The sequence below is a fragment of the Mercurialis annua genome, linkage group LG3 (genome assembly GCF_937616625.2).
Source record: "Mercurialis annua linkage group LG3, ddMerAnnu1.2, whole genome shotgun sequence".
Lineage (NCBI taxonomy): Eukaryota > Viridiplantae > Streptophyta > Magnoliopsida > Malpighiales > Euphorbiaceae > Mercurialis > Mercurialis annua.
Genome location: NC_065572.1, coordinates 38,977,281 through 39,121,459, shown reverse-complemented (window position 1 = coordinate 39,121,459; position 144,179 = coordinate 38,977,281). Strand labels below are relative to the sequence as shown.

General features: G+C 35.5%; 1 protein-coding gene across 1 annotated transcript; it reads left to right on the top strand.

Moving 5' to 3' along the window:
- Positions 1-37,874: 37,874 nt before the first annotated feature.
- On the top strand, positions 37,875-40,049 carry LOC126672530 (uncharacterized). Its single transcript, XM_056105035.1, has 6 exons — positions 37,875-37,878; positions 37,992-38,065; positions 38,132-38,196; positions 38,271-39,589; positions 39,651-39,991; positions 40,035-40,049. Exons 1-6 carry the CDS (start codon positions 37,875-37,877, stop codon positions 40,047-40,049), a joined length of 1,818 nt encoding a protein of 605 aa, XP_055961010.1.
- The last annotated feature ends 104,130 nt before the right edge of the window (positions 40,050-144,179 follow it).

Below are 144,179 nucleotides of genomic sequence, written 5' to 3'. Positions count from 1 at the left end.
TTAAATCGTAAAAATGGTGAAACATTTGGATTTGTTTTGTAACGTTTATAAACGTTTGGCTTAAATTGCTAAAAAGGTAAAAAGTTTGGATTTCTTTCGTAGCATTTGTAAACGTTTGCCTTAAATCGCTAAAAAGGGGAAATGTTTTGATTTGTTTCGTACTGTTTGTAAACGTTTGTCTTCAATCGCTAAAAAGGTGAAACGTTTGGATTTGTTTCGTAATGTTTGTAAACGTTTGGCATAAATCGCTAAAAAGGTGAAATGTTTGGATTTGTTTCGTATTGTTATAAACGTTTGGCATAAATCGCTAAAATATGGAAACGTTTGGATTTGTTTCGTAACATTTGTAAATGTTTGGCTTAACCTGCTAAAAAGGTGAAATGTTTGGTTTTGTTTCGTAACGTTTGTAAACGTTCGGCTTAATTTTCTAAAAAGGTGAAACGTTTGGATTTGTTTCAAAACGTTTGTAAACGTTTGGCATAAATCGCTAAAAAGGTGAAATATTTAAATATGTTTCGTAACCTTTTAAACATTTGGCTTAAATCGATAAAATGGGGAAACGTTTGGATCTGTTTCGTGACATTTGTAAACGTTGGCCTTAAATTGCTAAAAAGGGGAAATGTTTGGTTTTTTTTTCGTAACATTCGTAATTGTTCGGCTTAAATCGCTAAAAAGGTGAAACGTTTGGTTTTATTTCGTAACGTTTGTAAACGTTCGGCTTATATCGCTAAAAAGGTGAAACGTTTGGATTTGTTTCGTAACGTTATTAATTATTTGGCTTAAATTGCTAAAAAGGTGAAACGCTTGGATTTATTTCGTAACGTTTGTAAAATTTTTGGCTTAAATCGCTAAAAAGGTGAAACGCTTAGATTTGTTTCGTAGCATTTGTAAACGTTTGTCTTAAATCGCTAAAAAGGTGAAACGTTTGGATTTGTTTCCTACCGTTTGTAAACGTTTGGCTTCAATCGCTAAAAAGGTGAAACGTTTGGATTTGTTTAGTAATGTTTGTAAACGTTAGGCATAAATTGCTAAAAAGGTTAAATGTTTGGATTTGTTTCGTAACGTTATAAACGTTTAGCATAAACCTGCTAAAAATGTGAAATGTTTGGTTTTGTTTCGTAACGTTTGTAAACGTACGGCTTAAATCTCTAAAAAGGTGAAACGTTTGGATTTGTTTTATAACGTTTGTAAACGTTTTGCTTAAATTCTAAAAAGGTGAAACACTTGGATTTGTTTCGTAATGTTTTTAAACTTTTGGCTTAAATTACTAAAAAGGTGAAATGCTTGGCTTTGTTTCGTAATGTTTGTAAACGTTTGACTTATATTGCTAAAAAGGTAAAACGCTTGGTTTTGTTTCTTAACGTTTGTAAAGGTTTGGCGTAAATCGCTAAAAATGTGAAACGTTTGGATTTTTTTCGTAACGTTTTAAATGTTTTGTTTTGTTTCGTAACGTTTGTAAACGTTTGGCTTAAATCGTTAAAAAGGGGAAACGTTTGGATTTATTTCGTAACGTGTGTAAACATTTGGCTTAAATCGCTATAAAGGCTAAACGTTTGGATTTGTTTCGTAACGTTTGTAAACGTTTGGCTTAAGTAGCTAGAAAGGTGAAACGTTTGGATTTGTTTTGTAACCTTTGTAAACGTTTCGCTTAAATTGCTAAAAAGGTGAAACGCTTTGATTTGTTTCGTGATGTTTGTAAACTTGTTGCTTAAATTGCTAAAAAGGAGAAATGCTTAAATTTGTTTCGTAACGTTTGTAAACGTTTGGCTTAAATTGCTAAAGAAGGGTAAACGTTTGGATTTGTTCCGTAGCGTTTGTAAACGTTTGGCTTAAATTGCTAAAAAGGATAAACGTTTGGATTTGTTCCGTAGCGTTTGTAAACGTTTGGCTTAGATCGCTAAAAAGGCGAACCATTTGGATTTGTTTTGTAGCATTTAAAAACGTTTGGCTTAAATTGCTAAAATGTGGAAACGTTTGGATTTGTTTCGTAACGTTTGTAAATGTTTGGCTTAACTAGCTAAAAAGGCGAAATGTTTGGTTTTGTTTCGTAACGTTTGTAAACGTTCGGCTTATATCGCTAAAAAGGTGAAACGTTAGGATTTGTTTCGTAACGTTTGTAAACGTTTTTCTTAAATTACTAAAAAGGTGAAATGTTTGGCTTGTTTCGTAACGTTTGTAAACGTTTGGCTTATATTGCTAAAAAGGTGAAGTGCTTGGTTTTGTTTCTTAACGTTTGTAAAGGTTTGGCTTAAATCGCTAAAAATGTGAAACGTTTAGATTTGCTTCGTAACGTTTTAAACGTTTGGTTTTGTTTCGTAACGTTTGTAAACGTATGGCGTAAATCGCTATAAAGGCGAAACGTTTGGATTTGTTTCGTAACGTTTGAAATGTTTGGTTTAAATCGCTAAAAGGGTGAAACGTTTGGATTTGTTTCGTAACCTATGTAAACGTTTGGCCTAAATTGCTAAAAAGGTCAAACGCTTTTATTGGTTTCGTCATGTATGTAAACGTTTGGCTTAAATTGCTAAAAACAAGAAACGGCTTGGATTTGTTTCTAAACGTTTGTAAACGTTTGACTTAAACTGCTAAATAGGTGAAACGTTCGGATTTGTTTCGTAGCGTTTGTAAACGTTTGGCTTACATCGCTAAAAAGGTGAACCGTTTGGATTTGTTTTCGTAGCGTTTGTAAACGTTTGGCTTAAATTTCTAAAAAGGTTAAACGCTTGGATTTGTTTCGGAACGTTTGTAAACGTTTGGCTTAAATTGCTAAAAAGGTGAAACGCTTGGATTTTTTCGTAACGTTTGTTAACGTTTGGCTTAAATTTATAAAAAGGTGAAACGCTTGGATTTGTTTCGTAATGTTTCTAAACGTTTGGCTTAAATTACTAAAAAGGTAAAATGCTTGGCTTTGTTTCGTAACGTTTTTAAACGTTTCGCTTATATTGCTAAAAAGGTGAAATGCTTGGTTTTTTTCTTAACGTTTGTAAGGGTTTGGCTTAAATCGCTAAAAATGTGAAACGTTTGGATTTGTTTCGTAACGTTTTAAACGTTTGGTTTTGTTTCGTAACGTTTGTAAACGCTTGGCTTAAATTGCTAAAAAGGGGAAACGTTTGTATTTGATTCGTAACGTTTGTAAACGTTTGGCTTAAATCGCTATAAAGGCGAAACGTTTGGATTAGTTTCATAACGTTTGTAAACGTTTGGCTTAAATCGTTACAAAGGCAAAACGTTTGGATTTGTTTCGTAACGTATGTAAATGTTTGGCTTTAATCGCGACCAAGGTGAAACATTTGGATTTGTTTCGTAACGTTTGTAAACGTTTGGCTTAAATTGCCAAAAAGGGGAAATTCTTGGATTTTTTTCGTAACGTTTGGCTTAAATTGCTAAAACGGTGAAACGTTTGGATTTGTTTCGTAGCGTTTCTAAACGTTTGGCTTAAATCGCTAAAAAGGTGAACCGTTTGGATTTTTTTTATAGCGTTTGTTAATGTTTGGCTTAAATCGCTAAAAAGGTGAAACGTTTGGATTTGTTTCGGAACGTTTGTAAACCTTTTGCTTAAATTTCTACATAGGTGAAACGCTTGGATTTGTTTCGGAACGTTTGTAAACGTTTGGCTTAAATTTCTAGAAAGGTGAAACGCTTGGATTTGTTTCGTAACGTTTGTAAACGTTTGGCTTAAATTGCAAAAAAGGCGAAACGCTTGGTTTTGTTTCGTAACGTTTGTAAATGTTTGGCTTAAATTTCTAAAAAGGTGAAAAGCTTGGATTTGTTTCGGAACATTTGTAAACGTTTGGCTTAAATTTCTAAAGAGGTTAAACGCTTGGATTTGTTTCAGAACGTTTGTAACGTTTGACTTAAATTTCTAAAAAGGGGAAACACTTGGATTTGTTTCGTAACGTTTGTAAACTTTTGGCTTAAATTGCAAAAAAGGCGAGACGCTTGGTTTTGTTTCGTAACGTTTGTAAATGTTTGGCTTAATTGCTAAAATGGGAAACGTTTGGATTTGTTTCGTAACGTTTTAAGCATTTTTTTTTGTTTCGGAACGTTTGCAAATGTTTGGCTAAAGTTGCTAAAAAGGGGAAACGTTTGGATTTGTTTCGTAATGTTTGTAAATGTTTGGCTTAAATCGCTAAAAAGGCAAAACATTTGGATTTGTTTCGTAACGTTTGTAAAAATTTGGCTTAAATCGCTATAAAGGTGAAACGTTTGGATTTGTTTCGTATCGTTTGTAAACATTAGGCTTATATCGCTAAAAAGGTGAAACGTTTGGATTTGTTTCGTATCGTTTGTAAACGTTTGGCTTAAATCACTTAAAAGGGGAAACGTTTGGATTATTTTCGTAACCTTTGTAAACGTTTGGCTTAAATTGCTAAAAATGAGAAACGCTTTGATTTGTTTCGTAAAGTTTGTAAAAGTTTGGCTCAAATTGCTAAAAAGGAGAAACGCTTGGATTTGTTTCGTAACGTTTGAAAACGTTTTGCTTAAATCGCTAAAAAGGATGTTGCAGAGTTTGACTTTCTGCATGTAAAGTTGGAACATCAGAGACCGTTTGGATCTCTGCAGCCGCTATATTCCAGAGTGGAAATGGGAGCGTATCGCTATGGACTTCGTGGTTGGTTTACCACGTACCCGACAGTAGGATGATTCGATTTGGGTGATTGTTGACCATTTAACCAAGTCAGCTCACTTCTATCGATCAAGGTTACTTATCAGGCTTCGCAGTTGGCAAAGTTTTACATCGATCGGATTGTTAGTCTCCATGGTGTACTAGTGTTGACAGTTTTGGACAGAGGTTTGATTTTCACCTCTCGGTTTGGAAGGCATTGCAGGAATCTTCGGGTTCGAGATTGGATTTCAGTACTGCATTTCATCCTCAGACTGATGGTCAGTCTGAGAGGACGATTCAGACTTTGGAGGATATGCTTAGGATGTGTATTCTCGACTTTCAGGGTAGATAGGATACTCATTTGCCTTTGATTGAGTTTTCCTACAACAACAGTTATCACGCTAGTATCGAGATGGCACCTTATGAGGCTTTGTGTGGGCGCAAGTGTCGATCTCCTATCTATTGGGAAGAGGTCGGCGAGCGTAGACTTTCTGGAGCTGAGATCGTCCAGATTACCTCAGAGAAGGTACCTTTGATCAAGCGTAGGCTTGAGACTGCTTTTAGTCGGCACAAGAGTTATGCTGATCTTAAGCGGAAGGATTTAGAGTTTCGTGTTGGCGACTATGTATTTCTTCGGGTTTCGCCTATGAAGGGCGTTGTGCGTTTTGGTCCTAAGGGGAAATTAGCACAGAGGTTTGTTGGTCCGTATGAGATCATAGAGAGAGTTGGAGTAGTTGCTTATCGTTTGTCGTTGCCGCCAGACATGTCTTTGGTACATCCAGTGTTCCATGTCTCGATGTTGCGGAAGTGCATTTCTGATCCTTCTCAACTGATTGTACCACAGAGTGTTGAGATTGACCAAGAGATATCTTATGAGGAGAAGCCTGTTGAGATTGTTGATACGCAGGTGTGAAGTTGCGGAACAAGGAGATTCCGATGGTTAAGGTTCTGTGGCGGAATCACTTTGTAGAAGAGTGCACCTGGGAGACGGAGTCCGACATGAGGAGCCGTTTTTCTTTCCTCTTTCCTTGAGGTACGTTGGATTTGTTGATTGCTTTTATGTTACGTTACTACCTTGGGTTATGTGTTTATTTTATGTGTTACTTTGGTGTTTAATACTTTGGGCATTGTGCTATGCGTATTACTTTGGTATGTTTATGTGAGTTGTTGCTTATTTTCGTAGTTGTAAAATCGAGGACGATTTTGTTTTTAAGTTGGGGAGAATGTAACACCCCGTATTTTTTTGACTTGTTCCGTTAAGCCAAAACGGTACCTTGGGTTCGTTTGAGTGGTTCGACTACTTGGAATCGTGATTCGAAGGTTCTAAACCTTCTAATATGTATTTTAAAATGTATTAGGAGTAGTCTCGGAGTTTGGAACATTTTCGATTTCAGATTCAAAATCTCAATTTTTCATCAGAGGCAGTAGCATTTCGCGGGCGCGACATATATCACGGGCGTGATGCGTACACTGTTTAGTTCGTTGATTTTCTATAAATACCACCTTAATTCGACCTAATCAGATTTTACATTTCTTAAAAAAACCCTATTATGGCACCTACTCTCTGAATATCATCTCCTACCTATTCCTTAGTCTAATTTGATTATTGGTAAGTAAATTCATGAATCTCTTAAGATTTAATCATAGTTTAATCGTTCCTATTTGTTCTTAATCCTCTTGCCATCGTTTCACTTGATTGTAGGCTGATTTTGGGATTTATAAATTCTGGGTTTTCTTCCTTTGGTTGCTCTTAATCTATTTCAAAAGGTTAGTGGCTCTAAACCCTTATTATTGTCACGACCCAATCTCAGGGCCGAGACCGGCGCTAGGGAATGGGAGTGGTTGCTCCGAAACCCGTAGCAAGCCTAAAAACATAAAATAATTTTTCGCGAAACGTAAACGTCATGCATGACATAAGCAAACACGTGTCATGCAGAAGCACACATGCCAGGCACACATATCCTCTGGCAGTCACCATATATATAACGCAGCAAGCGTAAAACGTTTAAAACTTTAAAACGTTAAAGTAATATTTACAGAAAACTTTATATACAAGCTGACTTACAAAATACTTATCTACTGCAGCTCTAAGAATAAAGTACTGTTCCTTTACATACTCAAAAATACAGACTTCTTGGAGTATGATAGAAGTCTGTTGCTTCAAAGCGTCTTTATCCTGAAAGGAAATCTGTGAGGGGTCAGTATATTGGGATATACTGAGTGAGTTCATACATTTACTAATAAGTATTCAAATAAAACATAAAATCGTAATCAATCATATGCAGCCAAGTACAGGATCCGATTGAAACCTTAATCCTCAACATACTAATAATCAATCGATCAACCCAATCATAAATATCAACTGCGAGTCCAACTCGCTGGTGGCCCAGCCACTAGATACGGGGACTTCCAGGCTACACCGTAGCCGAGTTCACTCTCATATCGAAATCATAACCCAATCGTAAATTTCATATTCATCATCAGCTCCCAGCTGAGGCATATCAAAAACTGGTGATCACACAGTCCTATTGTCACCCAATAGGTAGCACGTTCCATCGGATCAATACTGGTTTCAAATCAAGCATATGCAATTCGTATAAAAGTTTCATATATAAAACACGCGGTTCCATTAATAAGCAATATAAAATAATTGCTTAAATAAATACTTTAAAAGAAAATCATATAAACTCACTGAAAACGTTTATCCAAAAATACGTCGGGCTTTAGAAACGTCAAGCTTCCCGAACTCCATGTCCAGCTCCTTCTTGCCTCGCTGGATCTAAAACAATTTCAAAACATTTGACTCATATCAGAATCCTATTCTAAGATTGACTCTAGACTCTAGATTCGACACATTTCACTTTCATTAGTCGTCGTGCTTCTCACGCATATTCCGATAAACGATATCAAACTCGTTTACGGATCGTAAATTACTTCCAATTCAATCTTCTTATAACCTCATTAGGTTAACTACTATTCGATTTCCGATTCAATACGTGAATTCCATTAATTCAATCGAGGTACGAAGATTCAGGGTGCGAGAATCGAAGGGTGCACGCTCGTGCAGGGAGGTACACGTTCGTGTACCTTGGTACACGTTCGTGTACCATATGATGGTACACGTTCGTGTACCATATGATGGTACACGTTCGTGTACCTTAGTACACGTTCGTGTACCATTGATGGTACATGTTCGTGTACCACAAGTACATGTTCGTGTATCAAAAGTACACGATCGTGTACTGTCGTGCACGATCCCCCGGAATCGATTTCCGGGGTTTCCGACCTGCTATATACGTAAAAACGCTCCAAACTCAACCAAAACGCGTATTCTGAGCTCAAAACACTATATATCAATCTTAAACTCGATAAAACGATAAAATCGTTTCGTGGCCTAAAACTTTGAATCGATATAACTCAAAATATAATCAACAAAACGGTAAAACGTCAAGCTTACCGTGATTCGCCTCGAGAATACGTTCAATTGGAGTTATAAAACGTCGGAAACGGACGAGAAACGAAAACCGCGCGACGAACCGATCAGAAACGAGCGAACGAGAGAAATATGAAACTGATGAGGGAAAGGGATTCTGGAGCTTTCCTTTTCCTTAAGTTTATATATATAATGGCTAACTTGCCATTTGGTCCTTGAAACTTTTCAAAAGTTTCAATTTAGTCCAAAACCTATTCAATTAATCTTTCTATTAATTCAAATACGTATTATTTATCTGCGAATAAACAATACTAACTTAAAATATAGATTTTCATTGAAAATCCTCCAATTTCTATTTTCGGGGCTTAATTGGCTAATTTGCACTTTAGCCCCTAAACTTTTCAAAATTTACAATTTAGCCCCAAAATGTCTCCACATCCAAATTTTCAAAATTAATTCCTTAAATCCCGTTAATTGACTCATTAAATTTTTATCCTAAATTTCCGATATAATTAAGTTAAATTCTCCTTAATTTAATTTATCGGAAATCACGACACGTGGCACGACTTAATTACCTTAAAATATTTTGGGGTATTACATTCACCCCTCCTTAAAATAAATTCGTCCTTGAATTTAAAATTTAGCCACGTACCTTGAGTAAATAGATATGGATACTTCTGCCGCATATCCTCTTCTGTCTCCCACGTGCACTCTTCTATGGATTGACTTCTCCAAAGAACTTTCACCATTGGAATCCTCTTCGTTCGTAATTGTCGTATCTGCGTGTCGACAATCTGCACTGGCCGTTCTTCGTAAGTTAGTTCCTCGCTCACGTCCACCACTTGTGGTTGAATTATTCGAGAAGGGTCTGGTACATATTTCCGAAGCATGGAAATATGAAAAACAAGATGAACTTGCAACATCTCCTGTGGCAAGTCTAGCTTATAGGCAACTGAGCCTATACGCTCCACGATCTGATATGGTCCGAAATATCTCGGAGCCAATTTACCCTTCTTTCCGAAACGAATCACTCCCTTCATCGGTGATACTTTGAGAAACACGTAGTCTCCGAGCTGAAATTCGATATCCTTCCTCTTGGGGTCCGCGTAACTCTTCTGTCGACTGGAAGCAGTATTCAGACGTTGCTTTATCAACGGTACTTTTTCTGACGTAATCTGGATGATCTCTGCTCCAGTGAGCTTTCGTTCACCGACTTCATCCAAACAGATAGGGGATCGACACTTGCGACCGTATAATGCTTCGTAAGGAGCCATCTCGATGCTTGAATGATAGCTGTTGTTGTAGGCAAACTCGACTAGAGGTAGGTACGTATCCCAACTACCTCCGAAGTCTAATACGCAAAGTCGAAGCATATCTTCTAACGTTTGAATCGTTCGCTCAGACTGTCCATCCGTCTGAGGGTGAAACGCAGTGCTGAAATTTAATCGCGTTCCTAACGCGTCTTGTAAGCTCTTCCAGAAATGAGAGGTAAATACGGAACCTCTATCTGAAATGATTGACACGGGAACTCCGTGTAGGCTCACGATCTTATCGATATAAATCTCTGCCAACTTTGCTGCAGAATAAATCGTCTTGATAGGAATGAAGTGCGCTGACTTCGTCAAACGATCCACGATTACCCAAATAGAGTCGAACCCTTTCTGCGTCTTGGGTAATCCGATTACAAAATCCATCGTGATCTGCTCCCACTTCCACTCCGGGATGGGTAACGGCTGAAGAAATCCGTAAGGTCGCTGATGCTCCAATTTGACTTGCTGACAAATCGGGCATTTCGCCACGAACTCTGCGATGTCTTTCTTCATTCCGCTCCACAAATACGTTGATTTGATGTCGTGGTACATCTTCGTGGAACCAGGATGAACGCTATAGATCGTTCCATGAGTCTCCTCCATGATCTTTTGTCTCAAGTCTTCCACATCTGGAACGCACATTCGATTACCATACTTCAAGATTTTGTTGACGATACTGAAATCTTGACTCTTTCTTTGTTGAACTTCCTCAATTAGATGCTTCAATTGAGGGTCGTCTGCTTGCAACTCTTTGATCTGATCTATCAACGTCGATCGTATCGTTAATTGAGCCATTAGGTTTCCGAGAGATGAGATCTCAAACTCAACCCCTTGGCTAAACATCGTATGAATCTCGTTGATTAATGGTCTCCGCCACGTCGTTGTAACGTGCGCGAGACTTCCTGCTGACTTCCTGCTTAAGGCATCTGCCACTACGTTGGCCTTGCCTGGATGGTATTGTATCGTGCAGTCGTAATCTTTTAGTAGCTCCATCCATCTCCGCTGTCTGAGGTTTAACTCTCGTTGGTCAAAAATGTACTTCAAGCTTTTATGATCTGTAAAGATCTCACACGTAGCGCCGTATAAATAATGTCTCCAAATCTTTAGCGCAAAAATTACCGCTGCTAACTCTAGATCATGCGTTGGATAATTTTTTCGTGCTTCTTGAGCTGTCGCGAAACGTACGCTATTACTCTACCGTGTTGCATAAGAACACATCCTAATCCGATTCTTGATGCATCACAGTAAACTGTTAATCCTTCCGTTCCTTCTGGTAGTGCTAAGACTGGTGCCGTCGTTAGGCACTCTTTCAGTTTCAGAAAACTGAGTTCACATTGGTCCGTCCAGTTGAATTTCGCGTTCTTTTGAGTTAGCTTTGTCAAAGGTACAGCGATCTTTGAAAAATCCTATACAAATCGTCTGTAGTACCCTGCTAAACCAAGGAAACTTCTAACTTCCGTAACCGATTCAGGCCGCTTCCATTCTATTACAGCTTTGATCTTCTTTGGGTCAACCTTAATGCCACTTTGTGAAACCACATGACCTAAGAATGCCGCTTCCGTTAGCCAAAATTCACATTTAGAGAATTTGGCGTAAAGCTGATGCTCTCTTAGTGTCTGTAGTACTATTCGCAAATGTTGAGCGTGCTCTTCTTCTGTACTCGAATAGAATTAAATATCGTCGATAAATACGATCACGAACTGATCCAAGTACGGTTTGAATATCCTATTCATCAAATCCATAATGGCTGCTGGGGCGTTCGTCAATCCGAATGACATAACGAGGAACTCATAATGTCCGTATCGAGTTCGGAAATCAGTCTTTTGTATGTCATCGTTACGAATCTTCAATTGATGATAGCCTGATCTCAGGTCAATTTTGGAGAAAAACTTTGCTCCTTGTAACTGATCGAACAAATCGTCGATTCTGGGTAACAGATACTTATTCTTAATTGTCACCTTATTCAGCTGTCGATAATCGATACATAGTCGAAGCGATCCATCTTTCTTTTTCACGAACAACACTGGTGCACCCCACGGGGATACACTCGGTCTGATAAAACCACGATCAAACAATTCTTCTAACTGATCCTTAAGTTCTTTGAGCTCTGCTGGCGCCATTCGATAAGGAGGTATCGATATCGGCTTCGTGCCAGGAGCCAATTCGATACAAAATTCAATCTCGCGATCTGGGGGTAATCCAGGTAATTCCTCTGGAAAAACGTCTGGATATTCCGACAAAACTGGTACGTCACTTAAATTCACGCTTTTCTTCTCCACGTCTCGTACTATCGCTAAGAATCCTTGACATCCCTTCTTCAACATATTACAAGCTTTAATAGCTGAAATGATACTCGTAGAAGATTCCATCTTATCGCCCTGAATTGAAACCGCTTCAATTCCAGGCGTGTTAAATGTCACCGTCTTCTTCCGGCAATCCACATTAGCGTAGTGCTGAGCTAGCCAATCCATTCCTAGTATAACGTCAAAAGCTAATACTTCGAGTAAAATCAAATCAACTAACAAATCTCGTCCTTGAACTTTCACAGGACAAGACGGGTAAACGATACTAACTTCCACACTTTCTCCAACTGGAGTAGCTACGGATAAGGGATTCCTAAGATACGCTGGTTGCACTCCTAACTTACTAGCAAAACTAGGCGAAACAAACGAATGCGTAGCGCCCGGATCAAATAAAATTAATGCGTCTTGAGAAGCGATAGGAAAGGTACCTTGCACCACTACGTTGGAAGCCTGAGCCTCCTGAGGGTTCAGTGCAAAGACCCTAGCCTGACTTCCGCCAGCCTGCGAAGTCTGGCCAGTACCGCGTCCTCTGCTATTTCTTCCTCCACGATTTCCATAGCCACGGCCTCTCTGGCCAGTAAAGGTACTTCCTGTCTGATCATATCCTGACGCTAACTGCTGCGCGGTTCTCTGCTGCTGATAAGAAGGTTGTACTACAGTAGTCATTGAGCCTTGGGGCATCTGCCTCGGACAGTCTCTAGCGAAATGGCCCCGTTGACCACAATTAAAACATGCTCCATTAGCAGTGTAACACGCGGAGTAGTGCCTCCTATTACAGTTCAGACATAAAGGAACTCCGCCTCCCATGTCACTCATCGATCTGGCACTAAATCCGGTGCCTGAAGTACTGACTCTAGTTCCATACCGAGCTCTCTTATTTCTCTGTTGACGTGATGGAGGTCGAGAATAACTCCCAGCATATGATCGGGTAGGTGCGCTCTGAACGCTGCGAAACGTATTATCTCTCACAGGTGCAACATTGGAAGGGTCCGGAATTCTTCCAAAACGGATCAGCGAAACTTCCATTTGCCTAGCACTATCAATCAGTTGCACTAAGGTTCTTCCGATATCAGACGTCAGACTCACAAATTCAGCTCCTAGACCCTCTACAAACCTCGAGTTCACTCTAACAGGGTCTGTAGTCAGGTCTGGTGCAAACCTACTCACTCTGGTAAACTCCGTTACATACTCTTGCACATATCGATTGCCTCTACTCAGGGTCAACCACTGACTACGATAACTCTCCGTCACCGCATATGGTAAAAAGTATTCCCTAAAGTGGTTTGCAAATTCAGCCCAGGTCATAGTATCCATGGTTGGCTGAATATGCTGCTGAAACCAATCTTTCGCAGGTCCTTTCAACGACATTTCCACCATAATGATGGTCTGTCTCTCATTAGCTTGCAGGCGTCGAGCATTACGTTCTACTTCTTCGAGGAAATCGAGAGCATCGCCTGTACTGTCAAACTTAGTAGGCTTGAGGCGCATGTAAGCCAGAACGATATCTCGATCAGTGAAAGCAACATTGCGTAGCTGTTGCTGTTGAAGTTGTTCACGATGCATATTCTGCACCTCTGCCTGATTAGCTTGCATAGCCGCAATTCCCGTAAGGAACTGATTCAGATCAAAACCCACAACATTAGGTTGCTGGGCTTGCACTTGCACTCCAGGTGCCTGCGCCTGGGCCTCTTGGCCACCTCCTCCTCCCTGAACAGAAGACTCATCTTGAGCTTCTGGATGGACGTCATGCGCCCCTTCTATAACATTTCGTGCTGCAGCGGCAGCTCGCTCTACTTCTTGTCGTTGGTCAGACATCCTGACCAAGACAAACAGCGTTACTTAGCCACATAATCGCATATTATCGCAAACGAATACCGTATTAAACGCGCATCTCATCACATGCGCACAAAAACGTAAGACAGACTCACATCCTAGAGGGAAAGCTGAAAGTTTGAAAATCAAACGAGTACTTAACAAAGACAAGACTCGAATCCTATGTGCTGCAGTAGAGTCCTAGAAAAATCAATCACTCTTCTGACATAAGCAATGGTAACTGGACCATGCTCTGATACCAACATTGTCACGACCCAATCTCAGGGCAGAGACCGGCGCTAGGGAATGGGAGTGGTTGCTCCGAAACCCGTAGCAAGCCTAAAAACTTAAAATAATTTTTCGCGAAACGTAAACGTCATGCATGACATAAGCAAACACGTGTCATGCAGAAGCACACATGCCAGGCACACATATCCTCTGGCAGTCACCATATATATAACGCAGCAAGCGTAAAACGTTTAAAACTTTAAAACGTTAAAGTAATATTTACAGAAAACTTTATATACAAGCTGACTTACAAAATACTTATCTACTGCAGCTCTAAGAGTAAAGTACTGTTCCTTTACATACTAAAAAATACAGACTTCTGGGAGTAGGATAGAAGTCTGTTGCTTCAAAGCGTCTTTATCGTGAAAGAAAATCTGTGAGGGGTCAGTATATTGGGATATACTGAGTGAGTTCATACATTTACTAATAAGTATTCAAATAAAACATAAAATCGTAATCAATCATATGCAGCCAAGTACAGGATCCGATTGAAACCTTAATCCTCAACATACTAATAATCAATTGATCAACCCAATCATAAATATCAACTGCGAGTCCAACTCGCTGGTGGCCCAGCCACTAGATACGGGGACTTCCAGGCTACATCGTAGCCGAGTTCACTCTCGCATCGAAATCATAACCCAGTCGTAAATTTCATATTCATCATCAGCTCCCAGCTGAGGCATATCAAAAACTGGTGATCACACAGTCCTATTGTCGCCCAATAGGTAGCACGTTCCATCGGATCAATACTGGTTTCAAATCAAGCATATGCAATTCGTATAAAAGTTTCATATATAAAACACGCGGTTCCATTAATAAGCAATATAAAATAATTGCTTAAATAAATACTTTAAAAGCAAATCATATAAACTCACTGAAAACGCTTATCCAAAAATACGTCGCGCTTTAGAAACGTCAAGCTTCCCGAACTCCTGGTCCAGCTCCTTCTTGCCTCGCTGGATCTAAAACAATTTCAAAACATTTGACTCATATCAGAATCCTATTCTAAGATTGACTCTAGACTCTAGATTCGACACATTTCACTTTCATTAGTCGTCGTGCTTCTCACGCATATTCCGATAAACGATATCAAACTCGTTTACGGATCGTAAATTACTTCCAATTCAATCTTCTTATAACCTCATTAGGTTAACTACTATTCGATTTCCGATTCAATACGTGAATTCCATTAATTCAATCGAGGTACGAAGATTCAGGGTACGAGAATCGAAGGGTGCACGCTCGTGCAGGGAGGTACACGTTCGTGTACCATATGATGGTACACGTTCGTGTACCTTAGACACGTTCGTGTACCATTGATGGTACACGTTCGTGTACCAAAAGTACACGATCGTGTACTGTCGTGCACGATCCCCCAGAATCGATTTCCGGGGTTTCCGACCTGCTATATACGTAAAAACGCTCCAAACTCAACCAAAACGCGTATTCTGAGCTCAAAACACTATATATCAATCTTAAACTCGATAAAACGATAAAATCGTTTCGTGGCCTAAAACTTTGAATCGATATAACTCAAAATATAATCAACGAAACGGTAAAACGTCAAGCTTACCGTGATTCGCCTCGAGAATACGATCAATTGGAGTTATAAAACGTCGGAAACGGACGAGAAACGAAAACCGCGCGACGAACCGATCGGAAACGAGCGAACGAGAGAAATATGAAACTGATGAGGGAAAGGGATTCTGGAGCTTTCCTTTTCCTTAAGTTTATATATATAATGGCTAACTTGCCATTTGGTCCTTGAAACTTTTCAAAAGTTTCAATTTAGTCCAAAACCTATTCAATTAATCTTTCTATTAATTCAAATACGTATTATTTATCTCTGAATAAATAATACTAACTTAAAATATAGATTTTCATTGAAAATCCTCCAATTTCTATTTTCGGGGCTTAATTGGCTAATTTGCACTTTAGCCCCTAAACTTTTCAAAATTTACAATTTAGCCCCAAAATGTCTCCACATCCAAATTTTCAAAATTAATTCCTTAAATCCCGTTAATTGACTCATTAAATTTTTATCCTAAATTTCCGATATAATTAAGTTAAATTCTCCTTAATTTAATTTATCGGAAATCACGACACGTGGCACGACTTAATTACCTTAAAATATTTTGGGGTATTACAATTATGGTTTGCAAAGATTGCTAGTTGATTTGTTCATTCAATACTTTGGGTGACTTTATTGTATTTTCCGTGTTGCTATGATCTATAAATTCTGGAAATTTTAATTTGATGTTATATAAGTCTCTTTGATTTCATTTATACTTTGGGTGGTTTGAATTGAATGTTACAATTGATAGATTTATCAAATGGCTAAAGATTTTAGGTTATAAAACTTTTGATTTTTGTTTAAAAATCTAAAAATGTTTCAACGTTTGATCTTAGTTTGTTAAATGCTTAACAAAACTTTGGGTGGTTTGGATAGATTGTTTAAATGATTTAATGAATCATTTGGATTAAACTTTTAAGATAAAATTTTGTTTTGGTGTCAACCTAAAATCTGGAAATCTTTTTTTAAAATATTAAATGGTTGTTTGTTAACAATATACACATTGCGGGAATTGAGGTAACTATCTAAGGATCGAACATATGTTAAATATGGTTTAATTGAATTATATCGCTGTTTTAAAAAGAATCGTGTTGCTGGAAATTATTTACAAAGAAGGATTCTAGTATTTGAAAGATTACTTTGGTGGATAGTGATTGGTTACCTAGGGTGGTTTAGATCTTGTTACTAAGGGCTGAAAACTTTGTTTATAAAATGGTTCAAATATATTTAATGGATGTTAGTCTTGTTAACAATGGTTAAATGAGATATAAGGCATGTAAGGGTTATATGGTTGTTGTGAGTTGATTAAATTATTTAGTTTCAGTTACTACTTGAAAGATAATTGAATCTTATTGATTCTATTTAAGGTGAGATATTAAGTGTACCTTGGGTGTTACTTGTCAAGTGTTGACAAGCTTATTTGGATTGTGGTTTTCTATATTGTTTCGTGGCATTATTAAGTTAAGGTATGAGTTTTTATTTAATATAAATTTGGTTTCATTTAAGGTTTGATTTAAGAATTTGGTTTTTAACTTTGGTTTATGGATGGGTCGGGTTAGACGTGGTCTCCCGACATGTTGTGTTAAGCTACACTGCAGTAAGGCTAACAACTATTATTGTTTTGAAAAAATTATTTAAGTATTTAAGATGTTGGTTTCGTTTTCAAAGATAAGAACTCACCTAAGCTTAATTTGCCTAACTTTGTTATTTGGTTTGAATGGAATACATTAGATATACTTTAGTTGTACTTTGGTTACCTTATTTGATTCTTTTGTTGTGTTTGAAATGCTAGTACTATGTGGAGTCTAGTATTCTTAGAGTTAGGGGTTGTTCGGATTTTAACTTGTATAATATTTTAGACCCGCCGACTGTTCGTGCTTCGGAGTATACGTAGGGTTAGCTGATTGACAAGGTTCACGTGGATAAGCAAGCAGTGAGTTTATAGTGTTATTTACTGCTTTATTAAGTACCACACATTATTTTAGTATATCAAATGTCTGTGAACTGTTTTAAGGATTATGGATCTGGATTGAAACGAGCTACTCGATAGGCTTGTATCGAGATTGTGTGCACCGGTAAGTACTTTGAGATTGGCTGACAAATGTCTGGCCCACTTTGGGAATCGATGATACTTTGGATAATACTTTAGGTTGAATACTTTGGGATTTCATTTCAATGCTGTTTTCCGTAATCAAATATATAAATTAGTATAAATGGATTTGTTTTAAGGGTTTTAAACTTAATAAATGTAAATAGCATTATGAACTCATCTTAGTATATCTGACTTCGTTGTTTTCCCAATTTTTTCCAAGCATATGATTTTGAGAGCGTTGGTCATCTCCGATCTTTTGATTACTTGAGGTCTTTTTATGTTATTAGACTAGTCAACTGTTTTACATCTTAGACCGCAGTAGAACTAGTTGTCCCTTTTATTATTATACTTTGGTTTGTCGTATTGGTACGACTTTTATATTATTGTACTTTGGCATGTTACATTGATTATTTATATATGAGGCATGTTTCATAATATTGAATTGCTAATAAGTAATTATATTAGAACTATTGTATAAACTGCTAGACTAAGATTGGAGTCTCGGCTGCCCCCGAGCATTGGTTTTCTTGCAGGTTTATTTTGATTAGAAGGTTATCCGCGAGGCTTGCTACGGGTTTTGGTACGACCATACCCATACCCTAGCGCTGGTCGCGATCCATGAAATTGGGTCGTGACATTTACAAACGTTACGAAACAAATCCAAATGTTTACAAACGTTACGAAACAAATCCAAACGTTTCACCATTTTTGCGATTTAAGCCAAACGTTTATAAACGTTACGAAACAAATCCAAACGATTCACCGTTTTTGCGATTTAAGCAAAACGTTTAAAAACGTTACAAAACAAATCCAAACGTTTCCCTATTTTAGCGTTTTAAGCCAAACGTTTACAAACATTACGAAACAAATCCAAATGTTTCCCCTTTTTTTGCGATTGAAGCCAAACGTTTACAAACATTACGAAACAAATCCAAACGTTTTACCTTTTTAGCGATTTAAGTCAAATGTTTACAAACGTTGCGAAACGAATCCAAGCGTTTCATCTTATTAGCAATATAAGCCAAACGTATACAAACGTTACGAAACAAATCCAAATGTTTCCCCTTTTTAGCGATTTAAGTCAAACATTTACAAACGTTACGAAACAAAACCAAACGTTTAAAACGTTACCTAGCAAATGCAAACGTTTCACATTTTTAGCGATTTAAGCCGAACATTTACAAACATTATGAAACAAAACCAATTGATTTCAAATGTTACGAAACAAATCCAAACGTTTCCTCTTATTAGCAAATTAAGCCAAACATTTACAAATGTTACGGAACAAATCCAAACATTTCTCCTTTTTATCTATTTAAGCCGAACGTTTACAAACATTATGAAACAAAACCAAACGTTTCACCTTTTTAGCAATTTAAGCCGAACGTTTACAAACATTACTGAACAAAACCAAATGTTTCACCTTTTAAGCGATTTAAGCCGAACATTTACAAACATTACGAAAGAAATCCAAATGTTTCGCCTTTTTAGCAATTTAAGCCGAACGTTTACAAACATTACGAAACAAATCCAAATGTTTACAAACGCTACGAAACTAATCCAAGTGTTTACCCTTTTTAGCAATTTAAACCAAACGTTTACAAACGTTACGAAACAAAACCAAATGTTTCACTTTTTTACGATATAAGCCAAACGTTTACAAACGTTACAAAACAAACCCAAACGTTTCCCCTTTTTAGCGATTTAAGCCAAACGTTTACAAACGTTACTAACAAATCCAAGCGTGTCACCTTTTTAGCAATTTAAATCCAAACGTTTCCCCTCTTTAGCGATTTCAGCCAAACGTTTAAAAACCTTACGTAAAAAATCCAAACGTTTCACCTTTTTAGCGATTTAAGCCACACGTTTACAAACTTTACGAAACAAATCCAAATGTTTCACCTTATTAGCGATTTAAGCCAAACCTTTACAAACATTACGAAAAAAAACAAGATGTTTCACCTTTTTTGCGATTTAAGCCAAACATTTACAAACATTACGAAACTAAACCAAACGTTTAAAACGTTACGAAACAAATCTAAACGTTTCACCTTTTTGCAATTTAAGCCAAACGTTTGGAAACGTTGCGAAACAAATCCAATCTTTTCACCTTATTAGCGATTTAAGCCAAACGTTTACAAACGTTACGAAACAAATCCAAACGTTTCACCTTTCTAGCGATTTAACTCAAACGTTTACAAACCATACGAAACAAATCCAAACGTTACGAAACAAAACCAAACATTTATAAACGTTACTAAACAAAACCAAATGTTTCACGTTTTTAGCGATTTAAGCCAAATGTTTACCAACGTTACGGAACAAATCCAAACTTTTCCCCATTTTAGCAATTTAAGCCAAACGTTTAAAACGTTACGAAACTAATCCTAACATTTCACCTTTTTAGCGATTTAAGCCAAACATTCACAAACGTTACGAAACAAATCCAAACGTTTCACATTTTTAGTTATTGAAGGCAAACGTTTACAAACGCTACGAAACAAATCCAAACTTTTACCATATTTAGCAATTTAAGCCAAACGTTTACAAACGTTACAAATCAAAACAAAGCGTTTCACCTTTTTAGCAATTTAAGCCAAACATTTACAAGCGTTACGAAACAAATCCAAACGTTTCACATTTTTAACGATTTAAGCCAAACGTTTACAAACGGTAAGAAACAAATCCAAACGTTTTGCCTTTTTAGCTATTTAAGCCAAACGTTTACAAACACTATGAAACAAATCCAAACGTTTCACTTTTTTAGCAATTTAAACCAAACGTTTACAAACGTTACGAAACAAATCGAAACGTTTCCCCTTTCTCGCGATTTAAGCCAAACGTTTGCAAACGTTACGAAACAAATCCAAACGTTTCACCGTTTTAGCGATTTAAGCAAAACGTTTACAAACGTTAAGAAAAAAATCCGAACGTTTCACCTTTTTAGCGATTTATATCAAACGTTTATAAATGTTACGAAACAAATCCAAATGTGTCACCTTTTTAGCGATATAAGCCAAACGTTTACAAACGTTACGAAACAAAGCCAAACTTTTAAAACGTTACGAAACAAATTCACACGTTTCACATATTTAGCGATTTAAACCAAACGTTTACAAACGTTACGAAACAAAACCAAGCGTTTCACCTTTTTAGCAATTTAAGCCAAATGTTTACGAACATTACTAAACAAATTCAAGCGTTTCACCTTTTTAGCAATTTAAGCCAAACGTTTACAAACATTACGAAACAAATCCAAGCGTTTCACCTTTTTGGCAATTTAAGCCAAATGTTTACAAACGTTATTAAACAAATCCAAATGTTTCCCCTTTTTAGCGATATAAGCCAAACATTTACAAATGTTACGAAACAAATCCAAACGTTGAACCTTTTTAGCGATTTAAGCCACACGTTTACAAATGTTGCATAACAAATCCAAACGTTGAACCTTTTTAGTGATTTAAGCCAAACGTTTACAAACGCTACGAAACAAATCCAAACGTTTTACCTTTTTAGCCATTTTAGCCAAACGTTAGCAAACGTTACGAAACAAATTCAAACGTTTCACCTTTTTAGCAATATAAGCCGAAAGTTTACAAACGTTACAGAATAAAACCAAATGTTTCACCTTTTAAGCGATTTAAGCCGAACATTTACAAACATTACGAAATAAATCCAAATGTTTCGCCTTTTTAGCGATTTAAGCTGAACGTTTACAAACATTACAAAACAAAATTAAATGTTTCGCCTTTTAAGCGATTTAAGCCAAATGTTTACAAACGCTACGAAACTAATCCAAGTGTTTACCCTTTTTAGCAATTTAAACCAAACGTTTACAAACGTTACGAAACAAAACCAAATGTTTCACCTTTTTACGATATAAGCCAAACGTTTACAAACGTTACTGAACAAATCCAAATGTTTCCCCTTTTTAGCGATTTAAGACAAACGTTTACAAACGTTACAAACAAATCCAAGCGTGTCACCTTTTTAGCAATTTAAATCCAAACGTTTCCCTCTTTAGCGATTTCAGCCAAACGTTTACAAACGTTACGAAACAAAACTAAACGTTTCAACGTTTTAGCAATTTAAGCCCAAAGTTTACAAACGTTACGAAACAAATCCAAGCATTTTACCTTATTAGCGATTTAAGCCAAACGTTTAAAAACGTTACGTAAAAAATCCAAACGTTTCACCTTTGTAGCGATTTAGCTTAAACGTTTACAAACCTTACGAAACAAATCCAAACGTTACGAAACAAAACCAAACATTTACAAACGTTACTAAACAAAACCAAATGTTTCACCTTTTTAGCGATTTAAGCCAAATGTTCACAAACGTTACGAAACAAATCCAAACGTTTCACATTTTTAGTTATTGAAGGCAAACGTTTACAAACGTTACGAAACAAATCCAAACTTTTACCATATTTAGAAATTTAAGCCAAACGTTTACAAACGTTACAAAACAAAACAAAGCGTTTCACCTTTTTAGCAATTTAAGCCAAACATTTACAAGCGTTACGAAACAAATCCAAACGTTTCACATTTTTAACGATTTAAGCCAAACGTTTACAAACGGTAAGAAAAAAATCCAAACGTTTTGCCTTTTTAGCTATTTAAGCCAAACGTTTACAAACACTATGAAACAAATCTAAACGTTTCACTTTTTTAGCAATTTAAACCGAACGTTACGAAACAAATCGAAACGTTTCACCTTTTTTGCTATTTAAGCCAAACGTTTGCAAACGTTACGAAACAAATCCAAACGTTTTAGCGATTTAAGCAAAACGTTTACAAACTTTAAGAAACAAATCCCAACGTTTCACCTTTGTAGCGATTTAAGCCAAACGTTTATAAATGTCACGAAACAAATCCAGACGTGTCACCTTTTTAGCGATATAAGCCAAATGTTGACAAACGTTACGAAACAAAACCAAACGTTTAAAACGTTACTAAACAAATTTAAACGTTTCACATTTTTAGCGATTTAAACCAAACGTTTACAAACGTTATAAAACAAAACCAAGCGTTTCACCTTTTTAGCAATTTAAACCAAATGTTTAAAAATATTACTAAACAAATCCAAGTGTTTCACCTTTTTAGCAATTTAAGCCAAACGTTTACAAACGTTACGAAACAAATCCAAGCGTTTCACCTTTTTGGCAATTTAAGCCAAACGTTTACAAACGTTATGAAACAAATCCAAACGTTTCCCTTTTTTAGCGATTTAAGCCAAACATTTACAAATGTTACGAAACAAATCCAAACGTGGAACCTTTTTAGCGATTTAAGCCAAACATTTACAAATGTTGCAAAACAAATCCAAACGTTGAACCTTTTTAGCGATTTAAGCCAAACGTTTACAAACGTTATGAAACAAATCCAAACGTTTTACCTTTTTAGCCATTTAAGCCAAACGTTTGCAAATGTTACGAAACAAATCCAAATGTTTTGCCTTTTTAGCAATATAAGCCAAACGATTACAAAGGTTTCAAAACAAATCCAAGTGTTTAAGCTTTTTAGCGATTTAAGCAAAACATTTACAAACATTACGAAACAAAACCAAATGTTTCACCTTTTTACGATATAAGCCAAACGTTTACAAACGTTACAAAACAAATTTAAACGTTTTACCTTTTTAGCGATTTAAGCCAAACGTTTACAAACGTTACGAACAAATCCAAGCATGTCATCTTTTTAGCAATTTAAATCCAAACGTTTAACCTCTTTAGCAATTTCAGCCAAACGTTTACAAACGTTACGAAACAAAACAAAACGTTTCAACGTTTTTGCGATTTAAGCCAAACGTTTCCCCTTTTTAGATATTTAAGCCAAACATTTGCAAACTTTAGGAAGCAAATCCAAATGTTTCACCTTTTTAGCGATTTAAGCCAAACGTTACGAAACTAATCCAAACGTTTAAAACGTTATGAAACCCTTTTTAGCAATTTAAGCCATACGTTTACAAACGATACAAAACAAATCCAAACGTTTCACCTTTTTAGAGATTTAAAACAAACGTTTACAAACGTTACGAAACTAATCCAAATGTTTCACCCTTTTAGCGATTTAAGCCAAACGTTTACAAACGTTACGAAATAAAACAAAACGTTTCCCCTTTTAGCGATTTAAGCCAAACGTTTATAAACGTTACGAATCAAATCCAAGTGTTTCAACTTTTTAGCAATTTAAGCCAAACGTTTACAAACGTTTCGAAAAAAATCCAAACTTTTCACCTTTTTAGCAATTTAGGCCAAAAGTTTACAAACGTTACGAAACAAATCCAAGTGTTTCACCTTATTAGCGATTTAAGCCAAACGTTTAAAAACTTTACAAAAAAAATCCAAATGTTTCACCTTTTTAGCGATTTAAGCCAAACGTTTACAAACGTTACGAAACAAATCCAAACATTTCACCTTATTAGCGATTTAAGCCAAACCCTTACAAACATTACCAAAAAAAACATGATGTTTCACCTTTTTTGCGATTTAAGCCAAACATTTACAAACATTACGAAACAAAACCAAACGTTTAAAACGATACGAAACAAATTTAAGCATTTTGACTTTTTAGCAATTTAAGCCAAACGTTTAGAAACTTTGCTAAACAAATCCAAACGTTTCACCTTTTTAGCGATTTAAGCAAAACGTTTACAAACGTTAAGAAATAAATCCAAACGTTTCACCTTTGTAGCGATTTAACCCACACGTTTACAAACCTTACAAAAACAAATCCAAACGTTATGAAACAAAACCAAACGTTTACAAACGTTAAGAAACAAAACCAAATGTTTCACCTTTTTAGCGATTTAAGCCAAATGTTTACAAACGTTACGAAACAAATCCAAACGTTTCCCCACTTTAGTAATTTAAGCCAAATGTTTAAAACTTTACAAATTTAATCCAAACGTTTCACCTTTTTATCGATTTAAGCCAAACGTTCACAAACGTTGCGAAACAAATCCAAACGTTTCATATTTTTAGTGATTAAAGGCAAACGTTTGCAAACGTTACGAAACAAATCCAAACTTTTCCCATATTTAGCAATTTAAGCCAAACGTTTAGAAACTTTACAAAACAAAACCAAGCGTTTCACCTTTTTAGCAATTTAAGCCAAACGTTTACAGGCGTTACGAAACAAATCCAAATGTTTTTCATTTTTAACGATTTAAGCCAAACGTTTACAAACGGTACGAAACAAATCCAAACGTTTCCCCTTTTTAGCTATTTCAACCAAATTTTACAAACACTACGAAACAAATCCAAACGTTTCACTTTTTTAGCAATTTAAACCAAACATTTACAAACGTTACGAAACAAATTGAAACGTTTCACCTTTTTCGCGATTTAAGCCAAACGTTTGCAAACGTTACGAAACAAATCCAAACGTTTCACCGTTTTACCGATCTTAGCAAAACGTTTCCAAACGTTAAGAAACAAATCCGAACGTTTCACCTTTTTAGCGATTTAAGCCAAACGTTTATAAACGTTACGAAACAAATCCAAACGTGTCACCTTTTTAGCGATATAAGCCAAACGTTTACAAACGTTACGAAACAAAACCAAACGTTTAAAACGTTACGAAACAAATTTAAACGCTTCACAATTTTAGCGATTTAAACCAAACGTTTACAAACGTTATGAAACAAAACCAAGCGTTTCACCTTTTTAGCAATTTAAGCCAAATGTTTAAAAACATTACTAAACAAATCCAAGTGTTTCACCTTTTTAGCAATTTAAGCCAAACGTTTACAAACGTTACGAAACAAATCCAAGCGTTTCACCTTTTTGGCAATTTAAGCCAAACGTTTACAAACGTTATGAAACAAATCCAAACGTTTCCCCTTTTTAGCGATTTAAGCCAAACATTTACAAACGTTGAACCTTTTTAGCGATTTAAGCCAAACGTTTACAAATGTTGCAAAACAAATCCAAACATTGAACCTTTTTAGCGATTTAAGCCAAACGTTTACAAATGTTGCAAAACAAATCCAAACATTGAACCTTTTTAGCGATTTAAGCCAAACGTTTACAAACGTTACGAAACAAATCCAAACGATTTGCCTTTTTAGCGATTTAAGCCAAACGTTTACAAACGTTACGAAACAAATCCAAATGTTTCGCCTTTTTGGCAATATAAGCCAAACGATTAAAAAGGTTTCAAAACAAATCCAAGTGTTTCACCTTTTTAGCGATTTAAGCCAAATATTTACAAACGTTACGAAACAAAACCAAACGTTTAAAACATTACGAAACAAATCCCAACGTTGCACATTTTTAGAGATTTAAGCCAAACCTTTACAAATGTTACGAAAACAAAACCTAGCGTTTCACCTTTTTAGCAATTTAAGCCAAACATTTACAAACGTTGCAAAACAAATCCAAACGTTTCACTTTTTTTAGAAATTTAAGCAAAACGTTTACAAACGTTCCGAATAAAATCCAAGCTTTTCACCTTTTTAGTAATTTAAGCCAAACGTTTACAAACGCTACGAAACAAATCCAAACATTTCACCTTTTTAGCAATTTTAGCTAAACATTTACAAACATTACGAAACAAATACAAACGTTTAACCTTCTTAGCGATTTAAGCCGAACGTTTAAAAACGTTAGGTAACAAAACCAAACATTTCACCTTATTAGCAATTTAAATCAAACGTTTACAAATATTACGAAACAAATCCAAATATTTCCCATTTTAGCGTTTTAAGCCGAACGTTTAAAACGTTACGAAACAAATGCAAACATTTCACCTTTTTAGCGATTTATGCCAAACATTTACAAACGTTACGAAACAAATTCAAACATTTGACCTTTTTAGCGATTGAATCCTAACTCTTTCAAACGTTACGAAACAAATCCAAACATTCACCTTTTTAACGATTTAAGCCTAGCGTGTACAAACATTAAGAAACAAATCCAAACGTTTCAACTTTTTAGCGATTTAAGCCAAACATTTACAAAGGTCACCAAACAAATCTAAATGTTTCACCTTTTTAGCAATTTAAACCAAACGTTTACAAACGTTACAAAACAAATCCAAGCATTTCACCTTTTTAACTGTTTAAGCCAAATGTTTACAAACATTAGGAAACAAATCCAAGCGTTTCACCTTTGTAGTAATTTAAGCCAAACGTTACGAAAAAAATCCAAACGTTTCACCTTTTTAGCAATTTAAGCCAAACGTTTACAAACGTTACCAAAGAAATCCAAACTTTTCGCCTTTATTGCGATTTAAGCCAAACGTTTACAAACGTTATGAAACAAATCCAAACGTTTCACCTTTTTACCGATTTCAACCAAACGCTTACAAACATTACGAAACAAATCCAAACGTGTCACCTTTTTAGCAATTTAAGCCACACATTTACAAACGTTACGAAAGAAATCCAAACTTTTCACCTTTTTACCGATTTAAGCCAAACGTTTAGAAACGTTACGAAACAAATCCAAACGCTTAAAATGCTGCGAAACAAAACCAAACGCTTAAAACGTTACGAAACAAATCCAAACGCTCAGATTTTTTGAGATTAAAGCCAAACCTTTCCAAACGTTACGAAACAAAATCAAGCGTTTCACCTTTTTAGCAATTTAAGCAAAACATTTACAAACGTTATAAAATAAATCCAAGCGTTTCTCCTTTTTAGCAATATAAGCCAAACGTTTACAAACGTTACAAAACAAATCCAAGCGTTTCACCTTTTTAGCTATTTAAGCCAAACGTTTACAAACGTTAAGAAACAAATCTAAACATTTCAGAGTTTTAGAGATTGAAGCCAAACGTTTACAAATGTTACAAAATAAATCCAAACGTTTCCCATTTTTAGCAATTTAAGACAAACGTTTAAAACGTTACGAAACAAATTCAAACGTTTCACATTTTTAGCAATTTAAGCCAAATGTTTACAAACGTTACGAAACATAACCAAGCGTTTCATCTTTTTAGCAATTTAAGCCAAACGTTTACAAACGTTATGAAAAAATCCAATTGTTTCATATTTTTAGCAATTTAAGCCAAACGTTTGCAAAAGTTACGAAAAAAACCAAGCGTTTCACCTTTTTAGCAATATAAGCCAAACATTTATTAACGTTTCGAAACAAATCTAAGCGTTTCACCTTTTTAGCAAATTAAGCCGACCTTTAAAAACTTTACGAAACAAATTCAACCATTTCACCTTTTTAGCGATTTAAGTCAAACATTGACAAACGTATGAAACAAATCCAAACTTTTACAAATGTACGAAACTAATTCAAACGTTTCACCTTTTTAGCGATTTAAGCCAAACGTTCACAAAGGTTACGAAACAAATCCAAATATTTGAGCTTTTTAGCAATTTAAGTCAAACGTTTACAAACGATACGAAACAAATCCAATGGTTTCACCATTTTAGAAATTTAAGCCGAACATTTACAAACGTTATGAAACAAATCCAAGCGTTTCACCTTTTTAGCAATTTAAGCCAAACATTTACAAACGTTACGAAAAAATCCAATTGTTTCACCTTTTTAGCGATTTAAGCCAAACGTTTACAAAGGTTATGAAACAAATCCAAATGTTTCACCTTTTTAGCAATTTAAGCCAAAAATTTAAAAACGTAACGAAACAAATCAAAGTCTTTCACCTTTTTAGCAATTTAAGCTAAACGTTTAAAAACGTTACGAAAATAATCAAAGCGTTTCACCTTTTTAGCAATTTAAGCCAAACGTTTACAGACGTGACGAAACAAAACCAATTGTTTAAACTTTTTAGCAATTTACGCCAAACCTTTACAAACGTTACGAAATAAATCCAAGCGTTTCACCTTTTTAGCAATTTAAGCCAAACGTTACGAAACCAATCCAAGTGTTTCACCTTTTTAGCAAGTTAAGCCAAACGTTTACAAACGTTACGAAACAAATCCAAGCGTTTCATCTTTTTAGCAATTTATAACAAACGTTTATAAACGTTATGAAACAAATCCAAGCGTTTCACCTTTTTAGCGATTTAAGCCACACGTTTACAAACGTTACGAAAAAAATGCAAATGTTTCACCTTTTCTAGCTATTTAAGCCAAACGTTTATAAAAGTTAAGAAACAAATCCAAATGTTTCACCTTTTTAGCAATTTAAGCCAAACGTTTAAAAACGTAATGAAACAAATCAAAGCGTTTTACCTTTTTAGCAATTTAAGCCAAACGTTTAAAAACGTTATGAAACAAATAAAAGCGTTTCACCTTTTTAGCAATTTAAGCCAACGTTTACAAACGTGACGAAACAAAACCAAGTGTTTAACCTTTTTAGCAATTTAAGTCAAACCTTTACAAACATTACGAAACAAATCCAAGCGTTTCATCTTTTTAGCAATTTAAGCCAAACGTTTACAAACGTTGCGATACCAATCCAAGCGTTTCCCTTTTTTAGCATGTTAAGCCAAATGTTTACAAGCGTTACGAAACAAATCCAAGCGTTTCACCTTTTTAGCAATTTAAGCCAAACGTTTACAAACATTACGAAACAAATCCAAACGTTTCACCTTTTTAGCTATTTAAGACACACGTTTTTAAACGTTATAAAAAAATCCAAACGTTTCCCTTTGTAGCAATTTAAGCCAAACGTTTAAAAACGTAACGAAACAAATCATAGCGTTTCACCTTTTTAGTAATTTAAACCAAACGTTAAAAACGCAACGAAGCAAATCAAAGCGTTTCCCTTTTTTAGCAATTAAAGCTAAACATTTACAAATGTTACGAAACAAAACCAACCGTTAAACATTTTTAGCAATTTAAGCTAAACCTTTACAAACGTTACGAAACAAATCCAAGCGTTTCACTTTTTTAGCAATTTAAGCCGAACCTCTACAAACGTTACGAAACAAAACCAAGCGTTTCACCTTTTAAGCAATATAAGCCAAACGTTTACAAACGTTACGAAACAAATCCAAAACGTTTCACCTTTTCAGCTATTTAAGCCAAACGTTTACAAACGTTACGAAAAAAATCCAAATGTTTCACCTTTTTAGCGATTTAAGTCAAACGATTCCAGAGGTTAAGAAACAAATCCAAATGTTTCACCTTTTTAGCAATTTAAGCCAAACGTTTAAAAACGTAACGAAACAAATCAAAGCGTTTCACCTTTTTAGCAATTTAAGCCAAACGTTTAAAAACGTTATGAAACAAATCAAAGAGTTTCATGTTTTTAGCAATTTAAGCCAAACGTGTTCAAACGTGATGAAACAAAACAAAGTGTTTAACCTTTTTAGCAATTTAAGCCAAACCTTTACAAACGTTACGAAACAAATCCAAGCGTTTCATCTTTTTAGCAATTTAAGCCAAACGTTTACAAACGTTGCGATACCAATCCAAGCGTTTCCCCTTTTTAGCAAGTTAAGCCAAACGTTTACAAACGTTACGAAACAAATCCAAGCGTTTCACCTTTTTAGCAATTTAAGCCAAACATTTACAAACATTACGAAACAAATCCAAACGTTTCACCTTTTTAGCTATTTAAGCCACACGTTTTCAAACGTTATAAAAAATTCCAAAAGTTTCCCTTTGTAGCAATTTAAGCCAAACGTTTAAAAACGTAACGAAACAAATCAAAGTGTTTCACCTTTTTAGTAATTTAAACCAAACGTTTAAAAACGTAACGAAGCAAATCAAAGCGTTTCCCTTTTTTAGCAATTAAAGCCAAACGCTTACAAATGTTACGAAATAAAACCAAGCGTTAAACCTTTTTAGCAATTTAAGCTAAACCTTTACAAACGTTACGAAACAAATTTAAGCATTTCACTTTTTTAGCAATTTAAGCCGAACCTCTACAAACATTACGAAACAAAACCAAGCGTTTCACCTATTTAGCAATATAAGCCAAACGTTTACAAACGTTACGAAACAAATCCAAAACGTTTCACCTTTTTAGCTATTTAAGCCAAACGTTTACAAACGTTACGAAAAAAATCCAAATGTTTCACCTTTTTAGCGATTTAAGCCAAACGTTTCCAGAGGTTATGAAACAAATCCAAATATTTCATCTTTTTAGCAATTTAAGACAAACGTTTAAAAATGTAACGAAACAAATCAAAGCGTTTCACCTTTTTAGCAATTTAAGCCAAACCTTTAAAAACGTAACGAAACAAATAAAACAGTTTCACCTTTTTAGCAATATAAGTCAAACCTTTACAAACGTTACGAAACAAATCCAAACGTTTCACCTTTTTAGCTATTTAAGCCAATCGTTTACAAATGTTACGAAAAAAATGCAAATGTTTCACCTTTTTAGCGATTTAAGCCAAACGTTTCCAAAGGTTATGAAACAGATTCAAATGTTTCACCTTTTTAGCAATTTAAGCTAAACGTTTAAAAACATAACGAAACAAATCAAAGTGTTTCACCTTTTTAGCAATTTAAGTCAAACGTTTAAAAACGTTACGAAACAAATCCAAACGTTTCACCTTTTTAGTGATTGAAGCCAAACATTTACAAATGTTACGAAACAAATCCAAATGTTTCGAAACAAATCCAAACGTTGAAAACGTTACGAAGCAAATTCAAACGTTTCACGTTTTTAGCCATTTAAGCTAAACGTTTACAAACGTTACGAAATAAAGCCAAACTTTTCACCTTTTTAACAATTTAAGCCAAACGTTTACAAACGTTACGGAACAAAACCAAACGTGTCACATTTTTAGCGATTTAAGCCAAATGTTTACAAACGCTAGGAAACTAATCCAAACGTTTCCCCTTTTTAGCGATTGAACCCAAACATTTACAAACATTACGAAACAAATCCAAACGTTTCACCTTTTTAGCGATTTAAGCCTAACGTTTACAAACATTACGAAACAAAACCAAACGTTTCATCTTTTTTAGCGATTTAAGCCACCTCTAGGTTTCAATGATGAAGCGGAATAGTAGGTTGTGAAAGGTACAAAAGTAATGGATGCTTGTGATCAAGTAAAGAGTAAAGTGCATAATGTGATCGATATAGAAGGTTAATTATGATCCTTAAAGGATTAAGATGTGTTAGACACGATCAAACTTGTTTGATCTATTCCCAGAAGAAGATCCTCAGGAAGGGGACTTCGGGGAAGAGAAGTTATCAGATGAGTCTCATGACGAGGAATATCGGAGTGAGCATTTATGGTCTAGTATACGCAAATATCGTCATCTGAGGGAGAATGCGGAGATAGCCAACGGTCAAACACAAGTGATTCTGAATCAGGATAGGAGGCAAATGCGCCCCTTTTCACAAGGAATGCTACCAGTGGAACTGTATTCCACTAACTTTCTGCATATAGTCAAGGAAGTGCCAGAGGTACATGACATATTTGATAAGGTACAAAGATTCAAAGATAAATTAAGAACACTAGAAGTCAGCTTAAATAATAAGAGATAGAAAGGTACGAACAACTTGCGTAAGTCACAAGGGACTTGATAAGAATTATTGAGAGATGAAAAAGAGAAAGTAACGTGGAAGGATGATAAGAGGACCAGATGGATCAAATTCTATGTAGTTGTAAACACATGGAAATGGAAAAAGATAAAGATAACATAAATATAGGATCGGATCCACTGACAGTTAAGATGTCAGTAAAAGTATAATAGTGCAATATGTAAGTAATCGAGAGCGCATTACGTCGATAATTCAGGCAAAAAGGGACTACGACCCATTGTTTAATTGGTGATCGACGTTCAGAGTGCTGAAACAAGAAATGTCAGATATGCGAGACACGATAAGGATGATATCAGCATAGGATCGGCTTTACAACGGCCATGATGACAGTACAAATACGATAAGACGATACGTATACGATTGAGAGCACACTACATCGAGAAATTCAGATAAAGAAGGCCACAACTCTCTATTAATGATTGATGTTGTGGATATTAAACGCAAGTAGTACATGAGGTGAAAAATGCACTAAGGAGGAAAGCAAATAATGCAATAGAAGATAATCAAGAAACTCGATAAGAACGTGAATTAGGAATGCAAGAAGAATACCATAGGATCATAGCACTTAGACTATTAATCCTATTGGTTAAATAAATACAAGAGATCAAAGAAAATTATGAAGAAATACGTCTGCAATATGGATGAAAGGAGTAATAAGTGGAATAGCAAGATCGTGGATGATGATAAAAAGTAAGTCTAACGTTACATAATAGTTAAAAGGAAATGATTCGAAAGCTAAGAGCCACCTAAGATTAAGAATTTGAAAATAAGAAAGAATTGGATTATGACGACAAATGCTAAAAGCATCTTAGAAGGTCAAAAGGTAAACAATAACAAGAAAATGACAGGGGAAGAGAGAAAGAATGATGAGGAATAAGAAGATCAAGCTAGAAGTAAATAACGACGTCATCAAAGCATATAACAATCCTTTCTGGCTGAAAACCAGATTGATAAAGCAGATTGATGTAAGGTAGGAAGAGACAAGGAGTTTCAAAGAATAGCACGTCATGCTTAAAGGAAATAGATCAATGGATATGCAAATGAATAAAGAGGTATATGAGATATCAAGATGCACGAAGAAGGTTAAATAAGTTTTACAAGAAAAGTGAAGACCTCATAAGGATACATCCTGAGGATTTACCTAATGGATAACCATGACTAGTGACGATAGCGAAAGAATCTTCATACGAGAAATGAAGTAACGAGATAAAAGAAGGTACCAGATAGTAGGATAAATTCCTAGCACTACTATAAATAACAATCGAACGACGGCAACAGTCATACAAGAGGTACTACGTAAGTAGTGAAACATGAGTTGTTTGAGTGTCCACATCACTCAACAAGAGATGATGATAAGATTAGCCAGTGTTAGAAAACAAGATCAAGTCGTGACAACGACCAAATAGAGAAGATTAACGGGTTGTCTAAATAAGGAAGCTTAGTGACAAAAATTATCATCCTTAATGATAAAATATCATTAAGATGAGCTATCATTGAACATTAGTAAGGAACTGAAAGTTCAATTACGACTATAAGAATTTATAGTAACGAATGTCAAATACATGGATTGCGCTGTAGAATAAAAAGAAGAGATCAAAGATAGATTGTCAATGATAACTAACGCCAAAGTGCAAGCAGTACAAAGAGTAGGATAACAATTCCTTGCGCTAACCAGTGTCGTAAGACAAACACAGTATTCCTACTATGAATAAGAATTCTAAATGTAAATGGGATTAAAGTAAGAAGAGTATATGAAAATTCGAGGACGAATTTTTATAAGGGGGGGAAGAATGTAATACCCCAAAATATTTAAGTATTTAATTGGACCACGTGTCCAGTGTTAAGTTGCCAGAGTGGCGATATCGGAAAGATTTCCGAGAAATTTAAGAGAAATATTAAATTTTAGCAGGACGGATTCGAAAGGATTATTGCGAGAGATTTAACATTATATTTCAGTTCTAAAGTTTGAATTGGAATTAGAAAAGAAAAATGTTAAGAAAGTCGCAAAATAAAGTACAGGGACTAAAATGATAATTTAGCCATATAAATTCCGAAGTGAAAATTATTTCGCCAAGGTCCGCGAAATGTTTTATAGTATATGTGGTAAACGTTTCGGGTCAATCGGAGACCTTTTAAAATTTGGACGCGAATGCGTTTTGGGCTAAATTGCAATTTTTAAAAGATTTAAGGACCAAATTGTAAATTAGCCAATTAAGTCTCGGAAATAATAATTAAAAGATTATTGACGGAAAATAATAATTTTGAACTAGTATTATTTATTTGGATATAAATAATAAGTATGTAATTGAGTTAAAAAGATAATTTAACCGTTTGGTTAAATTAGAAAGTTTAAAAGGAAATTGGTTTAAGTTAAAGAAATGAAGGATTGAAATGAACAATTAACCAAGATATATGTATATGATTCCTTAAGAAGAAGGAATTGATCAGAGAGCAAAACGAAGGTTACAGAAGGTTTTGACGAACGATTACGATCCGCCGCCATTTCGCCGTTTCTCGCCGAAATCGCGAGTTCTTTATATCGATTCGTTCAGTATTTAATTCTCTATCATTGTTAAGCTTCAAATCGAGGTAATATTGACGTTTTTGTTGCGAGAATTAGTAAATAAGAGTTAGTTCGTTTTAACGAATTAAACAAATCGTAAAAGCGTTTCTATAGTCGTTTTTGGTGAGAATTGGATTGGAATATGTGTTAAAATAAAGTAGGAGCATCTCAGGAGTGCCGGCAAGCGGCGAAGCGTCCGGAAAATGGATTTTCCGGGAGCTCATGCGGGTGTGCGAACGCACACTGTAGTGTGCGGACGCACACATGGTGTGCGTACGCACACCAGTGCGCGAACGCACACCAGACCGTGCGAATGCACGGGACCTTTTGTGTGCTCGCACAGCCAGCTACCGCGTCTATTTGGACATTTTACCCCGTTTCGACCTAGATTTCCGACTTTAAGTACGTCGGACATTAAAAGTGAATCACGGACCCCGAAAACAAGAAATTTGGATGACGAACATAACGAGTTCGATTAAGGTTTCGGGATATAAAGAACCTAAGTTTAAGAATCAATGAATAAGAGATATAACGAATATCTCGATTAAGTATTAGAATACGACTAAAGTTAAGAATCGTATTTGAATTACGATTATATTAACCTAAGTTATTAACTTAGGGTTTTGATATTAAGCCTACGTTTATGGATTAAACGTACAGGTAATTCGAATAAGTAACTGGCGTATCGATGAAATACCAGATCGACGAGCCAGAATAGCTAGGTGATAGAACGACGCATGGAGCTTACGCTTGCGGGATTATAATATTATTATTATTCGGAAAGCGGTCACTGTGAGTGGCAAATTTACTTTTGCGTATTATTATGAAAGTTATTTTCATACCTTATTAGTATTATTACAGTATATCGCATTTATATTAACTGTTTATATGAGATGATAGGTTTGATGAATTTGATTATATGAATGTGTTTCCCTGTTTTTTAAGAAAACGGTTGGTGCCTTTGAAGTGTGTGCGGGCGTGCCAGAGGTTGGACCTCAAATTGAAAATAAAAATTGATCAAGCGATTGTGACAGATTTTCAAAGGACGTAAAAAATCTAAACGTTCGTAAAGAAAAACTCCTAGAGAAACTTTGAAAACAAGAATAAACTTCTGCAATTAAAATCTAAAATTCAACACTGTAAATAATGTTTAAAAACAAAAGATTGAAATTGTGAAAGCTGTAAAGCGTTTACAAAGGATTGCATAAAATAAAAACTTTTGGTGTTGATAATCTCCTAAGAGTATTGAGTTTTTGTTGAATTTGGCTGCGGTTGAAATCGTCGTCTTCTTCTCCCTTTTATAGCGTCTGTAGAAACTGCCGAGTGAAAACTGCCTCTTTAACTGCCCACGTCTTTACAACACTTTCCACTTCTAAAAACTGCTCCTGAAACAATGCTTTACAAAAAGCACGTGACTTCCTGGACCTTGGCCAATTGAGCTTCTGGACTTCTTCTTCTAACGGGCTTCTGGCCTTTTGATTCTGAAATTCTCTTTTCCTCCAAGATCAGGTCAAGGTCAAAAACAAACCTCTGAGATTAACTTCTTAATGTCAAATCTCTTGGAAATAACTTCTCAAATCTCTTGAAATTAACTTCTGACAGTCAAATCTCTTGGAATTAACTTCTGACAGTCAAATCTCTTGGAATTAACTTTTACAGTCGAATCTCTTGAAAATCTCTTGGAAAAGTCAAATCTCTTGGAAATTTCTTGGAAAAGTCAAATCTCATGAAAATCTCCTGCAAAAGTCAAATCTCTTGGAAAAGTCAAATCTCTTGAAAATCTCTTGGAAAAGTCAAATCTCTTGGAATTAAATTCTCCACGTAGCTTTTCTATCTTTTTAATAAAATCTGGGCTTTATGGCCTTCGGGCCATATTTTAAATTTTGGCGTAAACAATGCCCCCTATATAATTGGCTTTTTAGAAATAAAGCCATTTATATATATATATATTCTTGTAGCTAAATTTGAATTTTTTTAGATTTCACATGGTTAGGCCTAAGGTTTTATTTTCTGAAATTGATAAAGCTTTTTGGAGGTGTGAAAATCCATTAGAAACAATGGAATTACATTCACAAAAAGCAAAAGATGGAGAAATTTCAGAAGTTGAACAAGATTCTCCCCCAAAACAATTAGAGCAAAACCCTAATTCCAAAGCTCAAATCAATTTTTCTCCCAATCTAAAAAATACTAAACCCCAAAAGATGTCAATAATTGGAGAAGGAAAGGAAACAACCAACGCCAAGACAACCACGGCAGTTGGCAGCTCCCCCTCTCCCACGGCAGCAGGTGCAACGGCCAAAGACCGTATGGCGTGTTCAGCTCCAATCCCAGGCGTTTCCGTGGCGGTGAAATCAGGCAGCGGCAGCGTCATCCCTCTCCGCCAGCAGCTCGACTCGGTGGCCAGCAGCCGCGACCTTCCTTTCCAGCGGCAGCAGTTTGATCCGGTGGCCAGCAGCGGCGGCGTCATCCATCTCCGCCAGCAGCTCGATCCAGTAGCCAGCAGCGGCGATCTTTTTCTCCAGCAGCAACAGCTCGGCGTGGTGGCCAGCAGTAGTGGCGCTGTCCCTCTTCTGCAGCAGCTCAATCCGGTGGCCATCAATCATCCTTCTGCAGGTGGGTTTTCTTTTCCCTTCTTTTTTCCTTTTTTTTTATATAAATTAACTAATTTTCTGTTTAACTAATTAATTTTGTTTCATAAAAGGAAAAAAAATAAAATTTTGTTGAGGTGATTTTAAATTTTGTTTATTGGTTGTAATTTAGAAATTAGGATTTATTTTCTAAATTCCTTACCAATAATGCCATAGGTTTTGATATAGTGTATCGATTTTAAAAATCTCCTCTGGCACCTGACAAGTCCATTGTCTCTTTTTGTCTGATACAAGCTGTTACTCCTTTTGGACTCAATTCGGCTTCTATTCCGAATTCTGCGATTTCTACAGAGTTGCCCTGTACTCCTCTAGCAAATAAACTTTTGCACAAAGACCTGTTTCAGTCTTCAGGTAAAACTAAACTTCAATGTCTTTGAGAAATATTATGTCTCATTTGTAGTTTGCTAAAGTGTTTACCATCAATTCAACAGGTTCTCTTGCTTCCAACAACACCAATTTTTCTGAGTTTGCGGCAAATAAACCAGCTTTTACCTCTTTTACCATGAAAACCAATTTCACTCCTTCCATAGGTGTAGGTAAGTAAATTTCAATTTTACTTATTATGTTTGTTTTGTGAATTGGTTGGTTGGAATGTTTAAATATGCAGGTCTTTGTAAATAGTTTAAGATATTTGAATGTTGTGCAAATTTTTCTTTTTTCATTTTGTGAGTTCGGCTAGAATTTTTAGCCTGTATACATCACAAAACCTTTGGATAGCCATGCTAAATGTAATCTAAGGCCGTTAGGCCTAAACTCATTATCTAGCTTGCACAAGTTTATTCAGTTCTTTTTCAACTATTTTACAACTCAAAATGGGTATGTAATTGGCTAACATTTAGAGACTAATAACAACCAACTACTTGCTCAAATTAGCCAATTTTGGATATTTGCATATTTTACATTCTAGAGATTAAACTTTGTACTTACAGGATTTCGGGCTGTAGCTATTCCAATTTCTCCTCTACTTGCCGCACTGACCAATGGAAAACAAAAAATTGAGAAGGTATATCCTGTGACCCTTTTCTTTTGGAAGTTATATTTGGAGTCTGACCAAAATTGTTTCTTTCAGAATTTTTACTCACAGATTCTAGATCCCTCTCTTCTTGCACCTTTCCCTCCTTACATCCTCTTCAAGTAAGTCTGTGCACTAAATCTTCTTGAATTCTGCATCATAAGTTTATGTTGGTTTTGACCAAACACTACTACAGGGATACTTCCTTGGTACCTACTTCCAAGAACGGTCTTATTATACGAGGGATTGGCAACAAAAATGTTCCAGAAGATCCTCCATTCCCACTTCAGAAGACGGACTCATTACTACTGGATTTTGAAGCTAAAGACACTACAGACTCTTTACTTGGGAACAAGTCATGGCCGCGGCTAACGACTGGATGGACATTGTGGATAGCCCGCTTGCGACTTTATTTTGAAAAAGATTGGGAAAGGCTTGGGTTACTTCAATTGATAAGAATGAGTGAACAATCTTTTGACTTCCATGCTGGTATGTGTAGGTCGTTTCTTCGATACTGGAGTCCTTCTGCCAATTCTTTCCTTTTCCCTTGTGGTCCCATGTCTGTTACTCTGAAGGATGTATTTATGCTTACTGGACTTCCAGTTATTGGTTTCGATGCTCCCTGTTTATTTGAGGTAGACCAAAAACAACTGTTCTCTTGTCCAGACTATCACAGCTACAAGGCATGCATTGAGAAGTGGTGCAGAGGAATGGAGACCCCTTCTTTGGAGGAACATACAGAATTTCTATGGGTTCTCATCTGTAAGTTTATTCTGTGTACCCCTTCTGGTGCTCCCACCAAGGAATCTCTGAGGTTGGCGAGTAAGTTGGCCACTGGGACTTTTGTGGCTCTAGGGTTTGTATTTCTGGGTGCTTTTTATCAGGCTCTCCAACAGTGTGTTACCAACAAGCCCTTAGCCAGGTTGGGAGGTCATATGTGGTTGCTACAACTGTGGATCTTCTCTTACTTCCCTGAGGTTAGGGGCAAAGTACCAGGTCCTCTTCGTATTTCCATTATGGATCTTCTGGAGGCTAAGTGTTGTTTAGAGGAAGGTGCAGTTTTCGACTTTTTGGGAGCTTTAACCACTAGAGAGGCATCTGCTTTCTCTGTTTTTGATCTCCCTTTTCATATGCCTCTCTGGATGGCTATCTTTTCTGGTTACCCCAGTGCCCTTCTCTTGGTTAAGAGAAAGCTTCTTTGTGCTTTCACCACTTCCAGAGTATTGTTTGTGGGTGGATCCCAGGCTTTTTCCACTCGCTCTTCTAGCCAGCATCTTGTGTGGAAAGTATATATGAGCAGTCTCTGGAGTAGACAATTTGGGATTGGTCCTGGCCAGATTCATCCTTTCTTGGCTCTTTATGCTACTCTGACTGAGTGGACTAGCAGCGTTGTGGAGAAACTCTCGAATTTGCATGTTCACTATCGCTGTCCTTTAGTGGAGAATTTGTCCACTTCTCATGACTTCGCTTCTTGGTGGACAGAGCGGTTCCAATTGATCCAGTCCATGCGTGCAGGTAATAATCTCAATTCTGCACTTCATCATTTTGCTTCCATGTCTAATTTTTGTCTTTGCAGCCGCCAAAACTCCTAAGAAGTCTACCTCCTCTGGCACTCCTAAGGAAAAGGCCAAAAGAAGGAGAAATGATTCATCAGATTCCGCCAAATCCTCTAGAGAATCTTCTGGTGAATCTGCCAAATCTTCTGGTGCATCTTCTTCACAGACGAAACGGCTTAGGCGTTCTGGGAGAGTGGTGAAACCAGTTAGGAAATCTGGTGGTCCTATGCTTGACCCTGACACTGTGATCTTAGACGATGAAGACACACCACATTCTTCATCTTCTCATGCTGCATCTGATAATGAAGAAGAAGATGTCAATGGTGTTGACACAGGAGTTGCCGATGCTGAAGACAATAGAGTTGTTGAAACAATTGAAGAACAACAAAATATCAATTCATCAGCTCCGATCTCCTTAGGTGCCGTTTCCACTTCTTCAGGTGCCACTACATCTTCTAGTGAATCTGAGGTAAGCGCGTGGCTTTCAATCAAGAATCAAGATTATTTTCCATTTCTATTGAACTGATCCATTCTCACTCCAACTTTTCAGGAAACCATGTCACAAATCAAGAAGCTCTCTTCGATCTTGAATGAAGACGAAGACTTAGTGGATTTGAGCTTCTTGGACGAAATGGTTGCCCCAGAGGTTAATACTTCCTCGGTTCCTTCTCCAGCTGATGTCCATAATGCTCTTTCTGTGGTCAAGCGAGTTATGGGCCAACACATTTCTGCCATCACGGATTCTCAGAAGGAAGATCTGGTTTTCTCTTTCAGCATCTTACGTCGTGTTCCAGATTCCATCATCACTTCTGAGGTAGAGACTGAGATTCTCGAGTCGCTGAATATGTGGAGGTCTAGTGTGGAGGTTGAATGCAGTGACCTTCCAAAGTTAGATTCCTCTAAGGCAAACAATGCTTTGTACTTGTCTTTGGGATCCAATAAGCGAGAAGTGGCCCAGCAGATTCGGGATATTGAAGCTAAGGGTGAAGCCTTTGAAGAGGAAATTCAAAAACTGGAGGATGCCATTGAAGTTTTGAAAACCAAGCAACTGGATCTCTTAGAGGCATGCAAGCCTCTGACTACTAAGTATCAGGAGATTGTTTCTCAGTTCCAACCTTTGCATGTTATCATTCGAGAGAAAAGGCATGATATGGCCGCCTGGGTCAAGAATTGTGCCAAGGCTCGCCAGGACAAAATAGATTGCCTTTCCAAGTGGAGTAAGCTGCAACATTTTCTCTCCAATTCACTCTCTGCCTCCCTATCAACAGTTCCTTGAAGATTTTTTTTTTTATTATTATGAACTGTTTTTAGGATAGCTTTATTTTAGACATTATGACTTTTGCTAAACCAACAAGATTTCTCCTGACTTTTCTTTTTAGATGAGAACAATTTTCATACACGGCCTTTGGCCAGTATTTGTCTGTTGTGACACGTACACTTTTACATATTTTCACTTGTGCATGCATTGCATTACAGAGACGCCATACAGGTACTTTCTAAACTTCAAATGTCTTGGTGTGAAGATGGTTTTGTCGCCATTTGTTTGTTTGTGTGTTCCACACCAAGATTCACTTACAGGTACAGCCATGCATTTGCATTACACTATGTGTTTATATCCCTGGTATGAAGATGGCTTTTGCCATATACTTGTGTAGTGATGTGATGTCCATATCAGGGTTTGTTTCACGAACAATGCACATGTGTCACTTACAGCCATGCATTTGCATTATGTGGCCGTTTTGTTGTGTTTGAATTTCTTTTGAACTTTAGCCTAAGTAGCCAAACAGCAGTTAAGAAAACTTTCAGGAGATGTTACTTAGAAAAGTAGAAAGTAGCCAACTGGCCAACTGTTCATTAGGGAAATTACTGCTTACAGTACAATACGATATTTACAAAACAATACAGGAAAAGAAAAAACACTAAACAGAAAACACAAGTGGGCCATTCATTTGGCTGAATTACTCATTCCTTCCCCTTTCCCATATAGTTGGGAAATACTTTTGCAAATATTTTCCGTTTATAAATCTCTTGTGGGGTTCTCCTGACAAACTTGCCAACCAATAAGCATTACCATCCAAAACACGATGTATTTTAAATGGTCCTTCCCAATTGGGCGACCACTTTCCAAACTCTCTGTCTTTGCTTCCAGGTGGCAAGATCAGCTTCCACACTAACTCTCCTTCAATGAAACTCTTCTTTTTTACCCTTTTCTTATAGGCTCTTGCAATTTTCTTCTTTTGCACAATCATTCTATTGAGAGCCTGTAACCTCTCTTCATCCACTGCTTCCAACTCCATCAACATAGCCACAGAATATTCATCAGATGTCAAACCATTTTGCTCAGCCACTCTTAACGAAGGAATGACAATTTCCATAGGTAATACCGCATCATGGCCATATACCAAGGCAAAAGGGCTTACTCCAGTAGCTTCTCTTTTAGAACTTCTATAGGCCCACAAACTCTCTGACAAAACTTTATGCCAGCTTCTTGGATTATCTGCTAACATTTTCTCCAAGATCTTAATTATCACTTGATTTGATGCTTCTGCTTGTCCATTGGCTTGTGCATAATGTGGCGTGGATTTTAACAGCCTGATACCATAATCTTCTGCAAAATCTTTCATCTCTTGCCCTGTGTACATAGTACCTTGGTCAGAGGTAATTGACTGAGGAATCCCAAACTGGTGAATAATTTCTTCCTTGATGAATTTAATTATATCCTCTTGACCAGTATGTTTCAAAGGTTTAGCCACCACCCATTTTGTGAAAAAATCTGTGGCTAACACAATGAAACTATGCCCTTTGGAAGAAGCAGGATAAATCTTTCCTATGAGATCGATGGCCCAACCTCTGAATGGCCAAGGTTTGACAAGGGAATGTAAATCATCCGCTGGAACTCTTTGGATGTTATTATACTTCTGGCATTGTCGACATCCTTTGGCATACTTGATACAATCTTTCAAGATTGATGGCCAGAAATAACCATATCTCCTGACCAGCCACCTCATCTTGGTTCCAGCTTGGTGCGCTCCACATACTCCTTCATGGACCTGCCTCATCACTTCAAGAGATTCTGGGTGAGAAAGACATCTTAGCAAGACGCCGTCAAACCCTTTTCTGTATAGCTCGTCTTCCATCAAGACATAATTGGTGGCCTGCACTCTCACCCTGTGCGGCATTCTCATTCCAGGATTCTCCAAATATCTTCTGATGTCATAACGCCAATCAACCGCCGTGGTGACTCCAATATCAAAAATCTCTATTTGGATTCCTCTTTCTTGAATTGATGGATGACGTCTTTTCTCAACCGCTAAAAACTTGTGGGTTAATTCTCCTGACATTCTTAGACCAGAAGCAATTTGAGCTAGTTCATCAGCTTCCCAGTTAGATTCCCTGGGAACATGCACAAAAGATACCTCATCAAAGCAATTAAGCAACTGAATTGAGGCAGTATAGTAAGGTGCTAGAGATAAACTATTGCAATTATACTCCCCTGATAATTGCTTCAAAACAAGTTGAGAATCACCCATTATGATCACATTTTTGGCTCTAAGCGTTTGTAGAATCTCCAAACCAATCACAAGAGCCTCGTATTCCGCCTGGTTGTTGGTACACTCAAAGTCCAGCTTAAAGGATAAAGCCGTCTTGGCGCCTGTAGGAGATGTAATAATGATTCCTGCTCCAGCCGATCTTTCCGTTGATGAACCATCAAACTTGAATTCCCATACACTCTCTTCCACTGCGTAAACCTCTAGGTCTCCTTCTCGCAAAGTCTCACTTGTGAGATGATCGGCTATAAAATCTGCCAGTGCCTGTCCCTTCACAGATTTCTGAGGGCAATAGATTAGTGTAAATTCACATAAAGCAAGCAACCACTTACCTATCCTACCACTTAACACTGGCTTATTCAACATGTATTTTACAATATCCGTCTGAGAAATTATGTAAACTCTTGACCGTACTAGATAATGCCTCAATTTTACACAAGAGAAATATAATGCTAGACAAAGTTTTTCTATGGGAGAATATCTAACCTCTGTAGGTATTAGAGACCTACTTAAATAGTAAACAGCCTGCTCATGACCTGATTGATTGTTTTGTGCCAGTAAACAACCAATAGATTCTGTAGCGGCTGAAATATATAATTTCAAAGGAATACCTTCCTTAGGAGGCATTAACACATGAGGTTTTGACAGATATTCTTTAATTTTTTCAAAAGCTTGTTCATGTTGTTTTTCCCATATAAACTCAGTAGCATTTTTTAATCTCAAAAGGTTAGAAAATTCTTTGGTCTTTCCAGCTAAATTAGAAATAAATCTTCTTAAATAATTTACCTGACCAAGGAACCTCTGTAATTCCTTTTTATTACGAGGCGGCTGAACTTCTAGGATTGCTTTGGCTTTATTTTTATCAATCTCCACTCCACGTTGGTGAACATAAAATCCTTAAAAGTTTCCAGCCTGCACTCCAAAAGCACATTTGAGAGGATTTAGCTTTAAATTATGTGTTCTCATCCTTTGAAAAGCATTTCTCAAATGAGCCACATGATCTTTAGCTCTTTTAGATTTCACAACGATATCATCAATGTATACCTCCAAGTTCCTGCCAATCATATCATGAAAGATGGCATTCATTGCTCTTTGGTAGGTAGCTCCGGCATTTTTCAAGCCGAAGGGCATGACCACCCACTCAAAGGTTCCAATTGCACCTGGACATCTAAATGCTGTCTTCCAGGTATCATTCTCTGCGATAAAAATTTGGTTATACCCAGAATATCCATCCATAAATGATAACAATTCATGATCAGCCGTTGCATCAATTAAACAGTCGGCTATAGGCATAACATACATATCTTTAGGTGTAGCAGCATTTAAATTTCGAAAATCAATGCAAATTCTAAGCTTACCATTTTTCTTTACCACAGGTACTACATTTTCCAGCCAATCAGTATATCTCAGTGTTCTGATAAAATTGGCCTTAGTCAACTTTTCAATTTCTTCTTTGACTTTTAGCTCCACCTCTTTTGACATTCTCCTGGGTGGTTGACGATGCGGCTTGAATTCAGGTTTGATCGGTAGGCGATGTTCCACCAGATCTCTACTCAAGCCAGGCATCTCCTCATAACTCCATGCGAAACAATCTTTAAATTCCAACAGAACTTCTTTCACCTGTTCTTTCAAATCTTTGCTCAACAAACTACTAATGAAAGTTATTCTGGGATTTTCAATGGAACCTAAATTTACCTCTTCCAGGGGATCTTGCACCTCCATTTTCACATCGTCTGAAGCTGGGTGCGCTGTCTCCAAATCCTCTAGCTGAATTTCTTCACCATCATCTTCAGGTTCTTTTTCATACAGTAATTCTCCTTCATTTACTTCAATTGTATTTTCAAATCCCACCCTATCCACCATTTGCTGCACATACCCTTTCCATATGGCTGCTGCAGCTGCTGCCAATTCTTCTGTACTGTACTTAATCATCAAATTCTTCTATGATTGGTTCCATCGGCCAGTAATAAGGCATGATGGTGTTAGGAACAAAGATCGCCTGTGAAACTTTCTTAGTGACAACCATGTCTTCACTTCCCATATAAGCATATTTGGGATCGCCATTCTTTTTCTTTCCAGCAAATTTAATTGGGCCAAATTCACTATCATAAAAGCGTGCATCAACAACATCTGCATTGGCTCCAAATGGTTGGCTATCTGCCCATACAATCTCTACATCATCTTCATTCCACAAAATTAGAAATTGATGGAGGGATGACGGTACACACGAATTCGCATGAATCCAGTCTCTCCCTAATAAAGCATTATAAAGAGCAGATGTATGGACAACAAAGAAAGCGGTAATGGAAGATTTGTTACCAACACGAGTCTCCATGGGTAGAACACCCAAAGTTCTCGTACTTTCTCCTGTAAACCCAGTAACCATAACTTCTGTTTCTATAAGATCTTCTTCTGTTCTTCCAACGGATCTGAGCATCCGTGCCGGTAAAATGTTCACAGCCGACCCATTGTCCACCAAAACCCTTTGGATTGGCTTACCCTCCATGTGAACCTTTACATACAAAGGTTTGATATGCTTTGACATTTGAGGAGACGGCTTCTCCAAAATCACCTTCTTAGGTAAATATGGACCATTAACCTGAATAGTTAATCCAGTATCCTGGCAATTATCTTCTTCTTTGTTTGCCCCCACAGATCGTTTGACATCAATCAAATCTTCCTCTCCTGCTTCGTTCTTAGACAGAAAGATAAAGGGCAGAGTTAGTGATGAAGTACCACAGTTAAGAGGAATAGGAATTTCACCTACAAATAACTCTTTCTTCTTGTTGGTTTCTGGACTAGAAGGTGTCAAGAGATCATCTAAGTCTTCATCAACTTCTGCATCCTCCAGGGCTTTACGTCCAAACTTCTTCTTTGTAGGTAAACTCGAGACCACGGGTGTTCCTCTTCTTTCTGATGCTCTTTGCCTTTGGAATCTTCTTTTTTTTGTTCTAGTGAGCCTCTGAGGAAACTTCTTGTGTTCCACCCTGTGCCATTGAAAACTTGTAGGAACGGTACGTGGGCGTACAAAACGCGGCTGAATTCTTTGAAAGTTCAGATTCCTTTCCCCTCTCTGATATACATAAGGAGGAGCATGTTTCTTGTTGGAGGACCATTGGTTTCTTATATCTCCTCTGTTGGTGGACCATTGGTTTCTTGCATCTCCTCTGTTGGTGGACCACTGATCTCTTGCATTTATGACTTCTCTTTTCATCCGCTCCTGGAATTTCACATGTTCAAACCTGTTCTTCTGTATTCTAGGCTGAACTTTTGGAATCCATCTCCTTTGAACTGCAAGATTCCTCTCCTTTTCTTCAATAGCATTCTCCATCTCTTTGATTCTCCTCTTAAGATCTAGGAGTTTCCTAAGATCAAAAGAAGTAGCATTCACAGACACCACAGGTGGAAATGGATCATCATCAATCAACATTGCCTCTTTCTTTTCAGGAAACTTCAAAATTCCCTTGTTAATCCTGTCCTTGACGACATTCCTGAAACTCCAACAAACATTAGTAGCATGATTCCATGAATCGTGATACTTACAGTATTCTTTCCCTTTGAGTTCCTCCTTTGAAGGTGCCTTGTAAGCTTCTGGGAAAGAGATGAATTTTTCTTTCACCAGAAAATCAAAAATCTCTCCAGTCTTTGAAACATCAAACGTATATTGCGGCTGTGCACTTGAGGCATGTGGCTTTTTCCACGTGTCAGGTACTTTTTTCACTAACATTGGGCAGATGCAAGATCCTGAGGAGTTCAAATCTGCTACAGCAATATCATGGCTCATCTCCTGGAAATATGTACCCATGGAAGTTTTCCTCCTGTGGTTCTCCTCTCTCAAGAGATCTTCATATTCTGTGACTTTTGCAGCAAGTTCGAAAAAATCACGAAACTCCATCCCTTGGAACTTCTTTCTCAACTCTATGTCCAGACCCCTCTGTGCCAGCTTCACAAACTCAGTCTCCGGCAAGTACACTTTGCAGCGACTCCTCAGCTTCTTAAACCTAGATATGAACAAATCTGCAGGTTCTCCGGCCCTCTGAGTTATTCTTGAAATTTCAGCAATTGAGATCTCAGGTTCTGCCCGGAAGAATTGAGTGTGAAACTGCCTTTCCATCTCCTGCCAAGCAAAAATGGAATTTCTAGGAAGGGTGGCATACCAAGTGAATGCCGCTCCAGTCAGTGAATTAGGAAATAATCTCAGTTTAAGATTTGCAAAATTAAAAACATTTGCTAACTCTCCGCATTGTATGGTAAACCTTGCCACATGTTCCAAAGTTGATTGGCCTTCATCTCCTGAGAACAAAGAAAAGTCAGGAACTCTATAACCTCTGGGATATGGGTTATCTCTGTCAATTGCTTCAGGGTATGGCTTGTGAAACTCTGGCCTTCCCACTTGCCTTAAGCCGGGGCCATAGAGTTCTTGAACCATTTCTCTCACAGCATCAATATCCACCTGGTTTTGAATCACAGGAGGTTGAAACACAGGCACTGGAGTAGCATTTCCTCTTGGGATTCCACCACAGTTATTTCCCATATGGTTAAAACCTTCATCATACACATTAGGTTGTGTATTAACATTAGTATGCCCGAAATATTGTGGTTTCGTTCCTTGATGGCAAGCTCCCTTGAGAGGGGTGCCTATCACCTCATTTTTACGATGAGGAGGAACGTACCTTTCCTCAGAAAAAAGGTTAACAATAGGAGAAGGTTGAGATGCCTTACTTGATTCTGCTACCTCCTGAACATGATTTCCAGATACATGCCCCCCTTCGACTTGTTTTAAACTCTTCTTTTCAGAATCCTCCTTCTGAGCCCAACTCTTCTGCATTTTTTCCACAGTATCAATCATGATCTTGTATTGTGCCTTGCTTTCTGTGGAGTACTCATCAATTCTCCTGGCTTGTTTCCTAGATTCTTCTTCAAATTTCTCCTGTCTTACTTCCATTCTTTTGAAATAATCCATCATGTGAGCCATGATGCTTTCAGGAGAATCCTCAACCATTTTCTCCTTTCCTTTTTCTTCTGCAGTAACAGGTCCTACTACAGGAATGACATTTTGTGGCGCCTCTTGATTTTCATTATTTGGAGGCGCAAGTGACTTCTCAAACTGTTCAACCACTGTGTGAACTTTTCCTCCTGGCCCTGCTGTTGCAGGCGCGCTTTCCTCCTCCTGAGAGTCGGATACATCTTTCCCTAAAATACTGCGAGTCCTTGGAGCCATCTTTTGATAGTCCCACTGGGCGTGCCAAATTGTTTCCCTGTTTTTTAAGAAAACGGTTGGTGCCTTTGAAGTGTGTGCGGGCGTGCCAGAGGTTGGACCTCAAATTGAAAATAAAAATTGATCAAGCGATTGTGACAGATTTTCAAAGGACGTAAAAAATCTAAACGTTCGTAAAGAAAAACTCCTAGAGAAACTTTGAAAACAAGAATAAACTTCTGCAATTAAAATCTAAAATTCAACACTGTAAATAATGTTTAAAAACAAAAGATTGAAATTGTGAAAGCTGTAAAGCGTTTACAAAGGATTGCATAAAATAAAAACTTTTGGTGTTGATAATCTCCTGAGAGTATTGAGTTTTTGTTGAATTTGGCTGCGGTTGAAATCGTCGTCTTCTTCTCCCTTTTATAGCGTCTGTAGAAACTGCCGAGTGAAAACTGCCTCTTTAACTGCCCACGTCTTTACAACACTTTCCACTTCTAAAAACTGCTCCTGAAACAATGCTTTACAAAAAGCACGTGACTTCCTAGACCTTGGCCAATTGAGCTTCTGGACTTCTTCTTCTAACGGGCTTCTGGCCTTTTGATTCTGAAATTCTCTTTTCCTCCAAGATCAGGTCAAGGTCAAAAACAAACCTCTGAGATTAACTTCTTAATGTCAAATCTCTTGGAAATAACTTCTCAAATCTCTTGAAATTAACTTCTGACAGTCAAATCTCTTGGAATTATTTTCTGACAGTCAAATCTCTTGGAATTAACTTTTACAGTCGAATCTCTTGAAAATCTCTTGGAAAAGTCAAATCTCTTGGAAATTTCTTGGAAAAGTCAAATCTCATGAAAATCTCCTGCAAAAGTCAAATCTCTTGGAAAAGTCAAATCTCTTGAAAATCTCTTGGAAAAGTCAAATCTCTTGGAATTAAATTCTCCACGTAGCTTTTCTATCTTTTTAATAAAATATGGGCTTTATGGCCTTCGGGCCATATTTTAAATTTTGGCGTAAACAGAATGTTATTGTATTCATTGTTTTGAAAATGAATTTCTAGTGTGTGGTCCGAAGAGACCAACTACCTATTAGGTGTCAATAGGCTGCATGATCATTAGTGAGTCAGTCTAGAGTGCCTGACTTTGTGATTAAAATTTAATATATATTTTTGCATGATATGATATGAATTCGATACGAGTAAGCATTCGGCTACGGTGTAGCCTGGAGTCCCCGTATCTAGTGGGCTGCGCCCACCAGTGGGTTGGACTCACACTTTATAATTTCGATACGAGTGAGCACTCGGCTACGGTGTAGTCTGGAAGTCCCCGTATCTAGTGAGTTGGACTCACACTTTTGAAATTAATAATGTTTGCTTATATTATAAATTTATATATGTATTAATCATGTGACGCTATATTTTGATAATACTATAAGTAACTTGCAAACTCACTCAGTATTTTCCCAAATACTGACCCCTCACTATGATGTTTGCAGGTAGACAGAGTTGGATCAGACAAGCCATCTCCACTGTGCCAGAAGTCATTGGACTTGCACAAGTATGAGTTTTTAAAGTTGTAGTAGTCAATAGGTGTCAGTATTAGATAGACATTTTGACTTCAAACAGTATTTTATATTGTAAACTCTAATATGATATTTTAATATCTATAAATGCATTATTTAAAAGAGTTTTCTGAAAATGTTGTATATACAATATTATACTTTTAAATGCGAAAAATTATTAGTGGTTTTAGGCTAGCTGCGGGTTTCGGAGCTACCACTCCCATTCCCTAGCGCTGGTCCCGGCTCAATAATTTGGGTCGTGACATAAACTAAACATTTACAAACGTTCCGAAACAAATCCAAGAGTTTCACATTTTTTGGAATTTAAGCCAAATGTTTACAAATGATACAAAACAAATTCAAGCATTTCACCTTTTTAGCAATTTAAGCCAAACATTTACAAACGTTACGAAACAAATCCAAATGTTTCACCTTTATAGGGATTTAAGATGAATGTTTACAAACGTAACAAAACAAAACCAAACGTATCATCTTTTTAGCAATTTAAGCCAAACGTTTACAAACGTGTCGAAATAAATCCAAACATTTCCCGTTTTAAGCGTTTTAAGCCAAACGTTTAAAACTTTACGAAACGAAACGAATCAAAACGTATCACCTTTTTAGCGAGTTAAGCCAAACGTTAAAAAACGTTATGAAACAAATCCAAATGTTTCACATTTTTAGCGATTGAAGCCAAATAATTACAAACGCTACAAAACAAATTCAAGCGTTTCACATTCTTAGCAATTTAAGACAAAGGTGTAAAATATTACGAAACAAATTCAAACGTTTCATATTTTTAGCGATTTAAGCCAAACGTTTACAAACGTTACGAAACAAAACCAAGCGTTTCACCTTTTTAGCAATTTAAGCCAAACGTTTACAAACGTTATGAAACAAATCTAACCGTTACACATTTTTAGCAATTTAAGTCAAACGTTTGCAAATATTACGAAACAAAACCAAGCGTTTCACCATTTTAGCAATTTAAACCAAACGTTTATAAACGATACGAAATAAATCCAAGTGTTTCAACTTTTTAGCAATTTAAGCCAAACGTTTACAAACGTTACAAAACAAATCCAAGCGTTTCATCTTTTTAGCAATTTAAGCCAAACGTTTAAAAACGTTATAAAACAAATCCAAACGTTTCCCCTTTTTAGTGATTGAAGCCAAACGTTTACAAATGTTACGAAACAAATCCAAACATTTCGAAACAAATCCAAACGTTGAAAACATTACGAAGCAAATTCAAACGTTTCATATTTTTAGCAATTTAAGCCAAACGTTTTGCAAACATTACGAAACAAAGCCAAACGTTTACAAAAGTTAGGAAACAAATCTAAGCGTTTCACCTTTTTAACAATTTAAGCTAAACATTTTCCTAATGGTACGAAACAAAACCAAGCGTTTCATCTTTTTAGCAATTTAAGCCAAACGTTTACAAACGTTACGAAACAAATCTAACCGTTACACATTTTTAGCAATTTAAGCCAAATATTTGAAAATGTTACGAAACAAAACCAAGCGTTTCACTTTTTTAGCAATTTAAGCCAAACGTTTGTAAACGTTACGAAATAAATCCAAGCGTTTCACCCTTTTAATAATTTAAGCCAAATGTTTAAAAACGTTACGAAACAAATCGAACCATTTCACCTTCTTAGCGATTTAAGCCAAACGTTTACAAACGTATGAAACAAATCCAAACGTTTACAAATGTATGAAACAAATCCAAACGTTTCACCTTTTTATCTATTTAAGCCAAACGTTCACAAAGGTTACGAAACAAATAAAAAAAAATCACCTTTTTAGCAATTTAAGCCCAACGTTTACAAACTTTACGAAACAAATCCAAGTGTTTCACCTTTTTAGCAATTTAAGCCAAACATTTACAACGTTATGAAACAAATACAAGCGTATTACCTCTTTAGCAATTTAAGACAAACGTTTACAAATGTTAAGAAACAAATCCAAATGTTTCACCATTATTAGCGATTTAAGGCAAACGCTTACAAACGTTACTAAACAAATCCAAACGTTTCACCTTTTTAGCGATTTAAGCCAAACTTTTACAAACGTTACGAAACAAATCCAAACATTTCACCTTTTTATCAATTTAAGCCAAATGTTTACAAACGTTACGAAATAAATACAAACGTTTCACCTTTTTAGAGATTTAAGCCAAACGTTTACAAAAATTACGAAACAAATCCAAACATTTCCCCTTTTTAGCGATTTAAGCCAAACGTTTACAAAAATTACGAAACAAATCCAAACATTTCCCCTTTTTAGCGATTTAAGCCAAACGTTTACAAACGTTACGAAACAAAACCAAACATTTAAAACAATACGAAACAACTCCAAATGTTTCTCATTTTTAGCGATTTAATCCAAACGTTTACAAATGTTACGAAACAAAACCAAGCGTTTAACCTTTTCAGCAATTCAAGCAAAACCTTTACAAACGTTGCGAAACAATTCCAAGCGTTTCACCTTTTTAGCAATTTAAGCGAAACGTTTGCAAACGTTACGAAGCAAATCCAAGCGTTTCACCTTTTTAGAAATTTAAGCCACACGTTTACAAACGTTACAAAACAAATCCAAACGTTTCACCTTTTTAGCTATTTGAGCCAAATGTTTACAAATGTTACGAAAAACATCCAAATGTTTCACCTTTTTAGCGATTTAAGCCAAATGTTTACAAATGTTACGAAACAAATCCAAGCGTTTCACCTTTTTAGCAATTTAAGCCAAACGTTTACAAACGTTACGAAAAAAATCCAAGCGTTTCACCTTTTTAGCAATTTAAGCCAAACGTTTAAAAACGTTACGAAACAAATTCAAACGTTTCCCCTTTTAAGTGATTGAAGCCAAACGTTTATAGATGTTACGAAACAAATCCAAACATTTCGAAATAAATCCAAACGTTGAAAACGTTACGAAGAAAATTCAAACGTTTCACATTTTTAGCAATTTAAGCCAAACGTTTACAAACATTACGAAACAAAGCCAAACGTTTACAAACGTTACGAAACAAATTTAAGCGTTTCACCTCTTTAGCAATTTAAGCTAAACGTTTACTAACGGTACGAAACAAAACCAAACGTTTCACATTTTTAGCGATTTAAGCCAAACGTTTACAAACGCTACGAAACAAATCCAAACGTTTCCCCTTTTTAGTGATTGAACCGAAACGCTTACAAACATTACGAAACAAATCCAAACGTTTTACCGTTTTAGCGATTTAAGCCAAACATTTACAAATATTATGAAACAAAACCAAACGTTTCACCTTTTTAGCTATTTAAGCCAAACGTTTACAATCGTTGTGAAACAAAACCAAACGTTTAAAACATTATGAAACAAAACCAAACATATCACCTTTTTAGCGATAAGCGAAACATTTACAAAAGTTACGAAACAATACCAAACATTTCACCTTTTTAGCGATTTATGCCAAACGTTTAGACGCTACAAGAAAACACTGTTTTAACGACGGATTTTAGAGACGGACTCTAAATCCGTCGCTAAAACAGTAAATTTGCGACGGATTTTGCGACAGAATTTCAATCTCTCGTTATTTTGCTTAGAGGTAAGGCGGGAATGATCCCGCCAAATTGGCGACGGATTATCCGTCACTAATCCGTCGCCAATTTGGCGAGCTTTGGAGGGAAAAAAATTTCAGCCAGAATTAGCGACGGATTTGTAATAACCCATACTTTTAGAAGTTACAAGTAAGGTGCCACAAAGCATAAGTGTGAGAATTTAATTGAGAATTTCGGAATTTAGTTTGACAAATAAAAAAATAGACCAAAGCGGATCTATTAAAATTTTCGTAAAACAATAATTTAAGTAAAATCATTATTTGATAAATTGGAATTTAACGGGACTTGAGAAAAATAAATAAAATAAAAATAAATGATAAGTCCCGAATTAATAAATTTTACGATAAAGTTCGTAAAATAAATTTAAGGAGTTAAGATTAAATTTTATAGAAAATGGACGAAATAATTTTAATTAAACGGAAATTGACCATCGGGAAAGGAAAACGATATAAATAAATTATTTGGACCAGGATAAATAAATAATGCGATGGAGTCTATTATTTATCTATAAAGAATAATCGTCAAATTTTCATATAATTATGAAAACGATTTGGATCAAATTGTAAGAATAGAAAATCGAAAAATTTAATAGGAAGAGGTTCTTAATTTAAACACATAAATATCATTTTTTCACTAATTTAATAAGAAAAGGACACCTATCCCTCCACCTCTTGACCATTTTCCCTAGCAACAATAAGATCAAAATCAAATCAATATGAAAACCCCATCTTCTTCCCTTCCACCGAAAGCTTCATCACCATCAATATCAACTTCGAACTCTCACCACGGCGGCAAGGAAAACTCAACGATCCGGCCATCGTTTGCAGTGATTTCAGCTCGATTGCATAGCTTACATCTAAGGGATCACGGTAAATTCTTAAAGTTTGAATTCGATTAAGAATTGGGGCTGTTTGCTGAGTTTGAATTAGGTTGATTTGCTGTTTTGGTGTGTTGCTTGAATTCAGTTTTAATGGCAGAAATATTGATGTTTTTGAAGTAAGGATTAGTGTTGTGGTTTGCTAGATGTTAGGGAGTCGATGGTATGACGAGATAGCACGACGGGGTAAGCCGAGGAGGTGTCGGTTCTGCTCATACGAGCAGAATCAACTCTGCTCATACGAGCAGAATTAACTCTGCTCCCATGAGCAGAGTTCGGCTAACGATGGGGACTGTTTGAACAGTTCCCGACAAGTCAAGGGGGTCGTGTTTGGACCTATGATCGTGCCTACGGGATGACGTATTTGTTTTGGTATTAAAATTATTTTATAAGAATTTAAAACTGATTGAAGGGACTGCACAAATGCAGCCCCAAAAACAGTCTATGATGCCAAGTTTAGGCAACGATACGGAGGTCTTTAAGCAATGTTTTTCTAAAAGGTTTGAGTGGTATATCGTAAGAGATATATAGAGAATACATCGTGATAGTCGGATTAAGATTTTCACGAGTGAATATGATTGGGTTGATTGAAATAGAGAGGAAGTTGAAAATATTAAAATCTGGAAATCCTGGAATCAAGTCACGAAGGTTACTTCGCGTATGAAAATGGACCTTAATCCGTAATAATATTAACCCAAAAATGAGTAGAATAAATAAATGGTGTTGCATAGATGAGATTCAAGGAAAATAAACGTGCTGTTGTTAAGTCGGATTAAAAATTATCCGTGTTTGAAGTTGAGTCAAAAACTGGAAATATAAGTTAGAAAAATAATCTAAGTGTTAAAACATAACAAAAGGGCAACTTTGAAATTAAATTGTGAACAAATGGTAAGTCGGAATCAGTTGAAATTTTCACGGATATTGTAGATGGAAGTGTGAAGTTTAAGAATATCAGATTCTTTTTGGAAAATATCCGTTGTAGCTAGCCTGTTCCGCTATCTGAAACAGTAGCGTCAGAAGGTTGTTTTTAACAACTTTAATTTTCAGATTTGAGGTACCAACTTCAGGACTGATTTCCGACACCTTCGGGTGCTAGTTTCAGTCCGAGGTCTAAACAAAAGTTTTAGATGACATTCCGAACTATAGGAATAATAATTTTATTTCGAATTTTGACCACTTTAATTGACAGTTTTAGTAGCTCAAAGATGGTCCAAAAACACGAAATAAATAGGAAAACTTTAAAGAGGTTTGAGGAAAATTTTGGAAACTTTAACGACGTCAAATGAAGTTTGAATCTAAATGAAATTTGTAGACGATGTTGCGGATTATGGAAATGTCCAATTTATTTTGAGTATGGGCTATTTTAAATAAGCGGTTTCGATAGCCGAAGTTGGCTAGAAACCCAATTTTTGGATAAGTAATTCTAGTTAGATTTTTATTAATTAGTGCGATTATCGAATTTTCGTAGAACCGGCGAGACAACCGCCAACGGGACCCGGAACATGATGAATGCGAAACCGCTTTATGAATTCTGAAAGATTTTGGTTAGCAAGTGGTGAGTTTACAATTTACGTTTGTGTGTTATTAATAAAAGCTATTTATTTTAATTATCATTATTATTAATGCATCGCATAAAGCATTATTATTCATAATGATTATTATTTCTTATTGAATGTTTATTTCTTATAAAATAAAACTAGTATAGTGATCTGAGGAAACGAGCTACCTATTGGGCGTCAATAGGCTGTTTGATCATCAGTGTCCGGTCGGTCATAGAATTAGCATTAATAGATGTTGGTATCTAAAAATGTTTGATATGAGCTCATTATATGATGACTATGTTTGGGAATGAGGAGGATTATGTTTGGTAGATACGAGGTAACTCGGTGGAACTATCTCGGGACCCGTATCTAGTGAGTAACTCAGTTGAACTATCTCGGGACTCACACCTTGGGATTAAGTAGTGACATGAGTAACTCGGTTGAACTATCTCGGGACTATGTCACGTGGTAGCGGTAACTCGGTCGAACTATCTCGGGACTGTACCACTCGGATTAAAATGATTTGATATAATATGAATGGATACAATATGTGTAGGATATGTATAGGAAATAGTATGAGTTTAAAATTAAGGTTTTGATAGGATCTAATACTTGATATATATTATGTTCTTATATATATATATATATGTTTTGATTTTAAATGCGATGTTATTTTATATAACACCATTAGTAACGCGTAAACTCACTCAGCGTTGTCTGACCCCCAACAGTGTTTTATTTCAGGTGATAGTATTTGAAGAGATGGACTTCCATTCTTGTTCCGGAAGTCTGCAATATATAAAGTATGTATTGAAGTACGCTTCAATTCGTAGCGCTGCAGTAGTCAGTAGATATTAGTCTATATTTGATCGTTTATATCAAACAAGGTCCAGCAATTAACTTTGATTTTATAAAATATACATACACGGTTTATAAAACTATGTTTTTACCATTTTGATATTTTCACCAATTATCTATGAATGAAATTGGTATGAAATTTTTGGATTCGGAACAAGGCAATGCTGAGTTATGTTATCGCAGAGTAAGACCTTGGTTTCTATCGATTATGCATCGGTTTTCAAAGAACGGTTTCGACATATATGAAATATTGTTTTACGATGTTTTTCCGAAAACGTTTTGTGCATAATTTTATGTTTGATTTGCGAAAAAGATTTACTCGTTTTTAGACTTGCTACAAGTTCCGGAGCAACCACTCCCGTTCCCTAAAGCCGGTCTTGGCCTCGATTTTGGGTCGTGACAGGATTTAAATATCCGTCGCTAATGTTGGCTGATTTAGAAATGAATTATTTCATCTTTTTATTTAGCGACAGATATTTAAATCCGTCGCTAAAATTTAGCGACGGATGCTTTAGTCCGTCGCTAAAGTCTCATATGAAACGAATCGTTTCATTCAGTTCTAATTTAGCGACGAATTTTCCGTCATAAAATCAGTCGCTAAATTAGAACTAAATGTTCACCAACAGCCCTTTCTTTCCAATTTTTTTTCTTTTCTACCAAAACAGTTCGCGCCGCCGCACCCTTCCTCTCTGCAATTTCTGACCGCCCGACGCCGCTCCCCTCCACTCGTCCTCCTATTTTCACGTTGGGTCATTAGTGGGTTCGTTTCCCTTCTTTTTTTTGGCGTTTTTTGTGAGTTTTTTTGGCTGCCTTCCACTGCCGTCCGTTGTCGTCCGACCACTACCACCACCATTACCGGCGCCGATCTCCCCTGCTGCTCCTCCGATTAGTAATTGTTTTTCTTTATTTGTTATGTTAATTGTTGGATTCTAAATTAGTTTAGCTAATTATTAAATTAAATTAGATTATAAATTAGGTTAGTGGATTGTAAAATTAGATTATTAGGTTAATTTAATTAGATTTTAGATAATTTAATTAGGTTAATTCAGTTTATTAGATTATTATTTAATGTAGGTTAAATTAATTTAAAATTATGTTAGTTATTATGTAATTACAATTAGGGTTTATATTAATTAAAATAAATATAATTGTTAATATAATTTTAGTTTAAAATATATATATATATATATATATATATATATATTAATTGATAGTATTTAGGTTTTATTAGATTAAATGTAGTTAATTTGTATTAATTGTTAGTATATTTATTAATTTTAGTTTAAATATTTTATAATTGTGTAATTAGTATCAATTGTTAATATTTTTATTAATTGTTAGATAAATTAGTTTATTTATTAGTTAATTGTTTTAGTTTAATTTAGATTATATTAGTTCATTAATTTAATAGATGATTTTAGTTAAATGGTATTATTAACGTATTAAATGTTAATTCCGGTGTAATTGTATTGTGGTTTTGGTTTGCACGTTTTGTAAATTGCTTGCAAGACTTCCCTGAAAAATGGGTGATGCTCAATTTTAAAGGAAGTGTTGCCTAATATTTTTTAGAAAATGAATGTTTTTATTAATTCTATAATAACAAAATAGTGAAATTGATTGCGTGATAGGTTTGCTAGCTTTTGTTTATTGCATCGGTCTGATATTCCACATCGATTATTTTCATCTTTTGCGGTTCTGCTATGTAACAAGTAAGTTCTGTTATTATTTCAATTTTGTTTTCATTTAAAATTAGTTAATTTATAAGCTATTGCAACCTAAATTGACCGCGATTTTATTCCCACCGAATAAAATTGTAAACCTAGCCTTAGAGTTCCCGTCCCGTGTGTTCAGGAGATTAAACGTCACGGGATTGTACAGTTCGCAAAATTTGTCCTTCCGTAACTCGATCACGAAAACCATATATGTCTAGTAGTGGTAGAAAAATATTCGGTTATTTTCCAGCGTTTGTTCTCTGGGTAGATGTATAGTATGTGTTTTGTAACGCTTATTCCTCGTGGAATATATAATTAGCGTTACAGCGCATATACTAAATATCGCGCTGAAGGAGAACGACGACGGAAGGCTGCCAAATATTTTTCTCTGTTACTAGGCATATATCGTGACCAAGTTAAAGGGAGCAAGTTTTGCGAATGAGATATGTCCATATCTTTAAAGTATTTAATTACATTAACTTTGCTATTTTCGAATGAAAACCCCTCCTAATTATCCGTGCTACAAAAATGGATACAGACCGAAGTTGGATGTATAGGCGGCTCCAGGGCGGGTTGCTGTACCCAGGTTTTGACGAGCGCGTCCAAGAGTTTGTAAATTTCGCTTTACGCCATCCAGCGTGTATGAGTGGACCCGAGATTAAATGCCCCTGTCCTAGGGTGGGATGTAAAATTACGAGTTACCGAGATGTCGAAACAGTGAAGGACGACCAGGGTAGGGCGAGAGTGCACCCAGACCCTAACAGGTATGATTACAATTTAGTTCTTAATGTGTGTATTGTAATATGAATATATACTAAACTATGCATATAAAATCACAGGACGATGCTGATCGACTCTGTGCCTGGTTCACGGGCTATGCGGGAGATTTTTAGGAAGTGCTGATTCGATAATGGAACAGCATGGCGCTTTCTGACAGCGGAGCAGAGAGAGTTCTACTTTCAGGAGTTGCAGGTAATTAAATTTGCAATTTAATACTTGTAAGTTATGAATTTTTTGAAAAAACTAACTAACAACTCATGTTTTTACTATACGCAGAAAGAGTTCTGGTGGGATAGGTCGGCCTACAGCGAGGAGGTCATCAGATAGGTATTCATGGCCCATACAGCAAACCGCTACAAAGACAACATCCAAAAGATGAGAAGGATGAAACATAAGCATATCTGGGATGCTTTGAACGCGTTCTGGAACTCAAAGAATGAGAGGAAGAGGTCAGAAACCGCCCAAGCAAATTGGATGAGCAAGCCAGCGGGAGCCGGTTCTGGACATGTCTGCCATATTGGTGGATCTCGCTCTGGTATCAAGCATATGGAGGACATGGTTTGTTTTAAAATTCAGTAATTAAAATACTTAAATAACATATTTGCTTTATTTTGATACTAATTCAATTGTATTTCTTTTTGTAGGAAAGGACGCTTGGCCGGAGACCAAGTGCAACGGAGCTGTACACTCGCCTTCACTCCACGAAGGCTGACAAGAAGCCGATCGACAAGTGGGCTCAGGATATGACTGTAAGTCCTTATTAACTTACAATTCTCTAAGTTTAATTTATTAATTCAGAAATTATATATTATATTGAAAATGTTTCTTGGTATGGTGTTAAATATGTTAAGGTAGATTGTTTACTTGAATTTAACAAGTTACAAATGGTAGATTATACTGAACATGTTTATTGGTTGGATTATATATTGTAATTTGCTTGCAGGACTTTCCTGAAAAATGGGTGACGCTCGTATTATAGAGGAAATGTTGTCGAAATTTCGTTAGAAATTAGGTTCACTTTTTAATATGTTATACATTTTTAATTGTTTTAAAACACAACTGAAATATTTTTTCTTGTTTTGTAGGACGCCATCACTAGAGGCTTGCCGCTGCGACACAGTCTCAGACCGGAGAGGGTAGCTCCTCGAGTCTAGCGGCAGTGGACGAGACCCAGGTGTTTCTAGATATCGAGGAAATTAACAAGAAGAAACGTGTGTACGGCTTGGGTTACGCGAGTAGAAGGTACGTGGGGACAAACAGCAGGGTGCAGCGAGGCATCTTATCTAGGTCGTCGCAGTAGGTGGACGAGGAGGACGAGCAACGTATGCAGGCCGGCATTCAGGAGGGTCTGCGATTGGCTCAGGAGCAGGAGGCGGCGACCATGGCCCAGCAGATCTATGAGGAGATTGCAAGGATGATCTCTAACCTTCGTGTAGAGTTTCGGCCACAGCCCCAACCTACCCCACCAGTGTCGTGTTAGCTTATCTTATTACAAACATAATACGTTTTTTTTTTCTTTTTTGACATTTATATGTATACTCTGATATTTTTAAATATACATATTTATTTATCAGTTTCAATTGATTGTGATTTATAAATAAATTATTATTACTGTATTTAACAGGTTTGAAACGACAGGGAAAACGGCAAAAAATAGCGGAAAACGGCATAAATCTGCCGAAAATTAAGTACATTTGCGACGCAATTCCGTCGCAAATCTTAAACATTTCGTGGCAAATACGTCTCCATATCATATCATTTGGAGTCATATTCGCGACGGAATGTTTAATAGTTGCGACGGAATATTCCGTCGCAAATTTAGCCGCGGACATGATTTTGGTCGTTAAATAAGTTTGCGACCGAAAGTGTTGCGACGGACTGCATCCGTCGCAAATGGTGATTTGCGACCAAAATTAGGGCTTCAGCGACGAATATTTCCGTCGCTAAAGCCCTATTTTCTTGTAGTGATAAACATTACGAATTAAAACCAAACGTTTAAAACTTTACGAAACAAACGTTACGAAACAAATCCAAACGTTTACAAATGTTACAAAACAAAACCAAACGTATCACCTTTTTAATGATTTAAGCCAAACGTTTACAAACATTTCGAAACAAAATCAAATGTTTCACCTTTTTAGCAATTAAGCCATATGTTTACAAACGTTACGAAACAAATCCAAACGTTTCACCTGTTTAGCGATTTAAACAAAACGTTTACAAACGTTACGAAACATATCCAAACATTTTACCTATTTAGCGATTTAAGCCAAATGTTTACAAACGTTACGAAATAAACCAAACGTTTCACCTTTTTAGCAATTTAAGCCAAACGTTTACAAACGTTACGAAACAAAACCAAACGTTTAAAACGTTACGAAACAAATCCAAACGTTTACAAATGTTACAAAACAACACCAAACATTTCCCCATTTTAGAGATTTAAGCCAAACGTTTATAAACGTTAAGAAATAAAACCAAATGTTTGTAAACGTTACGAAATAAATCCAAACGTTTCACATTTTTATTTATTTAAGCCAAACATTTACAAACGTTACTAAAAAAATCCAAACGTTTCACCTTTTTAGTTATTTAAGCCAAACGTTTACAAACGTTACGAAACAAATCCAAACGTTTCACCTTTTTAGTTATTGAAGCCAAACGTTTACAAATGTTACGAAACAAATCCAAACGTTTCGAAACAAATCCAAACGTTCAAAACTTTACGAAACAAATCCAACCGTTTCACCTTTTTAGTGATTTAAGCCGAACGTTTACAAAGGTTCCTAAAAAAACAAAATGTTTTACCTTTTTACTGATTTAAGCCAAACGTTTACAAACATTACGAAACAAATACAAACGTTTCACCTTTTTAGCGATTTAAGCCAAACGTTTACAAATGTTACGAAACAAATATAGGCATTTTAACGTTTTAGCAATTTAAGCCAAACGTTTACAAACGTTATGAAACAAATCCAAGCGTTTCACCTTTTCAGCAATTTAAATCAAACGTTTAAAACAATATGAAACAAATCCAAACGTTTCACCTTTTTAGCAATTTAAGCCAAATGTTTACAAACGCTACGAAAGAAATCCAAACGTTCCACATTTTTAGCGATTTAAGCCAAATGTTTACAAACATTACCAAACAAATCCAAACGTTTCACCTTTTTAGCGATTTAAGCCAAACATTTACAAACGTTACGAAACAAAACCATACGTTTCACCTTTTTTGCGATTTAAGCCAGACGTTTTCAAACGTTACGTAACAAATCCAAACGTTTCCCCTTTTTAGCGATATAAGTCAAACATTTACAAACGATACGGAACAAATCCAAACGTTTCCCATTTTTAGTGATTTAAGCCAAACAATTACAAACGTTACGATACAAATCCAAACGTTTCACATTTTTACCAATTTAAGCCAAACGTTTAAAATGTTACAAAATAAATCCAAGCGTTTCACCTTTTTTAAGCCAAATGTTTACAAACGTTACGAAAAAAATCCAACCGTTTCACATTTTTAGCAATTTAAGCCAAACGTTTATAAACGTTACGAAACAAATCCAAGCGTTTCACCTTTTTAGCAATTTAAGCCAACCGTTTACAAACGATACGAAACAAATCAAACCGTTTCACCTTTTTAGCGATTTAAGCCAAATGTTTACAAACGTATGAAACAAATCCCAACGTTTATAAACGTATGAAACAAATACAAATGTTTCACCTTTTAAGCGATTTAAGCCCAATGTTCACAAAGGTTACGAAACAAATCAAAAAAATTGACCTTTTTAACAATTTAAGCCAAACGTTTACAAATGTTACGAAAAAAATCCAATCGTTTCACCTTTTTACCAATATAAGCCAAACGTTACGAAACAAATCCAAGCGTATTAGCTTTTCAGTAATTTAAGACAAACGTTTACGAACGTTACGAAACAAATCCAAATGTTTCACCTTTTTAGCGATTTAAGCCAAACGTTTACAAACGTTACGAAACAAATCCAAACGTTTCACCTTTTAAGCGATTTAAGCCAAACCTTTACAAATGTTACGAAATTAATCAAAGCGTTTAACCTTTTGAGCGATTTAAGCCAAACGTTAACAAACGTAACGAAACAAATCCAAATGTTTCGCCTTTTTAGCGATTTAAGCCAAACGTTTACAAACATTACGAAACAAATCCAAACGTTACACCTGTTTAGCAATTTAAGCCAAATGTTTACAAACGTTACGAAAAAAAACCAAACGTTTAAAACATTACAAAACAAATCCACATGTTTCTCATTTTTAGCGATTTAAGCCAATTGTTTACAAACGTTTCGAAACAAAACCAAGCGGTTAATCTTTATACAATTTACGCCAAACCCTTACAAACGTTACGAAACAAATCCAAGCATTTCATCCGTTTTGGCAATTTAAGCAAAACGTTTACAAACGTTACGAAACAAATCCAAGCGTTTCTCCTTTTTAGCAATTTAAGCCAAACGTTTACAAACGTTTCATAAACAATCCAAATGTTTCACCTTTTTAACGATTAAAACCAAACGTTTTAAAAAGGTTATGAAACAAATCAAAATGTTTCACCTTTTTAGCAATTTAAGCCAAACGTTTAAAAACGTTACGAAACAAATGCAAACGTCTTCCCTTTTTAGTGATTGAAGCCAAACGTTAACAAATGATACGAAACTAATCCAAACGTTTCGAAACAAATCCAAACGTCGAAAACGTTAGGAAGCAAATTCAAACGTTTCACATTTTTAGCGATTTAGGCCAAACGTTTAGTAACGTTACAAAACAAAGCCCAACGTTTCCCCTTTTTAGCGATTGAACACAAACTTTTACAAACGTTACGAAACAAATCCAATCGCTTCACCTTTTTAGCAATTTAAGCAAAACGTTTAAAAACATTACGAAACAAATCCAAACGTCTTCCCTTTTTAGTGATTGAAGCCAAACGTAAACAAATGATACGAAACTAATCCAAACGTTTCGAAACAAATCCAAACGTCGAAAACGTTAGGAAGCAAATTCAAACGTTTCACATTTTTAGCGATTTAGGCCAAACGTTTACTAACGTTACAAAACAAATTCAAACGTTTCCCCTTTTTAGTGAATTATGTCAAACGTTTACAAACATTACGAAAGAAAACCAAACGTTTCACCATTTTAGCGATTTAAGCTAAACGATTACAATCTTTACGAAACAAATCCAAGCGTTTCACCTTTTTAGCGGTTTAAGCCAAACGTTTACAAACGCTACGTAAGAAATCTAAACGTTTCACCTTTTTAGCGATTTAAGCAAAACGTTTACAAACGTTACGAAACAAATCCAAGCGTTTCACCTTTTTAGCAATATAAGCCAAACATTAACAAATTTTACGAAACAAATCCAAGCTTTCCACCTTTTTAGAAATTTATACCAAACGTTTAAAACAATACGAAACAAATCCAAACGTTTCATATTTTTAGCAATTTAAGCCAAACGTTTACAAACGTTACAAAATAAATCTAAACGTTTCCCCTTATTAGAGATTTAAGCCAAATGTTTACAAACATTACAAAACAAATCCAAACGTTTCACCTATTTAGCGATTTAAGCCAAACATTTACAAACGTTACGAAACAAAACCATACATTTCCCCTTTTTTGCGATTTAAACCAAACGTTTTCAAACGTTACAGAACAAATCCAAACGTTTCCCGTTTTTAGCGATTTAAGCCAAACATTTACAAACGTTACGAAACAAATTCAAACGTTTCACCTTTTTAGAAATTTAAGCAAAACATTTACAAACGTTACGAAACAAATCCAAACATTTACCCTTTTTAGCAACTTAAGCCAAACGTTTACGAATGTTACGAAACAAATACAAACGTTTCCCATTTTTAGCGATTTATGGCAAAAGTTTACAAATGTTACGAAACAAAACCAAACGCATAAAACGTTACGAAACAAATCCAAATGTTTCCCTTTTTTAGTAATTTAAGCCAAACGTTTGGAAACGTTACAAAACAAATCCAAGAATTTCACCTTTTTAGCAATTTAAGGCAAACGTTTACAAACGTTGCGAAATTTCAAACGTTTCACCTTTTTGGCGATTTAAGCCAAACATTTACAAACGTTACGAAACAAATCCAAACGTTTCCCCTTTTTAGCGATTTAAGCCAAACGTTTACAAATGTTACAAAACAAATCCAAACGTTTCGCCTTTTTAGCAATTTAAGCCAAACTTTTACAAACGTTACGAAACAAATCCAAACGTTTCCCCTTTTTAGCGATTTAAGCCGAACGTTCACAAACGTTACGAAACAAATCCAAACGTTTCACCTTTTTGGCAATTTAAGTCAAACGTTTACAAACGTTACGAAAGAAATCCAAACGTTTCGGCATTTTAGCTATTTAAGCCAAACGTTTAAAACGTTACGAAACAAATCCAAACCTATCCCCTTTTTAGCGATTTATGCCAAACGTTTACAAACGTTACGAAACAAATCCAAATGTTTCACCTTTTTAGCAATTGAAGCAAAATGTTTACAAACGTTACGAAACAAATCCAAACGTTTCACATTTTTAGCGATTTAAGCCAAACGTTTCGAAATGTTATGAAACAAAAAAATCAAGCGTTTCACCTTTTTAGCAATTTAAGCCAACGTTCACAAACGTAACAAAACAAATTCAAGCGTTTCACCTTATTAGCAATTTAAGCCAAACGTTTACAAACGTTACGAAACAAATCCAAGCGTTTCACCTTTTTAGCAATTTAAGCCAAACGTTTACAAACATTACTAAAAAAATCCAAGTGTTTCACCTTTTTAGCGATATAAGTCAAACGTTTACAAACGTTACGAAACAAATCCGAGCATTTCACCTTTTTAGCGATTTAAACCAAATGTTTACAATTGCTACAAAACAAAACCGTGCGTTTCACCGTTTTAGTTAAACCAAATGTTTACAAACGTTACGAAACAAATCCAAACGTTTCCCCTTTTTAGAGATTTAGGCAAACGTTTACAAACGTTACATAATAAATGCAAATTTTTCACCTTTTTGCCAATTTAAATTAAACGTTTAAAACTTTACGAAACAAAGCCAAACGTTTCATATTTTTAGCAATTTAAGCTTGACGTCTACAAACGTTTCTAAACAAATCCTAATGTTTCACCTTTTTAGCAATTTAAGTCAAACGTTTACAAATGTTACGAAACAAATCCAAGCGTTTCAACTTTTTAGCAATTTATGCCAAACGTTTACAAACGTTACAAAACAAATCCAAGCATTTCACTTTTTTAGAAATTAAAGCCAAACGTTTACAAACATTACGAAACAAATCCAAACGTTTCGCCTTTTTAGCAATTTAAGTCGAATGTTTACAAACGTTTTGAAACAAATCCAAACCTTTCACCTTATTAGCGATCTAAGCCAAACGTTTACAAACGTTACGAAACAAATCCAAATGTTTCAACTTTTAGAAATTTAAGCCGAACTTTTACAGACGTTATGAAACAAATCCAAACGTTTCAACTTTTTAGCGATTTAAGCCAAGCGTATACAAAATGTTACGAAATAAAACCAAACTTTTCACCCTTTTTAGCGATTTAAGCCAAATGTTTACAAACGTTACGAAACAAAACCAAACGTTTCACCTTTTTAGCGATTTAAGTTAATCATTTACAAACATTACAAAACACATCCAAACATTTTACCTTTTTTACGATTTAAGCAAAACGTTTACAAACGTTACGAAAGAAAACCAAACGTTTCACCTTTTTAGCGATTTATGCCAAATGTTTATAAACGTTACGAAACAAAATCAAACGTTGAAAACGTTACGAAACAAAAATCCAAATGTTTAACATTTTTAGCGATTTAAGCCAAATCCAAACAATTCACAATTTTAGCGATTTAAGCCCAACGTTTACAAAAGTTACGAAGCAAATCCAAATATTTCCCCATTTATGTTATTTAAGCCAAACGTTTGACTTTGTTTCGTAACCAATCCAAATGTTTCACCTTTTAAAATCTAATTCTATATACGATTCAATTACGATGCTGACAATGAAATAAACATTACGAACAAAATTTAAACGTTTTACCTTTTTAGCGATTTAAGCCAAACTTTTACAAACATTACGAAGCAAAAACAAATGTTTTACCTTTTTAGCGATTTAAGACAAGCGTTTACAGACGTTACGAAACAAATCCAAACGTTTCACCTTTTTAGCGATTTAAGCTAAACGTTTACAAAGGTTGCGAAAACAAATCTAAACGTTTATCCTTTTTAGCGATTTAAGCCAAACATTTAAAAACGTTCAGAAACAAATCCAAACGTTTCACCTTTTTAGCGACTTAAGCTAAATATTTACAAACGTTACGAAACAAATCCAAACGTTTCACCTTTTTAGCGATTTTAAGCCAAACGTTTACAAACGTTACGAAACAAAACATGAATTTTCATCTTTTTTGCGATTTAAGCCAACCGTTTACAAACATTACGAAACAAAACCAAACGTTTAAAACGTTACGAAACAAATTCAAGCGTTTCACCTTTTCAACAATTTAAGCCAAACGTTTATAAACGTTGCAAAATAAAATCCAAATGTTTCACCTTTTTAGCGATTTAAGCCAAAAATTGACAAATGTTACGAAACAAATCCAAACGTTTCACCTTTTTAGCGATTGAAGCCAAACGTTTACAAACGTTAAGAAACAAATCCAAACGTTTCCCCATTTTAGAGATTTAAGCCAAACATTTTTAAACATTAAGAAACAAACCAAACGTTTATAAACGTTATGAAATAAATCCAAATGTTTACAGACTTTACGAAACAAATGCAAACGTTTCCCCATTTTAGCGATTTAAGCCAAACATTCAAAACAAATTCAAAGGTTTTACCTTGTTAGCGATTTAAACCAAAAGTTTACAAACGTTACGAAACAAATCCAAACGTTTCCCCATTTTAGCTATTTAAGCCAAACGTTTACATATGTTACGAAACAAATCCAAACGTTTCCCCTTTTTTGCGATTGAAGCCAAACGTTTAGAAACGTTACGAACTAAATCCAAACATTTCACCTTTTTAGCTATTTAAGCCAAACGTTTACAAATGTTACGAAATAAATCCAAGCGTTTTTACCTTTTTGGCAATATAAGCCAAACGTTTACAAACGATACAAAACAAATCCAAACGTTTCGGCATTTTAGCTATTTAAGCCAAACGTTTAAAACGTTACGAAACAAATCCAAACGTATCCCCTTTTTAGCGATTTATGCCAAACGTTTACAAACGTTACGAAACAAATCCAAATATTTCACCTTTTTAGCGATTGAAGCAAAATGTTTACAAACGTTACGAAACAAATCCAAACGTTTCACATTTTTAGCGATTTAAGCCAAACGTTTAGAATTGTTACGAAACAAAAAATCAAGCGTTTCACCTTTTTAGCAATTTAAGCCAACGTTCACAAACGTAACGAAACAAATTCAAGCGTTTCACCTTATTAGCAATTTAAGCCAAACGTTTACAAACGTTACGAAACAAATCCAAGCGTTTCACCTTTTTAGCAATTTAAGCCAAACGTTTACAAACATTACTAAAAAAATCCAAGTGTTTCACCTTTTTAGCGATTTAAGTCAAACGTTTACAAACGTTACGAAACAAATCCAAGCATTTCACCTTTTTAGCGATTTAAGCCAAATGTTTACAAACGCTACGAAACAAAACCATGCGTTTCACCGTTTTAGCTAAGCCAAATGTTTACAAACGTTACAAAACAAATCCAAACGTTTCGCCTTTTTAGAGATTTAGGCAAACGTTTACAAACGTTACATAACAAATGCAAATTTTTCACCTTTTTAGCAATTTAAATCAAACGTTTAAAACTTTACGAAACAAAGCCAAACGTTTCATATTTTTAGCAATTTAAGCTAGACGTTTACAAACGTTTATAAACAAATCCTAATGTTTCACCTTTTTAGCAATTTAAGCCAAACGTTTACAAACGTTACGAAACAAATCCAAGCGTTTCAACTTTTTAGCAATTTAAGCCAAACGTTTACAAACGTTACAAAACAAATCCAAGCGTTTCACTTTTTTAGAAATTAAAGCCAAACGTTTACAAACATTACGAAACAAATCCAAACGTTTCGCCTTTTTAGCAATTTAAGTCGAATATTTACAAACGTTTTGAAACAAATCCAAACCTTTCACCTTATTAGCGATCTAAGCCAAACGTTTACAAACGTTACGAAACAAATCCAAATGTTTCACCTTTTTGAAATTTAAGCCGAACTTTTACAGACGTTATGAAACAAATCCAAACGTTTCAACTTTTTAGCGATTTAAGCCAAGCGTATACAAAATGTTACGAAACAAAACCAAACTTTTCACCCTTTTTAGCGATTTAAGCCAAATGTTTACAAACGTTACGAAACAAAACCAAATGTTTCACCTTTTTAGCGATTTAAGTTAATCATTTACAAACGCTAAAAAACACATCCAAACATTTTACCTTTTTTACGATTTCAGCAAAACGTTTACAAACGTTACGAAACAAAACCAAACGTTTCACCTTTTTAGCGATTTTAGCCAAACGTTTATAAACGTTACGAAACAAAACCAAACGTTTAAAACGTTACGAAACAAAAATCCAAATGTTTAACATTTTTAGCGATTTAAGCCAAACGTTTACAAACGTTACGAAACAAATCCAAACAATTCACCTTTTTAGCGATTTAAGCCAAACGTTTACAAAAGTTACGAAACAAATCCAAACATTTCCCCATTTAAGTTTTTTAAGCCAAATGTTTGGCTTTGTTTCGTAACCAATCCAAATGTTTCACCTTTTAAAATCGAATTCTATATAATATTCAATTACGATGCTGACAATGAAATAAACATTACGAACAAAATTTAAACGTTTTACCTTTTTAGCGATTTAAGCCAAACTTTTACAAACATTACGAAGCAAAAACAAACGTTTTACCTTTTTAGCGATTTAAGCCAAGCGTTTACAGACGTTACGAAACAAATCCAAACGTTTCACCTTTTTAGCGATTTAAGCTAAACGTTTACAAAGGTTGCGAAAATAAATCTAAACGTTTACCCTTTTTAGCGATTTAAGCCAAACGTTTAAAAATGTTAAGAAACAAATCCAAACGTTTCACCTTTTTAGCGACATAAGCTAAATATTTACAAACGTTACGAAACAAATCCAAACGTTTCACCTTTTTAGCGATTTTAAGCCAAACGTTTACAAACGTTACGAAACAAAACATGAATTTTCATCTTTTTTGCGATTTAAGCCAACCGTTTACAAACATTATGAAACAAAACCAAACGTTTAAAACGTTACGAAACAAATTCAAGTGTTTCACCTTTTTAGTAATTTAGGCCAAACGTTTATAAACATTGCAAAATAAATCCAAATGTTTCACCTTTTTGGCGATTTAAGCAACAAATTTACAAATGTTACGAAACAAATCCAAACGTTTCACCTTTTTAGCGATTGAAGCCAAACGTTTACAAACGTTAAGAAACAAATCCAAACGTTTTCCCATTTTAGAGATTTAAATCAAACATTTTTAAACATTAAGAAACAAACCAAACGTTTATAAATGTTATGAAATAAATCAAAATGTTTACAGACTTTACGAAACAAATGCAAACGGTTCCCCATTTTAGCGATTTAAGCCAAACATTCAAAACAAATCCAAAGGTTTTACCTTTTTAGCGATTTAAACCAAAAGTTTACAAACGTTACGAAACAAATCCAAACGTTTCCCCATTTTAGCTATTTAAGCCAAACGTTTACAATTGTTGAGAAACAAATCCAAACGTTTCCCCTTTTTTGCGATTGAAGCCAAAAGTTTAGAAACGTTACGAACCAAATCCAAACATTTCACCTTTTTAGCGATTTAAGCCAAACATTTACAAATGTTACGAAATAAATCCAAGCGTTTTTACCTTTTTAGCAATATAAGCCAAACGTTTACAAACGAGACGCAGCAAATCCAAACGTTTTACCTTTTTAGCAATTTAAGTCAAACTTTTACAAACGTTACGAAACAAATCCATATGTTTAACCATTTTAGCGATTTAAGCCAAACGTTTAAAATGTTACGAAACAAATCCAAACGTTTCACCTTTTTAGCAATTGAAGCCAAACGTTTACAAATGTTACGAAACAAATCCAAACGTTTACCCTTTTTAGCAATTTAAGTCAAACATTTACAAACGTTATGAAACAAATCCAAACGTTTCATCTTGTTAGCGATTTAAGCCAAACGTTTGCAAACGTTTCAAAACAAAACCAAACGTTTGAAACGTTACGAAACAAATCCAGACATTTCACATGTTTAACGATTTAAGCCAAACGTTTACAAACATTACGAAACAAAACCAATCGTTTATAAACGTTATGAAACAAATCCAAACATTTCCCCTTTTTTCCGATTGAAGTCAAACATTTACAAACATTACGAAAAAAATCTAAACGTTTCACCTTTTTAGCGATTTAAGCCAAACGTTTACAAATATTACGAAACAAATCCAAGGGTTTCACCTTTTTAGCAATATAACCAAAACGTTTACAAATGTTATGAAACAAATCTAAACGTTTTACCTTTTTCGCGATTTAAGTCAAACGTTTACAAACATTACGAAACAAATCCAAATGTTTTCCAATTTTAGCGAATTAAGCTAAACATTTAAGACATTACAAAACAAATCCAAACGTTTAGATTTTTAGCGATTTAAGCCAAACGTTTACAAACGCTTCGAAACAAATCTAAATGTTTCACCTTTTTAGCGATTGAAGCCAAACTTTTACAAATATTACGAAACAAATCCAATCATTTCACCTTTTTAGCAATATAAGCCAATTGTTTACAAACGTTACGAAACAAATCCAAACGTTTCACCTTTTTTACGATTTAAACCAAATGTTTACAAAGGTTACAAAACAAAACAAAACGTTTAAAACGTTACAAAAAAAATCCAAACGTTTGACATTTTTAGCGATTTAAGCCAAACGTTTACAAGAATTCTGAAACAAAACCAATCGTTTACAAACGTTATGAAATAAATCCTAACGTTTCACCCTTTTAACAATTTAAGCCAAACATTTACAAATGTTATAGAACTAATCCAAACATTTTCCCTTTTTAGCTATTTAAGTCGAACGTTTACAAACGTTAAGAAACAAAACCAAACTCTTAACCTTTTTAGCTATTTAAGCCGAACATTTACAAACGTTACGAAACAAAACCAAACGTTTCAGCTTTTTAGCGATTTAAGCCGAACGTTTACAAACGATTCACGTTTTTAGCGATTTAAGCCAAATATTTACAAATGCTACGAAACAAATCCAAGCATTTCACCTTTTTAGCAATTTTAACCAAACATTTACAAACGTTACGAAACAAAACCAAACGTTTCACCTTTTTAGCAATTAAGCCAAACGTTTCACCTTTTTAGCGATTTAATCCAAACGTGTACAAATGTTACGAAACAAATCCAAATGTTTCACCTTTTTAGCGATTTAAGCCAAACGTTTACAAAAGTTACGAAACTAATCCAAACGTTTAAAACATTACGAAACCCTTTTTAGCAATTTAAGCCAAACGTTTACAAACGTTACGAAACAAATCGAAACGTTTTACCTTATTAGCGATTTAAAACAAACGTTTACAAACGTTACGAAACAAATCCAAACGTTTCACCTTTTTAGCGATATAAGCCAAATGTTTACAAACGTTACGAAAAAATTCCAAACGTTTAACCTTTTTAGCGATTTAAGCCAAACGTTTACATACGTTACGAAACAAATCCAAACGTTTCTCCTTTTTAGCTATTTAAGCGACACGTTTACACACGTTACGAAACTAATCCAAACGTTTCTGTCACGACCCGATTTCCCCCTCGAAACTCGAGCCGAGACCGGCGGTAGGGAATGGGAATGGTTGTTTCGAAACCAGTAGCAAGCCTAAAACCTCTATTAATTTTTCGCAAATATAAATCCAGATCGTACCTCGCGTACGACCCGTTTTCAGAAAACACCGTTAAAATAACTGTTTTTCCGTTTAACGTGGAAAACACATTTGAAAATATTGATATAAGCAAAATTGCGTTTTCAAAAATGCTGGTTGAATAACCCTAGTTATTCTGACCCACGCGCATTTCTGAAAACCGGTGCGGTGGTACAGGGACTTAACTCACATGCCTTGGCTCGTAGGCAGCCCTGTTTCAAACCACGCATCCGAACAATATGTTTAATGAAATATATCAAACACTTTCCTTTTTAAAGTGTCATATCAAACATATTCAAAACATGCACAGCAGGCACACAAACGTAAGGCCAGCTAAACTACACACAGTGTCTTTGCAAATCAAAGACACGGAGCTAGGCCCACCCGTAGGGGACACCATATGCCTATTAAGTAGCCACTTATTAGAGTTAGACAAAGTCAGGTTCCTATCAGAGTATATAGACAGAGGAACCATGACGTGGCCACAGGCATATCAAACCTTTATACACTATTGCAGCATCTAAGAGTTTAAGGTATTATTTACATAACAACAAGATAAGCTTCCCTGATGGAAAAGGGTGGAAGCTTGACCAGACCTGGTAGCTAGGTACCTGAAAATGATAAACAACAACGGGGTCAGAAATATAAATATTTTTGAGTGAGTAGATAGGTTTACAGTTAAATACCAAAATCGCGTATAGACAAAATATCGGTATATAAAAATATTACCAGTCCTCGATCCAAATGAAACCCTAGTCCTGTTACGTTATAATGCTATCATATATAATACATATGCACAACTCTTGTTTAATACAGGATGAGCTGTATACTTATGTATCGCAGCCATCTTGACTATGTATAGGGTTGCTGGGCCGGAACTTAAATCACTGCTACCTCAGGACTACCCAATAGGTTTAAGCCGCTTTATAAGCATCTGGCTTAAAACCTAATCTCAATATGTATGCTTATAATATTTACCTCTCATCTAGTTCATTAACACCGTTGATCACACAGTCCTATTGTTGCCCAAGAGATAGCTCGTTTCAGTGGATCTTCCTTGGCTAAGTGTCATACTTAGTGCGATTTATGGATTTTAAAATAATTGAATACTAATATTCAAAAGTAAACAAATGAACTCAAAAACACCGCTAGGTCTGGAACTTAATCTTGTGGTTGTGGTCAGACTGCTGGCTAGCTGTTCGGACTAAACACACAAAGCAAACAGGATATAATACATCAATATATGTTTCCTATAAAATTTCTAGGTTCTTAAACTCAGATCTAGGTCAGACATATAATCATTTATACATATAGCACTTATGGTCTCTTTTCTTTTTAAAACCATATTAAAAACTCTCGTTTTGAGAAAACGTACTAACTTTCCTTTTAAAATCTCCTTTTAAAAGTCTTTAGGCATAGTATATAAAACCTTTTCACTTTCTTCTATCACAAGATATCATTTTAAAATATCTAACTTTGATTAAAAACATTTATTAAAAATGTTTTAGGTTCAGTCGGAAAACACCTCGGGTTTCTAGGCGAAAGCACATCGGAATCGCCTCCGGAAAGTCCCCTGAAAACCGAAGAAAACAAACCCCGACATCCCGTTAGGGTTGCTGTGCGCCCGCACAGCAGTACTATGCGGTCGCACAGCACAAGCTGTGCGGCCGCACATCATTTTATTGATGTGCGCCCACACAGCACATGTTGTGCGTCCGCACAGCTTGTTGTGCTCGCGCACAGCGGGCTGCGCACCCGCACAGCCCTCGAAATTGAATTTCCAGGAGCTCCCGTCCTGCTTAAAACGTCCAAATAACATCCAAAATCACGTATACACAATTCAAAATCAATACGGACGTTTAAAACGATAATTCGATACGGTAACCGTTTATAAACGAGTTTATATTCAAAATAAATCAAAATTAACGTTTAATACGGATATAATACCTCAATTACGTGAGTAATCGTTGAAGAAATGAGGTTAGAATCGAGATATCGCCGAAGCGGAATCGAAACCCTAGGCTTCGTATCTTCAGAGCTTAAGCAGCTCAAATAAAAACTAAAAGATGAAGAAATGAGTCCTGTGGCTCATTTCCTTCATTCAAATTCATATATATAGGAAATGTCTAAAGTGCCGTTTAGTACTAGCTCAATCATGCACTTTGAACCAACTTCTAAACTAGTCGTCCGTAGCCTAAACGGAAACGACTTCAAAATTTCGTGAAAATTTTACCAAAAATCTAATAAATCATTTTTGATTTATTGAGCCCGCATTGACTGCGCTTGATAAAATTTCTGCTTCCAAATTTTATCAAATTTTCACGATAACCTTTTTAAAATATTTCGCGAATATTAGCACCAAAAATATTCGCTAGGGACTTATGAATTATTCTGCACCCAATTCATAAATCCATATTGTCTCCGTTAACTATATTATTAATCAAATTTAAATTTTAAAAATTTAAATTTGCAATCCTATAGCCATATTAAAAATTTGGGGACACTTGTAAATTAAATTTATCTTTAAATTTAATTTACCTACTCCCGTCTAATAGAATATTAGACAAGTGGCTATATTTTAACTCTTAAATTTCCGGGTTATTACATTCTCTTCCCCTTATATAAATTCGTCCTCGAATTTATATATACTTACTTTTCACTTATAATCCAAACTTCACTTATACATAATCTCACTTCATGCTTCGGAAAGCATAGCACCATTTTGACTTGCATCCACAATCATATCTTTCTTCCTCACTGTTGTTCTTATCATCTGTTTGAACTTCCGTTCAGCAACAAATTATCCACTTTGTATTGTCCTCGTGATCCTATAACTCGTATAGAATACCTTTTACTCCTTAGCTTAGCGTAATCTTTAGTGTCTTTCTTGCTAAGTGATCCAAATAGGTAGGTATAAGTTAGTACCATTTAACTTACTCCATGGTTATCGTAAAACTAGGTTACCTTTACTAGTTTTCGATAACTCCACTTTTAATATACCACCTTTGTCGCACATCTTTATTTATTTTATTTTTCCTTCTTTTTTTTTCTTTTCAACCTTAGTTGTTTGTTTATGGCTCATCTTATTATTGAGATGACTTTTAGTATGTTTTATGATTATTGTTTCATAAACTAACTACTCATATTTTAGTTTCCTTACATTTCTATACCTTGTATAGAATGTCTTTTTATTTACTCCTCAATCTATAGTAACTTCCTGTTACAGATTGGGTAACTGATCTCCTCTCTTCCCCGAATGTGTTTGTACATGTGTGGGTATGGTTATAATCTAACTATCTCACTATGAAACACCTTCTAACTTACTGCACATACACAGCATCCTTGTTCACAGCTAACAGTTTTCATAACTGTACTATAGCTGTTACTATCAGTTTTAATTAACTGACTATCAACTGTAGCTCCATTTTCAAAACATTTTACATTTAAACAAAATGTTCATTAAATATTTTCAACTTTTTTTTAGTCGGCCATGTTTTACGCATGTTTGGCCCGACACTTAAAATACATGTACACAATATGTACATTATGTTACCAGTTAGCCTAGACTTCATAGTCATAAGGCTCGATTCTCAGAATTTATCTTTTGAAATTACTGTCTGAATACAGTTTTTGACTTTTTGGAAGAGTTTGAGTACAATAGTCATAGAATTCAAGCTACTGATTGTCAATCAGTGATGCTTGCGGAGATGTCGCTGAAGGGTCCAGCTAAGGACTGGTTTCGGGATAAAATCAGGCCAGAGATGGCTACATTGACTTGGGGTGGTTTGCTACAGATCTACAGGGTGATCGAGGGCGAGTGAACGACCACTATGTTAGGGTTTTATGCTCGGAATTTCTCCCTTTGCTGATAGGGACACACATGGAGTTCGCTCGAGTAGTGGATAGTGCTAGACGGATGGAGAATTCATTGATTCAGATTGGGACGATCTCTGACCCTTTCCAGAATCAGAAGGGAAAGAGTGATCTTCCTAGTGGGGGGCAATTACTTTATTCAGGATCCATGGTAGTGGAAATTACTACAGTGGCTCATCTCAGGGCAATAGGGGGAGTCGCCGTACTCACAACAAGGGGAGGCATAGTACTAGGAGTGCTCCGTTGAGTTCTAATAGCAGTGGGAGTAACCTTTGTTCAGGATGCGGGTACAATGGTGGATCGAACATTCTGTTCTTCCAAAATTGCAGACACAGGAACTATGGTCAGTGCCAGTTACCTCCTGAAGGTTTTTCTTCTTGTGGCCAGCCGGGTCATTTCTCCAGGGAGTGTCCGACAGCTCGGCAGTAGATGTCTAACTCCAGTGTGGCGCAGTCGTCTTACCAGCAGCAGAGACCTGCGTTTACACAGTCTGTAGGGTATTCTCAACCTGCAGCATCTTTTGGTGGCCAGCGGGGCCGAGGTTCCGGTGGCAGAGGTTTTGGTGGCCGTGGTAACAATTATGGTGCTGGGCAGAGTTCACAGCAGCAGCCGCAGGGTCAGGCCAGAGTGTTCGCACTTACTCCTCAGGATGCGCGTGCATCAAACGCTATGGTGCAATGTATCATTCCAATTTTTGTTACTGGTGCTTTGGTGTTATTTGATGCGGGTGCAGCCCATTCGTTTGTTTCTACTTGTTTTGCGGGAAAATTAGGTATTGCACCATCTGTTTTGAGTGAACCTCTAGCTGTGTCTACACCTATGTCTGAAGGTATAGTAGTGGACGTCGTTTATCCGTCTTGTCCAGTGATTATTTAGGGTAGAGAATAATATGCTGATTTAATTATGCTTGACGTTTTTTCTTTTAATGTCATCTTGAGGATGGGTTGGCTGTCACGCCACTTTGCTTCTATTGACTGTCGAGGGAAGTCAGTCGAGTTTAGGATTCCAGGTGATCTACCTTTTTCCTTTCAGGGAGAAAAGGCGAAGACACCTAAGAATCTGATTTCCGCCATCAAGGCGAAGCAGATGTTATGCAAGGGTTGCCAGGGTTTTCTTGCTGTGGTTCGTAATTTGGAGGCTGATAGTGGTGATATGCATAGTGTTCCAATAGTGAATGAGTTCACTGATATGTTTCCAGAGGAATTTCCTGGATTACCACCTGACCGTGAGATTGAGTTTTGCATTGATGTGGTTTCTGGTACAGCTCCGATTTTGATACTGCCGTATTGGATGCCTCCTGCAGAGCTGAAGGAGTTGAAAGACCACTTACAAGGGTTGTTGGATAGCGGGTTCATCAGACTGAGTACTTCTCCATGGGGTGCTCCAATCTGTTTGTGAAGAAGAAAGACGGTTTCTTTCGACTATGTATCGACTACAGATAGTTGAACAAGGCTATTGTCAAGAACAGATATCCTCTTCCTCGCATCGATGATTTGTTTGACCAGTTGCAGGGTGCGAAGTGTTTTTCCAAGATTGATTTGAGGTCAAGGTATCATCAACTTCGGATCCGTGATGTAGATGTGCCTAAGACTGCTTTCCGAACGCGGTATGGACATTTTGAGTTTCTGGTTATGTCCTTTGGTCTGACTAACGCACCAGCAGCGTTTATGGATATGATGAACAGAGTGTTCAAGCCGTTATTAGATCAATTTGTTATCGTTTTCATTGATGACATTTTGATCTATTCTCGAAGTGAGGAGGAGCATGCTTACTATTTGAGGACTATACTACAGACATTGCGTGAGCATCATTTGTATGCTAAGTTCTCAAAATGTGAGTTCTGGTTGGATCAGGTTACCTTTCTAGGACACGTGGTGTCGAAAGATGGGATCAAGGTTGATCCGAAGAAGATTGAGGCGGTTATGGATTGGCAGAGGCCGAGGTCAGTTACCGAGATCAGAAGTTTTCTGGGTTTAGCTGGCTACTATCGTCGGTTCGTGCAAGATTTCTCCAGAATATCTGCACCGTTGACTAAACTGACACATAAGGGTGTTAAGTTTGAGTGGACTGACAAGTGCGAGGAGAGCTTTGAGAAGCTCAATGAGATTTTGACTACAACTTCGGTTTTGGCATTGTCTTCTAGCATTGACGGTTTCACAGTGTATTGTCATGCGTCTCGGATTGGTTTGGGTTGCGTGCTGATGCAACATGGACAGGTGATTGCCTATGCTTCCAGACAGTTGAAGAAGCATGAGGTGAATTACCCTACACATGATTTAGTGTTAGCAGCAGTGGTTTTTGCGCCGAAAATTTGGAGGCACTACTTGTATGGTGCTACTTGTGAGATTTTCACTGATCACAAGAGTCTGAAGTATATCTTTGATCAGAGAGAGTTGAACTTGAGACAGAGGAGGTGGCTAGAATTGCTGAAAGACTACGACTCTACTATTCAGTACTATCCTGGTAAAGGCTAATGTTGTAGCTGATGCGTTGAGTCGCAAGTCTTCGGGCAGTTTAGCTCATATCACTGAGGTTGGGCGTAGACCCATGGTTAGAGAGTGGCACGGTTTGATAGCTTTAGGCTATGGTTTTCAGGTTTCTCAGGCCGGTTATTTGTTAGCACAATTGCAAGTGCAACCTGTTTTGATTGATCGGATCAAAGCCTTACAAGTTGAGGATTCACGGTTAAAACGGATTATTGAGGAGGTTCACCAGGACGGTAACTCTGAGTTTACTTTTGTGGATGGTGTTCTGAGACATGGTTCGAGATTGTGTGTTCTGGATTCGATGGTTTGAGAGACCAGATTCTGGAAGAAGCGCACAAGTCTGCTTATAGTGTTCATCCGGGTTCTACTAAAATGTACCATGATCTTAAGGGTACCTACTGGTGGAGCGGGATGAAGAAGGATGTCGCTGAGTATGTTTCTAAGTGTCTGACTTGCCAGCAGGTGAAGCTGGAGCATCAGAGATCTTTTGGTTATCTGCAGCCACTACCTATTGCAGAGTGGAAGTGGGAGAGGATTGCCATGGATTTTGTGGTTGGTTTACCACGTACTCGACAGGGGTACGATTCCATCTGGGTTATAGTTGACCGTATGACCAAGTCAGCTCATTTCCTTCCGATCAAGGTTTCGTATACTGCTTCGAGGTTGGCTCAGTTGTACATCGACAGGATTGTCAGTTTGCATGGTGTACCGATTTCTATTGTTTCAGACAGGGGTTCTGTGCTTACTTCGAGGTTCTGGAAAGCGTTACAGGAATCCTTGGGTTCTCGGTTGGATTTCAATACAACTTTTCATCCTCAGACTGACAGTCAGTCTAAGAGGACTATTCAGACGTTGGAGGATATGCTCATGATGTATGTTCTCGATTTTCAGGGTAGCTGGGATACTCATTTGCCGTTGATTGAGTTTTCTTATAACAATAAATAGCTGGTACCGAGGTATATTGGTCCTTATGAGATTTTAGAGAGGATTGGAGCTGTGGCTTATCGTCTGGTACTGCCGCCAGACATGTCGTTAGTACATCCTATGTTTCATGTTTCTATGTTGAGGAAGTGCATTTCGGATCCTTCGCACGTGATTGTGCCCTAGAGCGTTGAGATTGACCAAGAGTTATCATATGAGGAACAAACCAGTTGAGGTTGTTGATACGCAAGTGCGTAAATTGCGGAACAAGGAGATTCTTATGGTCAAAGTTCTCTGGAGCAATCATTTTGTAGAAGAGTGCACTTGGGAGACCGAGTCGGATATGCGGAATCGCTATCCTTTTCTTTTTCCGTGAGGTGCGATATTTTGATTTTATGTGATTTTAACGATTTTTACTTGTGTTACGTGTTGTTCTGTTGTTAATTATTTATCGTGTTAAATTCGAGGACGAATTTATAATTAGTTGGGGAGAATGTAATATCCCGTAAAATTTTAAATTATTCTTTTAATTTTTCCGGTAATTTTTTATCATTCCGGTTTTACGGTTCGATTCGTGAATAATTAGAATTTTGGGATACTCGGTTCGATTTGTGGTTCAACGAAAAGGGTTGAACCACACTTTTGAATCAGGTCTCAAAAGAGACCTGATTCCAACAAAAATAGGTGAGGTCTCGTACGAGACAAACAGGTCTTGTACGAGAACCTCGTTTGGTGCCTGGTCTCGTACGAGACCAGGCATTCTCGAACGAGAATCAGGCCAGTTTGGCTGTTCTCGTTCGAGACTTACCTTACTAGTGTGTGGGGGCACTTTCGTCTCCCATTTTCGCTGAAAATTCACTGATCATAATCGCTCTCAAAGTTCAAGGAAAATCATTGGTAAGTTTGTTTTGAAATTTCAGTTTTGGCTTTGAACGACATTCCGTATTTTTGATCGTTCTCTCTCGTTTCTAGATCGAAACTGTTTCCGTTTGATCCCGGAGATTCTAGACTCACATACCTACGTTTCCCCACCTCGTTTTCGCAAAACGGTACGTGATCGACCTCGTTTCAATCGCCGTACGGTTTATCGTTTTGAGTTTTTATGAATTGTTTCATGTTAGGATGTTACTGCCGATACTTTTTTTAAGGTCTTAGGCTATGGTTGTGATCTTTTAACGATAGTTAGCATCCTTGTTTAATGGGTTAACAGAATTGATTAGTTTATGTCATGCCGTGGTATTGAATTGCCGTTTGGTTCTTGTTGAATTCACCATGGTTATGCCGATTAGTTCTTGATTTTGTTTGGGTTGATTTGTGTACCTTGGAAACCTTAATCTCATGATATTGTTTGAATAAAGTGGTTAAATATAAGCTTGGGTTGAAGTTATACCTACTGCCTTGTTCAAAAATGGAGTTATGGTTGAAGACTAGGTGTGGCGGGGATTGTGTTGTTTGAATGAAGGAGATGGTAAAATTGCCACTATGGTCACCATCATGTTTTTCTCAAAACAACTTAATGCTTAAGGTTAAATTATAAATGAATTTTGTTTTAATAATAATAACTTTCGAATTTCGATTGATTTATAAATTTGTGATTTTAAACAATAAGTGTTACAATTTAGGTTAATATAATTACTCGGGTAATTATATTTATTTTTCAATTACCAAAGTGGCTAAATTACAATTTAGCCCTTGAATATTTTTATAACTTAATTAAGTGGATTTTTGGTTGGTTACTTTATACTTTGTTTTAATTATAAAAAAAAGTAATTAATTTGAGTTCGGGTATCAAATTGGCTAGAGTACAGTTTAGTCCCTAATTGGCTAAAATACAGTTTAGCCCCTAAACTTTTATAAACTTAAAATGGTTAGATTTTTGGGTTGTAACTTGAGTTACTTAGATTTGAAGTTATTGAGTTCTATTTTAAAATGGATTATTATTTTATCGAATTATTTTATAAATATAAACTCGGGTTTATATTTGATAAACGTTTTGAGTCGGGTTAGACTTGGGTCACCCGACAAGTGAGGTTAGCTTGTTAGTTATTGGTAACTCGGCTAACCCACTATTTGGAGATTTATTATTATGAAATAATATTTTGTAAATCGGATTTTAAGCGAGAACTCAATAGACTTGTAATAATTGTGCATTGTTACATTTTGGGTATTTTTGTGTTGTTTGGATTATTTAATTCCGACGTATTATTTGTGCTAGTCCTATGTGGTGTCTAGTACTCTCTAGAGTTAGGGTCTATTTTTAATAATTATTTTATTTGTCTAGACCAGTCTACTGTTCGTGCTTCAGAGGCGAACCATGATTAGTTGCTTGCCGGTTATCACGTGGATTAGCAAACAGTAAGTTTGTACTTACTATTTACCGCTTTATTAAGTAAATTGTTATTTTAATATTAAATATATATACTGTACGTATATTTTGAACTGTTTTGTATTATGGCTCTTAGTTGGAACATGCTACGTAATTGGCATCATTAGGACTCCGTGCGCACCGGTAATGATCTGGGTAAGGTATTTATGGTAATGTGGTAACTCGGTGTGAGCATAGCTCTCGGGACAAAATAGAGTAACTCGGTGTAGCATAACTCTCGGGACTCTGGATATGGTAAAAGTGTGGTCAGTGGTAACTCGGTGTAGCTCAGCTCTCGGGACCAGGCCTATTGGATTATGTTTATTATTTAGAATTGTGGATTAAGGTTCCAACTATTATTCGTAATATCGTTATTAAATGTTTTAAAAGGTTTTATAGGTTTTCCACTTAATAAATGTAGATAGTGATATAAACTCATCTCAGTATATCTGACCCCGTTGTTTTCCCAATTTTCCCAAGGTTATGATCCGGGAGAGTCTGGTGATCTCCGCATTTACTTTTCTTCGGAGGTTCCATTTATTTTTGATAAACTGTAGAACTGTTTTATTCTTAGACCACAGTAGTAACTAGACGTCTTCATTATTATTATAGTTTTTGTCGGATTGGTTCGACTAGTTATATTGCTTTGGCATGTTACATTATTTACATTGGTTTATATTAAATATATTTTAGACTCGAAATTGGATAAGCATGTTATATTAATTGTCGAATATTATAACTGCTAGATTTAGGCTGAAGTCTCGTTTATCCCCGAGCATTGGTTTTCTGCAGGTTTATGTATTTGTATATTAAATGAACGACTAGCTACGGGTTTTGGTACTACATTACCCATACCCTAGCGCTGGTCGCTATTCATGAAAATGAATCGTGACAAAACGTTTATCAAATATAAACCCGAGTTTATATTTATAAAATAATTCGATAAAATAATAATTCATTTTAAAAAAAAAAACAGAACTCAATAACTTCAATTCCAAGTAACCCAAGTTACAATTAAAACTTAACCATTTTAAGTTTATAAAAGTTTAGGGACTAAATTATACTTTAGCCAATTAGGGACTAAACTGTACTTTAGCCAATTAGGGACTAAATTGTACTTTAGCCAATTTGATCTTCGAAATCAAATTAATTACTTTTGTTTATAACTAAAATAAAATATAAAGTTACTAACCAAAAACTTAATTAAATAAGTTTTTTTTTTAAAACGTTTAGGGGCTAAATTGTAATTTAGCCAATTTTCATGCCAAATAGATAATTGAAATTAAATAAAGAAATTATATTTCAAAATGAAATATGAAGTTATAACCACCAATTTAATTTAATAAGTTTAAAAATTGTTCAAGGGCTAAATTGTAATTTAGCCACTTTTTGATATTTGAAAATAAATAAATATAATTACCCGAGTAATTATATTAGCTTAGATTGTAAAACACTTATTGTTTACAAATTACAAATTTATAAATCAATCGAGATTCGAAGTTATTTAAAACAAAATCAATGCTAAATAACTAGAGGGGTTCAAATATTTAATGCAAAATAAACACATGGTTAATTAGCACTCTTTGCCACCATCTTCAACTTAAAGAACAAAACCAATTCTTCATGCCATGAACAGAGGCAGCGTTTCAACATGAAACAAAACAAAATTTCCGCCAAGAACAAAGCATTATAATCATAAGCCGTAAACACAAAAACCCCTTAAACTCACAATCATTTTACTAAATCCAAACAATCCTTGATCAATGAACACATAAATACTCGGTATTTTTAAGCAACACAAGAGGCTTAACAATGGCGGATAATCAATCGAGATAAACCGTACGGCGATTCACACAACGAAATAACACGGCTTAATCAATTCAGTTAATTGGTTCTAGCAAACATGGATCTTAATAACATAACAGAATCATCATCAAGGAATAGCAAAATCGGCAGAAACCATAAGAAATCAAGAAACAGTTTTTAACTAAAGAAAATGATAACCGAACGGCGATTAAAACGAGGTCGATTACGTAACGTTTTGCGAAAATGAGATAGGAAAACATAGATACGCGAGTCTAGAGTCTCTGGAAACAAACGGTTCTAATTTCGATTAAGAAACGAAAGAGAACGATCAAAAATACGGAATTGCCGTTTTAAACATAAACTGAAATTTAATGAATAATGAAGCTTACCAGAACAGCAACTTCGAAAGAGATTATGAAGTGTTAAATCTTCAAAGAAAAACGAACGGAAGACGGCTACGGATTGTCTGAAGTGCGGAGAATGAATTAGGGTAGAAGGTTTCGTATTTAAGTAGGTCGAATTAGGTTAGAACAAAGGACAAAAGTGCCCCCTCCCTTGGTGTAATAAGTCTCGAACGAGACAGGCCAAATTGGCCTGGTTCTCGTTCGAGAATGCCTGGTCTCTTACGAGACCAGGCCAGCCAAACGAGGTTCTCGTACGAGACCTGTTGGTCTCGTACGAGACCTTTCTTCTTTTCTTGTGATTCAACCCTTTTTGGTTGAACCACAAACCGAACCGAGTATCTCCAAATTCTAACTAGTCACGAATCGAACCGCAAAACCGGAAACGACTAGAAAACTCCCGGAAATTTATAAAAAAAATAATGTAAAATTTTACGGGATATTACATTCTCCCCAACTAAATAAAAATCCGTCCTCGAATTTAACACGATAAGCAAACAATAGCAGAAAACACGTAACACAATTAAAACTCATAAAGATCACATAAAATCAAAACATCGTACCTCACGGAAAAAGAAAAGGATAGCGATTCCGCATATCCGACTCGGTCTCCCAAGTGCACTCTTCTACAGAAGATTGCGCCAGAGAACTTTAACCATCAGAATCTCCTTGCTCCGTAATTTACGCACTTGCGTATCAACAACCTCAACTGGCTGTTCCTCATACGATAACTCTTGGTCAATCTCAACGTGCGAAGGATCAGAAATGCACTTTCTCAACATAGAAACATGAAACACAGGATGTACCAAAGACATGTTTGGTGGCAGAATCAGACGATAAGCCACAGCTCCAATCCTTTCTGAAATCTCGTAAGGACCAATATACCTCGGTGCCAACTTTCCCTTGACACCAAAGCGAACCACGCCTTTCATAGGCGAAACCCGAAGAAACACGAAATCACCAACATGAAACTCAATGTCTTTCCTCTTCGGATTAGCATAACTCTTATGCCGACAAAAAGCAGTCTCTAACCTCCGTTTGATCAATGGTACCTTCTCTGAGGTAATTTGAATAATCTCTGCTCCCGAGAGTTTACGCTCTCCAACCTCCTCCCAACAGATAGGAGATCTACACTTGCGCCCGTACAAAGCCTCATATGGCGCCGTCTCGATACTCGCGTGGTAACTGTTGTTGTAAGAAAACTCAATCAACGGCAAATGAGCATCCCAGCTACCCTGAAAATTGAGAACACACATCCTGAGCATATCCTCCAACGTCTGAATAGTCCTCTCAGATTGACCGTCAGTCTGAGGATGAAAAGCTGTACTGAAATCCAACCGAGAACCCAAGGGTTCCTGTTACGCTTTCCAGAACCTCAAAGTAAACACAGAACCTCTGTCTGACATAATAGAAACCGGTACACCATGCAAACTGACAATCCTGTCGATATACAACCGAGCCAACCTCGATGCTGTATATGAAACCTTGATCGGAAGGAAATGAGTTTACTTTGTCATACGGTCAACAATCACCCAGATGGAATAGTACCCCTGTCGAGTACGGGGTAAACCAACCACGAAATCCATGGCAATTCGCTCCCAATTCCACTCTGGAATAGGTAGTGGTTGCAAATAACCAAAAGGTCTCTGATGTTCCAGCTTCACCTACTGGCAAGTCAGACACTTAGAAACATACTCAGCGACATCCTTCTTCATCCCGCTCCACCAGTAGGTACCCTTAAGATCATGGTACATCTTAGTAGAACCCGGATGAACACTATAAGCAGACTTGTGCGCTTCTTCCAGAATCTGGTCCCTCAAACCATCTGAATCCGGAACACACAATCTCGAACCATGTCTTAGAACACCCTCCACAAAAGTAAACTCAGAGTTACCGTCCTGCTGAACCTCCTCTATTATCCGTCTCAACTATGGATCCTCAGCTTGTAAAGCTTTGATCCGATCAATCAAAATAGGTTGCACTTGCAACTGTGCCAACAAACTACCGGCCTGTGAAACCTGAAAACCATAGCCTGAAGCTATCAAACTGTGCCACTCTCTAACCATGGGTCTACGCCCAACCTCAGAAATATGAGCCAAACTACCCGAAGACTTGTGACTCAACGCATCAGCTACCACATTAGCCTTGCCAGGATGGTACTGAATAGTACAGTCGTAGTCTTTCAGCAATTCTAGCCACCTCCTCTGTCTCAGGTTCAACTCCCTCTGATAAAAGATGTACTTCAGACTCTTATGATCAGTGAAAATCTCGCAAGTAGCACCATACAAATAATGCCTCCAAATCTTCAGTGCAAAAACCACAACTGCCAACTCTAAATCATGAGTAGGGTAATTCACCTCATGCTTCTTCAACTGTCTGGAAGCATAGGCAATCACCTATCCATGTTGCATCAGAACGCAACCCAACCAATACGAGACGCATCACAATACACTGTGAAACCGTCAATGCCAGAAGGCAATGCCAAAACCGGAGCTGTAGTAAAAATCTCCTTGAGTTTCTCAAAACTCGACTCGCACTTGTCAGTCCACTCAAACTTAACACCCTTCTGTGTCCATTTAGTCAACGGTGCAGATATTCTGGAGAAATCTTGCAAGAACCGACGAAAGTAGCCAGCTAAACCAAGAAAACTCCTGATCTCGGTAACTGACCTCGGCCTCTTCCAATCCATAACTGCCTCTATCTTCTTCGGATCAACCTTGATCCCATCTTTCAACACCACGTGTCCTAGAAAGGTAACCTGATCCAACCAGAACTCCCATTTTGAGAACTTAGCATACAACTGATGCTCACACAATGTTTGTAGTATAGTCCTCAAATGATAAGCATGCTCCTCCTCACTACGAGAATAGATCAAAATGTCATCAATGAAGACGATAACAAATTGATCCAAAAACAGCTTGAACACTCTGTTCATCATATCCATTAACGCTGCTGGTGCGTTTGTCAGACCAAAGGGCATAACCAGAAACTCAAAATGTCCATACCGTGTCCGAAAAGTAGTCTTAGGCACATCTACATCACGGATCCGAAGTTGATGATACCCAGACCACAAATCTATCTTGGAAAAACACTTTGCACCTTGCAACTGGTCAAACAAATCATCGATGCGAGGAAGAGGATATCTGTTCTTGACAGTAGCCTTGTTCAACTGTCTGTAGTCGATACACAGTCGAAAGGAACCGTCTTTCTTCTTCACAAACAGAACTGGAGCACCTCACGGAGAAGTACTCGGTCTGATGAATCCACTATTCAACAACACTTGTAACTGGTCCTTCAACTCTTTCAGCTCTGCAGGAGCCATCCGATACGGCGGTATCGAAATCGGAGCTGTACCAGAAACCACATCAATGCAAAACTCAATATCACGGTCAGGTGGTAATGCAGGCAATTCCTCTGGAAACACATCAGTGAACTCATTCACTATCGGAACATTATGCATATCACCACTATCAGCCTCCAAATCACGAACCAGAGCAAGAAAAACCTGGCAACCCTTGCCTAACATCCGCTTCGCCTTGATGGCGGAAATTAAATTCTTAGGTGTCTCCGCCTTTTCTCCCTGAAAGGAAAAAGGTAGATCACCTGGAATCCTAAACTCGACTTACTTCCCTGGACAGTCAATAGAAGCATAATGGCGTGACAGTCAATCCATCCCCAAAATCACGTCAAAAGAAAGCACGTCAAGCAAAATCAAATCAGCACCTAACTCTCTACCATGTATAACAACATGACAAGAAGGATACACGACGTCCACTACTACACCTTCAGACATAGGTGTAGACACAACTAGAGGTTCACTCAAAGTAAATGGTGCAATACCCAATTTACCATCAAAGCAAGTAGACACAAAAGAATGGGTTGCACCCGCATCAAATAATACCAAAGCACCAGTAAAAGAAATCGGAATGGTACCTTGCACCACAACGTTTGATGCACGTGCATCCTGATGAGTAAGAGCGAACACTCTGGCCTGACCCTGCGGCTGCTGCTGAGAACTCTGCCCAGTAGCATAACTGTTGGAACCTCTGCCACCATTACCACGGCCACCAAAACCTCTACCACCAGAACCACGGCCCCGCTGGCCACCAAAAGATGCTACAGGTTGAGAGTACCCTACAGACTGTGTAAACGCAGGTCTCTGCTGCTGGTAAGACGACTGCGCCACACTGGAGTTAGACATCTGCTGCCCAGATGTCGGACACTCCCTGGAGAAATAACCCGGCTGGCCACAAGTAAAACAACCTACAGGAGCTAACTGGCACTGACCATAATGCCTGCGTTTGCAATTCTGGCAGAACGGAATGTTCGATCCACCACTGTACCCGCGTCCTGAACCACGGTTACTCCCACTGCTGCTAGAACTGTACGGAGCACTCCTAGCACTATGCCTCCCCTTGTTGTTTGTCCGAAGACTCCCCCTATTAGCCTGAGAAGAGCCACTGTAGTAACTTCCACTACCATGCTACGCTGGGGCCTGCTGCCCCCCACTAGGAAGATCACTCTTTCCCTTCTGATTCTGGAAAGGGTCAGAGATCGTCCCAAACTGAACCAATGAGCTCTCCATCCGACGAGCACTATCCACTACTCGAGAGAACTCCATGTCTGTCCCTATTAGGAATGGATTTTAACTTATATATTGTTCTGTCGACTGCTCGTGCTTCAGAGTCTACGCAGGGTTAGCTGTTTGCCAAGATTCACGTGGATAAGCAAGCAGTGAGTTTGTAGTGCTATTTACCGCTTTATTAAGTACCGCATCTATTTTAGTATTATAAATGTTTTTGAACTGTTTTAAGTGATTATGGATCTGGATTGAAACGAGCTACTCAATAGGCTTGTATCGAGACTGTGTGCACCGGTAAGTACTCTGGGATCGACAGACTAATGTCTTGCTTACGCTGGTATATGACGAGGATTTATTCCCGTCCACTCTGGGTTTATCAGTATGCTATGTCATACTTACGCTGGGATCATTTCAATACTGTTATTCCATAATCATATTATTATTAATATTAAAGGTTTTGATTTTAGGGTTTTAAACTTAATAAATGTAAATAGTAATGCGAACTCATCTCAGTATATCTGACCCCATTGTTTTCCCAAATTTTACAGGTTTATTATTTTGAACGAGTCTGCAGATCTCCGAATCTTTATTCCTCAGAGGTTTATTTTCTTTTAATAAATTGTCAAACTACTTTTATTCTTAGACTGCAGTAGTAAACTAGAAGTCTACATTATCCTTGTCTGTTTGTCAGATTTGTCTGACTAGCTTTATTTTATGCTTTGGCATTATTATTGTTTAACTCTGGTTATTTTTATTTAATGAAAGTACTTATATTTTAAACTGTTAGTTTAAGTTGGACTCTCAGTTTCCCCTGAGCATTAGATTTTCTACAGGTTTATATGATTAGTGGTTTTCCGCAAGGCTTGCTACGGATTTTGGTATAGCCATACCCATACCCTAACGCCGATCGCGATCCATGACATTGGATTGTTACGAAACAAATCCAAACATTTCACCTTTTTAGCGATTTAAACCAAACGTTTATAAATGTTACGAAACAAATCCAGACGTTTCACCTTTTTAGCGATTTAAGCCAAACATTTATAAACGTTACGAAACAAATCCACACGTTTAACCTTTTTAGCAATTTCAAGCAAAACGTTTACAAGCGTTACGAAACAAAACAGGACTATTCACATTTTTTGCAATTTAAACCAAACGTTTACAAACATTACGAAACAAAACCAAACGTTTAAAACGTTACGAAACAAATCCAAGCGTTTCCCCTTTTTAGCAATATAAGCCAAACGTTTATAAACGTTGCAAAATAAATCCAAATGTTTCACCTTTTTAGCGATTTAAGCCAAATCTTTACAAACGATACGAAACAAATCCAAACGTTTCACCTTATTAGCGATTTATTCAAAACGTTGACAAAAGTTGCAAAACAAATCCAAACGTTATGAAACCAAACGTTTACAAACGTTACGAAACAAATCAAAGCGTTTCACCTTTTTAGCAATTTAAGCCAAACGTTTACAAATGTTACGAAACAAATCCAAGCGTTTCACCTTTTTAGCAATTTAAGAAAAACGTTTACAAACGTTGCGAAAAAAGAAAACGAACGTTTCACCTTTTTAGCGATTTAAGCCAAACGTTTACAAAAGTTACGAAACGAATCCAAACATTTACCCATTTAAGCGATTTAATCCAAACGTTTACAAACGTTACGAAACAAATCCAAGTGTTTCACCTTTTTAGCAATTTAAGCCAAACATTTACAAAAAATACGAAACAAATTCAAACGTTTAACCTTTTAAGCGATTTAGGCCGAATGTTTACAAAAGTTACGAAACAAATCTAAACGTTTAACATTTTTAGCGATATAAGCCAAAGGTTTACAAATGTTACGAAACAAATCCAAACGTTTCACCTTTTTAGCTATTTAAGCCAAACGTTTACAAACGTTACGAAACGAATCCAAATGTTTCACCTCTTTAGCAATTTAAGCCAAAAGTTTACAAAAGTTACGAAACGAATCCAAGCGTTTCACCTTTTTAGCGATTTATGAAAAACGTTTACAAACGGTACGAAACGAATCCAAGCGTTTCACCTTTTTAGCGATTTAAGTCAAATATTTACAATACGAAACAAATCCAATCGTTACGAAACAAAACCAAAGTTTACAAAAGTTACGAAACAAATCCAAGCGTTTCACCTTTTTAGCAATTTAAGTCAAACATTTACAAATGTTAAGAAACAAATCCAAGCGTTTCACCTTTTTAGCAATTTAAGCAAAACGTTTACAAACGTTGCGAAAAAAAACCAAACGTTTCACCATTTTAGCGATTTAAGCCAAACATTTACAAAAGTTACGAAACAAATCCAAATGTTTCCCCATTTTAGCTATGTAAGCCAAACGTTTAAAAGTTTACGAAACAAATCCAAAAGTTTCACCTTTTTAACGATTTTAGCCAAACGTTACGAAACAAATCCAAACGTTTCCCATTTTTAGCTATTGAAGCCAAACGCTTACAGACGTAACGAAACAAATCCAAACGTTTCCCATATTTAGAATTTTAAGCCAAACATTTACAAAGGTTACGAAACAAAACCAAGCGTTTCACCTTTTTTAGCAATTTAAGAGAAACGTTACGAAACAAATCCAAACGTTTCACCTTCTTAGCGATTTAAGCCAAACGTTTACAAACGGTACGACACAAATCCAAATGTTTCATCTTTTTAGCGATTTAATCCAAGCGTTTACAAACGGTACGAAACAAATCCAAACGTTTTACCTTTTTAGCGATTTAAGACAAACGTTTGCAAACGATACAAAACAAATCCAAACGGTTCACCTTTTTAGCGAATTAAGCCAAATGTTTTCAAACGTTTTGAAACAAATCCAAATGTTTCACCTTTTTAGCTATTTAGCCAAACGTTTATAAACGTTGCGAAACAAATCCAAACGTTTCACCTTTTTAGCGATTTAAGCCAAACGTTTACAAACGTTACGAAACAAAACCAAACGTTTAAAACTTTACGAAACAAATTCAAAAGTTTCACATTTTTAGCAATTTAAGCCAAACCTTTACAAACGTTACGAAACAAAACCAAGCGTTTCACCTTTTTAGCTGTCACGACCCAAATTATTGAGTCGAGACCAGCGCTAGGGAATGGGAGTGGTAGCTCCGAAACCCGTAGCAAGCCTAAAACCACTAATAATTTTCGCATTTAAAAGTATAATATTATATATAAAACATCTTCGGAAAAACTCTTTTAAATAATATACTTATAGATACTAAAATATCATATTAGAGTTAACATTAAGAATTAACTATTTGAAATCAAATCACAAGTTTTCTATTGACGCCTACTGACTACTGCAGCTTTAGGAACTCATACTTGTGCAAGTCCATTGACTTCTGGCACAACGAAGGTGGTTTGTCTGATCCGACTCCGTCTACCTGCAAACATCAGAGTGAGGGGTCAGTATTTGGGAAAATACTGAGTGAGTTTGCAAGTTACTAACGGTATTATTAAAAACATGACATCGCATACGATAAAAACTCGTATATACAAAATCAATATTCGATGTCAAAATATCATATAACATGCTATTATAATATCCAGGTATTAGATCCGGTTGAAACCCTAATTACGATACTTAATACGATCCATAACTTATATACGATCCATAGCAATAATAATCAATTTGATCGATCCGATGGGTAGGGTCCCGAGATAGTTCAACCGAGTTAAACCACTACCGTCTCTTAATCCCAAGGTGTGGGTCCCGAGATAGTTCAACCGAGTTAAACCCACTGGATACGGGTCCCGAGATAATTCAACCGAGTTAAACCTCGTATCCCATTCGATATACAATTTCCAACTTCGATACAATTCGATAAACGATGTTCGATATTCAATATTCTATATAATTCCATGACACGATAACAATCTAGACACGCTAGACTGACACACTTACCGGTGATCACACAGTCCTATTGACACCCAATAGGTAGCACGTTTCCTCGGATCACACACTGGTTTTAAAACTATAATAATTCAATAATAACAATAAACGAAAATCGATAAAAGCAATTCGATATGCTACATATCAAATCATATACTATGCGATGTGTCTAATCATAATATATCAAAATATTAACTTTTAAATAACGATACGCAAAAGTAAAGTGCCACTCACAGTGACCGCTATTCCTTATATCCGAACGTAAGCTCCAGGAGACTGGTCCGTCAATCCTCGTCGAGCTTCTTGGTTCGTCATACTCGTAGCTCGATGGTCCGTCACATCAATCATAATATTCTATCGTTAAAACATATACTTAGAGAATCCTATTCTAACGATTATTCTAACTACCAAACATGACCAAAAGCGCAAAACATAAGCCGCCGTGTTCTAAACATATCTTTCTTGATGTCTATCACCAAATCTCATTCTTACACTAGGTTAATACCATTAGTGGTGTTCAACTAATCAATTAAGCCTTGGTTAATATGCTCATTCCAAAAGCCTAGCTCAAAACGTCAAGTTCCATGTCCATTTCATGCTTTCGGAAGCTATTTTTCGCTCCCGGAGGTTACGATCGAAATAGGGCACGTCGTGCTAGCTTGGCACGTCGTGCCCTTCAATTTTCATGAAGGGAACGTCGTGCCCTTCCTTGTTCACGTCGTGCACCACAGGTGGTGCACGTCGTGAACCTCCGGTGGTGCACGTCGTGCACCTTATAGTGCACGTCGTGCCCACTTCGGGTACGACGTTTCCGACGTATACGGACCGTTTCTGAGGCTCCAAATCACACAAAATTCATCCCAACATATACCCACTTCATCTTAACACAAAACCCTTCAAGATTCTTTATAAAAATGATGGAAAACGACATGATTTAGGCATTTCGATTCGACCGTAACGTTACAACACAAACAGCCACTAAAACAGTAATTTTCATCATCAAAACGAAACCCTTACCTAGATTTGAGGTTGCCAAATGATAGAGGATCCTTCCCTCGTTCCGTGGCCGCAAGAATCGCTCATTTCGGACGAGAAACGAAGAAACGGCGGCGGATCGAAGCGATCGCCGTTTCCCTCGCTCCTTTTCTTCTCTGGAACCATCTGTTGCTTTCTTTCTTTCCGTATTCATAAGGAAAGGTTCATATATTTTGGAAAATTTGCTTCTTTAGTCCCTCATTTCTTTTACTCAAACCATTTCTCTTTTAAACTTTCTAATTTAACCAAACGGTTAAATTATTCTTTTGTTCAATTTAGTCCTTCGCTTAATCAATTAACCTAAATTGTATGCGTATTATTTATATCTAATAAATAATACTAACCCAAAATTATTATTTTTCTATCAATAATCTTCTATTTTCTATTCTCGATGTTTAATTGGATAATTTGCAATTTGGTCCTTGAACTTTTTAAGAGTTGCAATTTAGCCCTAAAACTGATCCGCGTCCAAATTTTAAAAGGTCTCTAATTGACCCGAAACTTTTACCACTATTCCTATAAAACATTTCGCGAACCTTGGCGAAATAATTTTCCTTTTGGGGACTTAACTGGTTAAATTACCACTTTAATCCCTGAACTCTAGTTTGGGACTTTTCTTGACATTTTTTCTTTTAATTAAAATTCCAACTTTAGAATTGGAATATGATATTAAATTCCGTCAACTACTTTCCCAAGACCGACCTACTAAAGGTTTATTTACTTTAATTTCTTGGAAATTATTTCCGATATTGCCACCCTGGCTAATCAGAACTGGACACACGGTTCAATTAAATACTTAAATATTTTGGGGTATTACATTCTTCCCCCCTTATAAAAATTCGTCCTCGAATTTTCATATTCTTTTCTTACTTTAATCCCCTTTACATCTAGAATTTTTATTTATAGTAAAGATACCGTGTTCATCTTACGACACTGGTCAGCACATGGAATTGTCATTTCAATTTCTGTACTTCTTGCACTTTGATGTCAGTTATCACTGACAACTTTACTCTTGATTGCTTCTCTTTGAACTTTCAGTTCCTTTCTGATATTCAATGGTAGTTCGTCTTAATGAGTCTTCTTATTAAAGATGACGAAACTAGTAGTATTCATATGTACTTATCATTCTTTGTTCTTGATTCTTTACCTTTGTTTAATACGTCCAATCCTATCATCATTCCTTGTTGAGTAATGTGAATACTCAATTAGTTCATGCTTCTCTACTTACGTAGTTTCTTTTGTATTACTGTTGCTGTCATCCGATTGTTATTCATCGTAGTGCTAGGAATTTATCCCCTTATCCGCTATCCTCTTTTGTCTCGTTATTTCTCTTCTCGTATGAAGATTCTTCCATTATTGTTGCTTATCATGGTTATCCATGAGGTGAATTCTTATGACGTATCCTTATAAGTTCTTTGTTTACTTTCCTCGTAGGGCTTATTTACTTTTCTTCTTGTGTCAATATATCTTGTATATTTATTGACCTACCTCCTTTTCTTCAGCGTAACACGCTATTCTTGAAACTCCTTGTCCCTTCTTACTTCACGTCGACATGTTTCATCAATATGGTTTTCAACCAGATAGGATTTTCATATTGGTCGCTGACTTCTTATTTCAATAAGACAGCGTGTGACCAATGCTCAAGTAAGCTTTCTTTGCTTATAATCCTTAATTGAGGATCTTAATCTTCTTCCAATTATACACTTACATCAGAATGTGCTCTGATGATGTTGTCACTTGCTTCTAGCTTGATCTTCTTATTCCTCATCCTTTCTTAATTGTTTATCTTCTGACCTTCAAAAATGCTTTTAGCATTTATCGTCATAATCCAACTTTTTCTTATCTATATCTTCCTTCTAATTCTCAATCTTAGTTTGGTTTTTGACTTCCAAATTATTTATCTTTACTATCACGTATTGTTAAGCTTACTTCTCATTACTATCCACGATCTTGCTATTCCACTTGTTATTTCTACTTTTGTCCATACCTACTTCTTTGTAATTTTTCTTTGACTTCTTGTCGTCAGTCAACCAATAGGACTAGTAGCCTAAGTGCTATAATCCTATGTTGCTCTTCTTGTGTTCCTTACTCATGCTCTTATCATGTCTTTCAATTATCTTCTTTTACATTCTTTGTTTTCCTCTTCAGTGCATCTTATATAGTGTATTACTTGCTTTTAATATCCACAACATCGATCCTTATAGAGAGTTGTGGTCTTCTTTGTCTGAATTTCCCGATGTAGTGCGTTCTCAATCGTATATGTATCGTCTTATCGTATTTGTACTGCCATTATGGCCGTCTGTAAAGCCGATCACACGCTGGTATCACCTCTATCGCATCTCGTATTTCTTGTTTCAGCACTCTGAACGTCGATCACCAATTGAATAATGGGTCGCAATTCTTTTGCCTGAATTATCGACGTAGTGTGCTTTCGATTACTTACATATTGTACTATTATACTTTTACTGACATCTTAACTGTCAGTGGATCCGATCCTATATCTCTTTCATCTTTATCGTTCTTTGTTTCTATATGTCTGCGGCTACATAGAGTTCCATTTCTCTAATCTCCTTATCAACTTTCCACATGACTTTTCTCTTTTTCGTTACTTAACAACTCTTATCAGATCTCTTGCGACATACACAAGTTGTTCGTACTTTCTCAATTCTTCTTATCTTATCTGATTTCTTAGTGTCCTTTAATTTATCTTTGAATTCTTATACCTTATCATACATGTCGTATACCTTGGGCATACTTTACTTTCATCTCCTATCTTCTGTCTCGGTTTATCTGATATCACTTTCTTTAGTATGGCTCAGTTCTGATATTGAGTCTCTTCTTCACATCCTTTCATGTATCTCGATGCACGAATTCTAATCGCATATTAAGTACACTCGATACTATATAGCGCGTCTTAATCCTCCACGTACGTATCTATGTTTTTCCTTTGAAGGTCATTACTAACCTTCCATAACGATCACGTTACGCTTTGACTCTTTCCCGAGTATCCTTAACCGGAACTAATGATAGAAAGAATTTCCCAAATCGGGTCACAAACTTAGTTCATATTATCTGGTCTATCACTGCTCTAATTACTTGTCGAAATTAATCGTGGGTGGAATCTTTCATCGACATCTTAATCGACAATACTGTTTGTCCTTCATCCGCTCGATGTGTACGAGCATCTTACTTTACTTCTTCTATAGGATTTAGCATACCGTTTAATCTGCCACACTCTTTCAGTCTTAACTTATGTATACCAATATCAAACCTCTATAAGAGTTCCTGTCTTTGTACCCATCGTCCTATTATTGGCATACAATTCTTTATATCAGTTGCTTTTACTGCTAGCTGATTCATAACGACGTTGGGTTATTGCGGCACTTCCGATGCATGTATACTTCCACTTTGTCTTGCTAGGTTCCCATTGACCTTCATCTCATTTCTGGCCTTTACTAGCCAAATGAACTGGGTTGCATTCGCTTTCACTACTTCGATCTTCTTCTCGCGCCCAATACACTTACTGTGTAACGGTATGCGTTCGCAGTTCTCTATTCATATTATAGCGAATATATAAGGAATACTGATGAATTCCTTAAAATACAACACTTACTAATTGTCACGACAAATCGTTGTCCACGTACGTTGGACTTTAGGAACATCTCCTTCCTTCCGACCTTCTATGATTACGTCTCTTATTGCTAGTCTTCTGAGTGTTCTAACTCATTATAGACTTAGCAAATTACCAAAACATATACTCGCGTTGTATATGTTATACGCATATTACTATCGTAGCTATAAGCATCTATGTTGACCGGATTCAAGAAAATCAGTGTCCCCTAGATTTCCTTGATTACGTATCGTAACTAAAGTCTTGCGAGCAATCCGCTCTCATGGACTTAATCAAACTTCATGAGTATCAAAACATATCATACATGTTCTATACATTATTTAATCGGATATAAAGTATTACCCGTACATATTTACTATTCTGATCGTGTACTAGTTTGTTCAATCAAGGCTAAGTTCATTAACTAGAGACATAAATCCTTTGTTCTCCCAATTATACGTATTCAATCTTCTTGTGGCCTTGATCGCAGCTTGCTTGCGAGCATTTCACTTTCGTCACAGAGTTCTGGTCTAGGTATACTTACATACAAACAAAACTTCTTGAAAACTCTTTCAAATAAAACGACTCATTTGAAAATTTCATTTAAATCTTAGCAAAATTGTGCACTAGGGTGATGACGTCTCTCATCCCCAAAGAGTTGCCACATCTCACCTCTTCGTCTGAACATAATGCATATGATGCATCTCCTATTAATGCATGTATTGATGTATGTAGTGATGCATTTCTATCAATGTTGTGGCAATTATCAATGGCTATTATGGGTCTAGGCACAATTATGGTTTTAGAATCAACAAACAAATAACTTTAACAAGTTATAAACATTAAGTTTTGTAAGTTCTCTAGACCTTTAAACTCTGTATCTGGAAAGTTCTTCAACTTCTACATCTTTGCATTCCTTCTTCACAATCTTCCTAAAATTTCGATCGATCGAATTCAATAGCATCTCTCACGTTATCTAATACTAAGCACACACATATATATGTTATCAAATCACCATCATATCAATTATATTCTATTCATTGGAGGCAATACATCTCCTAGAAACTTCATTTCAAAAAGCATATCATATATGCCTGTCTCATCGAAACAACATATACGTATATATCTCGTATATACGTGTCACAAGAAACAAATCCATCTGTCATACCGATCACAAAGCAAATCACACTAACAACTTGGATCAGACAAACCTCAACTCTAAAGCTGCAGTAGTTCATAGGTTACTTAACTGACAAACGCATCTTAGCAGAGGTAACTGGACCAACTGCTCTGATAGCACAATTGTCACGACCCAAATTATTGAGCCGAGACCGGCGCTAGGGAATGGGAGTGGTAGCTCCGAAACCCGTAGCAAGTCTAAAACCACTAATAATTTTTTGCATTTAAAAGTATAATATTATATATAAAACATCTTCGGAAAAACTCTTTTAAATAATATACTTATAGATACTAAAATATCATATTAGAGTTAACATTAAGAATTAACTATTTGAAATAAAATCACAAGTTTTCTATTGACGCCTACTGACTACTGCAGCTCTAGGAACTCATACTTGTGCAAGTCCATTGACTTCTGGCACAACGAAGGTGGTTTGTCTGATCCGACTCCGTCTACCTGCAAACATCAGAGTGAGGGGTCAGTATTTGGGAAAATACTGAGTGAGTTTGCAAGTTACTAACGGTATTATTAAAAACATGACATCGCATACGATAAAAACTTGTATATACAAAATCAATATTCGATGTCAAATATCATATAACATGCTATTATAATATCCAGGTATTAGATCCGGTTGAAACCCTAATTACGATACTTAATACGATCCATAACTTATATACGATCCATAGCGATAATAATCAATTCGATCGATCCGATGGGTGAGTCCCGAGATTGTTCAACCGAGTTAAACCACTACCGTCTCTTAATCCCAAGGTGTGAGTCCCGAGATAGTTCAACCGAGTTAAACCCACTGGATACGGGTCCCGAGATAATTCAACCGAGTTAAACCTCGTATCCCATTCGATATACAATTTCCAACTTTGATACAATTCGATAAACGATGTTCGATATTCGATATTCGATATAATTCCATGACACGCTAGACTGACACACTTACCGGTGATCACACAGTCCTATTGACGCCCAATAGGTAGCACGTTTCCTCGGATCACACACTGGTTTCAAAACTATAATAATTCAATAATAACAATAAACGATAATCGATAAAAGCAATTCGATATGCTAAATATCAAATCATTTACTATGCGATGTATCTAATCATAATATATCAAAATATTAACTTTTAAATAACAATATGCAAAAGTAAAGTGCCACTCACAGTGACCGCTATTCCTTATATCCGAACGTAAGCTCCAGGAGACTGGTCCGTCAATCCTCGTCGAGCTTCTTGGTTCGTCATACTCGTAGCTCGATGGTCCGTCACATCTATCATAGTATTCTATCGTTAAAACATATACTTAGAGAATCCTATTCTAACGATTATTCTAACTACCAAACATGACCAAAAGCGCAAAACATAAGCCATCGTGTTCTAAACTTATCTTTCTTGATGTCTATCACCAAATCTCATTCTTACACTTGGTTAATACCATTAGTGGTGTTCAACTAATCAATTAAGCCTTGGTTAATATGCTCATTCCAAAAGCCTAGCTCAAAACGTCAAGTTCCATGTCCATTTCATGTTTTCGGAAGCTATTTTTTGCTCCCGGAGGTCCCCTGGAGGTTACGATCGAAGTAGGGCACGTCGTGCTAGCTTGGCACGTCGTGCCCTTTAATTTTCATGAAGGGCACGTCGTGCCCTTCTTTGTGCACGTCGTGCACCCCAGGTGGGGCACGTCGTGCCCCCTTGTGGCGCACGTCGTGCACCCTTATAGTGCACGTCGTGCCCACTTCGGGTACGACATTTCCGACGTATACGGACCGTTTCCGAGGTTCCAAATCACACAAAATTCATCCCAACATATACCCACTTCATCTTAACACAAAACCCTTCAAGATTCTTTATAAAAATGATGGAAAACGACATGATTTAGGCGTTTCGATTCGACCGTAACGTTACAACACAAACAGCCACTAAAACAGCAGTTTTCATCATCAAAACGAAACCCTTACCTATATTTGAGGCAGCCAAATGATAGAGGATTCTTCCCTCGTTCCGTGGCCGCGAGAATCGCTCATTTCGGACGAGAAACAAAGAGACGGCGGCAGATCGAAGCGATCGCCGTTTCCCTCGCTCCTTTTCTTCTCTGGAACCATCTGTTCCTTTCTTTCTTTCCTTATTCATAAGGAAATGTTTATATATTTTGGAAAATTAGCTTCTTTAGTCCCTCATTTATTTTACTCAAACCATTTCTCTTTTAAACTTTCTAATTTAACCAAACAGTTAAATTATTCTTTTGTTCAATTTAGTCCTTCGCTTAATCAATTAACCTAAATTGTATGCGTATTATTTATATCTAATAAATAATGCTAACCCAAAATTATTATTTTCTATCAATAATCTTCTATTTTCTATTCTCGATGTTTAATTGGCTAATTTGCAATTTGTTCCTTGAACTTTTCAAGAGTTGCAATTTAGCCCCAAAACTAATCCGCGTCCAAATTTTAAAAGGTCTCCGATTGACCCGAAACTTTTACCACTATTCCTATAAAACATTTCGCGGACCTTGGCGAAATAATTTTCCTTTTGGGGACTTAACTAGTTACATTACCACTTTCGTCAATGAACTCTAGTTTAGGACTTTTCTTAACATTTTTCCTTTTAATTAAAATTCCAACTTTAGAATCGGAATATGATATTAAATTCCGTCAACTACTTTCCCAAGACTGACCTACTAATGGTTTATTTACATTAATTTCTTGGAAATTATTTCCGATATCGCCACCCTGGCAAATCAGAACTGTACACACGGTTTAATTAAATACTTAAATATTTTGGGGTATTACATTAGCAATTTAAGACAAACGTTTAGAAACGTTACGAAAAAAATCCAAACGTTTAACCTTTTTAGCGATTTAAGCCAAACATTTACAAAGTTTACGAAACAAAACAAATTGTTTACAAACATTATGAAACAAGTCCAAACGTTTCACCTTTTTAGCAATTTAAGCCAAATATTTACAAACAATCCAAACATTTTCCCTTTTTAGCGATTTAAGTCGAACGTTTACAAACGTTACAAAACAAATCCAAACGTTTAATCTTTTTAGCTATTTAACCCGAACGTTTACAAACGTTATGAACAAAACCAAACGTTTCAGCTTTTTAGCGATTTAAGCCGAACATTTACAAACTGTACGAAACAAATCCAAACGATTCACGTTTTTAGCGATTTAAGCCAAATGTTTACAAACGCTACGAAACAAATCCAAGCGTTTCACCTTTTTAGCAATTTTAACCAAACGTTTACAAACGTTACAAAACAAAACCAAATGTTTCACCTTTTTAGCGATTTTTGCCAAACGTATACAAACGATACAAAAGAAATCCAAACGTGTCACCTTTTTAGCGATTTAAGCCAAACGTTTACAAACGTTACGAAAAAAATCCAAATGTTTCACCTTTTTAGCTATTTAAATCCAAAAGTTTCACCTTTTTAGCAATTTAAGACAAACATTTACAAACGTTACGAAATAAATCCAAACTTTGCACCTTTTTAGCGATTTATGCCAAACGTTTCAGCTTTTGAGCAATTTAAGCCAAACGTTTACAAACGTTAAGAAACAAATCCAAGTGTTTCATATTTTTAGAGAATTAAGCCAAACGTTTACAAATGTTACGAAACTAATCCAAACGTTCAAAACATTACGAAACCCCTTTTAGCAATTTAAGCCAAATGTTTACCAACGTTACGAAACAAATCCAAACGTTTCACCTTTTTAGCGATTTAAGCCAAACGTTTACAAACGTTACGAAACAAAACCAAACGTTTCACCTTTTTAGCTATTTAAGCCAAACGTTTACAGGCGTTACAAAACAAATCCAAACGTTTCACCTTTTTAGCGATTTATGCCAAACGTTTACACACGTTACGAAACAAATCCAAACGTTTCCCCTTTATAACAATTTAAGCCAAACGTTTTAAAACATTATGAAATAAATCCAAACATTTCACCTTTTAGCGATTTAAGCCAAACATTTACAAACGATACGAAAAGAATCCAAACGTTTCACCTTTTTAGCGATTTTAAGCCAAATGTTTACAAGCGTTACGAAACAAAACATGACTTTTCACCTTTTTTGCGATTTAAGCAAAACGTTTACAAACATTACGAAAGAAAATCCAAACGTTTCACCTTTTTAGCGATTTAAGCCAAACGTTTACAAACGTTACGAAACAAATCCAAACGTTTCACCTTTTTAGTGATTTAAGCCAAACGTTTACAAACGTTACGAAACTAACCCAAACGTTTCACCTTTTTAGCGATTTAAGCCAAAAGTTTACAAGCGTTACGAAACAAAACCAAACGTTTAAAACGTTACGAAACAAATTCAAACGTTTCACATTATTAGCAATTTAAGCCAAACCTATACAAAGGTTGCGAAACAAACCAAGCGTTTCAACTGTTTAGCAATTTAAGCCTAACGTTTAAAAAATTGCACATCAAATCCAAGCGTTTCATCTTTTTAGAAATTTAAGCCAAACTTTTACAAACGCTACGAATTAAATCCAAGCGTTTCACCTTTTTAGCAATTCAAGCCAAACGTTTACAAACCTTACGAACTAAATCTAAATGTTTCACCTTTTAGCAATATAAGCCAAACGTTTACAAACATTACGAAACAAATCTAAACGTTTCACCTTTTTAGCAATATAAGGCAAACGTTTCACATTTTTAGCAATTTAAGCCAAACGTGTGCAAACGTTACGAAACAAATCCAAATGTTTCAGCTTTTTAGCAATTTAAGCCAAACGTTTACGAAAGTTACGAAACGAATCAAAGCGTTTCACCTTTTTAGCGATTTATGCCAAATGTTTTCAAACGTTACGAAATGAATCCAAGCATTTCACCTTTTTAGCGATTTAAGCCAAACTTTTACAAACGTTACGAAACAAATCCAAACGTTTCACCTTTTTAGCAATTTAATCCAAATGTTGACAAACGTTACAAGACAAATCCAAGCGTTACGAAACAAAAACAAACGTTATGAAACAAATCCAAGCGTTTCACCTTTTTAGTAATTTAAGGAAAACATTTACAAACTTTGATAAAAAAAAACCAAACGTTTCAACTTTTTAGCGATTTAAGCCAAACGTTTACAAAAGTTATGAAACAAATCCAAACTTTTCCCAATTTTAGCGATTTAAGCCAAACGTTTAAAACGTTACGAAACAAATCCAAAATTTTCACCTTTTTAGCGATTTATGCCACACGTTTACAAACGTTACGAAACAAATCCAAATGTTTCCCATTTTTAGCTATTAAAGCCAAACGTTTACAAACGTAACAAAACAGATCCAAATGTTTCCCATCTTTAGCGATTTAAGGCGAACGTTTACAAACGTTACGAAATAAAACCAAGCGTTTCACCCTTTTTAGCAATTTAAGACAAACGTTTAGAAACATTACGAACCAAATCCAAACGTTTCACCTTTTTAGCGATTTAAGCCAAACGTTTACAAATGGTACGAAACAAATCCAAACATTTCCACTTTTTTGTGATTTAATCCAAACCTTTACAAACGGTACAAAACAAATCCAAACGTTTCACCTTTTTAGCGATTTAAGCCAAACGTTTACAGACGTTACGAAAAAAATCAAAACGTTTCACCTTTTTAGCGATTTAAGCCAAATGTTTACAAACGTTATGAAACAAATCCAAACGTTTCACCTTTTTAGTGATTTAAGCCAAACGTTTACAAACGTTACGAAACAAACCCAAACGTTTCACCTTTTTAGCGATTTAAGCCAAAAGTTTACAAGCGTTACGAAACAAAACCAAACGTTTAAAACGTTACGAAACAAATTCAAACGTTTCACATTATTAGCAATTTAAGCCAAACCTTTACAAAGGTTGCGAAACAAACCAAGCGTTTCAACTTTTTAGCAATTTAAGCCTAACGTTTAAAAAATTTCACAACAAATCCAAGCGTTTCATCTTTTTAGCAATTTAAGCCAAACTTTTACAAACGCTACGAATTAAATCCAAGCGTTTCACCTTTTTAGCAATTCAAGCCAAACGTTACGAACTAAATCTAAACGTTTTACCTTTTAACGATATAAGCCAAACGTTTACAAACGTTACGAAACAAATCTAAACGTTTCACCTTTTTAGCAATATAAGCCAAACGTTTCACATTTTTAGCAATTTAAGCCAAACGTTTACAAACGTTACGAAACAAATCCAAATGTTTCAGCTTTTTAGCAATTTAAGCCAAACGTTTACGAAAGTTACGAAACGAATCCAAGCGTTTTACCTTTTTAGCGATATATGCCAAATGTTTTCAAACGTTACGAAACGAATCCAAGCATTTCACCTTTTTAGCGATTTAAGCCAAACTTTTACAAACGTTACGAAACAAATCCAAACGTTTCACCTTTATAGAAATTTAATCCAAATGTTGACAAACGTTACAAGACAAATCCAAACGTTACGAAACAAAACCAAACGTTATGAAACAAATCCAAACGTTTCACCTTTTTAGTAATTTAAGGCAAACATTTACAAACTTTGATAAAAAAACCAAACGTTTCAACTTTTTAGCGATTTAAGCCAAACGTTTACAAAAGTTACGAAACAAAACCAAACGTTTCAACTTTTTAGTGATTTAAGCCAAACGTTTACAAAAGTTACGAAACAAAACCAAACGTTCCATCTTTTTAGCGATTTAAGCCAAACGTTTACAAACGTTACGAAACAAAACCAAACGTTCCATCTTTTAAGCGATTTAAGCCAAACGTTTCCCCATTTTAGCGATTTAAGCCAAACGTTTAAAACGTTACAAAACAAATCCAAAAGTTTCACCTTTTTAGCAATATAAGCCAAACGTTTACAAAGGTTACGAAACAAATCCAAATGTTTCACTTTTTAGCGATTTAAGCCAAACGTTTACAAACGATATGAAACAAATCCAAACTTTTCACCTTTCTAGCAATTTAAGCCAAACGTTTACAAACGTTACGAAACAAATCCAAACATTCCACCTTTTTAGCGATTTAAGCCAAACGTTTACAAACGTTACGAAACAAAGCCAAATGTTTAAAACGTTACGATACAAATTCAAACGTTTCACATTTTTAGAAATTTAAGCCAAACCTTTTCAAACGTTGCGAAACAAAACCAAGCGTTTCATCTTTTTAGCAATTTAAGACAAACATATAGAAACGTTACGAAACAAATCCAAACGTTTCACCTTTTTAGCGATTTAAGCCCAACGTTTACAAACGGTATGAAACAAATCAAAAAGTTTCTTCTTTTTAGCGATTTAAGCAAAACGTTTACAAATGTTACGAAACGTTTCACTTTTTTAGCGATTTAAGCCAAACATTGGCAAACGTTACGAAACAAATCCAAACGTTTCACCTTTTTAGCGATTTAAGCCAAACGTTTGCAAACGTTACGAAACAAATCCAAACGTGTCACCTTTTTAGCGATTTAAGCTAAATGTTTACAAACGTTATCAAACAAATCCAAACGTTTACCCTTTTTAGCGATTTAAGCCAAACGTTTACAAACGTTACGAAACAAATCTAAACGTTTCACTTTTTTAGCTATTTAAGCCAAACCTTCAAAAACATTGCAAAATAAATCCAAGCGTTTCACGTTTTTAGCAATATAATGCAAACATTTACAAACGTTACGAAACAAATTCAAGCGGTTCACCTTTTTAGCAATTCAAGCCAAACAGTTACAAATATTACGAAACAAATTCAAACGTTTCACCTTTTTAGCGATTTAAGCCAAACGTTTACAAACTTTACGAAACAAATCTAAATGTTTCACCTTTTTAGCGATTTAAGCCAAACATTTACAAACGTTCGAAATAAATCCAAATGTTTCACCTTTTTAGCAATTTAACCCAAAAATTTTAAAACGTTACCAAACAAATCCAAAAGTTTCACATTTTTAGCGATTTAAGCCAAACGTTTACCAACATTACAAAACGAATCCAAGCGTTTCCCCATTTTAGCGAATTAAGCCAAACGTTTACAAATGTTACAAATCAAATCCAAACGTTTCACCGTTTTAGCGACTTAAGCCAAATATTTACAAGCGTTACAAAACAAATCCAAATGTTGAACCTTTTTAGAGATTTAAACCAAACGTTTACAAACGTTACGAAACAAATCCAAACGTTTCACCTCATTAACGATTCAAGCCAAACATTTACAAACGTTATGAAACAAATCCAAACATTTCACCTTCATAACGATTAAAGCCAAACGTTTACAAACGGTACGAAACAAATCCTAACGTTTCCCCTTTTTGGCAATGTAAGCCAAACGCTAACAAACGTTACGAAACAAAAGCAAGCGTTTCACCTTTTTAGCAATTTAAGCCAAACGTTTACAAACGTTACGAAACAAATCCAAGCGTTTCCACCTTTTTAACAATTTAAGCCAAGCGTTTAGAAATGTTACGAAACAAATCCAAACGTTTAACCTTCTTAGCGATTTAGGCCAAACGTTTACAAACGGTACGAAACAAATTCAAAAGTTTCACCTTTTTAGCGAATTAAGCCAACCGTTTATTAATGCTAGGAAACAAATCCAAACGTTTCACCTTTTCAGCAATTTTAGCCAAACGTTTTCAAACGTTACGAAACAAATCCAAGCGTTTGTCCTTTTTAGCAATTTCAGCCAAACGTATGCAAACATTACGAAACAAATCAAAGCACTTTACATTTTTAGCAATTTAAGCAAAATCTTTACAAAGGTTACGAAACAAATTTAAATGTTTCACCTTTTTTGAAATTTATGACAAACGTTTACAAACGTAATGAAATAAAACCAAACGTCTAAAACGTTACGAAACAAATCCAAATGTTTCAAATTTTTAGGATTTAAGCCACACGTTTACAAACATTACGTAAAAAAACCAAGCGTTTCACCTTTTTAGCAATTTAAGCCAAATATTAACAAACGTTACGAAACAAATCCAAGCGTTTCACCTTTTTAGCAATTTAAGCCAAATGTTTATAAAGGTTATTAAACAAATCCAAGCGTTTCACCTTTTTATCAATTTAAGCCAAATGTTTACAAACATAACTAAACAAATCCAAACATTTCACCTTTTTACGATGTAAGCCAAACGTATGAAAAAAAAATTCAAACATTTCACCTTTTTAGCAATTTAAGCCAAACGTTTACATACATTAAAAAATAACTCCAAGCATTTCACCTTTTTAGCAATTTAAGCCAAACATTTACAAACGTTACGAAACAAATCCAAACGGTTCACCTTTTATGCAATTTAAGCCAAACGTTTACAAACGTTACGATAGAAATCTAAACAATTCACCATTTTAGCGATATAGGCCAAACATTTACAAACGTTACGAAAAAAAACCAAACATTAAAAATGTTAAGAAACAAATCCAATCGTTTCACATTTTTATTGATTTAAGCCAAACGTTTACAAACGTTACGAAACAAAACCAAGCGTTTCACCTTTTTAGCAATTTTAGCCAAACGTTTACAAACGTTATGAAACAAATCCAAGCGTTTTACCTTTTTAGCAATTGAAGCGAAACGTTTACGATCGTTACGAAACAAATCCAAACCTTTCACCTTTTTAGCTATTTAAGCCAAACATTTACAAACGTTACGAAACAAATCCAAACGTTTCACCTTTTTAGCGATTTAAGCCAAACATTTTACAAAGGATATGAAACAAATCCAAATGTTTCACGTTTTTAATAATTTAAGCCAAACGTTTACAAACGTTATGAAACAAATCCAAGTGTTTCACCTTTTTAGAAATTTAATCCAAACGTTGACAAACGTTACGAAACAAATCCAAGCGTTTCACCTTTTTAGCAATTTAAGCCAAAAGTTTACAAACTATAAGAAACAAATCCAACCGTTGACCTTTTTAGCAATTTAAGCCAAACATTTACAAAGGTTACGAAACAAATCCAAACGTTTCACCTTTTTAGCGATTTAAGCCAAACGTTTACAAACGTTACAAAACAAATCCAAACATTTCACCTTTTTAGCGATGTATGCCAAACATTTCCAAACGTTACGAAACAAATCCAAACGTTTCACCTTTTTAACGATTTAAGCAAAACGTTTACAAACGTTACGAAACAAATCCAAACGTTTCACCTTTTTAGCGTTTTAAGCCAAACATTTACAAACGTTACAAAAAAAAATCCAAACGTTTCACCTTTTTAGCCATTTATGCCAAATGTTTACAAACGTTACGAAATGAATCCAAACGTTTCACCTTTTTAGCGATTTAAGCCAAACGTTTCACCTTTTTAGCGATTTAATCCAAACGTTTACAAACGTTACGAAACAAATCTAAACGTTTCACCTTTTTAGCAATATAAGCCAAACGTTCCACATTTTTAGCAATTTAAGCCAAACGTTTACAAACGTTACGAAACAAATCCAAATGTTTCAGCTTTTTAGCAAATTAAGCCAAACGTTTACGAAAGTTACGAAACGAATCCAAGCGTTTCACCTTTTTAGCGATTTAAGCCAAATGTTTTCAAACGTTTCGAAACGAATCCAAGCGTTTCACCTTTTTAGCGATTTAAGCCAAACTTTTACAAACGTTACGAAATAAATCCAAACGTTTCACCTTTTTAGCGATTTAATCCAAATGTTGACAAACGTTACAAGACAAATCCAAACGTCACGAAACAAAACCAAACGTTACGAAACAAATCCAAGTGTTTCACCTTTTTAGTAATTTAAGGCACACATTTACAAACGTTGATAAAAAAAACAAATGTTTCAGCTTTTTAGCAATTTAAGCCAAACGTTTACAAAAGTTACGAAACAAATCCAAACTTTTCCCCATTTTAGCGATTTAAGCCAAACGTTTAAAACGTTACGAAACAAATCCAAACGTTTCACCTTTTTAGCGATTTATGCCACACATTTACAAAGGTTACGAAACAAATCCAAATGATTCCCATTTTTAGCTATTAAGGCCAAACGTTTAAAAACGTAACAAAACAAATCCAAACGTTTCCCATATTTAGCAATTTTAGCGATTTAATCCAAATGTTGACAAACGTTACAAGACAAATCCAAACGTTACGAAACAAATCCAAGCGTTTCACCTTTTTAGTAATTTAAGGAAAACATTTACAAACGTTGATAAAAAAAACCAAACGTTTCAACTTTTTAGCGATTTAAGCCAAACGTTTACAAAAGTTACGAAACAAATCAAAACTTTTCCCCATTTTAGCGATTTAAGCCAAACGTTTAAAACGTTACGAAACAAATCCAAAAGTTTCACCTTTTTAGCGATTTATGCCACACGTTTACAAATGTTACGAAACAAATCCAAATATTTCCCATTTTTAGCTATTAAAGCCAAACGTTTACAAACGTAACAAAACAAATCCAAACGTTTCCCATCTTTTGCAATTTAAGCCAAACGTTTACAAACGTTACGAAATAAAACCAAGCGTTTGACCCTTTTTAGCAATTTAAGACAAACGTTTAGAAACATTACGAACCAAATCCAAACGTTTCACCTTTTTAGAGATTTAAGCCAAACGTTTACAAATGGTACGAAACAAATCCAAACATTTCCACTTTTTAGTGATTTAAGCCAAACCTTTACAAACGGTACAAAACAAATCCAAACGTTTCGCCTTTTTAGCAATTTAAGCCAAACGTTTACAAACGTTACGAAATAAATCCAAACGTTTCACCTTTTTAACGATTTAAGCTAAATGTTTGCAAATATTACGAAACAATTCAAAATTTTTTACCTTTTAGCGATTTAAGACAAATGTTTACAAATGTTATGCAACAAAACCATATGTTTCACCTTTTTAACGATTTAAGCCAAACGTTTCACCTTTTTAGCGATTTAAGCCAAACGTTTACAAACGTTACGAAACAAAGCCAAACGTTTAAAACGTTACGATACAAATTCAAACGTTTCACATTTTTAGCAATTTAAGCCAAACCTTTACAAACGCTGCGAAACAAAACCAAGCTTTTCATCTTTTTAGCAATTTAAGACAAGCATATAGAAACGTTACGAAACAAATCCAAATGATTCACCTTTTTAGCGATTTAAGCCATGTTTACAAATGGTACGAAACAAATCAAAAAGTTTCTTCTTTTTAGCGATTTAAGCAAAACGTTTCACCTTTTTAGCGATTTAAGCCAAACATTGGCAAACGTTACGAAACAAATCCAAACGTTTCACCTTTTTAGCGATTTAAGCCAAACATTTGCAAATGTTACGAAACAAATCTAAACGTGTCACCTTTTTAGCGATTTAGGCTAAATGTTTACAAACGTTATCAAACAAATCCAAACGTTTCCCCTTTTTAGCGATTTAAGCCAAAAGATTACAAACGTTACGAAACAAATCTAAACGTTTTACTTTTTTAGCTATTTAAGCCAAACCTTCAAAAACATTGCAAAATAAATCCAAGCGTTTCACGTTTTTAGCAATATAATCCAAACATTTACAAACGTTACGAAACAAATTCAAGCGGTTCACCTTTTTAGCAATACAAGCCAAACAGTTACAAACATTACGAAACAAATTCAAACGTTTCACCTTTTTAGCGATTTAAGCCAAACGTTTACAAACGTTACGAAACAAATCTAAATGTTTCACCTTTTTAGCGATTTAAGCCAAACATTTACAAACGTTCGAAATAAATCCAAACATTTCACCTTTTTAGCAATTTAAGACAAAAATTTACAAACGTTACCAAACAAATCCAAAAGTTTCACATTTTTAGCGATTTAAGTCAAACGTTTACAAACGTTACAAAACGAATCCAAGCGTTTCCCCTTTTTAGCAAATTAAGCCAAACGTTTACAAATGTTACAGATCAAATCCAAACGTTTCACCGTCTTAGCGACTTAAGCCAAATATTTACAAGCGTTACAAAACAAATCCAAATGTTGAACCTTTTTAGCGATTTAAACCAAACGTTTACAAACGTTGCGAAACAAATCCAAACGTTTCACCTCATTAACGATTCAAGCCAAACATTTACAAACGTTATGAAACAAATCCAAACATTTCACCTTCATAACGATTAAAGCCAAACATTTACAAACGGTACGAAACAAATCCTAACGTTTCCCCTTTTTGGCAATGTAAGCCAAATGCTAACAAACGTTACGAAACAAAAGCAAGCGTTTCACCTTTTTAGCAATTTAAGCCAAACGTGTACAAATGTTACGAAACAAATCCAAGCATTTCCACCTTCTTAACAATTTAAGCCAAGCGTTTAGAAATGTTACGAAACAAATCCAAACGTTTAACCTTCTTAGCGATTTAGGCCAAACGTTTACAAACAGTACGAAACAAATTCAAAAGTTTCACCTTTTTAGCGAATTAAGCCAACCGTTTATTAATGCTACGAAACAAATCCAAACGTTTCACCTTTTCAGCAATTTAAGCCAAACGTTTACAAATGTTACGAAACAAATCCAAGCGTTTATCCTTTTTAGAAATTTAAGCCAAACGTATACAAACGTTACGAAATAAATCAAAGCACTTTACATTTTTAGCAATTTAAGCAAAATCTTTACAAAGGTTACGAAACAAATTTAAACGTTTCACCTTTTTAGAAATTTATGACAAACGTTTACAAACGTAATGAAATAAAACCAAACGTCTAAAACGTTACGAAACAAATCCAAATGTTTCACATTTTTAGGATTTAAGCCACACGTTTACAAACATTACGTAAAAAAAACCAAGTGTTTCACCTTTTTAGCAATTTAAGCCAAACATTAACAAACGTTACGAAACAAATCCAAGTGTTTCACCTTTTTAGCAATTTAAGCCAAATGTTTATAAAGGTTACTAAACAAATCCAAGCGTTTCACCTTTTTATCAATTTAAGCCAAATGTTTACAAACATAACTAAACAAATCCAAACATTTCACCTTTTTACGATGTAAGCCAAACGCATGAAAAAAATTCAAACATCCTTTTTAGCAATTTAAGCCAAACGTTTACATACGTTACAAAATAACTCCAAGCATTTCACCTTTTTAGCAATTTAAGCCAAACGTTTACAAACGTTACGAAACAAATTTAAACGGTTCACCTTTTTTGCAATTTAAGCCAAACGTTTACAAACGTTACGATAGAAATCCAAACGATTCCCCATTTTAGCGATATAGGCCAAACGTTTACAAACGTTACGGAAAAAAACCAACCATTAAAAATGTTAAGAAACAAATCCAATCGTTTCACATTTTTATTGATTTAAGCCAAACGTTTACAAACGTTACCAAACAAAACCAAGCGTTTCACCTTTTTAGCAATTTTAGCCAAACGTTTACAAACGTTATGAAACAAATCCAAGCGTTTTACCTTTTTAGAAATTGAAGCGAAACGTTTACGATCGTTACGAAACAAATCCAAACGTTTCACCTTGTTAGCTATTTAAGCCAAACATTTACAAACGTTAAGAAACAAATCCAAACGTTTCACCTTTTTAGCGATTTAAGCCAAACATTTACAAAGGATATGAAACAAATCCAATTGTTTCACGTTTTTAATAATTTAAGCCAAACGTTTACAAACGTTATGAAACAAATCCAAGTGTTTCACCTTTTTAGAAATTTAATCCAAACGTTTACAAACGTTACGAAACAAATCCAAGCGTTTCACCTTTTTGGAAATTTAAGCCAAAAGTTTACAAACTATAAGAAACAAATCCAACCGTTGACCTTTTTAGCAATTTAAGCCAAACATTTACAAACGTTACGAAACAAATCCAAACGTTTCACCTTTTTAGCGATTTAAGCCAAACGTTTACAAACGTTACGAAACAAATCAAAACGTTTCACCTTTTTAGCGATTTAAGCCAAACGTTTACAAACGTTACCAAACAAATCAAAACGTTTCACCTTTTTAGCGATGTATGCAAAACATTTCCAAACGTTACGAAACAAATCCAAACATTTCACCTTTTTAACGATTTAAGCCAAACGTTTACAAACGTTACGAAACAAATCCAAACGTTTCACCTTTTTAGCGTTTTAAGCCAAACATTTACAAACGTTACAAAAAAAATCCAAACGTTTCACCTTTTTAGCCATTTATGCCAAATGTTTACAAACGTTACGAAACGAATCCAAACGTTTCACCTTTTTTACGATTTAAGCCAAACGTTTACAAACGTTACGAAACAAATCTAAACGTTTCACCTTTTTAGCAATATAAGCCAAACGTTCCACATTTTTAGCAATTTAAGCCAAACGTTTACAAACGTTACGAAACAAATCCAAATGTTTCATCTTTTTAGCAAATTAAACCAAACGTTTACGAAAGTTACGAAACGAATCCAAGCGTTTCACCTTTTTAGCGATTTATGCCAAATGTTTTCAAACGTTTCGAAACGAATCCAAGCGTTTCACCTTTTTAGCGATTTAAGCCAAACTTTTACAAACGTTACGAAACAAATCCAAACGTTTCACCTTTTTAGCGATTTAATCCAAATGTTGACAAACGTTACAAGACAAATCCAAACGTTACGAAACAAAACCAAACGTTACGAAACAAATCCAAGTGTTTCACCTTTTTAGTAATTTAAGGCAAACATTTACAAACGTTGATAAAAAAAAAACAAACGTTTCAGCTTTTTAGCAATTTAAGCCAAACGTTTACAAAAGTTACGAAACAAATCCAAACTTTTCCCCATTTCAGCGATTTAAGCCAAAAGTTTAAAACGTTACGAAACAAATCCAAAAGTTTCACCTTTTTAGCGATTTATGCCACACGTTTACAAAGGTTACGAAACAAATCCAAATGTTTCCCATTTTTAGCTATTAAGGCCAAACGTTTACAAACGTAACAAAACAAATCCAAACGTTTCCCATATTTAGCAATTTTAGCGATTTAATCCAAATGTTGACAAACGTTACAAGACAAATCCAAACGTTACGAAACAAAACCAAACGTTACGAAACAAATCCAAGCGTTTCACCTTTTTAGTAATTTAAGGCAAACATTTACAAACGTTGATAAAAAAAACCAAACGTTTCAACTTTTTATCGATTTAAGCCAAACGTTTACAAAAGTTACGAAACAAATCCAAAATTTTCCCCATTTTAGCGATTTAAGCCAAACGTTTAAAACATTACGAAACAAATCCAAAAGTTTCACCTTTTTAGCAATTTATGTCACACGTTTACAAACGTTACGAAACAAATCCAAATATTTCCCATTTTTAGCTATTAAAGCCAAACATATACAAACGTAACAAAACAAATCCAAACGTTTCCCATCTTTAGCAATTTAAGCCAACCATTTACAAACGTTACGAAATAAAACCAAGCGTTTCACCCTTTTTAGCAATTTAAGACAAACGTTTAGAAACATTACGAACCAAATCCAAACGTTTCACCTTTTTAGCGATTTAAGCCAAACGTTTACAAACGGTACGAAACAAATCCAAACATTTCCACTTTTTAGTGATTTAAGCCAAACCTTTACAAACGGTACAAAAAAATCCAAACGTTTCCCCTTTTTAGCAATTTAAGCCAAACGTTTACAAACGTTACGAAATAAATCCAAACGTTTCACCTTTTTAACGATTTAAGCCAAATGTTTGCAAATATTACGAAACAAATCAAAACGTTTTACTTTTTAGCGATTTAAGCCAAATGTTTACAAATGTTATGAAACAAATTCACATGTTTCACCTTTTTAGCGATTTAAGCCAAACGTTTACAAACGTTACGAAACAAATCCAAACTTTTCACCTTTTTAGCGATTTAAGCCAAACGTTTACAAACGTTACGAAACAAAGCCAAACGTTTAAAATGTTACGATACAAATTCAAACGTTTCCCATTTTTAGCAATTTAAGCCAAACCTTTACAAACGTTGCGAAACAAAACCAAGCGTTTCATCTCTCTAGCAATTTAAGACAAACATATAGAAACGTTACGAAACAAATCCAAACGTTTCACCTTTTTAGCGATTTAAGCCAAACGTTTACAAATGGTACGAAACAAATCAAAAAGTTTCTTCTTTTTAGCGATTTAAGCAAAACGTTTCACCTTTTTAGCGATTTAAGCCAAACATTGGCAAACGTTACGAAACAAATCCAAACGTTTCCCCTTTTTAGCAATTTAAGCCAAACGTTTACAAACGTTACGAAATAAATCCAAACGTTTCACCTTTTTAACGATTTAAGCCAAATGTTTGCAAATATTACGAAACAAATCAAAACGTTTTACCTTTTAGCGATTTAAGCCAAATGTTTACAAATGTTATGAAACAAATTCACATGTTTCACCTTTTTAGCGATTTAAGCCAAACGTTTACAAACGTTACGAAACAAATCCAAACTTTTCACCTTTTTAGCGATTTAAGCCAAACGTTTACAAACGTTACGAAACAAAGCCAAACATTTAAAACGTTACGATACAAATCCAAACGTTTCACATTTTTAGCAATTTAAGCCAAACCTTTACAAACGTTGCGAAACAAAACCAAGGGTTTCATCTTTTTAGCAATTTAAGACAAACATATAGAAATGTTAAAAAACAAATCCAAACGTTTCACCTTTTTAGCGATTTAAGCCAAACGTTTACAAATGGTACGAAACAAATCAAAAAGTTTCTTCTTTTTAGCGATTTAAGCAAAACGTTTCACCTTTTTAGCGATTTAAGCCAAACATTGGCAAACGTTACGAAACAAATCCAAACGTTTCACCTATTTAGCAATTTAAGCCAAACGTTTGCAAACGTTACGAAACAAATCCAAACGTGTCACCTTTTTAGCGATTTAGGGTAAATGTTTACAAACGTTATCAAACAAATCCAAACGTTTCCCCTTTTTAGCGATTTAAGCCAAACGTTTAGAAACGTTACGAAACAAATCTAAACGTTTCTGTTTTTTAGCTATTTAAGCCAAACCTTCAAAAACATTGCAAAATAAATCCAAGCGTTTCACGTTTTTAGCAATATAATCCAAACATTTACAAACGTTACGAAAAAAATTCAAGCGATTCACCTTTTTAGCAATTCAAGCCAAACGGTTACAAACATTACGAAACAAATTTAAACGTTTCACCTTTTTAGCGATTTAAGCCAAACGTTTACAAACGTTACGAAACAAATCTAAATGTTTCACCTTTTTAGCGATTTAAGCCAAACATTTACAAACGTTCGAAATAAATCAGAACGTTTCACCTTTTTATCAATTTAAGCCAAAAATTTACAAACGTTACCAAACAAATCCAAAAGTTTCACACTTTTAGCGATTTAAGCCAGACGTTTACAAACGTTACAAAACGAATCCAAGCCTTTCCCCTTTTTAGCAAATTAAGCCAAACGTTTACAAATGTTACAAATCAAATCCAAACGTTTCACCGTCTTAGCGACTTAAGCCAAACATTTACAAGCGTTACAAAACAAATCCAAATGTTGAACCTTTTTAGCGATTTAAACCAAACGTTTACAAACTTTACGAAACAAATCCAAACGTTTCACCTCATTAACGATTCAAGCCAAACCTTTACAAACGTTATGAAACAAATCCAAACATTTCACCTTCATAACGATTAAAGCCAAACGTTTACAAACGGTACGAAACAAATCCAAACGTTTCCCCTTTTTGGCAATGTAAGCCAAACGCTAACAAACGTTACGAAACAAAAGCAAGCGTTTCATCTTTTTAGCAATTTAAGCCAAACGTTTACAAACGTTACGAAACAAATCCAAGCGTTTCCACCTTTTTAACAATTTAAGCCAAGCGTTTAGAAATGGTACGAAACAAATCCAAACGTTTAACCTTCTTAGCGATTTAGGCCAAACGTTTACAAACGGTACGAAACAAATTCAAAAGTTTAACCTTTTTAGCGAATTAAGCCAACCGTTTATTAATGCTACGAAACAAATCCAAACGTTTCACCTTTTCAGCAATTTAAGCCAAACGTTTACAAACGTTACGAAACAAATCCAAGCGTTTGCCCTTTTTAGCAATTTCAGCCAAACGTATACAAACATTACGAAACAAATTAAAGCACTTTACATTTTTAGCAATTTAAGCAAAATCTTTACAAAGGTTACGAAACAAATTTAAACGTTTCACCTTTTTAGAAATTTATGACAAACGTTTACAACCGTAATGAAATAAAACCAAACGTCTAAAACGTTACGAAACAAATCCAAATGTTTCACATTTTTAGGATTTAAGCCACACGTTTACAAACATTACGTAAAAAAACCAAGCGTTTCAACTTTTTAGCAATTTAAGCCAAACGTTAACAAATGTTACGAAACAAATCCAAGCGTTTCACCTTTTTATGATGTAAGCCAAACGTATGAAACAAAATTCAAACATTTCACCTTTTTAGCAATTTAAGCCAAACGTTTACATACGTTACAAAATAACTCCAAGCATTTCACCTTTTTAGCAATTTAAGCCAAACGTTTACAAACGTTACGAAACAAATCCAAACGGTTCACCTTTTTTTGCAATTTAAGCCAAACGTTTACAAACGTTACGATAGAAATCTAAACGATTCACCATTTTAGCGATATAGGCCAAACGTTACGGAAAAAAACCAAACATTAAAAATGTTAAGAAACAAATCCAATCGTTTCACATTTTTATTGATTTAAGCCAAACGTTTACAAACATTACCAAACAAAACCAAGCGTTTCACCTTTTTAGCAATTTTAGCCAAACGTTTACAAACGTTATGAAACAAATCCAAGTGTTTTACCTTTTTAGCAATTGAAGCGAAACGTTTACGATCGTTACAAAAAAAATCCAAACGTTTCACCTTTTTACGATCGTTACGAAAAAAATTCATTACGTTTACGATCGTTACGAAAAAAAATTCAAACATTTCACCTTTTTAGCAATTTAAGCCAAACGTTTACATACGTTACAAAATAACTCCAAGCATTTCACCTTTTTAGCAATTTAAGCCAAACGTTTACAAATGTTACGAAACAAATCCAAACGGTTCACCTTTTTTGCAATTGAAGCCAAACGTTTACAAACGTTACGATAGAAATCCAAACGATTCACCATTTTAGCGATATAAGCCAAACATTTACAAACGTTACGAAACAAATCCAAATGTTTCACCTTTTTAGCGATTTAAGCCAAACGTTTACAAAGGATACGAAACAAATCCAAATGTTTCACGTTTTGAATAATTTAAGCCAAACATTTACAAACGTTACGAAACAAATCCAAGTGTTTCACCTTTTTAGAAATTTAATCCAAACGTTTACAAACGTTTCGAAACAAATCCAAGCGTTTCACCTTTTTAGCAATTTAAGCCAAACGTTTACAAACTATAAGAAAAAAATCCAACCGTTGACCTTTTTAGCAATTTAAGACAAACATTTACAAATGTTACGAAACAAATCCAAACGTTTCACCTTTTTAGCGACGTTACGAAACAAATCCAAACGTTTCTCTTTTTTAACGATTTAAGCCAAACGTTTACGAAACAAATCCAAACGTTACAAAAAAATCCAAACGTTTCACCTTTTTAGAGATTTATGCCAAACGTTTACAAACGTTACGAAACGAATCCAAACGTTTCACCTTTTTAGCGATTTAAGCCAAAGGTTTACAAACGTTACGAAACAAATCCAAACGTTTCGTCTTTTTAGCAATTTAAGCCAAACGTTTACAAACGTTACGAAACAAATCCAAACGTTTCCCCTTTTTAGCGATTTAAGCCAAACGTGCACAAACATTACGAAACAAAACAACATTTTTAGGAATTTAAGCCAAACGTTTACAAACGTTACGAAATAAAACCAAACGTCTAAAATATTACGAAACATATCCAAATGTTTCATATTTTTAGCGATTTAAGCCATACATTTACAAACATTACCTAAAAAACCAAGTGTTTCACCTTTTTAGCAATTTAAACCAAACGTTAAAAAACGTTACGAAACATATCCAAGCGTTTCACCTTTTCAGCAATTTAAGCCAAACGTTCATAAACGTTACTAAAAAAATCCAAGTGTTTCACCTTTTTAGCAATTTAAGCCAAACGTTTACAAACATTATGAAACAAATCGATACATTTCACCTCTTTGGGATTTAAGCCAAACGTATGAAAAAAATTCAAACATTTCACCTTTTTAGAAATTTAAGCCAAAAGTTTACATACATTACGAAATAACTCCAAGCGTTTCAACTTTTTTAGCAATTTAAGCCAAACGTTTACAAACGTTAGGATAGAAATCCAAACGATTCACCTTTTTAGCGATATAAGCAAAACGTTTACAAACGTTACGAAAAAAAACCAAATATTAAAAATGTTACGAAACAAATCCAAACGTTTCACATTTTTAGCGATTTAAGCCAAACGTTTACAAACGTTACGAAACAAAAACAAGCGTTTCACCTTTTTAGCAATTTTAGCCAAACATTTACAAACGTTACGAAAGAAATCCAAGCGTTTCACCTTTTTAGTAATATAAGCCAAACGTTTACGAACGTTACGAAACATATCCAAACATTTCACCTTTTTATCTATTTAAGCCAAACGTTACGAAACAAATCCAAATGTTTCCCCTTTTTAGCGATATAAGCCAAACGTTTACAAAGGATATGAAACAAATCCAAATCTTTCACGTTTTTAACAATTTAAGCCAAACGTGTACAAACGTACCAAAGAAATCCAAGCGTTTCACCTTTTTAGAAATTTAATCCAAACGTTTACAAACATTGTGAAAGAATTCCAAGCGTTTCATGTTTTTAACTAAACGTTTTAAAAACTTTAAGAAACAAATCCAACCGTTTCACCTTTTTAGCGATTTAAACCAAACGTTTACAAACTTTACGAAACAAATCCAAACGTTTCACCTTTTTAGCGATTTAAGCGAAACGTTTACAATCGTTACGAAACAAATCCAAACGTTTCACCTTTTTAGCAATTTATGCCAAACGTTTACAAACGTTGTGAAACAAATGCAAACGTTTCACCTTTTTAGCGATTTATGCCAAACGTTTACAAACGTTACGAAACAAATTCAAACGTTTCACCTTTTTAACGATTTATGCCAAACGTTTATAAACGTTACGAAACAAATCCAAACGTTTTACCTTTTTAGCGTTTTAAGCCAAACATTTACAAACGGTATAAATAATTCCAAATGTTTCACCTTTTTTGCGATTTATGCCAAATGTTACGAAACAAATCCAAACATTTAACCTTTTTAGCGATTTAAGCCAAACGTTTACAAACGTTACGAATCAAATCCAAACATTTCGCCTTTTTAGGTATTTAAGCCAAACGTTTACAAACGTTACGAAACAAATCCAAACGTTTCACCTTTTTAGCGATTTAAGCCGAACATTTACAAACGTTACGAAACAAAACCAAACGTTTAAACCGTTACGAAACAAATTCAAACGTTTCACATTATTAGAAATTTAAGCCAAACGTTTACAAACGTTGCGAAACAAAACCAAGCGTTTCACCTTTTTAGGAATTTAAGCCTAACGTTTAAAAACATTGCAAAACAAATCCAAGAGTTTCACCTTTTTAGTGATTTAAGCCAAACCTTACAAATGGTACGAAAAAAATCCAAACGTTTCACCTTTTTAGCAATTTAAGCCAAATGTTTACAAACATTAAGAAACAAATCCAAAGTTTTCACATTTTTAGCAATTTAAGCAAAACGTTTACAAACGTTACGAAATAAATCCAACTGTTTCTCCTTTTTAGCAATTTAAGCCAAACGTTTACACACGTTACGAAACAAATCCAAGCGTTTCACCTTTTTAGCGATTTAAGCCAAACGTTTACAAACGTTACGAAACAAATCCAAACGTTTCACCTTTTTAGCGATTTAAGCCAAACGTTTACAAACGTTATGAAACAAAACCACACGCTTAAAGCGTTACGAAACAAATTCAAACGTTTCACATTTTTAGCAATTTAAGCCAAACCTTTACAAACGTTGCGAAACAAAACCAAGCGTTTCACCTTTTTAGAAATTTAAGAAAAACATTTAGAAACGTTTGAACGGCTACCACATTAGCCTTACCAGGATGGTACTGAATAGTACAGTCATAGTCTTTCAGCAATTCTAGCCACCTCCTCTGTCTCAAGTTCAACTCTCTCTGATCAAAGATATACTTCAAACTCTTATGATCAGTGAAAATCTCACAAGTAGCAACATACAAGTAATGCCTCCAGATTTTCAGCGCAAAAACCACTTATGCCAACTCTAAATCATGAGTAGGGTAATTTACCTCATCCTTCTTCAACTGTCTGGAAGCATAGGCAATCAGATGTCCATGTTGCATTAGAACGCAACCCAAACCAATCCGAGACGCATCACAATACACTGTGAAACCGTCCATGCCAGAAGGCAATGCCAAAACCGGAGCTGTAGTCAAAATCTCCTTGAGCTTCTCAAAACTCGTCTCGCACTTGTTAGTCCACTAAAACTTAACACCCTTCTGTGTCAGTTTAGTCAACGGTGCAGATATTCTGGAGAAATCTTGCACGAAACGACGATAGTAGCCAGCTAGACCCAGAAAACTCCTAATCTCGGTAACTGACCTCGGCCTCTGCCAATCCATAACCGCATCAATCTTCTTCGGATCAAACTTGATCCCATCTTTTGACACTATGTGTCCTAGAAAGGTAACCTGATCCAACCAGAACTCACATTTTGAGAACTTAGCATACAACTGATGCTCACGCAATGTCTGTAGTATAGTCCTAAAATGGTAAGCATGGTCCTCCTCACTCCGAGAATAGATCAAAATGTCATCAATGAACACGATAACGAATTAATCTAAAACGGCTTGAACACTCTGTTCATTATATCCATAAATGCTGCTGGTGCGTTCGTCAGACCAAAGGACATAACCAGAAACTCAAAATGTCCATACCGCGTCCGAAAAGCAGTCTTAGGCACATCTACATCACGGATCCGGATTTGATGATACCCAGACCAAAAATCAATCTTGGAAAAACACTTCGCACCCTGCAACTGGTCAAACAAATCATCGATGCGAGGAAGAGGATATCTGTTCTTGACAGTAGCCTTGTTCAACTGTCTGTAGTCGATACACAGTCGAAAGGAACCGTCTTTTTCCTTCACAAACAGAACTGGAGCACCCCACGGAGAAGTACTCGGTCTGATGAACCCGCTATCCAACAACTCTTGTAACTGGTCCTTCAGCTCTGCAGGAGCCACCTGATACGGTGGTATCGAAATCGGAGCTGTACCAGAAACCACATCAATGCAAAACTCAATATCACGATCAGGTGGTAATCCAGGCAATTCCTCTAGAAACACGTCTGTGAACTCACTCACAATCGGCACCCGCATCAAATACCCAATTTTCCCGCAAAACAAGTAGAAACAAACGAATGGGTTGCACCCGCATCAAATAACACCAAAGCACCAGTAAAAGAAATCGGAATGGTACCTTGCACCACAGCATTTGATGCACGCGCATCCTGAGGAGTAAGAGCAAACACTCTGTCCTGACCCTGCGGCTGCTGCTACGAACTCTGCCCAACACCATAACTGTTGGAACCTCTACCACCGTTACCACGGCCACCAAAACCTCTGCCACCAGAACCACGGCCCCGCTGGCCACCAAAAGATGCTGCAGGTTGAGAATACCCTATAGACTGTGTAAACGCAGGTCTCTGCTGCTGGTAAGACGACTGCGCCACACTGGAGTTAGACATCTGTTGTCCATATGTCGAACACTCCCTGGAGAAATGACCCATCTGGCCACAAGAAAAACAACCTCCAGGAGCTAACTGGCACTGTCCATAGTGCCTGCGTCTGCAATTCTGGCAGAACGGAATGTTCGATCCACCACTATACCCGCGTCCTGAACCACGGTTACTCCCACTGCTACTAGAACTGTACGGAGAACTCCTAGTACTATGCCTCCCCTTATTGTGCGTACGGAGACTCCCCCTATTGGCCTGAGAAGAGCCACTGTAGTAGTTTCCACTACCATGCTGCGCTGGGGCCTGCTGCCCCCCACTAGGAAGATGACTATTTCCCTTCTGATTTTGGAAAGGGTCAGAGATCGTCCCAAACCGAATCAATGAATTCTCCATCCGTCGAGCACTGTCCACTACTCGAGCGAACTCCATGTCTGTCCCTATCAGCAAAGGGAGAAACTCCGAACCTAAACCCCTAACATAGCGGTCGTTCACTCGCCCTCGATCACCCTGTAGATCTGTAGCAAAATGCCCCAAACGGACAAACTCTGTAGTGTAGTCTGTCACTGATCTATCCCCTTTATTCAAATTTAGCAGCTTTTCTCTGAAATTCTCAGTAACAGAGAAGGGTAGACAGTAACCTCTGAACCTGTTCACAAAATCAGCCCAAGACAATGTAGCCATCTCTGGCCTGATGTTATCGCACAAACCAGTCCTTAGCTGGACCATTCAGTGACATCTCCACAAGCATCACAAATGAAGTCGGAGTCAACTTCGTGTAGGTCATCACCATCTCTCTGTCTGTCGGAATGTGATCGACACTAGCAAGTCCACCCATGCCAGCTACAGCACCAGCCTGAGGTTGCTGTTGCTGTGCTAACTGACCCAGTACAATACACTGATTCTGCAGAAGAGCCTGGTTGTTCTGCATCTCGACAATCCCAGCCAAGAAAGTAGTGATGTAACACCCCGTATTTTTTCTAACTTGTTCCGTTAGCCCAAACGATACCTTGGGTTCGTTGAGTGGTTCGACCACTTAGATTCGCGTGTCGAAGGTTCCAAACCTTTTAAAATGTGTTTTAAGATGTATTAGAAGTAACCTCGGAGTTTGAAACGTTTTCGATTTAAATTTCAAAATCTCAAAATTTCATCGGAGGCAGTAGCATTTCGCGGGCGCGACATGCATGAATCACGGGCGCGATTCATGTATAGCGGGCGCGAAGGAGGTGTAGCGGGCGCGACGCATGCACTGTGCAGTTCGCTGATTTCTATTTAAACTCACCTAATTCGACCTAAACTGATTTTACACTTTTCTAAAAACCCTAACACGGCACATACTCTCTGATTTTCATATTCCACCTATTCCTAAGCCTTTGGTGATCATTAGTAAGTATTTTCATCATTTCTTTAAGGTTTAATTCATGTTTTATCTATCCTTGGGTTGTGTGCTCATTAGCTTTGGGTTGTTGTTCGTTCTTAGGCTGATTTGGATTGTTCTTATTGCTGGGTTTTCTTGTTTTGTGTTATCTCAAAAGGTTAGTAGATCTAATCCCTTATTTTGTGTTGTTGAGATTGTTAGCTTTTCTATTGGATTCGATACATTGGGTGGTTTGAGTATATTTTCTGTTTGTATTGATTTTAAATCTGTAAATGGTTGATTTAAGATGTTATTGGCTTGTTCATATTACTTGTACCTTAGGTGGTTTGGTTTAGATGTTACAATTGAAAGGTTTATCAAATTGCTAACATTTTTGGGTTGTAAATTCTGTTTTGAAACTCTAATAAAATCTGGAAATTTCAAGCGAATGAATCATAGGGTGTTAGATACTTAACAATACTTTGGGTGGCTTGGAGAAATCGTTTAAGTAGATTAGTGTTGCATTTGATTAAAGTTTTTGGGCTAAACTCTGTTTTGATTTAAAAACTAAATCTGGAAATTTCTTTTAAAAAGGTTAAAAGGGTGTTTGTTAACAATTGTTTCATTGAGTGATTTGAGGTAATTGTCTAATGGCTAAAACATATGTTAAATATGGTTTTGATGGTTTAAATCGCTGTTTTAAGAACATATATATGTGGCTGGAAATTTGTAAGTTTAAGAATTTATTTTTTAAAGTAAAATCGAATACTTTGGGTCTCTTTTGGTTGTTGGCTTAATTTGCTAAGTGTTGTGGTTTTGCCCTAGCTTTGAGACATACTTAGGGTGATTTTAATCAAGTTACTAAGGGCTGGAAATTGTTTACTAATTGGTTTAAACTTATTTCAGGATGTTAGTTCTATCTTAGGTTGTGGTTTGATTTTGATTAAACTATATAAGGCATATAAGGGTGTTATTTGTCATGTAAGGTTTTGATTGATTTATTCTATTTTCAAGTTGATACTTAAAAGATGTTGAATCTTATTGATTCTATTTAAGGTGTTATATTTCAATGTACTTGGGGTGCTACTTGCTAAGTGTTAGCAAGCTTAATTGTTTATGGCATTATTAAGTTTCGGTGTGAGTTCTTATTTAAAAACTGAATTTGGTTTCATTTAAGGTTTGACTAAAGACTTTGGCTTTAAATTTGGTTTATGGTTGGGTCGGGTTAGACGTGGTCTTCCGACATGTTGTGTTAGGCTATACTGCAGTAAGGCCAACACACTACTTTGGGAACTGTTATTGTTTTGAAGATTATTGAAGTATGTAAGACTTTGGTTTTGTTTTTTTAAAGATATGAACTCACCTAAACTGAACTTGCCTTATTTGGATAATTAGTTGTATGGATGTTTAGTTGTACTTTGATTACCTTGTTTGATTGTTGGTTGCAATGCTAGTCCTATGTGGAGTCTAGTATTCTTAGAGATAGGGGTTGTTCAGAATTTTACTTATATTATGTTTTAGACCCGCCGACTGCTCGTGCTACGGAGTCTACGCAGGGTTAGTTGTTGCCAAGACTTACGTGGATAAGTAAGCAGTGAGTTTATAGTGTTATTTACTGCTTATTAAGTACCGCACGTTATTTTAGTATATCAATTGTTTGTGAACTGTATTAAGGATTATGGATCTGGATTGAAACGAGCTACTAGATAGGCTTGTATCGAGACTGTGTGCACCGGTAAGTACTTTGGGATTGGCTGACGAATGTCTGGCCTACTTTGGGAATCGATGAGGATATGTTCCAATCTACTTTGGGTTAAATACTTTGGGATTTCATTTCAATACTGTTTTTCATAATCAAGTATATATATTAGTATAAAAGGATTTGTTTTAAGGGTTTTAAACTTAATAAATGTAAATAGCATTATGAACTCATCTTAGTATATCTGACCCCGTTGTTTTCCCAACTTTCCAGGTTTATGATTTTGAGAGCGGTGGTCATCTCCGATCTTTTGATTCCTCGGATGTCTTTTTATGATATCAGACTAGTTACTGTTTTACCTCTTAGACCGCAGTAGAACTAGTTGTCTTAATATTATACTTGGGTTTGTCGTAGTGGTACGACTTTTATATTATTATACTTTGGTATGTTTCATTGGGTTATTTATATATATATGAGGCATGTTTCATAGTTTCGGATTGTTATTAAAAGCGTATATTAGAACTGCTATATAAGTTGTTAGACCTAGGCTGAAGTCTCGGTTGCCCCCGAGCATTGGTTTTCTTGCAGGTTTATTTGTTTATAAGGTTTTCCGCGAGGCTTGCTATGGGTTTTGGTACGACCATACCTATACCCTAGCGCCGGTCGCGATCCACGAATTTGGGTCGTGACAAGTGAAGTCGAACGCCTGCATATTCGGTGCCTACTGCACATTCGGTGCTTGAACACCTACTGCACCACGTCCTCTAGCTCCACCTATACCAGCACCAGCTCCTCTACCTCTACCTCTACCTCTGCCAGCACCTCTACCTCTACCACGTCCAGCATTTTCTGAACTGGTGGTACGTTCTGATCGACTTCCATGGAAATAGCATCATCAGCCTTAGCTTCTTGCTCTGCCGCATCACGAGCACGAGTACGAACAACATTGTCCATATCCTAAGGATTGACCAAAAACAATTTAAATTACACATAATTCATATCCAAGTATGAAACAAACAAGTAACAATTAGGATTTCCCGAGAAATCAACAGCAATAAAGTATTCACCCAAGTGAAATAAAATTAACATTTAACAACATCCAATCAACATACAATGACTGACTCAACGCAATCCTATTGGTGTAGGCAGAATATTTTTAAAATCAAAAGATGACGTTTTTAAAGACATGACAGAAACCTATATCCGTAGTAATTCCTAAGACACAACCTTACTTAACAGAGTAAACACATAGCAAGCAAATGGCCTTGGTTTGAAACCAAAGCTCTGATACCAAGTTTGTCACGACCCATTTTCATAAACCGCGACTGGCGCTAGGGTATGGGTAATATAGTACCAAAACCCGTAGCTAGCCTTTCAATTAACATACAAACACATAAACCTGCAAAAAACCAATGCTCGGGGGCAACCGAGACTTCAGCCTAAATCTAGCAGTTATAATATTCAACAGTTACTATAACATGCTTATCCAATTCCGAGTCTAAAATAGATTTAACATAAACCAATGTAAATAATGTAACATGCCAAAGCAATGTAACTAGTCGAACCAATCCGACAAAAACTATAATAATAACAAAGACGTCTAGTTACTACTGCGGTCTAAGAATAAAATAATTTTACAGTTTATCAAAAATAAATGGAACCTCCGAAGAAAAGTAAATGCGGAGATCACCAGACTCTCTCAGATCATAACCCTGGGGAAAATTGGGAAAACAGCGGGGTCAGATATACTGAGATAAGTTTATACCACTATCTACATTTATTAAGTGGAAAACCTTTAAAACTGTTTAAAACATTTAATAATGATATTACGAGTAATAGTTGGAACCCTTATCCACAATTCTAAATAAATAACATAATCAAATAGGCATGGTCCCGAGAGCTGAGCTACACCGAGTTACCACTGACCACACTTTACCATATCCAGAGTCCCGAGAGCTGTGATACACCGAGTTACTCTATTTGGTCCCGAGAGCTATGCTCACACCGAGTTACCACATTTCCATATTTACCTTACCCAGATCATTACCGGTGCGCACGCAGTCCTAATGATGCCCATTAGGTAGCATGTTCCAACTAGAAGCCATAATATAAAAACAGTTCGAAATATACGTACAGTATATATATTTATTATTAAAATAACAATTTACTTAATAAAACGGTAAATAGTAAGTACAAACTCACTGCTTCCTAATCCACATGATAACTGGCAAGCAACTAATCCTGGTTCGCCTCTGAAGCATGAACAGTAGACGGGTCTAGACAAATAAAATAATTATTAAAACAGACCCTAACTCTAGAGAGTACTAGACACCACATAGGAATAGCACAAATAACACGTCGGGAATAAACAATCCAAAGCAACACAAAAATACCCAATAGGTAATAAAGACCAATTAATACAAATCTATTGAGTTCTCGCTTTAAAATCCAATTTATAAATATTATTTAATAATCTTTAAATAATAATTAATTTCCAAGTAGTGGGTTAGCCGAGTTATCATTAACTATCAAGCTAACCTCACTTGTCGGGTGACCCAAGTCTAACCCGACTCAAAACGTTTATAATATATAAACCCGAGTTTATATTTATAAAATAATTCGATAATATAATAATCCATTTTAAAAGCGGAACTCAATAATTTCAATTTCAAGTAACCCAAGTTACAACCCAAAAATCTAACCATTTTAAGTTTATAAAAGTTTAGGACTAAATAGTACTTTAGTCAATTAGTGACTAAACTGTACTTTAGCCAATTAGGGACTAAACTGTACTTTAGCCAATTTGATATTTAAAATCAAATTAATTACTTCTGTTATCATTAATACAAAATATAACGTTACTAATCAAAAACTTACTTAAATAAGTTTTAAAAACGTTTAGGGGCTAAATTGTAATTTAACCACTTGATATTCTAAATCAATTATAATTACCCGAGTAATTACATTAAGTTAAGTTTGTAAAATAGTTATCGTTTATAATAATTTACCTATAAATCATAACAGAAATTAATTGTTTACGAAACAAAAGGTAAACTAACTTAAAGCCTTTATTCGATTTAAGTGAAACATTTTGCTGACCAAAAACAACAATTAACCATCTTCCTCCTTTAATCATTCAAATCCCCGCCTAACTGATCAACCAATTTTCAGAACCATAAATCTCTAGAATAACTCAACCTAGGCTTCCAAACAAAACTCTCATCACGGTTTAGGCAATTTCAAAAACCTCACTTAGGCAACAACCACGAACGATCAGTAATCAAACAAAGAACATTACAATAGCCATCACCGTACTGGTTCGTTTCAAAAAAAAAACGAAGAACAATATTTCCAGAAACGATGAAACGATTTCAAACTGAGTTTATTCAACTAGCATCTAACATACCAAGTGATATGTAACAATTTATATGAATGAATCAAAGCCAAACGTCAAGAAAGGAATCGGCAGTAACAACTTCACAAGAACATACCCTTTATAACCTTAAAACGGAATCCGTACGGCGATTGAAACAAGATCGATTACGTACCGTTCAACAAAAACGAGGTGGGGAATCGAAGGGAATTGAGTCTACAATCTCCGGGATCAAACGGTTCTGATTTCGATCTAATAACGAAAGAGAACGAAGAAATTTACGGAGATGCCGTTTATAAGCTAAAACAAAATTTATGAAGAACAACTTACCTATAGCACGCCAAGGTTTTCAACGATGATTTGCACCACGAGGTTCAGAGATTGGTCAATTTAAAAGGCTGCTAGGGTTTGATGAAATTGTAGTGAATGAATTAGGTTTAAAAGATTCATGGTCTCGAACGAGACCTAACGTGATTTCTCAGGTCTCGTTTGAGACCTGAGTCACACGGCAGTGGTTCAGCCATTTGGTTGAACCACGAGTCCAAAGGAGTATTTTTTTTAAACCGGACCTAGAATCGAACCGGACCACGAGCTGTAACACCCCGTATTTTTCTAACTAGTTCCTTTAAGTCTAAACGGTACCTTGGGTTCGTTTGAGTGGTTCGACCACTTAGATTCATGTTTCGAAGGTTCCAAACCTTTTAAAATGTGTTTTAAGATGTATTGGAAGTAATCTCGAAGTTTGAAATGTTTTCGATTTCAATTTCAAAATCTCAAATTTTCATCGGAGGCAGTAGCATTTCGCGGGCGCGACATGCATGAATCAAGGGCGCGATTCATGTATCGCGGGTGCGATATAGGTGTAGCGGGTGCGACGCGTGCACTGTTCAGTTCGCTGATTTCTATTTAAACTCAGTTAATTCGACCTAATCTAATTTTACACTTTCTCTAAAACCCTAAACCGGCTGTAGCATTTCTTTTAGTCATTTTCTATCATTCCTAAGCCTATTTCCATCAATTGCAAGTATTTCTAATCCTTTCCTTATGGTTAAATCCATTAATTATCATTGCTATCGATTATAAATTCATTAGCAATCGTATGGGTTGATTGTAGGCTGATTTTGGATCTATATTTCTGAGTTTCTCTTGATTGTTGTTCTTAATCCATCTCAAGAGGTTAGTGGCTTAAATCTCTTGCTTTGATTTGTAGAGATTGCTAGATATTCATTTGCTTCGATACCTTGGGTGGTTTGATTATAATTTCTGTGTTTCTTGAATTATAAATTCTGGAAATATTAATTTGATGTTATATTAGTCTCTTGAATTTCATTTGTACTTTGGGTGATTTGGTTTTAACGTTACAATTTATAGACTTATCGAATTGCTAAACATTTTGGGTTATAATCTGTTTTGATGCTTATTTAAAAATCTGGAAATTTCGTAAAAGCTAATCTTAAATTGTTAGACATTAAACATACATTGGGTGTGTTGGGGGAATCTTGTGAACGGATTTTAGTATTGTTTGATTAGTGCTTTTGAGATAAAATTATGTTTTAAGGTTAAACTAAAATCTAGAAAATTTAAAGTAATAGAACATAAGGTATAGATGCTAAACAATACATGGCGAGATTTTGAGAAATCGTTTAAATGTAATAGCGTATAGTTTGGTTAACATTTTGAAATTAAACTCGGTTTGAACTTATTACTAAGGGCTGGAAATTTTTAGGAGATGGTTTAAAACTTGTTAAAAGAATGTTAGATTATCTTAGGTTGTGGTTTAATGTAAATTAAGTAATATAAGGCATACAAGGTGTTATATGTGATGTAGGGTTTCGGTTGAACTATATTAGCTTCAAGTTGATACTTGAAAGGCGTTGAATCTTATTGATTCTATTTGAGGTGACATAATGAAATGTACTTGGGGTGCTACTTGCTAAGTGTTAACAAGTTAAATTGTATATGGCATTATTAAGCTATGGTGTGAGTTCTTATTTTAAATAACTTTGATTTCATTTAAGGTTTGATTAAAGACTTTGGTTTTAAACTTGGTTTATGGATGGGTCGGGTTAGACGTGGTCTCCCGACATGTTGTGTTGAGCTATACTGCAGTAAGGCTAACACACTACTTTGGGAACTGTAATTGTTTTGTAAAGACTATTTAAGTATTTAAGTACTATGGTTTCGTTTTAAAAGATAAGAACTCACCTAAGCTTAACTTGCCTTATTTGTTAATTAGTTATATGGATACTTGATGGTATTTTGATTACCTTGTTTGAATTTTTGGTTGTGTTGTGAAATGCTAGTCCTATATGGATTCTAGTATTCTTAGAGTTAGGGGTTGTTCGGATTTTGACTTATACAATATTTTAGACCCATCGATTGCTCGTGCTTCGGATTCTACGCAGGGTTAGCTGTTTGCCAAGATTCACGTGGACAAGCAAGCAGTGAGTTTATAGTGTTATTTACCGCTTTATTAAGTACCGCACATTATATTAGTATATCAAATGTTTATGAACTGTTTTAAGGATTATGGATCTGGATTGAAATGAGCTACTCGATAGGCTTGTATTGAGACTGTGTGCACCGGTAAGTACTTTGGGATTGGCTGACAAATGTCTGGCCTACTTTGGGAATCGATGAGGATATGTTCCCATCTACTTTGGGTTAAATACTTTGGAATTTCATTTCAATATTGTATTCCATAATCAAGTATATATATTAGTATAAAAGGATTTGTTTTAAGGGTTTTAAACTTAATAAATGTAAATAGCATTATGAACTCATCTCAGTATATTTGACCCCGTTGTTTCCCAAACTTTCCAGGTTTATGATTTTGAGAGCGTTGGTCATCGCCGATCTTTTGATTCCTCAGAGGTGTTTTATGTATCAGACTAGTTTACTGTTTTACTTCTTAGACCGCAGTAGAACTAGTTGTCTTTAATATTGTACTTTGGTTTGTCGTAGTGGTACGACTTTTATATTATTATACTTTGATATGTTACATTGGATTAGTTATATATGAGGCATGTTTCATAGTTTCGAATTGCTATTAAGTAATTATATTAGAACTGCTATATAAGTTGTTAGACTTAGGCTGAAGTCTCGGTTGCCCCCGAGCATTGGTTTTCTTGCAGGTTTATATTGAATATATGGTTTTCCGCGAGGCTTGCTACGGGATTTGGTACGACCATACCCATACCCTAGCGCCAGTCGCGATCCATGAAATTGGGTCGTGACACGAGCTAACCACAAACTTAAATAAATCCTCAAAATGCATACTGAAGCACGTCGGTAAATATCAAAACATTATACGGGTTATTACAACTTTAAAAACATTGCAAAATAAATCCAAGCGTTTCACCTTTTTATCAATTTAAGCCAAATGTTTACAAACGTTACGAAACAAATCGGTTCACATTTTTAGCAATTAAAGCCAAACGTTTACAAACATTATGATACAAATTCAAACGTTTCCCCTTTTTAGCGATTTAAGCCAAACGTTTACAAACGTTATGAAACAAATCGAAACGTTTCCCCTTTTTAGGGATTTAAGCCAAACATTTACAAACATTTCACTTTTTTAGCAATTTAAGGCAAACGATTACAAACGTTACGAAACAAATCCAAGCGGTTCACCTTTTTAGCAATTCAAGCCAAACGTTTACAAACATTACGAAACAAATCCAAAGGTTTCACCTTTTTAACAATTTAAGCCATACGTTTACAAACATTACGAAAGAAATCCAAATGTTTCACCTTTTTAGCAATATAAGCCAAATGTTACGAAGCAAATCCAAGCGTTTCACCTTTTTAGCAATTTAAGCCAAACGTTTACAAACGTTACGAACCGAATCCAAGCGTTTCACCGTTTTAGCGATTTAAGCCAAACGTTTACAAACGTTACGAAACGAATCCAAGCGTTTCACCTTTTTAGCGATTTAAGCCAACGTTTACAAACGTTACAAAACAAATCCAAACATTTCACCTTTTTAGCTATTTAAACCAAACATTTATAAACTTTACAAAACAAATCCAAATGTTGAAGATTTTTAGCGATTTAAACCAAACGTTTACAAACGTTACAAAATAAATCCAAAGGTTTTACCTCTTTAGCGATTTAAGTCAAACATTTACAAACGTTACGAAACAAATCCAAACATTTCACCTATATAACGATTAAAGCCAAACGTTTACAAACGGTACGAAACAAATCCAAATGGTTCACCTTTTTAGCAATTTAAGCCAAACGTTTACAAACGTTACGAAACAAAAGCAATCGTTTCAATTTTTTAGCAATTTAAGCCAAACGTTTACAAACGTTACGAAACAAATCCAAATGTTTCCACCTTTTTAGCAATTCAAGCCAAGCGTTTAGAAGTGTTGCGATTTAGCGATTTAGGCTAAATGTTTACAAACGGGTACGAAACAAATTCAAAAGTTTCACCTTTTTAGCGATTAAGCCAAACGTTTATTAATGCTACGAAACAAATCCTAACGTTTCACCTTTTTAGCAATTTAAGCCAAACATTTACAAACGTTACGAAACAAATCCAAACGTTTCACCTTTTTAGAAATTTATGCCAAACGTTTACAAACGTTACGTAATAAATCCAAACGTCTAAAACGTTACGAAACAAATCGAAATGTTTCACATTTTTAGCGATTTAAGCCAAACGTTTACAAACATTACGTAAGAAAACCAAGCGTTTCACCTTTTTAGCAATTTAAGCCAAACGTTAACAAACGTTACGAAACAAATCCAAGCATTTCACCTTTTTAGCAATTTAGGCCAAACGTTTATAAACGTTACGAAACAAATCCAAGCGTTTCACCTTTTTTGCAATTTAAGCCAAACGTTTACAAACGTTACGAAAGAAATCCAAATGATTTATGCCAAACGTTTACAAACATTACGAAACAAAACCAAACGTTTCACATTTCTAGGAATTTAAGCCAAACGTTTATAAATGTTACAAAATTAATCCGAGATTTTCACCTTTTTAGCAATGTAAGCCAAATGTTTACAAACTTCACAAAGCAAATCAAAACATTTCATCTTTTTAGCGATTTAAGCCGAACGTTTACAAACGTTACGAAACAAAACCAAACGTTTCACCTTTTTAGTAATTTAAGCCGAACGTTTACAAACATTACGAAACAAATCCTATATTTTCCCCTTTTTAGCCATTTAAGCCAAACGTTTAAAACGTTACGAAAGAAATCCAAATGTTTCACCTTTTTAGCTATTTATACCAAACGTTTACAAACGTTACGAAACAAATCCAAACGTTTCACCTTTTTAGAGATTGAAGCAAAATGTTAACAAATGTTACGAAACAAATCCAAACGTTTCATATTTTTAGCAGTTTAAGCCAAACGTTTACAAACATTACCAAACAAAAAACCAAGCGTTTCACCTTTTTAGAAATTTAAGCCAAACGTTTACAAACGATACGAAACAAATCCAAGCGTTTCACCTTTTTAGAAATTTAAGCCAAACGTTTACAATCGATACGAAACAAATCCAAGCGTTTCACCTTTTTAGCAAGCTAAGCCAAACGTTTACTAACGTTACGAAAAAAATCCAAGCGTTTCACCTTTTTAGCAATTTAAGCTAAACGTTTAGAAACGTTACGAAACAAATCCAAACATTTCACCTTTTTAGCAATTTAAGCCAAACGTTTATAAACAGTACGAAACAAATCCAAATGTTCCACCTTTTTAGCGATTTAAGCCAAACGTTTACAAACGTTACGAAACAAATCCAAGTGTTTCACCTTTTTAGAAATATTCACCAAACATTTACAAACTTACGAAACAAATCCTAACGTTTCACTGTTTTAGCGATTTAAGTCAAACATTTACAAACGGTACAAAACAAATCCAAATGTTTCCCTATTTTAGCAATTTAAGCCAAACGTTTAAAACGTTACGAAACAAATCCAAATGTTTCACCTTTTTAGCGAGATAAGCCAAACGTTTACAAACGTTACGAAATAAATATAAATGTTACACCTTTTTAGTGATATAAGCCAAACGTTTACAAACGTTACGAAACAAATCCAAACGTTTTCCCATTTTAGCAATTTAAGCAAAAACATTTTCAAACGTTACAAAACAAATCCAAGCGTTTCACCTTTTTAGCGATTTAAGCCGAACTTTTACAAACAAAACGAAACAAAACCAAACGTTTAAAACGCTACGAAACAAATCCAAACGTTTCACCTTTTTAACAATTTAAGCCAAATGTTTACAAACGTTACAAAACTAAACCAAACGTTTAAAACGTTACAAAACAAATCCAAACGTTTCACATTTTTAGCGATTTAAGCTAAATATTTACAAACATTACGAAACAAAACCAATCGCTTACAAGCATTACGAAACAAATCCAAATGTTTCACCTTTTTAGCAATTTAAGTCAAACATTTACAAACGTTACAGAACAAATCCAAACATTTCTCCTTTTAAGCGATTTAAGACGAACGTTTACAAACGTTACGAAACAAATCCAAATGTTTCCCCATTTTAGCGATTTAAGCCAAACGTTTAAAACGTTACGAAACAAATCCAAATGTTTCACCTTTTTAGCGGTTTAAGCCAAACGTTTAGAAACGTTACGAAACAAATCCAAACGTTTTACCTTCTTAGCGATTGAAACTAAACGTTTACAAATGTTACAAAAAAAATCCAAACGTTTCCCCTTTTTAGGGATTTAAGGCAAAGGTTTAAAAACTTTACGAAAAAACCAAACGTTTCACCTTTTTTGTGATTTAAGTCAAACGGTTTCAACCGTTACGGAACAAATCCAAACGTTTCATCTTTTTAGCGATTTAAGCGTAACGTTTACAAACGTTAAGAAACAAATCCAAAAGTTTCGCCTTTTTAGCAATTTAAGCCAAACGTTTACAAACGTTACAAAAAAAATCCAAGCGTTTTACCTTTTGAGCGATTTAAGCCAAACGTTTACAAACGTTACGAAACAAATCCAAACGTTTCACCTTTTTAGCGATTTAAGCCATACGTTTACAAATATTTCAAAACAAATCCAAACTTCTCACCTTCTTAGCAATTTAAGCCAAACGTTTACAAACGTTACGAAACAAATCCAAACGTTTCACCTTTTTAGCGATTTAAGCCAAACGTTTAAAAACGGTTACGAAACAAATCCAAGTGTTTCGCCTTTTACCAATTTAAGCCAAACGTTTACAAACGTTACGAAACAAATCCAAACGTTTCACCTTTTTAGCGATTTAAGCCGAACGTTTACAAACGTTACGAAACAAAACAAAACGTTTCACCTTATTAGCAATTTAAACCAATCGTTTACAAACATTACGAAACAATTCCAAACGTTTCACATTTTTAGCAATTTAAGCCAAACGTTTAAAAACATTACGAAACAAAAACCAAGTGTTTCACCTTTTTAGCAATATTAGCCAAACGTTTACAAACGTAACGAAACAAATCCAAGCGTTTCACCTTTTTAGCAATTTAAGTCAAACGTTTACAAACGTTACGAAACAAATCGAAGCTCTTCACCTTTTTAGCAATTTAAGCCAAAAGTTTACAAAAGTTACGAAACAAATCCAAGCGTTTTACGTTTTTAGCAATTTAAGCCAAACGTTTACAAACGTTACGAAACAAATCCAAACATTTCACCACTTTAGCGATTTAAGCCAACCGTTTACAAATGGTACAAAACAAATCCAAACGTTTAACCTTTTAAGCGATTTAAGCGAAACGTTTACAAACGGTACGAAACAAATCCAAACGTTTAACGTTTACAAATGTTACGAAACAAATCAAAACGTTTCACATTTGTTGCAAATTAAGCCAAACGTTTATGAACGTTACGAAACTAATCCAAGCATTTCACATTTTTAGCAATTTAAGCCAACGTTTATAAAACGTTACAAAAAAATCCAGATGTTTCGCCTTTTTAGCGATTTAAGCCAAACGTTTACAAAGGTTAAGAAACAAATCTAAATGTTTCAACTTTTTAGCAATTTAAGCCAAACATTTACAAACGTTACGAAACAAATCCAAGCGTTTCAACTTTTTAGCAATTTAAGCCAAACGTTTACAAACATTACGAAACAAATCCAAGCGTTTTACCTTTTTAGCAATTTAAGCTAAGCTTTTACAAACGTTACGAAACAAATCCAAAATTTTCACCTTTTCAGCGATTTAAGCCGAACGTTTACAAACGTTACGAAATAAAACCAAACGTTTCACCGTTTTAGCAATTTTAGCCGAACGTTTACAAACGTTACGAAATAAATTCAAATGTTTCCCCGTTTTAGTGATTTAAGCCAAATGTTTAAAATTTTACGAAACAAATCTAAACGTTTCCCCATTTTAGCGATATAAGCTTAACATTTACAAACGTTACGCAATAAATATAAAAATTTCACCTTTTTAGCGATTTAAGCCAAACCTTTACAAACTTTACGAAACAAATCAAAATTTTTTACGAAACAAATCCAAACGTTTGACATTTTTAGCAATTTAAGCCAAACGTTTACAAACATTACGAAGCAAAACCAAGTGTTTCACCTTTTTAGCAATTTAAGCCAAACATTTACAAACGTAACGAAAGAAATCCAAGTGATTCACCTTTTTAGCAATTTAAGCCAACCGTTTACAAACATTAGGAAACAAATCCAAGCGTTCCACCTTTTTAGCAATTAAAGCCAAACGTTTACAATTGTTACGAAACAAATCCAATTCTTTCACCTTCTAAGCAATTGAAGCCAAACGTTTACAAACGATACGACACAAATCCAAACGGTTCACCTTTTTAGAAAATTAAGCCCAACGTTTAAAAACGTTACGAAACAAAACCAAACGTTTCAAACATTACGAAACAAATCCAAAAGTTTCGCATTTTTAGCGACTTAAGCCAAAAGTTTACAAACATTACGAAACAAAACCAAGCGTTTCACCTTTTTAGCAATTTAAGCCAAACGTTTACGAACGTAAGGAAACAAATCCAATCATTTCCCCTTTTAGCAATTTAAGCCAAACGTTTACGAACGTTAGGAAACAAATCCAATCGTTTCCCCTTTTAGCAATTTAAGCCAAACGTTTACGAACGTTAGGAAACAAATCCAATCGTTTCCCCTTTAAGCAATTTAGTCCCTAATTGGCTAAAGTACAGTTTAGTCCCTAAACTTTTATAAACTTAAAATGGTTAAGTTTTAGTTGTGACTTTGGTTACTTGGAATTGAAGTTATTGAGTTCCGCTTTTAAAAGGGATTATTATTTTATCGAATTATTTTATAGTTGATAAACGTTTTAAGTAGGGTTCGACTTGGGTCATTGTAATACTCCAAAATATTTTAAGATAATCAAGTTGTGCCACGTGTTGTTAATGTCGATAATTTAAATTAAGAAGGAATTAATTTAATTATATCGGGAATTTAGAATAAATTTTATTAAGCGGATTAGCGGGATTTAAGGAAATAACTTAGAAAATTAATATAAAATAAAATATTAATCCTGTGATGGAAATTATTTCGCCAAAGTCCGCGAAATATTTTGTAGTATTTATGGTTAAAATCTCGAGTCAATCGGAGACCTTTTAAAAATTTGGATGCGGATAAGTTTTGGGCTAAATTGCAACTTTTGAAAGTTTCAAGGACCAATGTGAAATTTAGCCAATCATATATAAGAAATGAGATAAGGGAATGAAGGAATCAAGAAGCTATCAGATCATCATTTCCTATCTTTCGTTTCCTTCGCCGTTCTATTGTACGATCTCCGTTTCTCGTCCGTTTTCGACGTTTTATAGCTCGAATCGATCGTATTTCAGTGGAGAATCACGGTAAGCATGTCGTTGTAACTCGAGTTACTTGGAATTGAAGTTATTGAGTTCCGCTTTTAAAAGGGATTACTATTTTATCGAATTATTTTATATTTGATAGACGTTTTGAGTTGGGTTCGACTTGGGTCACCCGACAAGTGAGGTTAGCTTGGTAGTTATTGGTAACTCGGCTAACCCACTATTTAAAAATTTATTATTATTTAAGGATTTTTAAAATAATATTTATAGATTGGATTTTAAAGCGAGAACTCAATAAACTTGTATTAATTGGGCTTTATTACCTATTGGGTATTTTTGTGTTGTTATGGATTGTTTTATTCCGACGTGTTATTTGTGCTAGTCCTATGTGGTGCCTAGTTCTCTCTAGAGTTAGGGTCTATTTTTAATAATTATTTTATTTGTCTAGACCCGTCTACTATTCGTGCTTCGGAGGGGAACTTGGATTAGTTGCTTGCCGGTTATCACGTGGATTAGCAAGCTGTGAGTTTGTACTTACTATTTACCGCTTTATTAAGTAAATTGTTATTTTAATATTAAATATATATACTGTACGTATATTCGTATTGCTTTTATATTATGGCTCTTAGTTGGAACATGCTACCTAATGGGCATCATTAGGACTGGGTGCGCACCGGTAATGATCTGGGTAAGATATTTATGGAAATGTGGTAACTCGGTGTGAGCATAGCTCTCGGGACCAAATAGAGTAACTCGGTGTAGCATAGCTCTCGGGACTCTGGATATGGTATAAGTGTGATCAGTGGTAACTCGGTGTAGCTCAGCTCTCGGGACCAGACCTATTGGATTATGTTTATATTTAAAATTGTGGATTAGGGTTCCAACTATTATTCGTAATATCGTTATTAAATGTTTTAAAAGGTTTTAAAGGTTTTCCACTTGATAAATGTAAATAGTGGTATAAACTCATCTCACTATATCTAATCCCGTTGTTTTTCCAATTTTTCCCAGGGTTATGATCTGAGAGAGTCTGATGATCTCCGCATTTTCTTTTCCTCGGAGGTTCCAGTTATTTTAGTAGAACTATCAAATTATTTTATTCTTAGAGCGCAGTAGTTGACTAAACGTCTTTATGTTATTCTAGTTGTTGTCTGGTTGGTACGACGGGATTATTATTGCTTTGGAATGTTATATGATTACTCAGGATTATTTATGTTATGCCTATTTAAGACCAGTATTGGAAAGCATGTTATATTAAATGTTGATTATTATAACTGCTAGATTTAGGCTGAAGTCTCGGTTGCCCCCGAGCATTGGTTTTCTGCAGGTTTATAGTAATTGTATGTTTTAAGGAAGGCTAGCTACGGGTGTTCGTACTTCATTACCCATGCCCTAGCGCCGTTCACGATTCATGAAAATGGGTCGTGACAGTTACGAAACAAATCCAAGCGTTTCACCTTTTTAGCAATTTAAGTCAAACGTTTACAAACGTTACGAAACAAATCCAAACGTTTCACCTTTTTAGCGATTTAAGCCAAACGTTTACAAACGTATGAAACAAATCCATACATTTCACATTTTTAGCGATTTAAGCCAAACGTTTACAAAGGTTATGAAACAAACCCAAATTTTTCACCTTTTTTGCAATTTAAGCCAAACGATTATAAACGTTACGAAAAAAAATCCAAGTGTTTCACCTTTTTTGCAATTTAAGCCAAACGTTTACAAACATTACGAAACAAAACCAAGCGTTTCTCTATATTAACAATTTAAGCCAAACTGTTACAAACTTTACGAAATAAATCCAACCGTTTCACCTTTTTAGCGATTTAAACCAAACGTTCACAAACGTTACGAAACAAATTCAAACGTTTCACCTTTTTAAAGATTTTAGCCAAACGTTTACAAACGTTACGAAATAAATCCAAATGTTTCACCATTTAAGCATTTTAAGCCAAACGTCTACAAACGTTATGAAACAAATCCAAACGTTTCACCTTTTTAGCGATTTAAGCCGAACGTTTACAAACGTTACGAAACCAAACAAAACGTTTCACCTTATTAGCAATTTAAACCAATCTTTTTGAAACGTTACGAAACAAATCCAAACGTTTCACATTTTTAGCAATTTAAGCCAAATGTTTACAAACGTTACGAAACAAAAACCAAGCGTTTCACCTTTTTAGTGATGTAAGCCAAACGTTTACAAACGTAACGAAACAAATCCAAGCGTTTCACCTTTTTAGCAATTTAAGCCAAACGTTTAAAAACGTTACGAAACAAATCCAAGCTCTTCACCTTTTCAGCAATTTAAGCCAAAACTTTAGAAAAATTACGAAACAAATCCAAGTGTTTCACGTTTTTAGCAATTTAAGCCAAACATTACGAAACAAATCCAAACATTTTACCTTTTTAGCGATTTAAGCCAAACGCTTACAAACGGTACAAAACAAATCCAAACGTTTATCCTTTTTAGCGATTTAAGCGAAACGTTTACAAACGGTACGAAACAAATCCAAACGTTTCCCTTTTTAGAAATGTAAGCCAAACGTTTACGAACGTTACGAAACAAATCCAAGTATTTCACCTTTTTAGCAATTTAAGCCAAACGTTTATAAACGTTACAAAACAAATCCAAGCGTTTCGCCTTTTTAGCAATTTAAGCCAAACGTTTATAAACGTAACGAAAAAATCCAAATGTTTCGCCTTTTTAGCGATTTAAGCCAAACGTTTACAAAGGTTAGGAAACGAATCTAAATGTTTCACCTTTTTAGCAATTTGAGCCAAACGTTTACAAACGTTACGAAACAAATCCAAGCGTTTCAACTTTTTAGCAATTTGAGCCAAACGTTTACAAACGTTATGAAACAAATCCAAAAGTTTTACCTTTTTAGAAATTTAAGCCAAGCGCTTACAAACATTACGAAACAAATCCAAAAGTTTCACCTTTTTAACGATTTAAGCAGAACGTTTACAAACGTTACGAAATAAAACCAAACGCTTCACCTTTTTAGCGATTTTAGCCGAACGTTTACAAACGTTACGAAACAAATACAAACGTTTCCCCATTTTAGCGATTTAAGCCAAATGTTTAAAACTTTACGAAACAAATCTAAATGTTTCTCCATTTTAGCGATTTAAGCTTAATGTTTACAAACGTTACGCAATAAATCTAAACATTTCACCTTTTTAGCGATTTAAGCCAAACCTTTACAAACGTTACGAAACAAATCAAAACTTTTTACGAAACAAATCCAAACGCTTCACATTTTTAGCAATTTAAGCTAAACGTTTACAAACGTTACGAAACAAAACCAAGCGTTTCACCTTTTTAGCAATTTAAGCCAAACGTTTGCAAACGTAACGAAACAAATCCAAGTGATTCACCTTTTTAGCAATTTAAGCCAACCGTTTAGAAACATTAGGAAACGAATCCAATTGTTTCACCTTCTAAGCTATTGAAGCCAAACGTTTACAAACGATACGACACAAATCCAAACGTTTCCCCTTTTTAGCAAATTAAGCCCAACGTTTACAAACGTTTCGAAACAAAACCAAATGTTTCAAACGTTACGAAACAAATCCAAAAGTTTTTCATTTTTAGCGATTCAAGCCAAACGTTTACAAACATTGCGAAACAAAACCAAGCGTTTCACCTTTTTAGCAATTTAAGCCAAACGTTTACGAACGTTAGGAAACAAATCCAATCGTTTCCCCTTTTAGCAATTTAAGCCAACGTTTATAAACGTTACGAAACAAATCCAAGCGT

Bases quoted from the DNA above. Each gene is read 5' to 3' on its own strand.
- LOC126672530 (XM_056105035.1), top strand. The intron at 38,197-38,270 runs GTAAGTCTGTGC...ACACTACTACAG, and splicing joins CCTCCTTACATCCTCTTCAA to GGATACTTCCTTGGTACCTA. The intron at 39,590-39,650 runs GTAATAATCTCA...TTGTCTTTGCAG, and splicing joins GATCCAGTCCATGCGTGCAG to CCGCCAAAACTCCTAAGAAG.